Source organism: Cucumis melo, chromosome 2, assembly GCF_025177605.1.
Source record: "Cucumis melo cultivar AY chromosome 2, USDA_Cmelo_AY_1.0, whole genome shotgun sequence".
NCBI lineage: Eukaryota > Viridiplantae > Streptophyta > Magnoliopsida > Cucurbitales > Cucurbitaceae > Cucumis > Cucumis melo.
The window spans coordinates 23,852,551-23,970,244 of NC_066858.1; the positions used below are offsets into that span (position 1 = coordinate 23,852,551).

The window sequence follows — 117,694 nt, forward strand, 5'->3', positions numbered from 1 at the left end:
CTTGCGTCATCAATGCTCACCGTTTTGGCCTTATAGGGCCAAACCAGCCACAAAATACCAATAAAAATTAAATTAAATTGTCAAAATTGATGTGAACAATAAATCCTCAATTATATTTTATATATTATTATATATAAATTTATTGCACCCACTAATTTATAAACTATAATGTGAAAGACCAATAATTGATGAGATAATGAAAACGACGTCGGTGGATGGTGACAAGTGCTGTGTTGATTTTTTCAAAAAAGAAAAAAGAAAAAAAATCAATTGCAATAAAAAGATAAAGAAAATGACCACTATGCCCATCATTTATGACAATGGCATCTCACCTTCTTGAGGTGCCTTTTTGTCATAAATCAATTCCTAATCTTATGAAGAGTGATTATGGGACAATATTTTTGTCTTAAATCACTTCCATTCCTTGTATTCCTTTTTATTTATGTCATAATTTTGATTTGAAGTTTAACTTTTTTAAGTTGTTTTATCTTTTATTTGTGTGTGATAAAGCGAGCTTAATTCAACGATAATTTAAAGTTTAAGTATGTTTAAACATCTTTTACCATTTAAAGATTTATTAGACACAAAATTAAAAGTTGATTAAATTTGTAATTTAGATTCATTCGACAATAATTAAAGTTAGTTAAACTGATAATACAAACAATACATCAATTGACTTAGCTCACTTTAGCTTCTTATAATGTTGAATGTTATTAAGGGTAACTTTTCTCCCAACCCCTCTCTCTCGATTGGAAGGAAATTAAGTTCTTTTTTCGAAGAAAAAATAATGTGTCCAACTAATTATATGCTTAAACACATTAATTTTTTAGTCTTTCATATATGAGCTTGTCTTTACTTTTTTTCTTTTTTGAAAAAAAATTATTATGATTTACATTCAAATAATATGAATATTAAGAAAATGATATGCTAAGTCATTAAATTAACTTAATATTACATGTGGTTTAATTTATATATATAGGGGCAATTGAGATTTTTAATTGAGAAAAAGAAAAGACCATAGGGTGATATAGACAGCTTTAAAATGTGTGAAATTAACATATTAACACCAACTTTAAGACCAAACATTAAGATTATTTTATATATACATATAATGCATTATATTTTAGATTAATTCTTAAACCTTATTGAATTTTGAGAGATTAAATTATTTTTAAAGTGAATCCAAAAAATAGACACATATTGTCATGTAAAAAAACAGACTTCTTTATTTAGACAAATACCATAAAAATTGTTAAAAAGTTATTATTATTATTATTATAATGGGAATTAATTTAAATGATAATTTTTTTAAAAAATATTTACAAATATGATAAAATATCATAATCGATAGATTACTATTTGTATCTATCATGATATATATAGATGGACATATATGTTAGTCTAGCTTAATTTGTTACATTTTAACATTTTAGATGGACATATATGACGATATTTCACTATATTTTGTAAATACTTTAATTCATTTTATTATATTTGAAAATAGTCAACTATACTCCTATTTTTATTATTGTTATGTAAAATATATTTCAAGAATATCTAATATAAATTACTTTGATAGACAAATGCCAAAGAATACGTAAAAAGTATATCTAGTCTAATTTACTTTGGTAGACGACTACCAAAGAAAACACAAGTTTTTGTAATCAGGTGTAAGTAGTTTGTATTTTTTGTTATTAATTTTAGAAAACCCCATCATCAAAATATCTTTCATGTAAATCTTCCTTTCATAAAGTTCACACTGTTGAGATTTTATCTAAATTCTTTTATCACCTTTTTCTTTCATATATTTGAAATAAAAGTAATTATATACTTAAAAGACCAATAAGTATATAGCGATAATTTAAAAAATTGTAAATAAAGCAAAATCTATTAACGATAAACTCTATAGAAGAACTGAAATTAAATTCCACCGAGTTATATTTGAATTCATTTGTCAAATACTTCTAAACATAATCATAGTTTCAATAATCAATTAAGAGACCATGACTTGGTAGTCACCTATTTAGAAATTAATTTTCTACAAGTTTCTAAATATCCAAATGTTGTAGGATCGGAAGGATTGTTTAATAATATTAGTGATAGAATGCGTAAGCTGACCCAAATAAAAAAAAACGAAGAAAAACATAACCACTATGTCATAGAGACTCATAACATATAGGAAGTCAATTCTTTATTCTTCAGCTTCTCCGCTAACACAACACAATGGTAGCAACATGGAAGAGAGAACTGTAACTTTACATGGACAAAACTACGTGGAATTAGAAATAGAAACAGATTCCCAACTAAAAAAAACTACACTAAATCAAAGCTTACATGAATTCATCATCATCATCATCATATCACTCCTTCCATACTTCATTTCTCAACATCAGAGCTAAAAGAAGGAGCTACAAACACAGAAGTATAAACTTTAGAACCTCCAAAAGAAAATCCACATCCACACCCTTTATTACTATTATTATTATTATTATTATTATTATCATTTTCAACCAAATTCGTTGAAGAACAGAAAATGGTATCTTCAACAACCGAATCAATACCCCCATTATTTCTCGATATCTGTTGTTGATGACGACGACGATGATGATATTGATGATCAGTTGTTGATATCAAACGGCTTCTGTTCTTCATAAGAGCATGTTGAAGCAAACGACAGAGTTTAGGACTATGTTCAAACAATGAAGGAGTTTGTTCTTGATTAATGGTGGAATTGAAGAAGCCATGATCATAATCATAAGAGAAATTTGTCTTTGCAGATCTTCCTCTGAGAAGCCTCGCAGCTCTGTCATAAGCCAAGGCAGCATCTTCAGCTCTGTTGAAAGTTCCAAGCCATAGCCTAAGTTTCTGTGAGGAGACTTTGATTTCAGCAACCCATCTTCCTGAGGGGCGTTGTCTTACTCCAAGAAACCTTCTTCTGCCATGGTTGATCTCTTGATTTGGAGGTTGAGATGAAGAATTGGTAGCCATTAGTGGAAGGAAAAAAGGTTTGGTTGGCAGCAGCAGGAGCTAGGTGTCAGCAAAATAGCATCCACTGAATATTGTAGGCTGCAAAGGAATTTATAGAATGCTTCTAACTAAAAATTAAATTACTTGTTTATTGTCCTATTGGGGGGTTCTTTCCCTTGGGTTGGGATCAGATCATGTGCATTTGGCTCTATGATTAAAATGATTTTGATCCTTTATATATATATATATATATATATATATATTTGTGAGTGTCCATGAGATGTTATTGCACAACTCGACTAATCTTATAAAACAATCCTTCTGACCCTACAACATTTAGGTGTCAAAGAAGCTCATAGAAAACTAATTTCTAAGAAGAGTTGTACTGGTCACTATAGATTGAGTACATGACCTCTTAGTCATTTAATGACAATTTTTTATCATTTTAATTCTACTTTTATTCAACATATCAATTCAGGAATATTATTGTAGGTAAGAACATTTGCTAATGAATTGTGTATGAACAGTTGATTTAAGAAACAATAAAGAAAAAAGCATACGAAAATAACAAAGTATAGTCTTTGTTTTATTAATATTATTAATTTATTTTCTGAAATAGTTTTTATAAACTCCCTCTTATAATAATAAGTTTTTATATATATATATATATAAAATATTGAACAATAGGAAATTTTATGCTCACCACTAAAATTTTGAAGGGTATAAGGAGAGAAAAGGAACATTATACTCTTTTCATGAAAGAGTAAACACATACCAAAAGCTTAGTGGTGGCCAAGCCCTTAGTAGGACAACATTTCCCTTTTTATATTTAACAAAGGTTTCTTATTTTTAGAAAAATAGACCATGATTTTTTTTAACAAAACAAAATGGAAGGAACATTGCTGAGACATTAAAATGTTGGAGACCCTCTCTCCGGTTATGTCTACTGGATGAAGGATCTATCAATTTATAATTACTTTTGAGTACTTCAAAAACATGTTTAAGCATTTGAAAAGTCATTTCAAATAGATTCAAACAAACTTGGAGAACCTTTAAATATATTTCTATACATTTATGTTTACCTAAGGAGTACTAAGATACAACAGAAACCATGCAGTGTCAGAAGCTAGTTCTTAAAATGACATTGGAGAGATCAAAGTTATTATTGGTAAAATGATTCTTGTTGTTGGCTAAAGAGCTGATGACCTTCAAAACCCATAATATATAAATTGGCAAACTAGTTCATCCAGGCAACATTAAATTTTGGAATATGGGTCCCTTCTCTCTGTACTTGCTAATTTGGACAAGCAGAAAACCTTAGGAGTGTAGGACAACCTAAGTACTTGCAGATTGATACCTTGAAAAAGTTACCTTAAAACCTTCAGCTATTTTGTTGGATTGTATAAAAACAATGAACCTGTATTTCACTTCAGCTATTTTGAAAACATTTTTTCCTTTTGGACTTAAAAACACTTAAAAAACCAATCCAAACACACCTTTATCAATAATCAATTAATCAAGATGGATATTGGTAATCGAAGACCTGCTTAGACTGATTTTCTAAGTGTTTAAAAAGTATTTTTGAAGAAAATCAATCCAAATATGTTCAAGTAGTTGTTTGAGGAAAGAATTATAGATAAAAGGATGTGATTGGATTAATTTATATCATCAATAGAAAAATATAATTTAAAAGTAGAAATATGAGGAAATTTCAGAAAGGGAAGGAAAAAAAATGTGTTGACAAGGAGGAATTATGGTATGTGTAAATAAGAAAGAGAGGGGAAGAGGAAATTAGTTAGAAAACTTACAACTTGCCAAGTTGATGAGCTGGGGTTGATTAATATTATAGTTCAAGTAGTTGGAGAAAGCTCCAAAGCAAATTAGGAGACTGACAAACTATATGTGAATAAATGAATGATTATAATAATTAATTGATGTTAATTCAGATAAATACCTTGAGGGTATAATTCCAACAGCTTCCAAACAAAACTCCCACCTCAAAAGCCCAAAAACAGACAGGACCCTGGTGTTGTTATCTGACTTTGTGCTCATCTTCACCTGCTTTACTTCAAAATTTGAAACTCCCCACCTGCTTTCTTCACCTGTTCTCTGATTTTTGTCACCTAGTGAGAGTCTCCCTAAGAACATGCTCTTGTTAATTGGATAGTAAAATAAACAAATAAACTTTAGTGTATGAATGTAAAAGTGAAATAATCATATGATTGGCTAAAGCATAAAAAAATTTGTAAGATGCTTTTATATTGTTTTTTTGCATTATTCTTTTAAATATTTTTTATTCAGAGACCAACTTTACAATATTGGACATGTGTAGTAAAATATTCTCAACAACATTGTTGATTTAAAGGTGGCTTCCTTGATACTGTAGTAGCTTCATGGGGGTGTCCCACACATACAAGAAGGAGCTAACACAGATTGTATTTGGGGCCTACTTTTGATTTGTGGAGAGTTTGTGATCTAATCAAGATATCCTCACTTTACCTCTAAGACCAACCAAGCGCTCAAGAGCAAAGAAGCTAATTTAACTTTCAATTTTCACATACAAACAAAGATGAACGCAACAGCAGAGTTTCAAGGAACGGAAACTAACAGATCTATACTTTGTGCTAAATGATTTGCTAGAAAAATTTACTGTTGAAATTGTTTTGCAAGCATGATTTATTTTAAGTGTTTATATTTTGAGCCTTTCATATGAGACTTATGACTTCATTAGAATTATTGTTTTAGTATGTATTATTTTTTAGTTATGGATGGAAAGGTCTTTTAGCTAACTAGCTAAACAGAATAGGTTTAAGGGTTTTGTGTGGTTGATAAGAAACAAATTTTGTAAATTTCATACATCATCAAAATTTGTTTCTTATCAAAAAAATGGAAAAAACTGTATGCTGGATTTTTGGTTTCTTAAAAGAAATTCTCTATGTTTGAGGACTAAGGCTGATCATCATACATTTGAAATTCTTGGTCTTCAATGACAAGGCAATCTCTTCTAACACTCCCTTGGAATTGTGACTATTGATTTTGGAGGGTCTAGTAATTGATAATTAGAAGTTGTCATAACAAAAGGCTCCTAATTTCAAATTACTAGGCTATCAACTCTACTTATAATTTTATTTTTGGGTTTAATTGGCTTCCCAAATATGATTACAAAAGCAAGCCCTTTATTGGAACAAAAACAACTCCGCTCATGTTCAATACCTTTTCCTGCATTGGTCTAGAGAGACCAGATTCAACACTCAAATTTTACTTGAATTGAACTAAAATTCAGGCTCATATTTCACATCGTACTATCCCTGCCAAGAAAATGCTATAAACTTTTGAACTAAAATTCAGGCTCATATGTCACATTGTACTATCCCTGCCAAGAAAATGCTATAAACTTTTGTAAAATTTACATGTAGCATATATTTTCAGTAAATGAATATGAGGCAATAGAGAGTACATACATTGGATGATGAAGCAAAGGGATCCAAATCCATCTCCAACAGAAAGAGAGGGTGATATAAATAATTGACTTTCTTTTTCCATGAATAAGCGTCTTTGAGTTTTCTCCTGTAAACTCAAGCTTAGTGATCTTGGCTTTTGGTTATTTGGTGACTTGGAGTTCCTAGATGTTCAAAGCCCTGACTTCCATGCACATTTTCTGAGAATTTCGTTTTCAGAACAAAGACAGCAAGCAGAACATTTCTCTAGAAAGCAACACAGTTATGAGTTTTTTAGAGCCTGATTTGATCAGTCCTTAACATATATCACTCAAACCAGATCCAATACTGATATATATGAAACGAATTAGAGGTTTAAAGGGTCTTTCTATTCGATTTATAATTGTGCGATGTGAAAACCAATATACCTTAATCACTCCTCCTACTTTATACTAAAAAGAGTCGTTAATGTAAAAGCATGAGACAATCACTTGGAAGAAAGAAACTATTTGAGACAATACTTTTGATATTTCTTGGATTCTTCCTATCTGAATTCCAAAGTTCCTTAAACCTAAAGAAAGACTTGGATATTTCTCGATCTTTTCTTTGAGATATTTATTTACGGTCATCCAAATAAACCTAAAGACATCTGATATTTATACTCGACCTATGTATATATATATACACACACACTTGAGGTTCTAGGATCGTGATTAAAGAAATTAAATTGCAATAAGAAAAGCTCGAGACCGCACCAGAAGTTGCATCGCCCTTTGTGCGAGTTGTCTATATCCAGAGCCTAAGAAGGATCAATTCGTTTCTATCATCCATCAGATTCTGAGAGCTCGTCGACCAGTGTACCTGTACGCCATGGAGTCTCATTGGCAGCAGAGATTTATACTTCGAAGGTCCAATCTCTTTTTCACTTTGGTATTGGCGAACGCATTTCCAACCAAGCGACTTGATTGTGAAGGTGTTCAAATCCCAAGCGACTTGATTGCGAACTTTCAGAGTGTAGATCTTAAATGAACTCTGAATAGCCAAACGCCCACATTCCTATTATCAAAGTGAATCGATTCCAGCACCAAAATCTAATGTAAATAAAGGAGGTCAATCATAAAATCTTAACTTCATCAGGTAATGATTCGTTGAATCTCATGGAATTACACTTGCAAGCTAAGATGAAAGCTTATAGAACAAATGAACAATGGACGCTTACATTGCTTGAAACGTCGGAGCTACCATTGCACGATCTTCCAGCCAAACGCGGGAAGAAGTATTTCATTTCATTTATTTTGAGGAAATTTTCCGTACAAAAATCGAGTGAAGATTCAAATCATTACGCTGTCTGTTGAATGTTCGTAGTTTTGTAATTTCTTTGAGTGGGTCTTTCATATGTATTGGAGACCTTTTGTACAATCAAACTTCCATTTCAATGGTCTCTAAGGCAAAGTCTTGCCTAATCATTCATCGATCTTTGTTTTCAGGATTCGTATAATACATATTCTTGGTCATGAGTTTATATCTTTTGTTATAATCCTTCGAATACTATGATATATTGCAAGTGATCATCCACATCCATGGTCTTGGTCTTTGGCCACTGTTGCTGTCTTTTGCACTCACCTCATGCAAATGTCTTCATGAGGAGAATTATAGGATAATTAGTGTATTTGAGTCTAAAATTTATTTATTTTTTAATTTATATTAATTAATTAATTATCATATTTTCGTATAACTTTATAAATAGTCAATTTGGGGTTGTAATAGAAACTGTTCGATCATTATTTTAACATTTAAATATTTTGTTATCTGGAGAGCGTTCTCTAGATTTACATATAATTTTCCTTCTATGGCTTAACATTTCTCTTTCTCTATCAAATTTTAACCAAAGATAACGTGTTTTGTTCTTCCGTAGGTGAATTTCGTTGAGATTGAACGTGTATGCTATACAATCGATGACAACATCCTCAAAACTGTTGCCGTCAACGTAAGACTTTAGGGCGGTGAACCCAAACAGTTGGTGATTGCAATTGTATTCAATAATCCGAGACAAAATAACTTAGATTTAAATAAGTTAAAGTTGTCTTTCAATTCATCTCTCCGCAAAAAACCTCAATCTATTGTTCAAAGTAGGATTTCTCCAAATTCATTTCCTCTTAAAATTAAAGAATAATTAGTGTTGATGAGTTAACTTCCATGTTTGATGTGCATCATAGGTTCACCATGTGATTCCCTTCCCTTCAAAAAACGGAAAGAAATAAGGTTATGAGGAGGATTTTGAAATAGCAACTAGAAGAGATGAGTTTCATTCAAATGGAAGAAAGCTTTTTGGTTAGACATATATATTAAGAAAATGCAAACATATACGTATTCGTGAAAAGAGACAACATATTCTAGAAAAAGGAAGATATTTATTTAGAGAAAATTATTTTAAATAACACAGCTTTTAAAATTATTTAAAATTATAGCAAAATATAATATATATCTTAGTCTATATGTTATAAATTACAATAGATCGATGTAGGCAGTTATATGTGTCTATCATGATATAGATAGACACAAACAATGGTCTATCGTATATATAAACTGTGATATTTTGTTATATATATTTTTTTATTTTACTATATTTGAAAATAGAAAAAAAAAATAACTTTAATGTAATTAAAAGAATGATAAGAATATAGAATTATATTAATATACACGAAATTCTAGACATAATGCTTATCTTATTTGTTTGAAAGAGAATATTTATTGATCAAGCAATTAAACGTAGAACAAATAACCTCCTTACCAAGAAGAGATGGAATGTTGTTTTCCAACAAACAAAACACCACATCTTACGCAAAAGAGAAAAAAAGAAACAAACTCATAAAAGAGATTCAAACTAAAGACACCGCCTAACTAACGAGTGCACAGCCAAATTACAAAACCTAAAATAAACTAAAAAAATGTTAATTTTACTCCACAAACATGTACTTATTCATCACAATAGAACATGGTTCCAACTTCCATCAATATATAACACGTATCGTTATAAAAAGGAGACTAGAGATTCAAATGCTCTATTAAATATATCGTCAAACTAAGAGAATATTAAATTTAAATTTAATTTTTCATTTCAATGTATTGATGTCATGGTTCCTAACTTTGTCCACTTTCTCAAAATGCGTTGTAACGTATAAAAGAATTATTGTTATTTTGGTATAGTTTGAAAGAATTATTGTCGCTTTGTAATAGAATAAATAAAACATCTTTGTAACTTACATTGTTATCAAAGACTAGGGTGAAAAACAACTATTAATTTTTCTATACAGGGTAACATTCTAATTAAAAAAATAATTTCATTAAAAAAAACAGAAAAAATAGCCTTTCACCGTAAAATTATATTTAAATATAGGAAAACGAACTAAAATATTTAAAAAACATAAAAAATTTGATAAATTCAATTGGTGTTGCGATATTGATCGACACAAATAGAATCAAGTGTCTATCGATATCTATCATGATTAAATTACGAAATTTTACTATATTTATAAATATTTCTAGAAGTTTTACCCTAAGAAATAATTTACCTAACTTAAAATTTTATATAATTTTTTAAAAATACCATTCTATAATTATTTTTTAATAAATTATCTTATATAACAAAATTTTAAAAATATTTACAGATATAACAAAATATCACAGTCTATCCGACCACGACGAACAACATAACTCTTGATCGATCATCTTACTAATATTTGAAATAATTGATCTAAAACTTAACATTTGTAAATATATATTTTTAAAATTTTGATATTATTAAAAAATAATCCTACTTTTTTCGTACTATATACGAAATATATAAAGAAGAATTTAAAGATTTATAACGGAAATAATTTCGATGTTTTGCTATTTTTAAAAAAGTTATACCGTTTAGCCATGAAATATAAAATCAATAAGATAAGGATTCAGCGGGCTCGAAATTTGAGAAAAATTCAATTCGATTATTTCATTTCCGATTCGAGTTGCTTACTTGATGAACCAACCATCTTATGATCATCCATATTGGTTCAATAATTAAGCAAATCGAATCGTAAACAGTACGTGGAAACTCTTGTTCAAGGTAATTTTCGTTGTCATGTTCGTTAAATCTTGATGTATTTCATAAACACACGATTTCAGGTGTTCTTCAATCTTCTTTTTCATGGTCAGGTGGTGTGTAACGGTTTCCCTTTAGCAGTTATCTCTCTCTATATCACCAATGGATTACAAAGCTCTGGATTCCATTACTGTGATTGATATCGAAGCTCTCGGAATTGATTCTGAAGTTGCCAAGCAACTCCATGGAAGTTTGGGGGAAATCATTTGTAGTTATGGGAATGGCACTCCTGAGACTTGGCACCATATATCCAAGGAAGTGCTTAGCCCTGACCTTCCCTTCTCCTTTCATCAAATGATGTATTACGGTTGTTACAAAAACTTTGGTCCTGATCCGCCTGCTTGGATTCCTGAACCGTGAGTTTTACTGAATGCTTTAGATTTTCTAAATTAAGTTATTGGTTTTCGAGATAGCTATGTGCTGATTGCTCTACCAATTAGCTTTACCATGCAAGTTTTTAATGGTTAGTTTATGATATGGATAGGGTAGTATATTATCGATTTGAGAGGTGTACTGGACTCAAAATTGTGTTTGTTATTAGTAGGCACTCCCACTGCTACAACTTTATACTTTTGTTCATTTAAGAAATTGGGGAAGCTTGTCATTTTTATAAGAGATGAATTATTCTTCTGATTGCCAATTGATTTTTAAAATAGAACTTCATGTTTATTTAATATGGTACCACATTTATTCAAGAATGATGAATCCAAAGAGGCACCATCTTAAGAAGAAACCTTGAGGATCCCATATTGGAAAAAATTGAGGACCTTCTAATCTTTATAAGATAAGTTTCTCCTTTTGAGATGAAACCTCATGTTTTTCTAATACTGTTTCCACATTGAGAGAGATGCCAGATCCAGAAGATTCTCAAGGGGCTTCTTTCCATGGCTCTACTATTGAGTATATGCTCTTTTACTACTTCCATGATATTGCATCATATAATTCAATCAAATGCCATTGTATCAGCATCTGGACTATGCTATGGGGCCAATCAAATACTAGCTTGCTTTTCTGAATTAAAAAGCATTGTAGTTACAATAATATCAAATGGGATGTTAAGGTCCCTGCAATAATTTTCTACTCAGATTATTAACACAGAATATTGTGAAATCTCATTTGATACATCTTCAAAATTAGGGAGAATGCATTGTTCACAAATGTCGGCAAGCTATTGGAGAAGCGAGGCAAGGAATTTATGGGGTCAAGTTATAGCGACCCCTTATCAAGTTTCTCCTCTTTCCAGGAGTTTTCGGTCTCAAACCCCGAGGTTTTCACAAGATCCGACTTGTTTCTAAAATGCTTCGATTTAAATTGTAGTTCAAAAGATGCAACATTTTTTTGTCTTTTCTTTCAGGTCTATTGGAGAACTGTACTAGATGAGATGAATATAACATTTTCTAAGCCTCCTAACTGTATCTTGCAAATAAATGATTCTCCAGAAAGCAAAATTTCAAGCCCGGGTGGCCAATGGCTTCCTAGAGCAGTGTTTAATCCAGCTAAAGATTGTTTGTCTTTAAATGAGAACAGAAGTTTGGATGATGTAGCAATCATATGGCGTGATGAAGGATGTGATGATCTGCCTTTGAAGAGATTGACACTCAGAGAACTGCGTTCTGAGGTTTGGTATATTACTATCTACCTCATCAGCTCTTATTTTTCATGATAACAGACTATTAGATTCCTCATCTGAGTTTTTAGAATTAAGTACTGCATATCAGCAGGATAACAGCCTTTGTCTTAGCATGACCTTCTTCTGTTTATGATTTGTATCTTGTACATTTGATGATAGAGGGATTTGAGAGAGATGGTAGCGGAGTAGGTTTAGTGGTAAGTCAATCTGTTTAGTTTTTAAATTTATTGGAAGACTTTTTCATGCTAATATACTCTGCACTGGGTAAATATTGACATTTATTCTTGTGGTTGCAATAGTGTTCTGTAAGTATATTTGGCTCATGTATTGCAATACTGGCACATCAGTCAATATACTTTCCCATAAAATAATTCTGTTGGTTTTAAAATTTGTAGGTTAGTTGCACATGCTCTCAACTCAATAGGTTTTGAGAAAGGAACTGCGATAGCAATTGACATGCCAATGAATGTCAATGCTGTGGTCATCTATCTTGCTATAGTTCTGGCTGGTCATGTGGTTGTTTCCATAGCTGATAGTTTTGCTGCACGTGAAATATCCACAAGACTTGATATATCAAAAGCAAAAGCTATATTTACACAGGTAACTACAAGCCTTCTTTTGAAAAAAGATTTAGCATGTCCTGATTGGGTTTAATTCTGGTGGTTTATTGTATCCAATACGATGTGAAAGGTTGAAGCTGGTTGGAATTTTCAGTGGCCTTCTTTTCATGAGTTTTGTTCAATCTAGCTAAAACCTATAGAGCTTCCCTACTTCACACATCCTTTTATTCATGTGATTGAAATGAATTCTGAGTGCATGTTAAGTTTAGCAAGTCATGGTTAGTCTAATGCTGCACAAAACAGAGGCATTAAATTGTGCTTTGAGATGTGATCTTGAGATGGTGCTGGTTACCTCGTCCCCGGGCCAACAATCAATCATTAAGATATGTCATTTGTAAAGCGCCTGTGAGATCTGTTATGAATCAATGCCGTTATAAACATAACATGCTCTGCAATATTTATTTTCCTCCTCCATTTGAGGTTATCAACTCTGCATAAATAGTTCTGTGATTATTTTTTTCTCTTTCTAGCAGTCTGTCAAGTGATATTTCAGTTGATCAAAGAATTATTTTTACTTATCTGTTATTTGTTAATTATGATCTATAAGTTTTATTTTCTTTTACTCAAAATTTTCAATGGTTAGTGTTAAAAGAGTATTAACAGGGAAAATATTGTGGATTTTAGTTGCATAATTGTAATTACTTGGTGAGCTGGTCAGAGGGGTGTTTAATATCATTTTCTATGTAGTTACAATGTTTTTCTTCTCCTTCTAATTAATTCTATCAAAAACATTACTTTTATTCAGGATCTTATTATTCGTGGGGATAAAAGTATACCCTTGTATAGGTGAGGTTACAGTTTCTTCTTCATGGAGTTCAGAACCTGGTCTTTTTGCTTTTCCCTTACACTGAAATGCGCATGTAATTGTTCAACATTGCAGCCGAGTTGTAGATGCTCAGGCACCTCTGGCAATCGTAATTCCGACCAATAGCACTGGTTTTAGCATGAAACTACGAGATGGTGATATTTCTTGGCATGCCTTTCTGGACGAAGTCAAAGATTTGAAGTATGCATTAGTTTGTTTATTTAAGTTCATTTGGTGATTTCTTCAAAAGAAAAAAAAAATTCAATTGATGATAGATTTCTTATTTATACTCGTGAATCCAGGTTCTTAACCCATTTTGAAATTTAGGTGCTTGTATTCTCCCCTTTATCATGATGTGTTTGTCTGCACTGCTTGTGCAGGCATTAAGTTTTAGGAGGTTTCTTATTTAAATCTTAACATGTTTAAGTTACTATAAAAATTAGATATTTAAAAAAACCCATAAAGTGAGGACGTGATGGATGCTTTGAAGAATTGAAGGGGAAATAGCATATTTTCTCCATGCTTCTTTGCAATGTTTCATCAGCTTTATTATACTTGCATTAGAACCTTCCTTTCTCTATGAACTACCTTTTCTTTAAAATTCTATAGGACCCACACATCTATTTAGCGCTCCAAATTGTACTTGATTTATTTTGTTTGATGTTGGGTATTGTTAAAGTCTTGCCGTTGTATTATTTAGTTTCTTTTTAATATGCTTATTACAGAGGAGTGGAGTTTGATGCAGTGGAACAATCAGCGGAATCTTTTACAAATATTCTTTTTTCATCAGGAACAACAGGTTAATTAAGTATTCAAAGTTTTAATATTTTCTCCCCTTTTTCCTCGTCATGAAGAATCTAATTTGTCCACTCACACCTTGACAAACATCAGATATCTTTTATTGTTTTGTAGACTGTCAGACTTCAATAATGAATTGTGACTTTCAAAGTAGGCTGACCGTTGAAAATAATGGAGCTGATATCAGAGAAACCTTTCTTGAACGACCTTAGTGCTTGAACAAGATTACTTAGCTCTATAGAGCTTAAATTTTACAAATTTATGTTCATAGCTGGCTTTCCAACCTTATGAAAGTTGTGAAATCAGCAGCCTAACCAACATATTCTTCCCTTCACTCAGCGTCTAACTCATAAGGGATGAATTTGGTGTTAGGTGTAGTCTGATAAACTTAGTGGGTGGAAAGGGAATTTTATCTTTGAGACAATCAATCACATAATAAAATGAATTTCTAAATTATCATCTTAGGATGCACCATTAACAACTATAGTTGTTCTCATGCTTCTAAGCTTGACAATTGTGTTTGTTTGTTGGGCAGGAGAGCCAAAAGCAATTCCGTGGACCCTTGTAACACCTTTGAAAGCTGCAGCCGATGCATGGTGCCACATGGACATTCATAAAGGTGATGTTGTTGCTTGGCCTACTAATCTTGGGTGGATGATGGGTCCATGGTTAGTTTATGCTTCATTATTAAACAAGGCTTCCATGGCATTATACAATGGATCCCCACTTAGTTCTGGATTTGTTAAATTTATACAGGTAAACTTTGCGCAAAACTCTAAACTTTATACACAAGCCTGTTTTCTGAAGCAACTGCATTAAAATTCCGATTGTAGTTTTAAGTAATAAATATATCAGGCGGTAATGTTTTTCTTATAAAAACCATCAATTGGTAATGAGATAAAAAATGGATTTATTCACAAGTTCATTAAGTTTGGATAAATGTAGATGTAACTTATTTTGGTCCATGTTTTGGAGTTTAGTTTCTTGGTGATATCGTTTTTATAATTTCGTCTCACGATCTCTGACCTCTGTAGGATGCTAAAACAACAATGCTTGGGGTGATTCCAAGTATTGTCCGTTCATGGAAAAGTACAAACTGCACATCAGGCTATGATTGGTCTTCCATCCGGTGAGCTTATTATTCATACTTTCAATTTGCTTATCTTGTTATGTAGAATCGTTATCTCTATGAGCCGTTCAGTTTTAATAGTTCAATTTTTTTCATTTCTTTTCTCGTGCAACTTCTAGTTGTTTTGCCTCCACTGGAGAAGCATCTAGCGTAGATGAATACCTATGGCTAATGGGAAGAGCTTGCTATAAGCCTATCATCGAATATTGTGGTGGGACAGAGATTGGTGGTGGATTTGTTACAGGGTCAATGTTGCAGGCTCAGGCATTGGCGGCTTTTAGCACACCAGCTATGGGGTGCAGTCTCTTTATTCTTGGCGATGATGGTTCTCCTATTGTAAGAGCAGCTCTTCATCCCAGCGTAGGCTGATTAGTGACAATAGCATTGAGTGGGGCTGCTTTGTTAAAAAAAAAAATAAAAAAAAAATAAAAATAAATAACCCTAAACTTGGTCAAGCATCGATTTTCACCGTACACTTTGAATGTCTTTAAATTGGACCTTAGGCTTAGTTAATGACATCGATAATATCAAGTTAGGCACAATTTTAAGTTTTACACAAATTAACCATTGAATAGCTTTGTTAAAACTCACAAATTTTAACAAAATTTTAGCTCTAATATTGTCTTCTTTGAAAATTTATCAAATTTGTATCTTAGGTACGTTATGTAATTCATTGAATGTACATGATAATACTTTTTTAATGAAGTCTCAAATGAAATTTTATCTAAGTATAAAAGTTGCCGAACATCTTAAGTTAAAGATTACAAACACATATCTAAATTTAAGTTGTATGGTTGTCATTTAATGAAATTGAAAGTTAGGGTGACAATTGATACAACTTAACAAGTTATGGGCAAATTTTGATACTTTCTCAAGAAGAGTTTGGCTTTTCATCGTCGGCGTTCTTTTCCCTTAATTTTTTAAGAAAGATTGCAATTTTCATCTCTTTTGTTCTCCTTAATTTTTCAGTATCCACTTGCTTTAGCTTGATTGAAATGTAAAACGATGATGGTATTGAAATATGATACCCTTAGTTATGAAGCTTTTAGAGTTTCTTTGCTAATTCTCTCAATTTTCCATGCATCAAATTGAAGGGTCTGTAACCTGTATGTTAAAGATTGTTACTTTGAGTTCTTAAACGCAACATTTGTCTGTCTTCTTCCCTCTTTAGCCACAAAATATGCCAGGAATTGGCGAATTGGTGCTCGGACCTTACATGTTTGGAGCTTCAAGCAGTCTCTTGAATGCTGACCATTATGATATCTATTTTAAGGGAATGCCCATTTGGAATGGAATGGTAAGCCACTTTTCAGATTTACTGCTTAAGAAATGCTACCTTTACTTGAATGTTACCATTTTTGCGTTACTTTCTTAACAGTTAATGAGAAGGCATGGAGATCTGTTTGAGCGTTCTCTTCGAGGATTTTATCGAGCACATGGTCGTGCAGATGATACAATGAATCTTGGAGGCATAAAGGTAATTTTCTTTCAGCTTCTTCGGGTGAAAAGAATCTTTTTGCTGAGGCTCAATTCTAACAGCTATGGTCATGACATGTGAAAGAACTTCGACATTTTGTTTGATATTTAGCCTAAAAAATGATGGGACCATATAGATTATGGTTCTGTTTGTTTAAATTATTGCAGGAAGCTAAATCTAATTCCTGCTTTTATAACTAACTATGTGAAGGAGAATATTGAGTGTAGGGTCTGATTGTTTTTCCAAATAAAAAATTAAATCTTCACAAATTTTGTGAAGTACCAAAAAGGGAAATTAAAATCCTGCGTCAGAGGATCAATATTGTCTTTGAGCCTGAGGTTTAAATATCCAAATTACTCAAATTATCCTTCTCATGCAGGTGAGTTCGGTTGAGATTGAGCGAATCTGCAATACAGTCGACAACAGCATTCTTGAAACAGCTGCTATCGGGGTACCGCCGCAGGGCGGTGGCCCCGAACGGTTGGTGATTGCAGTTGTGTTCAAGAATCCAAGCGAAACTAGCCTAGATTTAGACCAGTTAAAGCAGTCTTTCAATTCAGCTATCCAGAAGAACCTCAATCCACTATTCAGGGTAGGATTTCTACTTACCTCATTTATTGGTTCAAAGTAAAGTAACGTCCGGGAGTAATTTTAAAATGGTCTAAATTACTCTAGAAGTGTTTTTATTCTTTCAAAATCAATTTCAGTACTATTTAAAATACATCTAAAAGTCTAAAACTAAATATAAAACTGATCTTAAGCGACAAATGTGTGTTTTGAAATGATTTTAACAATTTCAAATTCTAATTAGGCTTGATGAGTTTACTTAATATCATGTGATTTTTATAGGTTCATCGTGTGGTTCCGTACCCTTCCCTTCCAAGGACTGCAACAAATAAGGTTATGAGAAGGATATTGAGGCAGCAGCTTACACTTGAACACAAAACAAAGCTCTGAATTAAAACCACACATAATTCACTTGAATTGGACAAACTGAGCTGCTTGAGAAATTTAGCTTTTTTCACATCATAAGACCATACGGACAAATCTGTATACTAAGAGGGCACTCCTTTAGTTTCTATTCCTAAAGATGTTATTTTCTTCCGTTTCAATCTAATAATGGGTGTCTTTTACTCAGCAGTAATCTCTTTCATAATCATTTAGATGTTGGTTTGGTTATTATAGTTAGATTACAATCGTTTGTATTTGAGATACAAATTATTTCAGATTAGATTATAATAATATGTGTTTAAGGTATAAACCATCTTAATTTGAGAAGAAAATAATAAATATCGTAGGTCGTAATAAAAAATTAAAAAAGTAATAGATGTAAGTTAATAAAAGTTGTAGCAAATTGAGAGTTTTAAAATAATGTTTATTATAGTTTTATCATATCTTGCATCTTGAAATTTTGGTAAAAAACAAAATCTATGTTTCTTACTTTTCAAAACTTGTTTTTAAAAATATTGATAAATCTTAGATAGGAAACAAATAATTTTAGAGGTTTATGAATTTACTTCTAAAAGATGTCTAATAGACAGTGATATATTTATAAATATTTCACTAATTTTATTATTTATAATAATACTTCTTTAAATAAATTTGATCTCTATTTTTCATTTTGGTGCATTTTATTTCATGTAATAGAATAATTAAAAGAAAATTTAGACCAGCAGAAGCAAATATAGTCTTCATTGTCAATAAATCTCAAACTATTTTAATAAATTCATATTAAATTCTAATTTTAAATCATACAAACACAAAATTTATAATTTAAACTAGAAATTAAGTAAAGATTTACTTAAATTTGCATTGGAAAATCCCAAGAGAAAAACGACGTCGTATTATATGTGGTGGGTGAGCGTCTACCCAAACAAAAGAGGCACAAAGCCCATCTTCTTGTTTCTCCTTCTTCCCTTTCTCCATTCGCCCAGATTTCGCAATATCCCTTTCTAGCTTCTCGCTTCTATCTCCCATGGTGTTCATCAAACCCTTAATTTAGGGTTTGTTTTTTCTTCTATTTCTTGTGCGTCTTCTTTATCTCTGAAGAAGAAGAAGAAGTCGAACAAGAATGGCTTCCGTTTCAATCACTAAACTTGATTTGGCCACCCCTTTCCTCGCTCAAAATCTGTAATTCCTCTCTCTCGTTTTCTCTAACCTTATTTAATGAGTTCTGGGTTTGTCTTATTCATTTGGTGTGTGTGTGTGTTTTTTTTTCTTCTCTTTTCTAGGCCTGGTCGCCTTAACAGGTTGAATGGTAAACCATTTCGCGCGTTGTTTAGAAGCCCCAAGTGTGTTTTGGATACACCATATGAAGGTACTTTTCTATCTTCTTGCATTTCTATTCTTGAAACTATTTCAATTGTGCATACTTAATTTCCAATTTTTTCATCGATTGATTCTGTTGTTATTTATGAAGTATGAAGGTATCAACAATTTCATATTGATTTTGATACTTTCTGCTCCAATCAAGTTTTTTTTTTTTGGATATTCTGAATATGTCGTGATTGGAAGAACTAGGGATTATCCTTACCTCGAGAAACTAATGTGCCAAGGAACATTATCTGCTTTATTTCTGAAATTCGAATCTCTGACTCTAAGTATAGATAAGAAAATGTGACATAGCAATTGGATTATAAAACTTGTGTAATATGAAATTTGATATAGTTGCGTTTAGACTCAACCTACTAGTTGCGTTTTTGCAGTATACTCTGACTCAAAGCTTGTTAAATTTGTTTGTCTTAGAAATGTCCTTAATTTTTCCTAGCTGCTATGGTGCTAATCTGTCTATCCTTCATTGTTTATAGGTAATGTCACAAAGTTCCCTCGAATTCGTGTTTGGGATCCATATAAACGCCTTGGTGTAAGTTCTGCTGCTTCAGAGGAAGAAATTTGGAGTGCACGGAATTTTCTTTTGCAGCAGTATTCTGGTCATGAAAGAAGTGAGGAATCTATAGAAGCTGCTTTTGAGAAAATATTGATGGCAAGCTTCCAGCATAGGAAAAAGACAAAGATTAATTTGAAAACCAGGTTGAAGAAGCAAGTAGATGAGTCTCCACCTTGGATTAAGAACTTACTGAATTTTGTAGAACTTCCTCCAACTGATGTTATCTTCAGAAGATTGTTTCTTTTCGCATTTATGGGTGGCTGGAGTATTATGAACTCGGCCGAAGGTGGACCTGCTTTTCAGGTTAGTTCAATATTCTTCCAGTAAACATATGCTTTCCTTTATAATGTAATCTCAGATTCTCAATATATATGCATAAACATATCTTTAGTGATGTTCCAAAGGCTATTGCTTTTGTTGGGAAGTAATCAAAGGGCTATAACATTGGAGCTACATGCTTTGAATTTTAGTTAGGCCGTTAAGAGTGGCAAAGGAAAAGAGTACCTGGGAAGTTGCCACAAAATGGATACCTCTACCTTGCCACATCAGCAATTCTTCTTTCAAATTTTAATTAAAATTAATAATAACAACAATAAAAAAAATAATAAGATAAGTCGAGGTATATGTAAGCTGGCCTGGGCACTCACACACATGTGAGTGTTCAGGTTATAAGAAGATAAGGAAAAATATAGGGAAAGCAGAGAGTTCAGGATTATAAGCCCATCTTCATCATTTGCTGTAGTAATGCCGTAAGCTATTTGCTTCTTCAATTCTCCTCTTTGTGACAATGATCGTGATTTTAGTGGGTTGAATATTCAAATTCTGGATCTTGATTATCATCCAGGAAGGGTTAGATTATTGTGTTAGTTCTGCTATGTCCTGTAAGATTTAGTGTTAAATTGAACACTTTGAAATTAAGAATAGATGGGTGCACAGAATCTTGAAGACTATACGGATGTAAGATAAAGGTTGTGATCAAGGGAAGGGTGCTTATCTTGCTAATCTAGTAGTCATTTTCACCAAATCCATCCATCGCAGTCGCTGTACTTCATGTGTTCATCTTAGCTTTCTTGCTCTTCCTCTAGTCAAGCAGTTTTCAAATTATGCGAACTTGTTCATTTAGGGCTGTCCCACCTAAAAACACATTGTCTTTTTTTCTCAAATTTGGGTGCTGTTGAGATGCTTTAGGCCACCACATTCATTTCTGATTAAACTTTGTATATCAATCATTGCAGGTTGCAGTGTCCTTGGCGGCTTGCATATATTTCCTAAACGAGAAGACAAAAAGTTTGGCTCGAGCTTCCATTATAGGGTAAGACTTTGCACAAATTGCTTATCTCATTATTTATCTCAAACAAAAAAAAATCAAAACCCTTTGGTTCATCTGCTCCCTCTTACTGTTCTACAGATTTGGTTCTCTTGTGGTCGGTTGGGTATGCGGTTCGTTGGTTGGTCCGAGTATTCCTTCGTTTCTATTGCAACCGACGTGGTCACTCGAACTTCTTACATCTCTAGTAGTATACTTCTTCTTGTTTCTTTCCTGTACTTTTCTCAAATAGATGTCCCTATGTTGTTCTTAGCTTATGATCAAGTAGTGATAAATGGATTTAATGGGGAAATTTACAAATATTATTGATCGGAGCCTATCTGTGAGCCTCCATTTTCTTCTTTGATTTCAATTATCATCTCTACTTTTGTTATGACCATTCTATTCCTTTACATCTCAAGATATAAGCCATTGTGGGTGCATTTCGCGTTAGATTAGTTTCTTTTTTAACATAGAAATGCATCTTTTATCATTATGCTTTCCATTTTTAACTTTTCTTTTCGAGTATAGTTGGATGGTGTAGGGAAATTTTGAATTTTGAACCATACACCCTGTGATGATATTCGTAAGTTTGTGGTTATGTTCATTTTGATCCTTTCTAAAGTACATTTTTTTGATCCTTTCTAAAGTACATTTTTTCAATTGTTGACTTCACTTAGGTTATAGATTTTACTATAACCACGTTTTTATTATTATCATTATTGATAAAACAACAACTTTGTGTAAAAGAAAAACCTACTTTCATTGACGAAATGAAAAGTTAAAAAATATCCAAGAAAAACTATTAAAATTGATGAAGCACCAAACTATGAAAGGTTATCTCAACCACATATTCTACTATTTTGTGTCCCTCCAAATACACACTCCAACCTTTTCGAAAGAAACACTCTTTTCATCTAATTGATTGACCATATCACAATAAGCTCTTTGATGGACTTAGTTTAAAACTAAATACCTCAAAAGAAATGTTTACTAACAAATTCCTTATAAATACAATTTCATAATAAATGATTTAAATCTTCCTTTGTCCTAAAAAATTGTCTCGTTTGGTATTCCAAGCTAAAATATTGTCTTAAAGGAAGTAGTTTATTTATCTATATAAGCTTTTCTTTCAAAAAAATTCGTTAAACTTTAACCCTAAACAAACTTGTTTGTTTTATTTACCAATGATATAAATTTTAAGATGATAGATTTTCAAGAGATCGACACATTCTATAAAAGACAAAAAATATCACATGTTTTTCCTAACTTGTTTCAAAAGTATATTTTGCCTAAATAATTTTAAAACTATAATATTGTTCTAATTAACCCTTGAAGCTTAATAATTCTTCGTCGTATTCTTATTATTATAACAATAGAGTACAAAACCAAAACCAAAACCAAAACCGTCTGACTCCTCATTTTGTATTTATTCGTATTAATTGTAATAACTAACAAATTGATTAATATGGTTTTATGATACAAAATTTCATATTTCGAAAATACTAAACTACATATCGATTAATTTAGATATTTCATTTCAAGGTATGTAATAAAACAGAAGCATACTATTAATTTAATGACTCTTTTTCTCCATCATTATTAATTCAATTCTTCGCATTTAATGAGAGATTCGAAAGAAAAAAAAAAAAGAACACTTTCAACCATAATTTAAATTATTTTTCTCAAAACATAAACATCTTGAAAACTATCCTAATACAAAATAAATAGCTAACCATTTAATATCTACCAACATATTAGATTTAAACTACTAAGTTCCAACCATTAATTTCAAGTCGTTGGTATTACAAATTCTGTTAATTGAAACATATTAGACATCAAACTATGATATACTTATCGATATGTTTCCATGAAATTTCTAATAAAGAGAACAAATTATGATAATTCACACAAATTAGACATCTATATTATAACTGAAGTCAAAACATATAGATATTGATACATGATTAGTGAAATCTGTAATTCATAATAATCTTTGTTTCAACCACAAGAATGTTAATTGAAGTTAATTTAAGCATAACCACTATACTTAGGATACCTTGGAGGAGCTTTGTTGTTCCTGGTTGCGCAACATCCTATGCAATAGACAATCGTCACGATCCCGAGCACGCAACCGTTAAAAATGGCCAAATGTCTCCACTCCTTCCTCACGTTCACCAACACTCCTCCTTTGCACGCATCGCACTCGTAGCATAATCTCAATTGTTCGTTGCTCCATTTCTTACAATCACCGCCCGCTACCGCTGCTCCCTTCCTTGATTTAGGCACCGTCCAGAACGTCGCGTTCTTGAACTCAAATCCACACTCCGATGGCGGCTTACAGCATCCGGACTTCACCAAAACAGATCACACAACAATTGTAACAGAGTATATTTATATATATACGTATATTGATTGAAACTGGTTGAATCGGAAAGGGATATAAAAATTAAGCTAATTAATCCGTGGTTTAATTGTTGTAGTTCGATTTTGTTTTAATCGTGATCGAAATGAGAATTCATCTATTGTAGACGAAAACCGTAGGCATATTATGCGAAAATTAAAATTATAACGTACCTGAATAGGCGATAAATTCTTCTTGTAAAACTCATCGGGAACTTGAGGAATATTATTATTGCCAAGACTTTCACAAATCTTAGCATCAATCAAACAACTTCTAATTTCATCCCAATTCTTACGATTCACAACATATTTTTGCAACCAATTGGAGTAATCTCCAAGGCGATACTCCTTATATCCTTTTCCCGACACCGTTGTTCCAACGCCTTTATTCGTAACCAAAATAGTGAAAATCGTGAAGGCTAGGATTCCAAGGATCAAGAGAAACAAAACAACCAGGTAGAGGTAGAGTACGAAATTGAGGCGGCAGAAAGATCCTACGAGACCTAGCAAGGAGACGACGAAGAGGAAGATTCCGAGTACGAGGAGAGGGTCTTGGATTACCTTCTGACAGTCGGAAGGGCCACGGATTCGGAAGTAGAGAGAGGCGGCAATTCCTATGAGGCCGAGGATGAGAGTGCAGCAGTTCAAAACTCCGACGACGGCGTTGCTCAGGCGAGGCATTTTTGTTTAGAGAGAAAAGAGGTAATGAGAGCGAAAGAGAAGGGCGTGGTGATGAGTTTTGTGTTAAATTTTTTTCATGCAAAAAGCGAAAACCAACTGGAAACGGTTATCTAATTTCCTTTTTTTATTTTCTATTTGTTTTTATTATTAGTTGTTATGTAATAACCGTCATTTTGCACGTGACTTTCACGCCTTCCTATATCCCACGAATCACATAACGCCACGTCCCCACGTTCATATAATCAAATTAATATTCAATAAAACTATATAACAAAAAGATAAAAAGGGAAAAAAAAAAAAAAAACAGCTTTTCCACGTCACATTAACTGTTTTGTTTTTCATCTCATTTAAAAATTAATGAACTTTTTGAAAAAATTATTGATCTCTACGTGCACTCGAACTCATTTCTTTTTTTTTTTTTTTTTTTTGTGTTATGATTCTGATACACACACATTATTCATTTTATATTCAATTATCCATTCAATATGCTTTTTGTTGTATTTAAAACCAATATTGATATCTGACTGTATGTACCTATATTAATACCTATCATAGATAATACTAATGACATTTATATATTGATCTAAATACAAAATATATCGATTGAGATTCATTACTATCGAACAATATTGATTACTCATACGTAAACCTTACCATATCAAAAAAGAAAAGGAAACCTACCCAAAACCCAACTAATTTCAAATGTGGGTTTGAACTTTTGAATTAGGACCCCAACACCTACCACCAACCTAACTATACTTTAAAATGTTAAATCTTAAAAAAAAAATAAAATAAAAGTAAACATTTTTCCTCTTCTTTTGCAAATTAAAGGTTTTCTTTTTTTCTTGCAAAGTTAGGCAACACACATGGCTCTAATAAAATAATGAATTACTTTACATTTTATACATTAATGTATTAAAAAAAAAAATTAAGCCTTTGTGTTTTACTATTCTTGAATTGGTTAAAGACATTAACATAAATTAAATGTTAACAAATCTAAAAAAACACAATTTTATATCATTACATATCTATTAGATACATAATTTAAAAATTCAGTCGACCTTTCTAGACGTCTTATATATTGTTTATAGTGTCTAAAATTTACTTGTTAGTAAGTCATGAAACTTTAATATATAACAATGTTGTACCGAAAATATTTCACAAATATAACTAAATATATATTACCATCTTTCATGATAGATTTTATTTGTGTCTGACTTATTTAGACAAATAATAAAATTTTGATATATTTGTAAATATTTTAGTTTATTTTACTATATTTGAAAATAACACTGTTTTTAATTATTTTAACTAATTACCTTTTTATAGTTTCGATGTTAATGTGGATTAGGTAATTAAAAATAATTATGAAGTGAAATCCTAATTTAATTTCGAGAGTAATAAAAAATAGTGAAGTTTTAATTAATTATAATTCTTTAAAACTAATTAATCACATTAGTACTAAAAAAGGAAAAGAAAACTCAAAATTGAATTTTGAAAAGTAATATTGAATGGGATAGTTGCAAATGTAGCAATTTTATTTAAAATAATTAAGTATATAACACTATTTTAAAAAATTGCAAATATAGCAAAATTTGTCAAAATCTATCAATGATAGGAGTCTATCACTGATAGACCATGTAGCAAATGTTGGTCTATGACTGACAAACCATAGGAGTCTATCAACCATAGAAGTCTATCACGATAAATTTTGCTATATTTGCAATTTCTTTAAAATATTACTACATACTTAATAATTATTCTAAAAATTGCTATCCATTATAATTACCTTAAACTCAAAAGACGAAATAAAAACTAACAAAACTTATATGAAAATACCTTTTCTAGCGATAGTTATTTGAATGGGTTATTGTATCCGTTGATCAATTAGTTTTTCGACCTAATCACCACCAAATTTATTGTCATTAGCTTAATAAATGTTCAAATCGATCTTGAACAAATGGTCGGTGGACGGTCTACCAAGGTTTATCTTTGAATTTTTTTAAAAAATATCGTCATTTTGAATTTTTTTTATAAATAATAATTATCGAGTAATTGATTTTTGAGTGTATGATGTTTTAACTATTAGTTATTTGATTAGCCCTACCTAAGCATCATGGCCAAAATTCCATTGCCAAGTGAGCGTCGCTTTCAACATTCTCGTCGCCATTTCCCAACAACCACGCTAACCCCTGCTGGCTGCTGCTCTGCTTTGAACGCCCCCTTTCCTTTGGCGGACTTTCCCACTTTCTTCTTCTTCTTCTTCTATATATACATTCACTCACTCCCCCATTTCCATTTCTCTTCATCAGAACTTCAATGGCTTCTCTTCCTTCCCCACCCACCATGAATCTCCTCAACAAACCCCTCTCTCTTTCCCCACCTCAATCCTTCATTGTCTCAATACCCTCTTCTTCTTCTTCTTCTTCTTCTTCTTCTTCCTCCAAACCCCTTCGTTCCCCTACCATTCGCTGTTCTGTTGCTGTGGCTCCTTCTGTTTCCACCAACGTCTCCAAGGAATTCAAGTTGAAGTCCCTCAAGGCCCGTCAGATCATTGACAGTAGAGGCAATCCTACGGTCGAGGTTGATTTGATTACTGACGATCTCTACCGATCCGCTGTTCCTAGTGGGGCTTCTACTGGGATCTATGAGGCGTTGGAGCTTAGAGATGGGGACAAAACTGTTTATGGAGGTAAAGGTGTGCTTACTGCTGTTAAGAATATCAAGGATATCTTGGCTCCTAAGCTCGTTGGCGTCGATGTCAGGTTGTTGATTCAATTCTTTCTTTATTTGCTTTTATGAGCATTAATTTGAATGTTTGTAGATTGTAATACTGACTTCTAATTGTGATCATTGGAATTTCGTTTTTAGTTCGTTTGATTGTTGACTGTAAATCTGCACCTTTTATAATCTTTGTACATGAGTTTAGACTACAAGTTGCAGAAAGAGACTTGTTTTCAAAAGTTGGGGTCGGTTTTGAATGATTTTCTAATGACTTTTTAAGTGCTTAAAAACATTTTTTTCGCCTAAAACTATTTCTCCAAATATTAGAAACTTGTTCCAAATAGACCCTTCAAATACTTATCTTGATTGTGATTCTTGTGTGTAAAAGCTAAAAGGTGGCTTAGTTCAGATTGAGTTTTCAACCTAATTGTTTTGAGACAACGACGTGAATGGAACAGAAAAATGGTGGAAATTTTCGTTAATGGGGATTCTCAAACTATATGGTTTTCTTTTTGCTGTACTTACTGCTCAGAAAAAGTTGGTAGCCTTTCTATTCAATTTATTACTGAAGATGTAAAATTCCAAGCCTTTTCATTGGTTTTGAAAGAGTATAAGGGTATTCAACATAACATGCCCACATAAAGTCTTGCCTAAAGAAAGAGTCTGTCGTTGTCTTTGTGATAGTTGTTTAAGAATAGAATCAATTTTCATTGATGAATGAAATAAGTGGTCAAACTCCCAAACACCTTACAGGATAAGCTTCTAGTTATTGATCAAAGAAGAAAGACTAGAATGAGAAGAAAAAAAGGGAAAAAAAGTGTCTTTGTGGGAGTTGGTTCACTTTTCAGGACTTCTGCTTCCTAACCCAATTTTGTCAACTTCTGTAGGAATCAAGAAGAAGTTGATGCAATCATGCTGGAAATTGATGGAACCCCAAACAAGTCGAAACTTGGGGCAAATGCTATATTAGGAGTTTCTTTGAGTGTCTGCAGAGCTGGTGCTGGCGCTAAGGGACTACCACTGTATAGACACATCCAAGAATTATCAGGCACCAAGGAACTTGTTATGCCAGTTCCTGCTTTTAATGTTATAAACGGGGGTAGCCATGCCGGAAATAATCTAGCAATGCAAGAATTTATGATCTTACCTGTAGGTGCTTCATCTTTCGCAGAGGCACTTCGGATGGGAAGTGAAGGTTGGCAGCTTCTTCTCAAGTGCTGAAATTTTCTTTTCCATTGTTATGGTGTTAGTTTATGATTCATTTTGCACCTCACAGATATGCTTGTTTCTGACAATATACATGAATTATGGACAGTCATTTCATCTCCGTCATTTTTGTACTTAAACAAGTTATTTGTGAGTGACTTTGGTATTTTCTAATGAACAGTTTATCACACACTGAAGGGAATTATTAAAGCAAAATATGGACAAGATGCCTGCAATGTTGGAGATGAGGGTGGATTCGCTCCAAATGTTCAAGATAACAGAGAAGGACTGGTGTTGCTTATTGATGCCATTGAAAAGGCTGGCTATACAGGAAAGGTACAGGATTGTAAATTTCCCTTATTGTTTTCAAATGGTGTAGCAGTTTTCTTACATGTCCTGCTAAGACAAAAAAAAAAATTCTTTGATACAGATCAAAATAGGAATGGATGTTGCAGCTTCCGAGTTTTTCACTAAAGAGGGAAAATATGATTTGAATTTCAAGAAACAGCCAAATGATGGAGCTCATGTTCACTCGGCTCATGCCCTTGGCGAACTCTATAAACAGTTTGTCAAAGATTTTCCCATTGTTTCCATCGAGGACCCCTTTGATCAAGATGATTGGAGTTCCTGGGCTTCTCTACAATCTTCTGTTGATATCCAACTTGTGGGAGATGATTTGCTGGTAACAAATCCAAAGAGAATTGCCGAAGGCATTCAGAAAAAAGCTTGTAATGCTTTACTTCTGAAGGTAAACAGCCTTTGATTTTGTTCTTTCCTTTTTTTATCTCTGTTCCAAACTAATTGTAGGATTTAGGTTAGTCCTTAAAAATTTTACTTGTTTGCTGAATGTTTGGTTTTCGATTGATTTAGGTTGACCAATCCCCATATATAGTTAGAAACATGTGATTTTGATGCTGCAGCTTGCTCATATGTTAGAAACTTCTCCTGCAGGTTAACCAAATTGGATCAGTGACTGAATCAATTCAGGCTGCTCTTGATTCCAAGGCTGCTGGCTGGGGAGTGATGGTCAGCCACCGAAGTGGTGAAACTGAAGATAATTTTATTGCGGATCTTTCTGTTGGCTTGGCTAGTGGACAGGTTTCATTCATCTTCAGCTCTTCTGCCTATAACTATAAGTCTATAACGCATGTATGTTGTTGACATAATTCACAACTGAATATTGTGTTACTATTATTTTACAGATCAAAACTGGAGCTCCATGCCGAAGCGAACGGTTGGCAAAATATAATCAGGTAAAGTTTGACCAAATCTGGACATCCAAAATTATTATCCTTGTATTGCTACAATATTTCTAGTCTTGCTCAATGTATTAATATTTTCATTTTCTTTTTTAATTTTGATGCAGCTTCTTCGCATTGAAGAAGAACTTGGCAGTGTTCGATATGCCGGTGCGTCTTTCAGATCACCTTAGGAGTTTTAAAAGGTCAAGATCACCTTAGGAGTTAAATAGTTCAAGGTGACGACAGTGTTAATGTATCAATTATAGGCTTGATAGAACATGTAGACGATTTCTGCAGAAATAATATGCTCAACTTTTCTGTTCAAGGTGTTCGAATCTGATACGTTACGAAGTTCATTCAGTGTTACCATGAGAGTATTTAAATTTTTGTTATGAACTATTCGTTTCAAAATAATGCAGTGTTTTGATTCACAAACTACCTTATGTGGGGTTCTCTTTTCTTCAAAGCTTACAGCCAAATATCAAAGTCTGATTAGTTCATCAAAAGTATGTCATCCACCATTGATTCAAATCAAATAGTAACCAAGCAAAAGTAGGTATCTACTTCCAAAAGAAAATGTAAAAGCAAGTAACATTTTCACACATAATGAACAACTGCTTGCATCTATATTTACCAGTTTCCAAGGTAAAACATGCAACTAAGTTAAGCTTTTACATTATATCAATACTGTGCCAAGAGTATATGGGGTAAAATCTGCATAAAGGGCACTGTATGAAACCAAGTTCCTCTCAAGAGCTAATCTAGTAAGTAAAACTATGGGTAGAAGCAGCTTTCCTGGTAGATCGTGGAAGAACCTCAATAATCCCGGATTATTTGACACCTAAATTTGAATAGTGGGACCAACATACATCCCAGGTCGCATATATAGATCATCAGGGGTCTCGATTTTTGCAAGCCAGGCATGATCTTCTACTTCTTCATCGTTTAGATAGAGTTTGGTATCTGAAGCTGATTTTTGCAAGCCAGGGTGTTATAGATTTGTTGATTAAATAAGAAGCATAAAGGAGAAAAGGTTACTTACAAATAGTTGAATAAGGGTAGTCGTGGTAGTATGTACATCTTCTTCCTTTATCCTCGTTATAAGGAGGTGAAAGAACATCAAGCACAGCACAAGGCGAAACCGCAGTGAAACAATGTATATTACCTCCAGCCTTTGGGTACAAAACTGACGTTGCACTTGATGCAGTTAGAACTTTATCAACTGCTAACTTAGCCAACCTTGCTGGAAAAAAGATTTCTTTTAGTTTTCTTTTCTTGGTTTAGGGAAGTAATCCATGAAACTCTTGATATCAAGTTCCAGTAGAATATAAAATATTAGGTCGCAAACAACATGAATCATTTATATATATGATTAAACAAAAATCTTTTATGAGGTAAAAACAAATATCCCATTTTTGTTTAATATCATACCACCAAGCAAGGGAAATGCAAGCCAACATACACAAACTGCTCATCTATAACATACTGAACAATTGTTGAAGCAGTTGTTTCAGCCAAAAACTAAGCATGGAGTAATAATGAGTATGATGGTTGCATTCAGAAGGTAATGGTATCTTGAATATTTCAAATGTTTATCTAATCATAGATTCAGTAAACTGCACAATAATCTACAATCATTTTTTCTGATATGCAATAGACATCGACTCATGGTCGCAGTTCAAAATTGTAGATGCTCAAGAGTGTTCATAATGTTATGCAGTGATATTCGGATATAAAAAATGTTCATTTTAGGCTGAAGGCAAAAAACATGACCAGTGCATGTAATGTAGTGAAACTATGAGTTTAAGAAGTGTAGACAACCATCAAGCCAAAACTCAAAATAATTGATTGTTTTTGTACATCTTGAAAACAAGTTGGTATTGGAAATCAAACCTGAAAAATATGGGGAGCCCTTGCTTTCCTGAATGAAGGGAGGTTCAACCCAGTCATAGGCTTTGACATGAAGAGAACCATAGAGAACTTTGCTGAACACAGTCATCCCAGGATGGTCGTGAAGCGGAATGACGGAAGAAGTTGGAAAGCAGAATATACATATCTGCATCATGATGTTAAGTACATACATAAGCATACTTATCACAATAAAGGCTTCAAAAATAACTAACATAAACCCGTTGCTAGTTTAAGTCAACAAAAGATACAATTTCTGGTAATTTTGACACTAACTTCTCCAAATAAGCAGATGAAAAACTAGCTCATAGAGTGGAAAATTCATAAGGTAATTAATTCCCAGATGCAAGAGCAGAAAATTGCCCATGCCTCGGGTTTTTCTCCCTGAACAAAACTCAACAATGAATATTGAAGAACCAAAATCCTATGCTCCAAAACCAAAATCCTATTGCCCAAAACATTTCCCTAGAAATTAAAATTGAAAAACCTGTGAATCCAAATTTCTGGTTGCTAAATAATGAATGAACAAGATCTGTTTGAGAGAAGGGATACATGGGACTGACAGTAAAATTTTCACATTCACATATGTCAATATATGTAATTGGTTGAGCCCATCGAGCTATCCTATTCAATTGGCTCAGTCCAAAAAGCCCATGCCCTCGGTCGTCATCAACATTCTCTTCTTTAAGCCCAACATCCCCCGCGCCAACCGTGTCTGTGAATGGAGCATACAACTGGGATGTGTCAAAGAGTGGAGTCTAACGCAGTACATAATGTAGTATGACCTACTTGAAGAAGACTTTAGTTTTTGAAATTTCTTTAGAACAGCAAAAGAAAGCACGCAAAAGAACATAAAAATCGATTGTCTTGTAATAAATCATTCCTCAGATTTAGAGCCAGGGAGAATAAGAGAATAAAAACATATACACACGCCCATTGATTGAGATCTCCAATCATCATTGTTTGCAATATAGTAACTAGAGGTAACATCGAACTTTACCATACTCCACTCCAAACAATTGAAGGATGATTGAAATTGATGCAGCGGAAAAAGTATTAGGCCAAATCCATGGCTAAAAAAGAGAAGTCCATCCCTTAAGATGTTGAGAGAACACTCTCTGAAGAACAAAGGTTCTATATTCAAAATGAAGATCAGAAGCTTCCAATTACAACACTATAGTGAATCAGTCGCATATAAAATAACTAATTACGCACGAATTAATCTAAATTGAAAGCTAGATAAATATTAACTAAATATACTAATTATCTAATCATTCTTCACATCAGAAATTGCTCACAACAGGAAATTCAAGACTATTTGAATTTTGACGAGACATGCAATTTCTATTCATAAATCAAAGCTACGGGAATGAGTAAAAGTAACTTGATAAACTACAAATCCCAAATTAATGCCATTTAATGTCATTGTTCATGTAGAAAAGCAAGAGATAAACATGTTCACTTCCCGCCCAGTGAATTTGTATCCAAGCTAGAAGCAATTAACCACACAGAGGATCCAATCCATCAACTAAACCTTCAAAACTAAGCAAACCCATGAATGAAATACTCGAATTATGAACCAAATTAAAACAAAAGGTTAGTTGGAAGATGATGAAAGGTAGAAGATAATGCAGTATATATTTGAAAGCAAGAAAGAGAAATTACCCAAAAGGGTACATAGATTCTTGATAGTTTGAGAAGAAAGTGGAGAGTTGGCGGGAGTTAAACTCTTCTTACAAAGGTCGTAGATAGCCTGAATTTTGGAGCTCTTCTTGTGGCTCATGCTCAAGAACCGAAGAAACACTGAGCAATCGACCTTGTTTTGCAAAAATAACCTCATCTTATCCGTCGCTTTTCGGGTTTTTGAGAACATTTTGAAATCTACACAAGAAAAAAAAAATTAAATCCAAATTTGGATTTATACCGCCACGCATCGCAGCCGTCGCAACGATGTAATTATCCTCAACCAAATTAAAATTTTATATATAGTTTATATTATAAATAGTTTTAATTTTTTAACTATGCTTTAAATTTTCATTTTCTTGTTGTTTAAACCAAATACAAATTTATGCAATAACTATTGCCTAAAAATTCAAACATATAACTACGTCATTTACCTAACTTATCATTTATATAATTTAGTAGAGTAATTGATCTCTTTTATGTCAAGATTCTATCTTATTATTATTTTACTGAAAAATTGATGCCTGGTTTTATGGAAGAAAGAGAATAACTAATGGTGTAAAGTTTATTTTGTTGGAATATATTTTGATAGCTTTTTTGTTTTCTTGGTGGGAGAAAATTAGTTAAAAATAAAAATTCATCATTCTAATTAAGTAAAATTTTAGTTGATGTAGTGTATAATTTAGTTTTTAAACTCTATAAAAATCTTTCTAAAATTGATTTTTTTTCTTCAAGATTTCATTATTATTTATATATATTTAACAAAAAAAGAAGTATTTTTAAAATATTGTTACCGAGATATTTTTTTCTTTAAAAAAAAACATAAACATAAGGAAATATACAATTTTTATCGATTTTAAAATAAAAATAATTTTTGAGAATTAACAATGATTGGGATTTTCTTTTCCTTTATTTTTATTTTTAAGAAAAAAAACTAAAATTCCTTTTCGTTTAAGGAGATTTAACTAAAAGTCCAAATCCTAAATGGAAAATAATTTGTATTTCACACACACATTATATAATATATTTAGGTTCTTGAAACCCTAATATTTTCAATTAATCCTTCTCTCTGACGAAGAAGGCTTCGAGCAATGGAGAATGTGGAAAGGCAAATGGTGAATATGGAAATCGGTGAGAGGAGAATGAGTATTAATTGGGGCAAAGGGCTTCCACCACTTATTGCTAAAACCATCTTCTCCAAACTTTTAATCTCCAATTTGCCTTCCTGCAGGTTCGTTTGTAAAACTTGGAACCATTTGGTTTTAGACTACGCTTCCTCTACTCAATTCCAATTTCTTACCAATGCTTTTCTTCTCTCCACCTCCGATCTACTGCCTGATTACAGCACATGCGACCCCAAAATGTATTGTATCAATCTTCATATCACACAATCTTCCAATCATCTTGATTTTGATTTGGAGTTTGAATTTACTAAATCACCCTCGTTGCAATTTTATGGTGATTGGATCGTTGCAATCATAATGGGGCATCCATGTAATGGCTTGTTGTTTATTTCCAAACTAAGTTATTACAGTTGGCTTCAAGGCATATTCAATCCTATGACTAATGAGTTCTTTCAGGTTTCAGATCCTGATACCCTAGATGAATTTTATATATATGGATTTGGTTTCAGTCCTATTACAAAACAATACAAATTATTCAGAGTTTTTGACTCAACTCCTTACTTGGATAGATTTAAAACTACGGATGTTACCGACGTTACCCACTACATAATGGAAGTTCTGACTTTTGGAAGTGTAACCAACCATATTCCTATTCATAAGCAATGGAGGCATATTCACACCCTCTCTTTCGAAATTGTTCCCGATGGAGTTTACCTGAATGGAATCATCTATTGGTTGGGAAAAGAAATCAGTAAAAAGAAAAAGAAAAAGTATGTCATATATGCTCTTGATGTTGAAACCGAACAGATTGAAATGAGTGTTGGCTTGAGAGTTCCCTGTAATGCTAGAGATGGTAGGATACATCCATTTAATGGTACCATTTATGCAACTTTTTATATCAATTGGGAAAAAGACAACAAGACAATTCAAGTTTGGAGGATGCAAGAGAAATATTCATGGGTTAGAGAATTTGTTATTCGTGATATATCATACGAATGGAGATACCTTGAGTTCATCAAAACGTTTGAAGATGGAGAGATATTATTTTTGATCAATAAGGACTTTTTTTGCTTCTACAATCCTTTGACTAAGAAGAAAAGGATCATATCAAAGAATCAAAAGAAGATGAGATATATTTGTCAAATAGAATCTTTGAATTTTGGTCGTCTACCCCAGATTTTAGAAGGACAAAATTTATAACCTTGTTAAGAGGTTTAGAAGTATTTTTGGGTTTTATTTATGTTCTAATATATATCAAGAAAAAAATGTTTCGATTAGATTTATAATTTTTTAAAGTTTATTTGTGTTTGAATAAAATATCACTTTTTTCTTGTTTTTTCAAATACATATATAGCCATTACAAATTTCATCGATTGATACAATTATCAATACGAAATTTAAGTTGATATAACCTAAATGTTTGATGGTATAAATTGATAACATCTTCTTCATCATATCCATGAACACCAATTTACAAATCAATTTACAAACAAATGAAAGACTGTTAATACAATGAGCACTAATTACATAAATTAACTACTTTCAATTTAAAAAATGCAATTGATATAGTTCTAATTACTTTATTTGAAATGTTAATAACAAACTAATTTCAAGGATATGTGGAACTTTATGTTTAATTGTATTTGTAATACTCTTTTTTTGTTTTGTATTCTCCAATGTATTCTATATTTTGTTCATAAAGGGTTGTACAATATTGTACGTAAATATTTACTTGATCCCTTGAAACAACGTCTTATCAATCTTCAAGTGACGATCGTGTGAACTACAACATCAAAAAAAAAAAAAAAAAAAAAAGTAAACAAATTTGTCACATAACACCATATTTATTTTGAAATATACCATATGACTTCCTCAGACACACTACCGATGAGAAACTTAAGACAGTTGATAAGGTAATGATTCTTGCCTAGTTTCTAATTGATTGACAATTGATGAAACATGAGCTCGTCCAATAAAGAAGAAGGATTCCATTATTGTTTGAATGAAGGTTGAAAAATATATGTGGAACATGTACATGGGTAAGAGATTCGTTGAGAGGTTGAGATTATGAAGCACAAAAGAGCCCAGTCTAAAAGAATGAAGCTTATGCTTAACCGATAATTACAATGGTTAGTTCACAAAAGACGAATTAACCTTCCAGAAGCTCATCATTCGTTATTTTATGTTAAAATTGTACTATTACAAAGTACTGTCATGTTACACTCAATCGTGTAGTAAGTATAGTTCATTAAATTTTGATCTTAGTAGGATTTGGTCGCAAGACCTTAAATCTTGAAGCCTCATCGCATTCTATTACTGAGTTTTCAAAAAGCGAGTTAGTTTTGTATGGTGAAAACTTAGATGCGTTATTTCTTACAACTTTTTAGATAAATGTTTAAAATATACTTTGATAATTATCAAACACGTTTTTTTTAAGACTTATTTTCAAAACTTTACATTAAAAAAGAGTTAAATCAAACATCATTTTAATATAATTGATTAATGAATTGGAATTTGATTGATTTAATTCAAATTTATCATGAATTTAATAATTTAATTATTCGTGGTTACTATAAACTCTATCGATCCAAAGTAATCAATCAAATCTTTACGTCACCCAATTAGCTTTGCAGTTTTGGAAACTAATATATTTACAAACTTTTAATTTATTTACACTATAATCTTAATTAGACAAATTAATTTGTTTTTAAATACAAAATAAATTTAATTTGATTAACAAAAATACATTTAAATAAAATAGTGTGTAAATCATCTGCGGAAACTTTTTGTTTTTTTTTTTTATTATTAGATTTGAAAAGATTACCTAAATATTAATTATAAACATATATCTTTAACAAAAAAGTATATGTTTTAAAATATTGTTGCGAAAATATTTTTTCTTTAAAAGAACATAAACATAAGAAAATAACAAAATTTTAAAAAATATAACAAAAAAAGGTTATCAGCTACAAGACTTCTATCTCAACTTCTCCACATTTTATTCTTAATGTTATTAAACATTTGCAAACTGCCTAGTTTATTATATGAAAATTAAATATTTTTTTCTATATTGCTTGATTTTAAAATAAAAATATTCTTCATCATTTTCCTTTTTTCAAAAAAAAAAAACATTAATTTCTTTTTTTTAGAAATGTTATTTTTGAGAAGTCCATATTTATTAAAAATAATTCTCAATTTAATACTCCTTTTAAAATTTAGAAAGGCAAAAGTCCAAATCCTAGATGGAAAATAATTGATATTTCACACAAACACAGATATATATAGATTTTTCAAACCCTAATATTTTTTATTAATCTTCTCAAACTTATCATTGTTTTACTAAAAAATTAAAATTGATGTGTAATATTGTAGAAGAAAGAGGTTTATGTTTTTCCAATATTTTGATAGCTTTTTTGTTTTCTTGGTGGGAAAAAATTAGTTAAAAATGAGAATTCATTAATCTAATTAAGTAAAATTTGAGTTGGTGTAGTGTATCGTTTAGTTTTTAAACTCAATAAAAATCTTTCTAAATTTGATTTTCTTTTTCCTTTCAAAATTTCATTATTATTTATAAGATTTTATGTAACTATAAAAGTAATATTAAGTTGTAAAATTAAAATTTAAGTTTATTTAAATTAGGGATTAATTTGTAATTAAAGTTAAGGTTAAGGCCACTCACTACGTATCTCCATCACTCGCCATTACCATTTTGGCGGCAAAATTCCTCCATTTTTGCCAAAGCTTTGGAGCTTCCCCTTCCCATTTGAATTTCTCCTCCTCCTCTTCTTCTTCTTCTTTGGGTAAGAAGGCTTTTCAGGAAGCAAAAGGGTAATTTTGATGGAAGGAAGTAAAGGCGAATCGGTATTCAATTCCCTCAATCTCAATCCACAGCTCTTCATTAATGAAGCTCTCAATACTGTCGACGATTTGGTTGATGATGCTTTCGATTTCTATCAATCGTATTGCTCTCTCTGTTTTCCATTTCTTTAACTTAGGTTTTTCAATTTTGTTCCGTTAATTTTGTTAATTCTTTTTCCCTTCAGACAAGCATCTGCTGCCTTGAAGACCGAGGGCTCCGATAGATCTCAGGATCTTACCCTGGTAAGATTTAATTTGAGTTATGTTATTTGGCATTTTCTTGTTAATTTCTGAATTCTTAAGTTTGTACTCTTAAGCCCTTCTTTGAATTGTTCCCATTTTCTTTGAACAGAAATTGTTTATTTGCCTCGTTTTATGTAGGGAATATCGCAAGTCCGAGCGTTGGTCCAATTGGGTCTGGATAAGCGATTGGCCATGTGGGAAAAGTACTGTCTTAATCACTGTTTTTCAGTGCCTGAAGGTTTTTCTTTACCCTCAAATGTAGGTTCTTCTTCTACTCCGTCCGTAATGAGGCTCCTTTGCCAAAGAATAAATTATCCACGTCGGTATCAATATCTGAATTTTAGTTTGTAGTTTATCGATTATATATCAACATTGACAGATATTATTGCAAAACAATAAATTAACAGGAATTGTTTAAATTAGCTATTGAATTGCTTTTGCTTTCAAACTAAGTTGTAGATCTTGCTTTTAAGTAATATTCATATTGAGATAAATAGATGACATCTTTTCATGTTTTTATGTGTTTACAAAAGATAGTTGACATGTTTATAAACCCTTAATATCGATGTCAAACCTTCACATATATATATATATATATATATATATATATATATATATATATATATATATATATATATATATATATATATATATATATAACTTTGCTTGTTCAAAAGTTCTCTCTATATATAACTTAGCATGTAAATTGGCTGGTTGCTTATGCAGCGAGTTTCCCATTTATTTTGTACTGACTTGATAGCTTCCTCAATTTTTTTGTCTGGAACGAACAAATTTTGAGGAGAAAGCCCAGTTACTGTGCATCATTGAGTTTCAGATGTAATCACGAGTTTCCATATTTTCAGACCTCAGAGCTTCCTCATTTTGTTAGCAATAACTTAACGTGGTTCGATTGTAACTAAAATGTGTTCGTGACAGTAAAAGATTCTTTTTAGCTCTAAAAGGAATGCGACCAAATGCCTGCAGCACTAGGAATGCTAAATTAGTGGCTGATTAGTTGTTCCCGAAGAGGCAGTTGCACTTGTTTATGCTTTTCCCTTCTTTCGTCAAGTAGTTCAACAAAGAGTCTCCCTTTCGCAGGCCATAAGTGTCTCGCTTGCTTATTTCTGTCTGAATTCCCTTCTTTTTCGGTCTAAAAATCTGTCACTGGGGCATCATGCCTTTTCTTTTTCAATTATATTTGAAGTCTCCTATGTAAGGTCCAGTTCGATTCCTTTCATTTTGCACCAATATAGTTTACTTGGGGTTGGGCAACTTCTGTTTGTTTCACTGGCATCTCATTGAAATCCACAATATCTTATTGTCAGGATGCTAAATTATCAATGTTTCCCCCCTTGTTTGAGAACTTAGAGTTATGGCTAATTGAGTCTGTGTTCTTTTACTACTTTTTCTTCTTTCTAATGTAATAGCCGATAAACATATTTCTGATTCAGATCTAAATGTTTTCTTTAAGTTGTCTTAGGATGAATCACCTGGTGTCACTTCAATAAATCATGACCAAGACGTGGATCTGGATACAGAGCTAGATCTTTTGAGAAATAAGCTCTCCGAGGTATTGAATATGTCGTATGTTTAACATGTGCGTTATGTAAATCATATTTCATGAGGAAATATATTCTTCAGGTCAGAAAAGAGAATATTGTATTAAACCAAGAGCTACAAGCTTTGGAAAGGCAAACTGCTTCCAGTAACTCCCAAATCAGTCATTTCAACGAAGCATTACAACTATATGAGCAAAGTTCTGTGAATGACATGTTCCAGGGTAATTAAAGATGTGCTTAAAACCAATTTTTTCTTCTTGCACTCCTGGGTTTACATGCACACTACTCTACTAGTACACTCATGAAGGCATCCTCGAAATGAAGTATACAAATGTGATAGTTCCAAATGACACTTAAGTTTGACACCTATAAAATCATTTCATTTATGCAATTTTTATGTTACCCTAAACTCTAATTGTCTCATTTTCCGTTCATTCCATAAAAGAGGAGCTTCTTGCAGTATGTGAATAAGGCAACATCTCTTGCTATTTTCATTTTGATTGCCACTTGGATAAAATTTATTCATTAGTTATTAAATTTCGTTGTACTAAAACTTCAAAAGTCGGTAGGTAAAAGTTGTTCATTGTTGTAGGAAGCAGAATTCTAACATGTATCAATTTCTTTCAGAAATGATCAAAACTGCATCAGAGCTCCGTTCAAAAATAGGAAAGATGAAGAAAAGGAGGACGGAGGAAGCCAAGCTCGCTAAAGTAGAGAAGGTTCATACAAATGGAGACATCTCTCACCATCACAATGGTAGGATTTTCAAGCTACTTTATTATCAATGAAGCTGGTTTTAGCTTTTTTGAAGCTGAATATCATCTCACATGCTCGTTGATGCTTGTTTCTGTCGTGCAGGTTTCTCTAATGCTAAGCTGGATGATATTCAAGAATTTTTATCTGATTTGAAGAAGATTTGAAGTTTTTTCACCATGACTTCAATCTTACTGTATATCATGCTTTTCGAAACTTGTCACTATGAGTTCTTCAATGTTTAAACTTTATTTAGCAGTTGTGAGATATTCCAAACCAAATTTGTATGATATATCATTTGGATTGATGACTATCCTTAGCAATCGCCTTAGAGAGTTTGCAGATGAGCCATGACTAGTTGGCTTAATCCTTCGTAAATCAATTGTTATGGTTTGTATTACACTTTTAAAGCTTATACTTTTGTTTAAAAAATATTATCAAACTTTCAAAAGTTGTAAATGGAATTACCGGGAATTGGAAGGTGTTGGAATGAATGGAGACTCAACTGGGTAGATGGGAATGAGATCATAAAGTGTCAAAACAATAGAAAAGAGAATAGGACTAAAAAAGTGAATAGATTTTGTATTACAAACTAGATCCAAAGCATCCATAGACTTATAATTAAAACTCGTTGTAAACTTATTTCTTTCTATCCTCTCAAATATATCCTTTGACGTTTTATAAAAACTTCAAAATATTTTTGATGTAGAAATCCTATAAGGTCTCAAATGAAGATTGTGTTCTAGAATAATGTGGCATTGCTTAGGATAAAGTTTTAGATAATTAGTTGTTCTAAATCACTATTGCATCGTTTCAAGTTCCAACTTTCTTTTGAAACTTCAAAAAATTTATACTTCATGAATGATTGTCAGACGTTGTTCAGACGTTGTTGAAATGTACATAGTGTAAAGTTAGTGTAAAATTGCAAGCCATGGAAAGTTAACTTGGAAACTTAACAAGTGTGCTCCAATGGGCACTCGTTTTACTTGCTGTGCTCCAATGGGCTTTTTTTGAAGTCAATGGCTTTCCCACATGGCCGATTGTAATAACAATGAAAACAAATTGCTAAGAGTTGATAGACATTGTTTTATAAAGTACTGCTTGTTTTGCACTAAAACTGGGTGCTTATATAAATTATGATATTCTATTTTTACCAATACGTCAAATCTTATAGTTTCAATTAGTTCTTTTTTAATAATAACTTTTGAACATATGATAAATAAAATTAAAAATTAGATAATGTAATAATTTTATTCTAATATTCTCATATTATCGTGTTTAAAAGTAATCTTTATGTTTAAAGAGAGAAAAAATGTTCTAATAATTAAATTATTGAAGTAATAAGTTAATATTCTAATATTGTAATATATATAATACAATCACTTTTATTCTAATGTTTTTAAATGATGCATTATTTCATCGTATTAATTATTACTTTCAATTAATTAATTTTTTTTAAATGTTTTCGAAATTTTAGATCTCATTAATTGAATTACTTTTAAGAATATCAGTACATGTATTTATTTTGCTTTTCTTGTACACATTTATCTCACATATATGTTGAGAGAATCAATGTACTAATGTAAACACACCTCCACTTGGAACAGATACATTTTAGCTATCTCGAAGAGTTGCATCCCATCAACATCAAATGCACTAAGTCACCTAAAATTTCACTTGAAAAGTTACAATCATTCGATGAAAAGTAATATGAGAATTTATGAAAATCGTAGGAGGTAAAAAGGACATACTCCCTTTATAATACAACAGTGAAGAAATAAAGACACAGTGAAGAAATAAAGACACAGTGAAAATAAATTAGTTCAATTGACTATTTTTAAGATTAAAAAACAAGTGAAAATAAATACCAATTTAGTAATATTATAAATAAGATAATGTAAAGTAATAATTAAATTTGAGGCTAAAAGAGATGCTTATTTGACAAGCTAACTTCTCTAATAAGCTTTATAATGAGATTTGAAGTATTTGAGAATACAAAACACACCCTTGAATTTCCCCCTTGAATTTTCTTATAATACAGCTTGAAAATTTCCATTTCTGCACTCAAAATCTTCACCCCAACCATGGTCAAAACAAGAAACAAAAACACAAAGATGAAGAAGAGGGACCAAGCTCGAACGATAGCAAAACGATTTAGAGTGCTAAAAGAGAAGCTTGAAGAGGCCTCGAAGGAAAGAATGGAGGAGGTAAGAACTTTGCATCAAATCAAGTTTGGGATATCATTCACAATTCCTGATAGAATGGCTATAGAAATATTCCTGATAGAATGGCTATAGAAATTAATGACAAGAAAAGTATAAGTGGATTACGCCCATTGAGAATCACGAGAGTTCCATGTGGAGGGCCAATGGAGTTTCATGAAATTATAAAAGAGGCTGAGAAAAGTTCAGCTCCATTGAAGAATCATAAAAAAGGGAAGCCACCAAATCCTAAAACAGCATATCATAGGAGTTGCTTCAATGAATGGCATCCTCAAGTATTTCATTTCATCTCTAATTCTTATTTTTCCTGAAAAAGCTTGGGAGATTTATAGTTTGAAAGGGAATACAACATTGGCATAAGTATTATTTTAATGTGCTATGATTTAGCTTTGATATATATAGGTTTGAGTTGGGATGGGATCACACAATTGGTAAATTAACATTTAATCGAAATATTTGCTATACTCCATGTAGCTTCGGTCTTATTAAATATAAGATGTATAGTAATTGCAACCATATAGGATAAAAATGTACCCAAGAAATTCAAATTAACTACAAGTTGAGCTTCTAAACTGAAATTAAAGTTAAAAAAAACATATTTTTCATAAGAAACCAACTTAACTAACTCTTACAAGATGATCACAAATGAAATCAGCCTTTAAAGATCGAAGTTGTTTATTAATTTGCTTAATCAAGACCCAGCCCTAAACTATATAACACAAACAATTGGATGAAAATTGAAAAAGGAGTGAAGAAATATAGACCGTTGTATATTAAATACCAAAAATTAGTCTGCCTGAAATCATGACAATGAATGTTAAAAACTTTAATGGAGAGTGAACCAACGTTTTGGCATACAATTACACCACAAATGGCCAAAGTTTCTGAGTGTGGTTCTTTAGATGAGGGATTAAAAGTTGAAGCGAGACAGCCTTCGAGTTCTCGAAACACAGAACGTGTGTTGTTTGGAAGAGAGTTAGCTGAGAAAAACCTCAAAACCTACAGCAACCAAGAAAGCATACCTACTTCAGGTTATGGAGAAAGTAATGTCATTGTTTAAAAATGTGCTTGGGAGTGACTTTAAAGTTCTTAAAATCTTTCCGAAATACACTTTTACTTGACTCCGCATTCTTTTTATTATCCTAAGCTCCGCCCTATTCTAGCTATATAATCTCCATTAAATTGAATAAGAAAACGAAAGGACTATACTTGAAAAAATAAAAAGGAAGAGCAAGGTTTAGTTACTCGTATCATCGACTGTGGAATCAATGCTATAAAAAGCTCTCCATGTTAACTTCAACTAAGGAACATGGATCGGGAATGTCAAAGTTCTCCAAAACCTGATGTCAAACAAGAGATATATCAGTATTAGTATGGTATCATGCAAATACCAACTATATGTGTATTATCGATATCATGGTCGCGGGGTTTGTTAAAAAGCTTAATTCCAAGAGGTGGTGCTACCTCGGGATGAACAATTCCGAAAGTGCCAATTTTCTTTCCTTTATAAATGATGTGAGCTTGTCTACCAGTAAGAAACTCCGGGTTCTACACAACAAATAAACAAAATTCAGACCAAGAAACAGAGTCAATTCTAAGTTTCCCACTGTGAAATAGCATATGAGCAAAACAATTCACCTACATCTGAACATTTTATGTAATACCCAGTATCATCGCCAACTGAGACAAAAGGAGCTCCCACGACTTCCATCATTCGGTCAACCAAACCATGAATCAACTGAAAAATCAAAAATAATAATTAAAAAATAACACACACACACACACACTCTGCCATGGATTACAAGTTACCAATTGAGAAAGATGGCCACAGAAAAAAAGGCACACACAACAGAAGAAAAGAAGATGGTTTATAAGAACAGTTTATTACTTTGGAAAACAATGTAATATGTATGACATAGAAAAATGCAGTATATATGAATACACAAAAAGAGAAACTCTCTCATCATGATACAAACGCTAACTTTAAAAGATAAATGATTGTTGCGGTATTTTTTCTAGAAATTATATATCAGAAATTGTACCTCAGTCTAATTTCATAAAAAATCTCTCTTTTTTTTAACTAATCATTCTTCCAACGTTCTATTCATTTTATAATAAATTCACCAACATTTTTGCAGAAATAAAATAAAACATGTCTAGATGTTAGATAGACGGTAAATAATAGTAAATTTAAAAACAATGGACTTCTATTTAGATTCTTACTTCGAATCCAGAATTGGCACCGCAATATAGAGCAGCAAGATAACGATGATTTCTAGCGCCAACATCTTTTGAATCATCCAGCAATGATACATCACCAACTTCAAATATCTAGAACAAAAAAGTTGACAGACAATTTAACTTCCTACGCATTTTTAAAGTTTAACTTTAAAACAAACAAGTCTTCAAAAAATGTATTCAGACAATAGCTTAATAAACAGATATCGTTGCTTTTATATTATTCATAAGGGCAAAGCTAACCTACCTGCACCTTTAATGATATCATGAAACAGATCATCATAAGATAACATACAAATATGAACAGTTGTAAAAATAAATTACAGAAATCATTCCCAGACATTAAAGAATGCCTATCCAAGTGGGGAAACTCCTAAACCATCTTTTTCTTCAGAAAATAGACTTAAGCATAAAAGTATAAAGGAGTAAGAGAAAAACACAAGAAGGAAAAGCCAAAAACCATCTCTTCCTAAGAACCTATATAAATTTTCTACCACACATCAGCATGCTTCAGCAATCAATAGCCAATGAATAGAACATATAAGAATAATGAAGATAAAGAGACCCATTTTATCAACTAACTTGGCCTCAACTCTAAGACTTAATAAAAAGAACTGCTCAAACTTCTCATCTTTCCTTCTCCAAGAAGTGACCATCTCAACTGGGAGTCCAAACTGTGAACTTTACAACTTTTTCAGCTCCTAATTGTCATTGGGGGTTAAACCCACATAACAGTCGCAGCTCACATCACCATGACAAATAAACTCTATCATTCTGACCCAAGAACAAGGGAGTATTAGCTTATTTCATACCATTTGACCTACTATTGCGGCCACAGCATGAAAACAATCCACAGGAAACGTCAAAATGCAATAAATATTATGTAAATTTTATACACTCTTTATTTAGTATAATTGCCAATTATAAACTTCAGAATATCTATACGCTGAAGCATGCGTGTGTATTAATCCCAAGTGTCTGCACCAATATTTTTAACACAAATGACCACAGTTGGTTCGCACCTTCAAGTTGTAAAAAAAAAAAAGAGTAAAAAAAGCAGTAAACAGTAACAGAAAATTGAAACATGTACCTTTATGGGCTTTGGGTGATCCTTATTATGTCCAACAATTTTCAAAAGACCAGGCATAAGACTGGTTCGGACAACCTGGCAATGTTGAAAAACTGCAAAACTTTGTAAAAGCACCAAATGTTTGTAGTTGAAATAATTTCTAGCATGTTTCATATTCAGATCGGTATCCCAAGGCCAAGTTGATCAAAAACCCAGATGGGGTTAACAAACCTCAAAATCAGTTGAACGAGGATTTCCAATGACAACTGCAGTAGATTTATCATCTTCACGCTTTAACATGGCAAAGTTCTCTTTATAAGAACATAGAATCCACGTAAGTACCTCCGTGAACCCACTCATTGCAATCTAAACAGAAACAAGTGAATGTAACAAAATGATGAGCAAGAAAAGTTATATAAACAGAGCAAACAGGGAAAAATAAAATCAACTATTACTAATATGTACCTCTCCTCTAATAAGGTCACTGAACTCATTTAATGTTAGAGGCTGCAAAGATGCTGGTTTACTCTTCGGGATATTATTATACCCATAAGCAATAGCAACATCCTAGAAAAGAATTTACATGATCAGAAGCTATTAGCAAGGTGCATATAAATATGTACAAACATGCATTCACAAGGTTATCTCCTATTTACTATTTTTACCTCCATGACATCACATGGGTGTAGCACATCACTCCTTGTTGGGGGCACAGATATAGTTAGACTAGATTTGTCACCAGATGCTGACTGTTCAGCGTGCAATTGCATCCTATTTAACAAACTGATAACCTGGAAAATTGTAAAATATCACAAGCTATACTATATCCAGTCCACTGAACCCATATACCTAATCAACAATTCCCCTCATTCTGCAATTGCTTAGAATTGGAACCTTCAATTGAAGGCATGCTATGGTTGAAATTTATTTTTTTGTTCTTTGGATAAAAAACAAAGAAAATTGAACCATCATGATTCATGACTACGTTGAACAACCTAACATTGTCTTATAAGATTTTATAGTTTTGCATTTGCACAGAACCAAAGTAAAATGATAAACTCAAGCCCAGAAGAAAACTTCAGCACAATATATATAAATATATGAAAAATTCAAGCCTAAAGAAAACATGGTTGCAAAGAGATCATAAATTATTGATTCTATCACAAGTCCCTGTCCCGATATAAGACATTACTGAAGCAGAGTTAAGCCAGCTGTATGGCTAAAAATGAAATTTGAAAAACTTCTATATGATGATATTGGAACTAACTGACAGAAGATATATGCATTATACATTAATAAGCTTATGCAACTACCTCTTCTGTCTCCAATGAGACTCCAATACATTTATTGATATAAGACAGAGAAACTTCCATATTGTAGAGAGATATTTCTGGATAAATACACGACCTGCCATCCGGATATATCACTTCAACTGGTTCAATTTCAAACTTCTTTTTGCACAGCGTTGAAAACATAGTTACCTAAGAAGATTAAAAGAAAAAATCCAAAAATTAGAGATTACTTAACATCATAAATAAATTCATTCCACAGCAAAAAAATTTCTTACCATGGTATTCAAGACAATATTTGCCTTTGTCAGATCAGTCGCGGTGCATTCAATAAACACATTCTTTGTCTTCAAAGTAATAGCTGAATGTGCACTATTGATAATTGGTGGCAAAGACAAAACAGTTCTGCAAGCAAGGAGCTCAACTTATTTCAAAACATGATATTTTTTATGTTAGAGCAGTTCTCAATTAAAAACTTTCATCAGAAAAATCTGTTATTGAATTTTTAACTTGCAAAAAACCATCATACTACTACATTTCAACAACAATTTCCTTTCTTTAATGACTAACCAAGCTTTCATTAAGAAAAGTGAAAGATATAATGGCATAAAAAGATGAAGACATCCTATCAGAAGGGTCTCCAAGCAAGCAAAATAAAACTAACAGAATAATTATATATTTATTTATTTTAAAAAATAAACTTATAATAAAAAGAACTTAGTAACTGAAGCCCACAAGGAAACGTGGAATTTAGCAAGGGTCAAAACATCAAAAAGGATTAAGCCCTTTCCATGTTCTTCTCTCCCCAAAGACCCCACAAGATTGACACACCCCCGCTTGCATAAAAAAACTTTTGTTTCTCCCTAAAGGAAGGCTAAGGAACTCCTGAATCATTTCCCTACAGCCATGCTGTCTGGCCAAATCAAAGAAAATCTCATTAAGAAGCAAGTCCACACAATATAGTCATTGGCAACATATCGTTAATAAAATTACCAATTAAAGAGTTGAATACAATACAGAGAAATGGAAGACAAAATAAAAATGCTATCTTCAATTGGTTCTTGTGTCACAATGATGTTCTAGAAAGGATCATTCGATGCTGTTTATTAACCCCCCAACAAAGAAAAAAAGAAGGATAGAAAGAATGAGTACCAACAAAAATGTAGGAACAAGAAAACAAACCATGGGAAATTGGTTATTTGCTCGGAAAGGCCCAAAATAAATAAACGTAAAAACAACTAAAACTACAACATTTGTCAACAAAAGAAAGAAAATTAACTACAAATAAAAATAAAAATCCATAAAGAGCATATCTTTTCGGTAAGAACAAGTAAATCCCACCAGTTAAGTTCTAGAATATCTATAACTAGTTCAAACACAAGAAAATGTAGTGGTAGTATACCTGTTGCGGTCATACAAAATGGGATATACAGGTGACTTTTCTATTATGGGCACGTACTTCCTCAGCTTCAAATCTGACTGCAGACGTGCATGGAAAAACATGAATCAAAATATATTGACATCAATGTTAGAAACAGGAGGGTGTTTGTAGTCCAATGGTTAGGAATATTTTAGAAACAGGAAACCTAATAAATATACACGACATAGTTTGTGACTTGTTTTTCTTAGTTTTTTGTTTCAGCATCTTAGTTCAATATTATTCAGTTTTGAACATTTAATATTGTTCTGCTTTTAAATTTTCCTCAGTTTTATTTTTATCAAGAGTTATTACTTAAATTGTTACTGTTTTCTAAGGCTTGGCTTCGTTAAGCATCAGAGGCTGGTCTGTAACCTTTAAATAGAGGTCCCTAGGTTGTAATGATTATGATTCAAAAAAATAAGACAAATTCTTCAATAATTGAGTTCAAAGTCTTGGTTCACACTAATACATCTACAAGCAGAAAGAACAGATACTTTCATTAAGGCACTTACTTTATAGAACTCCATTAGATCATCGGCTCTGAAATTCTTTGTCTGCAGCATAAATACAAGATAAGAAAAGTTCATTAGAAAAGCATTTCAGTACTGTATTCTAAAATAGGTCAAAGGTTGAAGTGGCACAGTATATCTCATTTTCCTATCAACAATTAAACAGTCGAAGGAGGTCTCGACTAAGAAAGAAGAAATCTTCAACAAGGGCTATTTTGGAATCACTTCTAAAAAGGTTCAGAAAGTAGATATTCTATGTTTCTATTCATTTCAATCACAAAAGTTGACTTTCAAAAGAGACAGAGGGAAGGCAAAAAGAAAGCAAGAAGAATCAGTTCACATACAAGATATTGATGGGAAATCTGAAAGACTCATTGTAGTCAAACTCAATAATGGATAAAAAGGAGGAAAAAACTTGTTCTGAGGGGATGATAGATTTTACCTGTTTCAGAGGCACAAAGTTTATAGCTGTAGGTGGCAAAGCCTGAAGAGCAAGATAAAAGCGAGAATGGCAACATTAGAAACTACAAGCACTGAAACAAATAAGTATCCACCACCACCAGAATTTCACAAAAGATAGAGAAGAAGAGCATAATCTATAGTATTGCACTACAACAGCAGTCTTTATTAGTTTTTCATTATTGTCCCAAGGCTACACATCTTAATTTTCCAGATATGTTACAAGAAACTGGGATCTGTTGTAAATAAACGCAGACAATGTCTTTTGGCCATCCAATAGAATTTTCTTTTATAGAAATAACAGCTTTCATTGAGAAAAAATGAAAAAATACAAGGGCTTACAAAAAAAAAAAAAAACAGCCCACCAAAACACCCCAACTAAAAAGAAGGGGTCCAACTAAGTAAAATGTACCAATGGAATAGTCAAAAGCCATCCAATATAATGCTACACAGATCATTCAGCTAGACCCACAGCTAGAAATAGAATATATATTCTCCCAAGAATACAAGCACAAGGAAAGCCCACCTCATAGGTGAAGGGGCCTTCAAGTGTATCCAGGTCGTGAGTTCCAATGGCGACGAGACTTCTCCGTCTAAAACAAAGTAAACAAAGTTCTTGAGAGAATTCTTACAGTGCAAATAAAATAGAACAAGAAAAAGAGGAAGAACGAACAGTGCAGTCTAAAACTGACCTAGCAAAAAGAATATAATAAACATATGCAAAACTTACCGACATATGTTCTGATGAAGTTTCTCTTGCAAATCAATAAAACTATCATAAATTGCTTCATCAAAAGTCATGTCTCTCAAAACAGCACAAACGATGAAAGGACGGATCATGGAAGTCTGTGAAAGTTGAAAGTTTCATACCAATAGAAATAAGTTGAAATCGTTGGCAGTAATTACATGTTCAAATGGAAACCATACCTCCGGTTTTACATGCATTTTATGCATAGATTCTTTGCTGATATTGGCTAATGTATATCTGGGTGTGTCCTCCTGCTCATTAAAAATGCGCAGTGCTTGTGCCAGCCCTTCCAGACATAGCAAATCGTATCTACAAAACATTATATTTACCGGTTATGTCCCAGATGCCTACAATTACAACGTTAAAATAGCTTTATAATCTCCAATAATATTTACAGAGGTTTTTTATTTTTGGGAAAAAAAATAATTAAAAACTCAAAACGAACCCATTGCAGGCAAATTTACAAAAAGATTAAAAAAAAAAATCTTTTAGACGAAAATTAGATCAATCGTATGTTTTACAAACTTATAATACAAGAATAACCAAAGAATTATCCCAAAAAGCAATATCAAAACGAGGAAATGCACCTATTCGCGGGGACTTCAATCTTGTAGATGACTTCTTCATCTTCATCCGCTTCTTCTTCCAAATGCTTCTCTTTCCTAATAATCGCCTTCTCCGTCGTCTATACAGCCACCAACACAAAGTGAAAAAGAAAATTTCCATCCAAATCATGGTTGTCGTCAATTAGACAAACAAAAACAGCGGTGAGCTAATAACGAAAACAAAGCAAGGCACTTACAACGTCATCAAGCTCAATTCCAAACCTAAAGCATAGCTCTTCAAACTCTTCCTGCGCTAAGAAATGAAAATGAAACAGAAAAGAAAATTTAAAAAAAAACGAACAGAATGCATGAATGAACAACGTGACATAGGGAAAACGGCAACTCACTGTAACTTCTTCCAATGGCAGCAAAAAGAAGATCTCTTCCGACGCTTACGGTCGGCATGGTTGACTTTTTAGAAGTTGATGAAGACTTTACGACTGTAGCTGATCGAGAAACTGAGTAGAAGGAGGCGGGGTGGTCGGCGGCTTCAAGGAGATGAAGAAGAAGAAGATGTTGGAGGCTAGGGCTTCGTTTTTCTTATTTTTTATTTTTTATTTTTCCACGACAATATTTTTCTTTAATCGTTTTTTAAAAAATAATGTAAAAATAGAATATTCTAAAAAACTATAGACAAAAATTCTATAGAACAGCGGACTCAAGTGAAGTCGTGCACTCCCTCTTGGGCGTAGATGAGTCCACAACTTCCATGAGATAGCGGCAACCCCACACCTTTTTCTTTAAATATTATAATCTTCGAATCTCAGTTTTCAATCTTCTTATTTAATATTGATTTAATTTCTCTTATTAATTTTTGTTAAAAGTATTACGAATATCGGATGAAAGATATTCTTGTAAATTGAAATGTGAAAATTAGAATATTTAATATAATGTACATATAATAAAAAAAGGATGTCGGGTCTATGCAGGTTAATTCATTCAAGTAGTAGAACCACCTAGCTGTATCAACGACTTTCCTATACTATACTTTTAATACTTTTTTACATTACTTTTAAAAATAGCATTATTTAAAAAAAAACATTTAAAGTTTAATACGAAAAATATTATACAAAAACTAATTAAATAAAATTATTACATGTTAGATAAATTCAATTCAATCAAATTTAAACCAAAATACTTTTATAGTCAAAAATAAATATCTAAAGAACAATTTAGTTCAAAATAATTGTTTATAGACTTAAAATTTTAAAATTAAAAATTAAATGATTATTAAAGGAGTTCTGTTTTTTCTCACTATACTTTTTATATTTGGTGTCTAAATTAAATCAAATTAGTTCTCAAATTTTTTTATTCTATTTATTTTTAAATTAAGGATATTTGAAAGTAAAATTGATTAAACAAAGTTTTGAAAATAGAGAGTTTCCTATCATTAACTTCTTTTATTCAACAAATGGTTTGACTTTTGAAAATAAAACCTATAAACATTAATACTATTAATAAGCTTTTTTGGATACATTTTTAGCACTGTTTATTAAAAAAAAAAATCAATCATAGATTGCCAAACGATGAAAAACTATACATAGCCTCAATAACTAAATGAAAGAAGAAAGTGAATCGAGGATTGTCGATTTTTTCGTAACCTCGCTTGTGTGTCATACTGCAACATTTTTTATTCTACTTATCGAGACTATCCTTTGGTCAAGCTGGTTTTTTTATTTTTTCAAATTTACTTTTTCATCTAATTTACTTTTAGAAAAAATCATATTAGTCAAAGTATTATAGGTCAGGCGGATTGAACTGGCCTGGACCCAAATATAAAAAAGTCAAACAAACTTAAGTCTGAGTTTTTATTTTTCTTTTAGAAAAAAAATCGAATAAATAAATGAAAATTAAAAACAAAAAATGTTAAAAACAAGGTCTACCATTTTCAATAATATTATTAAATATTTTATTGTTTTGAAAGATAATCTCATGTACAATCTAGAGAGACAAAATATACAATCTTCAAAATATAATTGATAATAATATATAAGTCAAAATGAAGGAAGAAAAAGAAATTAGAGTGAGATGGCATAAGATATGGCATGTCTCATATATTCTTTTGAGGTACATATCAACTAATGAATAACATGTAAAAGCTGGTAGTTTCTCCTGAAGTTTTCTAGTTATCAATGATAGCTTATACAATAAGAACTACACACAATACTTTGCAGCAGACTGAAAAATATTGAGAAAAAGAATATTGTTAGTCTTAGTGCTCGTAACATTACAATTTATAGCATTTATCATACGACTCCAATTTAATAACTAATTGTATGTTCTAGAATTTTGACGGTATATTTTTATATTATTGAATTCAAGGTTCAATCTTAAATAAATTATCAATTTAGTCCTATTGTGTTTTTTACGACACCAAACACATTAACTAATACCTACTAGATGAGTACTAGATTATACAGAATTTGTCATCATTTTCAAACCAATCTGTGTCAATCATATCGAATTATTTACGAGAAGTCATGCTCTTGAACAAGAGTAAACCTACACTACCAATTGCAAGTGTTAGCAAAACTGGGGTGCTGATGGATCCAAGATCAGTAATCCTCCACCTCCCCTCATCTTTTTCCCGACGACTCCTTTCACTCGAGTGCTCTCGGAGAAGATTGCTCAAATTGTCAACTTGGAGAATAATCTGACGTTGCGCTCGTTGTATGTTTTGTATCTAGATAAGTGTTAAAGGGAAGCACAAAAATCAAACTTCCTCAGCTTGAATACTAAACCCATAGAAGAAAACAAGTGATAAGCAAAATACCTCTTCTAGCAAGGGAGACTCCTTGGCTAATTGGGAGGACGATGAAGAATGAGGGAGTAGCGATCCGGTTAAGGCACCATTGCTCAAGCCGGATATGAAAATTGAAGTTGCCCCAGAGCCGTTGTTACACGCATCGGATTGTGAAACCAAGTTTTGCTGACTAGCAGAAACTTTTCTGGTACATATCTTGGAGTTCAGCTCTTCAATTCGAGTTGTGAATTCATCCATTCTCTCACTGAGGGTAGAAATTTGTTCTGAAAGTTGAGTAATAGCTCCCTGAAAGATTTTGAGATCGATCAGAATATTCAGCTAAGAACTGCCTTTACCATTTAGAAATATTGTCAATCAAGAAACTAAATCAATATCTATCTCTTCTTTGAGTCAAAAGCTTTAACTAACACATTCATCCTTTATTTATGGCTGATCAAATTGCACTCTGATATTCAATCGTTTGATTCATAGTTCTTTGTCACTATGTTCTAGAAATGATGAAATGACATTCAATTTACTGTTAAGTCATCGTCTTTCCATATTTTCACAATGGTGGGATTTTGTTCGCTTCTAAGTCTACAACGCTTAAAAAATTGAGGTCGTTAAAGCTCTTAGATTTTGCCAAAAAGATATCCTATTAAGTAATAGAACTAAAAAGCCTTAGACAGATAGAGAAGTTTTTCGACGAATAACAAGATCCATTATCTTCCTCCACTATCCTATTTCGTCTTCTTTACAAGCAAAAAAAAAAAACAATGAAAGTATATAAACCACGTGAATAAGATTATGTTGATGCAGAAAAACATTTACCTGGTTAGAGACTACTGCAGGGGAATCTGGAGCCCTCACATCAAATCTCCTATTATTAACAGCAAGCTTTGTAAGCTTTGACAAGGTCTTGTCCCTCCGATTTGAAAATGATTGTGATAAGCCACTAGAAATGATGTCGAATATAAATAAGGATCCAAAATATGTAAATTAAGCACTTCAAGTATCATTCCATAAGAATCAAATGAACAAGTAAACATCTTCACTTTTCAATGCTGCACCAATAAGATAAGCCTAAATTTGTACAGAACTACAGTGAAGCTATGTTTCTTAGATATAATATTACATTATACATATAGATAAATAGATGCATATATATCTAACTACATGAGCGATCACACCCTTTGATCAACCAGAGATTATTTTCAACCAACTTTATATTAGATCTTTTTGTTTATCTCAATTTTCTAAGTTTCTAATAAGTACGTCCAACAGTTGCAAAAGTAGAATGGTACCGGTTAAGGTACTTATTTCTCCTATCTGCAGAAGCTCGGGAAAGTGCCTCCTTTGGACTTGAAAGTGACTCATCGTCTATGCTGAGTTTGGTTTTTAAATCATCTGGCAAGGCCTACAAATGATCCCATCAGACTTACTGCAGGTAACAATCTGCTTAATCTTTTGCCTTGAATTGCAAATATCTTACCATAACATCATTAACAAGCTTCTCTAACTGTATCTGTTCAATATAAGTTCGAGGGATATAGGAACCATCCAAACCCAACTGCTCAGCAACGCATTTAACATGCACCCGATCTTTTCCTTGCACCTTTATCCAACATTCAGCAAGTTAGTTGTATACGTGGTACTGTCATACTTGTGTGACTGAAAATTTTGGCTAATAGCAGATAATCATGCAAGTCACTCCTTTAGTTATTGGGGAAAAAAGAAGTAACTAACTATTGGGGAAAAAACTAGTAAGTAACTAAAATCAGATACTTGGAGGGTTAAAAATTGCCCCATTTTAATATATCTCATATCTAGGAGTTTAATATCTACAAATGGAAAAGGAAAAAAACCTTTCCTACATGGTTCGGGGTTTTCTTTTAATTAAAAAATGATATTTTTGGCATCTTTCTCAATTTACATGTTCAAAGAAACGTATACAAAAGTCATACTTTAAAGATCAAACTCAAATCGTCCAACGGCAAGGACCAAAATCCTATTTTTCTTCTAAGGTAGGAAATGGGACTTTTAATAAACAGAGGAATCGGCAGAAAACAGGATAAAAGTTAAGATGCCTAACTCCTTAATAAAAGAAAAAGAAAGATAAAGAAGCTCGTGAAACCTATATAACTAATGTGGAATCCCTTCACAATGGAACTAATGTAGAAAGAAAGCTATAGGTTATTTTTTTTCTTTTCCTTTCATCAAACTGGAAGAACCCCTCCCAAACAGACGATCTAAACACAGCATGAGAGGACTTTATACAGAACGGAAAAAGTAGTGTTGATGCACAAAAATTTAAAACATAACAATGTCCTTTCATCAAGAGATAAACTGTACTGCAGAAACAGTCAGACTACTATCTAAAGCAGCATGGATAATGAATACACAATGTACCTGAATGTATTTTCGGTTAAGTTGCTCCAACCAATCGATCTTTATACACACCTTATCATCAGAGAATATGTGGCTGCTTCTTTTAAGTATAGTTGCAATTGTGTATCCAAGTGCCATAAGCCCTCCAAGAAGGCGCACACTAACTTCGAAAGTTATTCTAGGTGAAATTATGAATGGAATATCTGTAACCCACTCCTGAAGAAAAGGAGAGAGAAATAATATATGTCAATATGAGCAGCTAATAGGTAGCTCATTAACAAAAAAAGTAAAAAGAATAAAAGTACTGATATGCAATGCAACTTTCCTCATCTTTTTAATTATTTTCCATGGAAGTTCATATTAACTGATCAAATAAACAAATAAAAATAAGGGAAACAAAAAAGAGATTAAAGTTTCTGATGTGGCATGTGCATCCAGACTCAGACCTGCATAAATACGCATGGACTACAGAATATATAGCTCAAAGGAACTCAGTTATATAGCTTTAGTTAATATGACCTCAAACATGAGATTGTATTTTCCATCCCTATTCCTCATCCTCAGATAGGATTGACACACTTCAGGATCTTCACCAGGAGGTAGAAGATAAATGTCATAAGTTTCCTCAGTAGACTCCTTGTGATTTTCAGATATAACAGCCTTAATTTGATCCACAGCTACTGCTTTCGTTGACTGTAACCAGAAGATGAACCCAACTCATGAAGACTACAAGTCATAATTTCAAGGAGAACTGTTAAAGTTGAAGCAGTGAACCACTTAAACCTTAAGAATGTAAGTAGGATTCTGGAAACCAGTAAAGGGATTGAATTTGTTAATAATTCTTATATGGGCGGTCTGAAGATCTGGCTCAATAAAAGCTTTATACATTGGATAAACCTGCATCCAGAAAAATTTATATGAACCACCAGCAACAATTTTATTGCACGTGATTGATGACAAAACCAACATTTGGGAAATACCGTTTCAGAAACTTGATGTATTATTTCTTCTGGCTCTTGGCCAGCTCGTTGAATATCTCGTAATACCCTTTTCACTAAGTCAAAATGAACACCACCAGTGACCGATACACGAAGATCTAACAACGGACGTAATTTTTCACTTAAAGCATAGATGCCCTCAATAATGACAATCCGTGACTCGGGAACTTCAAGAATCCTGTTAGTAGCCATTAAAACTGAGAAGGTTAAACGGTAAAAGAGAACAAAATAAACCCTAAGAGTAAAGGGACTATCTAGATTCGCAATCGTTGAGAGAGAAACTACAACTTTAAAAGATTAGTGTAAGATGCAAGAAGTTATACCTCTAACCACCCTTTTTTCATGTCCAATCTGACTACAAGACCCAACGATTCATGGTATGACATAGTGACCGAGTAAATTTCAAGCAATACAGTTTTCAGCTGCAGAAATGCTGAATAAAACAAAGCCTAAATTGACACATTACCTGTAGCCCACGCGACTACTTGTCTTGAAGTCATAAATAGGAACTTGGACAGATTTTCCTTCTCTTAAACCATTAATATTTTCCAGCAATGTATCATAATCCGTTAGACGTGGGTCTGATGTAAAAAAGGTCATCAGAGATTCCAGTGACTTGAATAGCAAGAAGTAATTGACAAGCATACTAGCTAAAAGGAACGCAAGAAAAACATAAATGACTATTATAAATTAGAACTAGGAATGAAAGTTGTTTATAGTACGTTCATTACACTACAAAGGTGAATTACAAAATATTTGGTATAAATGAAATGTCTTCTTCAAGGTAATCGATAATGTCCATATATATGCATAACCATGACTGCCTACGAGGAAAATTATAAATGCAGGCTAAAAAACTTACGAGAAGCTTGTGTCTCCATGAATTTGTAGATGGCAATGGAAAATTACATGTTTCCCAGCCACCTCTCTTTGGAGAACAGAAAAACAAAGTAATCATCAAAGCTTGTGAAAGTGTTAAGTACTGAAACACTTCAGACCGGTGTCACAGAGTTGTAAGCCAAAGGTATAACATTCAGTGCAATCATACTGTTAAAATTTTTACCAAATTGAGATAATGAATGATTAGTTAATGAAATAATACCATCAAAATTGCCATCGATGATACGACTGGAATCATTGTAGTTATCCATCGTGATAACAGCAATGCTGGGAATAAAGTTAAGCACCTTCTCAGTAAATACAGTCTTCCCAGCTCCAGAGGGCCCTGCCACTCCTACTAGAATTATCCCATCGTTCTTTTGAGACAACAACTGGCACGCACGTATTACAATGAAAAAACCTTTCTCAAATGAAAGAGGATCCTGAATCGGAAGGATCTCATATCGATTTGAGTCCTTCTTCTTAACTAACTGAACTTGATCTCGCAAAAGGCCAGAACGCTTCCGAGGTGATTCAATGCTAGGAGACGTATCTTGAGCCATTTAAAACTTCTTTTCTGTTTGCTGCAGAGAGACAAGTACAGAAGCTAGAGCTAAATGCACTTCTTAAATAAGGAGAACCAATTTAACACAAGCTCCATTTTGACCAATAGTATACAAAACAAAACTCATTATTGTGCACCATAAAGACGGTGTGAAGCAGGCAGCCCATAGGCCACAGCTAAGACGTTACAAAAAGCACCTTTCAGAACAAACAGTATAAAGAGTACAAAATTTGACACATAAGGAAGAAAATAACAACACAAACCCTGAAATTTTACGCATAGCCAGAACCCAAATTCAACATAAAATATGAATCGGAGTCCAAACAACACATGATACACAGATTAACACAACTTTACCCCATAAAACAGAAACAAAACAGAAACAAAACAGCAAGCAAACCTTATGGAAGAAAGAACAAGAACTATTCTCAGTAACGATAGTTATCGCTGTAGATTTTCTGTAGCTCCTGCCTGGTTTCTGAAAATCAAACGAATGGCAAAGCACTAATTTTTGGATATTTTCAAGTGGGCTATTCACCTTTTCGTAAATGGGTGTTCTTTTTTTGTGAACATAAATGGTGGGGCGTCTGAATGAAAGGACATGTGGTCCGATACTTTGAACTAATGGGTGTCAAGGAGCGGGAACATCAAATCGAACTTGGTGGTTAAAAAGGAACAAACAGATTAAAAGCAAATTGAAGAGGGTACTAGGATAAGATTGAGAAGAAGCGTAATATCACCGCGATCGACTGGACAAAAGGAAGACAGGTGGAGAAAGTTACAAAGGAATTGAATGCGTTGTTGTGAGTGATTCGCACAGACTTTTCCCCTCTCTTTGTAGGAATAGGGGGTTAATCCTTTAGCCCCATCATGTGTGAGATGCCGATGCAATTGCCAAATGCAGGTAAAAAATGGAAGCGAGGATGAGAAAAACATTACCCAAATTTCACAACTGTTGGGATTTGCAAAAGGGAAGATTGTCACTCGAAGATGGTGGAATAAAATGACAGCAGGAGGATGATCGAGAAGGTTTTGAAAATGGATGGAATCGAATGAAAAAGGTATAACGATCACAGTTTGGAAGCTACGCGTGGGCCTATCGTCAAACATAAATATGGAAAGTTAACCTGCCTATCCTGTTTTCATAAAAGTTTACAAAAAAAATAGCAAAAAAAAAAAATTATGGTAATAAATTTTATGTTATTATATTTTACTAAAATAGCTATTCGATTTATCTAATTATTTATCATATTTTTGTAATGTGAAAAAAAAAATGTCTTATGAGCTATTCTTTTAATTTGTTTGTTCAAACTTTCTAAAAAAATCACTACCAAAATATTACTCATAATATATAGGTATATTTTCAAATATTTTAAATAAATAGAAAATAAAAGTAAATTATTTACAACAAAATCGCTAAAAGACAAAATTTACAACACTTAAAGAGGTTTTGATTTTTTTCTCTTAAATAACGAATGTGATATCTTTCCAAATGTGAAGTCTGTATAAAATCTTTAATTTCAAAAATTACTTTATCTAATTTTCATAATTGTTCGATATACTTTTTTTTCCTCTAATTTTTTTATGTTCGTTAGATTTCTCACACAGAGTCTTCTCCACCACAAACAATAGATCAATCTTCATCATCAATTTAAAATTGCAAAAATGAAGTACTCGACTTAAAATTGACTAGGATTTCAAGTTACCAATATGTTAAAATAAATATAGAATATGGTATAGGTGATGTAGGTAGATATTGTACCATAACTAATCATTCTCATTTGTTTTTTCTTCTAAATATCTCCCGTTATGAATGATAAAATCAAATGCATTTATTTTTCAAATAATTGCTTTATTCATTTATTTCGGTTTTCGTATCTTTTTATGGTATAGTATTTACTATATAAAACAATTTCGGATTCGGAAAAAATCCACATGTCCATTATCTAACCTTGCTCTATCATCTTCTCTCTATTGAGTAAACCCTTCCTTTGAATTCACAAAGGATGGTAGTCAATATCTAATGTTATTCTTTTAATTATTTTTCCGTCTCTAATCATTTTCTTTATCAAAATTCTTTGTTGTGGTTGTCTCTCTATATTATGAAATGTTTTCAATATGATTACCTTATGTTCGTATTCGTTCATTCTTTTAGCACGAGCATGACTTGGTCAACTTGCGTATTTTGAATGAAGTGAATATAAATTTAAGGAAATAATATTGATTACGAATTCTTAATTTAGATCGTCGCATGACATAAACAGCTTTAAACCAAAGACAGAATAAAAGGATTAACATAGACAAATAATTATTAGAATTACTTTAAAAGGCGGCTATCGAAATTCTTGGATTGTTTTTTTCCACCATGCTTTCTAAACTAAATAAATAACTCTCTCTTAACCCTCTTGTAATTGAAACCTCTTCCTCTACTTCATCAAACAATCTCGAAATTAATTATGAGAATTCAGAGAAAACTTTATCCAAATAGCCGACTAAGAATCATTTATCTTGCATTGAGAATATATTTTAAAATTGGTCTATTTCTAGGCTTAAATCAAAAGAGATCTAAACTCATACATTTTTTTCTTTTCAATTTTAGAGACAAGGACGTGGTAAGGATTTCAAAAGACAATAGTATGGTAAGTGAAGACTTTTCGAAATACTGTCTTCTTGCAAATGAAAACATCGAAATACGTCGAAGACATAATTATAGATATTCATATATATATATAGGATGTATTCAAGTTTCCATAAAATCTCTCTTTAGGACATGATTAGATGTACCAATCTACGTAGCTCTAAGATATACAAAGTATTTAAACTTCTCCAATTTATTATTAGGGATCGTTAAATCTAATACAGAGAACGGTCTATTTCACCTGCAAATTAACCATAATAACCATCTTCTACTATCTAAATATTTTTTTTTATACTCTCTAGTTTTCAAAACTTTACTTGTTAGTTGTACTTCATATCTTATTTTTGTACGTTTATTTACTATTTTACATATATACTTTCTTATATTTTTGCTATCACTTTACTAATTCATCCTCAACTGCTTTCTCAAGACACGTGACAAATTGATAGCTTTAATAATTAGTTTTGACCTAATTTATAAATAAATAAATACACAAATAAAAAAATAGAAAACCTATTTTACAAATAAATAAATACAAAAATAGATAAGAGATTTTTTCAAAAATAAAAACGTAAATGTAACAATTTATAAATAAATTAACACGTAATAAAGAAAAATAGCGAAAATTAAATATGCGTTTGCCGGGAGTCGAACCCGGGTCTATTGCTTGGAAGGCAATTATCCTAACCGTTGGACTACAAACGCAACTGTTGAAGATAAAAGCAAGCATATAATGTTATATTCTTAGCTTCGTTTTTTTTCCAACTTTATGTCATACTAAAAAGTGATTTCCACCAAAGTTGATTCCTTGGAGAAGTTATTATGGTCGAACCAAAGAAGAAAGAAACTTTCCTTCATCACGACTCTATGCCACTCTGCCATCTACCTCGTGGTCCACTGGTCATGTCCGTGCATGCCTTTTTCTCGTGTCTCAGCTGACAAATTTGGACCCATCAACACATAAATTCCCCTACTCGATTGCCATTCATCGGAGTTGAAACCAGAGGAGGTAGAAGGACAGCATATTGCCCGCACATGGATTTGGAGGGACACCCATCGCTTCTTCACTTTCATATGCCTGCTGAGTGGGAACCCCATTCCCAATGTTGGTTGGGTTGGCCTGTAAGCTTCTTCTATTGCTTTCCTTCTCAGTTCTCATTCATTCCCTCTTTATATTCTATTTCGATTCTCACTTTTCCATTTCGCTCCCCTTCTGTTTTTTTTTTTTTTTTTTTTTCTTTCTGATTTTTTGCGAGTTCTTTGGCTGCATCTTGTAGTTGGTGGTGATCTTTTTCGTTTTTTGTGGGTTTTCTCCCTTATTAGTTTGTCCAATCGCAAATTAGAACCCCATTCAAGTTTGAAGGTTTCTTTAACAAACCACAAAAACCCATGAATTTGTCACTCTAATTTAAACAATGGATTGAGCGCTTCATTACTATGCGTAGTTTTCCTGTGAAATTACAGGAACGGCCTGATAATTGGAGGGATAATGCAGTCCATGGACAACGAGTATTTGTTAAGGTGGCATCTGCAATCTCAAAGTTTGAATCTGTGACTGTCTGCGCTAGTGCCTCCCAGGTATTTGTAGAAAAAAATGTTTCAATCGATTATGTACTAATATCTCCTCCTCGAGGTGTTTGAAAATTTACATTCGTTATATTCCAGTGGGAGAATGCACGCAGTCAGCTGCCGGCAAATATTAGGGTCGTTGAGATGGGAATGAATGACTGCTGGTTCCGCGATACTGGACCCACGGTAGGTTTCTTCTTTCTTAATGATTTTTGGATCAACCTCATTTAGCTTTCTAATTGCCAATAATTCTCTATTGCATAGTTTGTTGTAAGGAAAAGCATTTCCAATTCTGGTTCAGCAGTGGAATCTGTTGCAGGAATTGATTGGAACTTCAATAGTTGGGGAGGTAAGGCTGTAGATATGTAAATATGGTATGTACTATGATAAAAGTAATAGAATGTTTATAGCTTTGTGGTTTATTCCTGCTGCGGGCAATCAAAGTGATGTTGCCGTGAACCATTTTCCTGTAGGGCTCTTAAATAATCGCCAGTTTTACCTGGGGTAATAACTCATCATGAGAAGTCATTTAGAAAGTCACATTTTCTTAAAGAGAGTGGCAGTACCTGTGGTGAAATTTCTATCATACGAGTGTTCTTTAACTGTCATTCTTGTTGTTTTCTTGAAATGGAATCTCTCTTGGCCTTGGCTTTGTAGGTGTCGAGGATGGTTGTTATGCTGATTGGAGTCTTGATCTTCAAGTTGCAAGGAAGGTTAGTGTGTATTCTTCTCTCTGGCTCCCTCTTCATCCCTGCATATTGTTGATTTTTTCTTTTGACCCCCTTTATGATTTAGTGCAGATCCTGGATATTGAGAGACTTCCTAGGTTTCCTAACACAATCATTCTTGAAGGTGGATCTATCCATGTAGATGGAGAAGGTAACAATATCTTCTAGTTGGATTGTGTTGTCATTTTCTCTCTCTTATTCGAGCAAATCGTATGACCTAGTTTCATCCACTAAGCAAGTAAGACTTTGCACCTTAGTAAAGAACTAGTTATTAAAATAGACACAACACAATATCATGTCAAATTTATGTCTGTCCTCCTTTTTACAAATGTAGAACCAACACACAATTTCTCAATTGAATGTACCCCTTCTCTAGGATATGGAGTAATGTGTATGGCGTGTTACAACCTCCCTTCCCTGCTTTCCTATACCATGCCTACTGCACTACAAGTGTGGGATCGAGATACTTTTACCTCATTTACAACCGTGTTGTTATATTGAATTTAGTGAATACAACATATTTTTCCTTTTTTCTCTAGGGACTTGTCTGACCACAGAGGAGTGTCTCTTGAATAAAAACAGAAATCCACATCTGTCAAAGGGTCAGATAGAGGATATACTGAAGGCATATCTTGGGGTGAAGAAGATCATTTGGCTGCCTCGTGGACTATATGGTACTTGACCTGCATTTTTGCTAGACTAGGTTCTGTAGTTTTAACAACATCTATATAAGATCTCTACTTTAAGTTCATTTTCAATTTCTTCACGGTCTGTTTTAGTGTTTTTAAGTGGGGGTAAGCTTCGATTTTATTTGTTCTTTTGTGATATACCCGTTTGTTTGTCTATTTAGTTGCTTAATTCACTTCAAATGTTAACAGGCGATGATGATACAAATGGTCATATCGATAATATGTGTTGTTTTGCAAAGCCTGGAGTGGTTCTGTTATCTTGGACTGATGATCAAACAGATCCTCAGTATGAACGGTGTATAGAGGCATATTCTGTTCTCTCAGAAGTTACCGATGCAAAGGGTAGGAAATTGGACATAATAAAACTCCATGTGCCAGGGCCACTTCATTTGACAGATGAAGAGGCTGCAGGAATCGTTCAGGTAAAAAAATCAATGTCCTCAAGTTTCTCATTGTACATCCTTACCTCAAAAAAAAAAAAAAAAAAAAAAAAAAAACCTTTATTTTTTTGCCTGTATGTTTGCTTCCAATATAGAGTTTTAAGGAATCCCTTTACTATTTCCCTTCTTTCGTACATTTATATACACTTTTTAATGATATTAGGGGGATGACGTAGACTCGTTTGATCTCCTTTTACGATTTCCTCAATTATATTCTCGTTAGGATTCCCGTGTCTATGATATTATTTGACCATTCCCTTGTCCCTCTTTACTATTAAGTCAATCCTTCCATGATGATATTACTCTATTTCCCTTCAAACAAATAAAATGCTACGAGTGTACTCTTAGACAACAGAGTTTACATGGATTTAGAAGTTCAAAACTTTTAATTATGCAAGAGTTAGAAGTGAACCCACAGTCTCACAAGAGGTCGATCTCCTTCCTCTTAATGATTTTTGTCCTCTTTGAGTTACAGGATGGTGATGCTAAGCCACGACCTCCGGGTCTGAGACTGGCTGCCTCTTATGTAAACTTCTACATTGCTAATGGAGGAATTATTGCACCTCAATTTGGGGATCAGAAGTGGGATGATGAAGCAATCCGTGTACTAGCCGGAGCGTTTCCAAATCATGAAGTAATATTTAATGCATTCAATTTATCATACATTTGATAACATGTAGATAGATCAATTGTTGAAATTTTATACTATCCATGCTTAATTATCTTAATATTTTCTGGATAGATAAATACTCTTTAACCCTGCATTGAATGATATGGTAATGAATTTTTAAATTAACTATCAAATGAATAGCTAAGAAGTCATGAGTTCAATCCATGGTAACACCTTACCTAAAAATTAATTATTGTAGGATTAAGTGAGTTGTCCAGTGAAATTAGTTAAAGTACTCATATTATCACCTTGTACTTTTGGTTATTGACAAAAGAGTTGACACTGCTGCAAACAAAGAGGCCATAAGAGGTCATCAAGAATCATTCCCACATTGTTGTATCACTTTATGCTGATCTACTTATGCGACGAGCTAATCACCGGCGCATTTTTGACCATGTTTATTGACAGATTATTGCTTATAACATCCCTAGATTATAACTGTATCATAAATGCAGCATCAATCTCCCTGCCCTATGTCATTTACTCACCGTTGTGTTGGTAGTTTGAATATTGTACATTTTCCCTGAGGTGTTTCCATTTCTAACTAGTTATTTGCAATGTCCGATTGTTTCAGATAGTTGGAGTTGAAGGTGCTAGAGAGATCGTATTGGGAGGTGGAAATATACACTGCATTACTCAACAACAACCAGCAATAACCTCTTCACTTCTAAAACAAGTCTGATTGGCAAAATAAGATGAACCATTCGAGTTGAATCAAAATTGACAACAAGGAAAGTAATTTCTTCTAGAAGTCGTGTGTCAATAGATAAACATGTCCAAGATAAGGTGCTTGAAGTTCTCTTAGATTGTATTTTATATTTTTAGAAGTGAAAGTTCAAAAGAGTTTAATATATTTTGTTGTAGTTCATTAGCTTAAATTTCACTTGATTCAACCTGATTTTAATTAATTTACAAACATGTTTATGTTATTATTTTGTGTCATTGTTAAGTTATACTCAGTCAAATGATATAGTATGCTATGCATATATTAGTTTTTAAGATGAATTAAATGTGTTTGTGATACTAAAATAGTATATTTATCGAAGTATGTATATATGTGTGTAAGTTTAAGAACCTCACTCCCTAATCAAACATTAAACATGTCTGATATGATTCATCTAACGCCATATTTACCTATTTGTAATAAAAATTGGTATAATTATAATTACATTTTATTAATAGGTCAATCGTAGTTGATCGCAATTGCAAATATAATTGAATTACGTTTACTAAAAAAATGTGATTTTTGTCAATTTTATAATTACCGTGGATTAACCTATACCATATTGTAATGGTAACATAAAATGTAACTTTTTTTTTTCTTTCTAAAAGTATTATCCAAATGGTAACAATAACTGTACGACTTATTTTTTTGGACACAATCAGATTGATTGTCCCTTCACTCGTCAATTAAATTGCAGCTATTGTTTCCGTGTCTGAACGTAGGTCTCATGTGTCAATACATATGCTGACCGCAAATAAACAACACAAAACATAATTACATGAAGTCCTTTTTTAAAATACCCTTAATTCATTCTCATGAATTTAACTCTATTTTATAAATAGTTTTAGTATTTTACTATTTTTGAAAAACCTTCTTAAAATATTTATAAATATATAAACTTTATAAAATTTATCACAATAATATCGATAGATACCAATAGTTTGAAAATATTTTCTAAACACTTTTTTCATTTGAAATAATTTTGTTATTCAATAATTAATATTTGTTTGCTTTTTCTTTAGGAAAAAGAAATTAGCTGTCTATTTTATTTATTTATTTATTTATTTTTGTTCAATTTATTAAGTAAGTGAGTTTTCTTTGTTTACTTTAATAGATTGGGTCACACACTCAACTAAATTTAATGAACAAAACGGTACACTTTGTAATTCAATAACACATTTATTACCATTATTACTTTATTTTAACAAAAGTGTCGGTAAAGGATAATTTTTGGCTCATTCTTTTTCTTGCAATAAAGTTTCCTTATTTAATTTAATTCTCTTTTTTTTTTTGTGTGTGTAATGGTTTACTTTACTTCATTTAGTCATACATCTTAGTATAAAGAATGATATTGTGAGAATAGTTTCTTTCTTTTATTATTATTATTTATATATCTTAGTTCTTAAGCCAGAGAATCTTACATATGAACTAACAACTATTTTCTTGCTAACAATTTGATGAATGATTCATTGGGGATTGTTTAGCGACTTGTAATGGAATGAGCTTGCTTTGTAATATAATTAAAAATAATTGTGGATCGAGTTTTTTTATTCAATCTAACTCCATTTTTTACTGTTTTCACGTTTTACGATCTCATTTTTATTTCTTAGTCGATTGCTCGTACTTTCCAACACTTCTTTAATTATGTTTCAGTTTTTCAAACAACTCCCGAGTGAAATGACCAACCAACTATTAGACATTAGAAATAAGTTATTTTTTACAAAATTTAACTCACACAAAAAGTCTATACGATTTAAACTTGGGGCGTTTATAAAAGTCGTAAAATTTTTTATGATAATAGAACTCATATCACTACATTTTTTTTAAATTGCAAGAGTAGCAAATTTAAAAGCGGATAACCTTTTCATAGTCCTCTAGAGTTGTTTGATATATCTAATTGCTTGTTATATTTGTAATACGTAAAAAAAAATGAGGTATGAGCTGCTTTTTTTCTATATTTTTCTTGTCATCTGATACAATTTTCCAATTTTCAATCTATCAATAACCGTAAGTATCAATGTCATTAATAAACGCTAATGTAATGTCCACCATGGGACAGATTATGAAAATTCACCATATTCATAAACATTTTCACCAATTTTCCATAATTGTGCGAAAATAATACATATACAAATCTTTGTATGTGTGTGTGTCTATATATATATATATAGTAAATACGTTAATATAGTTAATTTGTAACTGTTTTTTTAGTATATAAAATAAGAAATTAGTATTAAGCTAACCCAATATGAAATTGAGCTAAAATCACACAACTTCACGGTTCTCATGAATTCAGGAGTTTCAGATCTCACTTCGGGAATCTGATTTTGACATTTCTCAGATTCAAAGGGCGGGATTTCGAATCCGCGGTGAGATCTGTATGTATTCAGATTGAACAAGAAATGGGTTGCACATTTTCTGGATTGAATGCTTTCTACGATGCTGTGAATAGCGGTGGTGATGTGTGGATCAATGAGAACAGATTCAGGATCGTTAGGCAGCTCGGTGAAGGTGGCTTTGCTTATGTCTTCCTTGTTAAGGAAGTGCTCGCTGATACATCTTCAGATGCTGTTCAAAGTGGTTTGCGCAAGAAATTCAAGGACTCTACTCATCTTTCTGGTTTCAACTTTCCTTTCCCTTTCACGCGAACACATTTCGCTAATTTTATTTTTTCTTTTTGAACTCCTTGATCTTCCAAATTCGATCTTGCATCGACATTTGTTGGTTGATTTCGAGCGAAGTTGGTTTGTTATGTGGTTTCGTGATATGGGTCGTTTGCGTTTGAATCTGAATATATTTCAGTTGTTTCTTCTTAATCTAGTATGATATTAGCACGGCTCTTTCGGTAATTTTTCCGGTTGACGTGAATGAATGATGAAGAAAGATTTCCTTTGACGACGCCCAATAATTTTGAAAACGAAGTTGTTCATGCCACTTATTGATTTAAGTTTCACATAGTAAATGTAAAGCTTAAGTTGTGATTTGAATTTCAATTTTGTTTGACCTTTATAGAGTTATAGAATGTTCTGCCTTCTTCTTCGCTTTCATATTGAATTCGATATGAAGAAAATGGGATTCACTGCCCTCTCTCTCTCTCTGTTCTTTGCGCCTTATCCTCCAAGCTATGGTCGGGTTGGCCAGTAAGTTGCTGTCATTACCATGTTATATGTTAGTTCTTAGATAGTTTCTTAAGTTCGGTATCTGCAGTGAATCAGTAATGTTTTAATATTACTAGTCTTACAGATACCTGTGCCCATCAAGAAATATATGTCATTGTACATGTATTTATAATGACTATTCACGCGCTCTCTCGCTTGTTCCAGATGTGAATGTTTAATTTATGAATATCTTCAGCTAAGAAAATTAGGTTCTACCATGATCTCTTCATGATTAATTTCTGGATAATCGCATCTTCATTTTTTGTTTTTAGCTCCAGCTTAAAAATAATTGACCAAAAATGTATATTGGAAATCCTTTTTGAACCAAGATTTAAAGATTTGGTTCTTCCTAGATAGAAGTGTTAATGTGGAAAATTTTGCTTCACATTGCATTCTAATGAAACATTGCATTCTAATGAAATACACTTTCAATTTCTTGGCTAGTCAACCAACTAAAACCAACTTTTGTTGCTTTATTTGCACAGATGATGGTTCCTATGCATTGAAAAAGGTGCTCATTCAGAATAATGAACAACTGGAATTGGTGAAAGAGGAGATTCGTGTTTCATCCCTGTTTAGTCATCCCAATCTACTTCCTCTTCTTGATCATGCTATAATAGCTACTAAGGTGATTGCCAAGCCTACGGACTAATAAAACTATATTTTTCTTTTTATGAGAGAAGCTGTAGTTTTCAAGATGTTCGATGCACATCCTTATTTCCACCCAGTTTCATGTGATCAACCCTACCTCTCCTTACTCTTTTACGAACATACAACTCCATATTTCTTGCACACATTGTGAATATTGCGTGGTTATAATTTGTTGATTCAAATGCGTTTATTGGCTTGAAAATGAAATTTATCCTTAGTTTACACTTCTTATGTTTTTAGTAAAATTTTGGTTATGGTCTGTCTTAATTTTTTATATGTCAGGTGGCATCTGTCCGTAGATGTACACTATTTGTGGTTATCTCTGCTATTTTTTGTGTCTTACTCTTAGTATAACCTCACTAAGTTAAAAAAAAATAGTAAAGCTGTTCGTAAAATATTTACTATTTTTGTATCAATGGTCAGCCTACCCAAGAACGATCTTGGAACCATGAAGCATACCTACTATTTCCAGTACATTTGGATGGAACGTTATTGGACAATGCAAAAACCATGAAAGGAAAAAAGGAGTTCTTCTCAACATCTGATGTTTTGCAAATATTTCGACAGGTAATTAGGAGTTTGAAACTTCTTATGGAATTCTTCTTCAAATAATTTCTCATCTCATTTAACTTCTGTAGGAATTGCCTTAGTTGCATTAGTTCATTCCAGAATGTTAGTTTTGTCATTCTGTTCATCTGTTTCGATTTTCCATTTCCGTTTTTCTTCTTCTTCCCTCTTCTCCAAATCCCAAGTGATTCTGGTGTCATCTGAGCTTTGTAAAAGCCTGTTCTCTTACTGATTGAATAAACTGAACACAGCTATGTGCGGGTCTCAAGCACATGCACAATTTTGATCCACCATATGCACACAATGACATAAAGCCTGGTAATGTTCTCATAACTCGTAGAAAGGGCCAGCCTCCTCTTGCTATATTGATGGATTTTGGAAGTGCCCGACCTGCAAGGAGACAAATTAGCTCTCGTTCAGAAGCATTGCAGCTACAGGTTACCTCTATCGCCATTCTTTTTTCAAGTCCTCTACAGTTCAATTTGCACTGTTACCACGTGAAGCTTTGGAGATAAATGGGAACTGTTTGCACTTCACTCGAAAGTTTGAAAAAACATACATGAGCTGATAGTTAAGATAATTTGCTGTGTAGGAATGGGCATCTGAACATTGTTCTGCTCCTTTCCGGGCTCCTGAGTTGTGGGATTGTGCAAGCCATTCGGATGTCGACGAAAGAACTGATATTTGGTCTTTAGGATGCACGTTGTATGCAATAATGTGAGCACAAATTTTTTACCCTGAAATTGTGACAATTTTACTGATTTTGGAATTGTATGCACGTATCACAACTTATGTAAATACCTCCTGTGCACGATGCAATGCTAGAACTCTGTGTTCTCTGTCAACCCATCCTAATATTTCTCCGTCTCTTTTCTTTCTGTCTGTTATTTATACTAGAATAACTTTGGAGATGGCAGTTGGACCAACCGAGAAGAGTTTAAATCATGGATATAAGTGCCTTAATTATTTTTCTCCCATGATGATTCCCTATCAAACTCTCCCATTTCTTCATTTTTAGATTTAGATGGTGATTTCTGTGAGCCTATTCAACCAGTTATAACCAATTTTTTTCATTGCTATTGATCGTACACGTCTGCATATCAATAGGTATGGGGTATCTCCATTTGAATATGTGCTTGGCGAATCTGGAGGAAGCTTACAGTTAGCAATCGTAAATGTACAGATCAAGTGGCCGGCTGGACCAACTCCTCCATATCCCGAAGCTCTTCATCAGTTTGTGAAGTGGATGCTTCAGCCACAGGCTGCAGTACGTCCGCACATTGATGATATTGTAATTCATGTTGACAAGCTTATCTCAAAGTTCTCTAACTGAGACATAATGGAAATGAGGCAAACCTCAGATCCTTATTCTCGTTAGGAATTATATTACTTTGAGCTACCTGGCTTTTCATGGCTGACACACCTGGCATTACTTGCTGTGGAAATAAAGCAGGAGCTGTTCCTATTCCAATGTTATACAGTTAATCGTCATAGTTTTGGCAATTGTTCGATCTTCAATGTTCTTGGACTATCCATGGGAAATCATATAGTTCTAATATTTTTGTAATTTATACTACAGATTGTTCTCATCTTCTTGATTATAGTTGTAGAAAATGCACCATTGTGCTACCCACATAATTTATGTTTCTAGAAGCATATATTTGTCCTAAAAAGTTCCTTGAGCCTAATAATGTTCCCTAACATTAAATTATGATATTGTATGATTGTAAATTTGAATGGATGTTCCTTAATATATTATTCTGTTATGTAGCAAATATTCTTTCTTCAACGTTGCATCACATGGAATTTTGCGACAGGTCATTTGTGGTTCCACCATTCAGGCAATCATGGTTACATGATAGCCGCTGATGGACAGCTGAGGTCCCATATACTTGAATAATGAATTTGTCTTAAATGGATTGTTGATGTACAGGTCTCTATTGAGGACTTCAGGAACGTTCTTCAAGGATAACATATTTGATTAAAAGCTTCGTGTATCGAATATTACACATGAAAGAAGGCATCAATTCCTCAGAATTTTCACTGTTCTGCAACAAGATCAAGTGGGTAAAATATACTTTCTGTCTTGCTTTAGTTCCTTGCATATTGATTGCATTTTGCAAAGAATTTGTATTCTATAGAAAGGGGGGATGATTTCTTTTTATCATATTGATTTGACTGATCTTCAAAACTACTGCACATATAGGAATCAAATAAGAGATTAATTCTCCACTTCCCAGCCGCCCCCGTGTCTTTGGAAAGGTTCTGGATGCTATTTTTCACGGACAGAAAACTATTAGCCACTGCATACCTCTCCTGTTAGTTTACACTTTGACATCCAGATGAATAGAAAATAGATGTTTTAAATAGCTATTAGCAAATTTAGATATGCTTTTCAATTGCTTAACTTTGAAGAATTTTTTTGAATTAAGGGTTAATAAGAAGTGAAAATATAGTATTCATATATTTTAGTTTCTGTTAAAAATTCTCTTCAAACCTAACTAAATTCTGATCAATGTTTAGGATTCTTATCTTCTAGCATCGGTATCAATTTATTGCTTAGTTGGATACTTAGGTATAAATTGAGGTGAATTCCGTTTCTTAAGAACAAAGCAAGGGAGAGATGACAGTTATATGGAAAGAGTTCTTGCAATGGAACTCTCCCATCCCATATATCTTTGGAGGCCTTGCTGTTGTTTTCGGAATCACTTCTGCTATTCTTTTTATCCTTGCTTGCTCTCACCAAATATGGATGCGAAATTCTATCAACAACGACAAAGAGAAAGCAAGCAAACACAAAGGAAGCGAGCAGTTTGATACTACTCCAAGTATAACTGTAATCATGGCTGGGGATGATCATCCCAAGTACATGGCAAAGCCCGTCTCTTTTGTTAAGAATTAGCTAGTCGAAGAGCGTTGAAGAAAAGATGGTAGAAACTATTTGTTAACTTAGAGTGAAATTCTTAGAGAAATGTATGAGAAAATAGTGTCATAAGGAAGAGTTAAATTCTCAACTGTTTACTCCAAGAACTGAACTCTTACTAGGTGAAATTTTATTCAGTATTGTGGAACTAGCTACTTCTGATTAAAAAAACCTGTGATCTTCTTTAGGATTAGTTCATCTCTCTTACTCTGACTAGGATATTATACAAAACAACATAGGGAATAGAAAATTTCACATACAGAACCTGAAATCAGATGGTAACTGTAGTTTACAGAGAAACATACTGCATGTTTATGGGAACCTAGAAGATAACTTGTGTCAGAGAAACTATCAGTGCAGAGGCATAGTGCCGTTCCCAAGGTCCCTCCATCCCTAGAAGCAGATATCTAGGCAGCAGTAGCAACACAAGCCAGCACAACTATTCACAACAGAGAAAAATTCAAACCATAGCATAAATTTTTTTTTTTTTTTTTTGGGGGGGGGGGGGGGGGGGGGGGTAGGGGAGAAAGGGAGAGGGAACTTACAATCCTCTGCAAAACCCATCACCTCTAAACTTAGTTTTCATTGAAGGAGGTACAGTTTTAGATTTAGTTTCCCCTTGAGGAGGTACAATTGGAGGGTATGGCTGAGTCTGACCATGTTGCATTGGATCACACTTAGGTGGGCCAACTTGGTAAGGACCTGGTCCAGTATCTATAAAATTATGCTACAGACAAAAAATTCAGAACATACTTTCCGACAATAATTTATAATCTTTTTTTTTTTTTTCCTTTTGTTTTCCCTTCAAAAGAAACTACAGAGAACAAGAAAAACTAGAGATGAAAATTTTGAAAAGTTACTAATTACTTTATATGGAAATCAAATCATCTGGCACAGATAGTTCTTTACTTTAATGGATTTTCCTTCCTATTTCAACATCATCTCTTGCAAAAGTAGCTACAACTAAAGAACAATTATTGATAGAAGAAGATAAAAAGATGACCTTGAGGTTGGTTCTGAAAATTTTGTTTCATGTTTATGAACTCTTTGACTTTGATTGGCTGGAGGTTGAATGTGCATTGAATTAGGGCAAGATATAAAACAGAGTGAGGATTCAAGTTGTTCACTTTGCATATAAAAAAAAAAAAGGATGGATTGTGGAGTAGTTGCTTGTCTTTGTAAATTTCTACACCTACTGACAGAAAGATACAATGTTAGCAGTTGTTTGTGAGGAAAGAAAATGAGTAGTTCTCTTGAAATTTAGGTAACCTGCTTCATCACAGCAAGACCACCAAATTTGTAAATCCAACTGCATAACAACAAGATACATTCTTAATACCGCCCAACTGCTTCAAGGGGAACAATATCCATGAAGTCAAATGTAGGAGCAATGTTCATCGACACGTCTTTAGTACCTTGATTTTACTACTAGGTGACGATGGTACAACTCATTGCCATATATATGATATATTTGTGGTGTTTTGTTCATAAAGACGATCGACTTGATAGAATGTTATTGATGAAATTATTCATAGGGTATATTAGCTATTAATTCTTTTTTAGTATATACCTTACAATCACTAACATGCTCGTATGTTAACTGAGCTATGCTCCTTATCAACCTACGTGATGGTATAAAGTTGTAGAGATGAGAATAGGGAAAATCTACGAGCATATAAGGACAGGTTGGAATTTAGGTTTATTACTGTACATGGCTTGGTTGAATAATCCAAACCTTTTTTAGAATAAATTAAGTAGCCACTCAAGAATGGATTCATCCCTAAGCAAACACATGGGTGGGGGAGTAGGGGACTACTTAGAATTGTGAGCTAGTTTGGTGAAAAAATGACAGAACAGACATATTTGGAGAGACATAAGATCAAAGTTAAAGATACAATTGTTGGGCATGAGGTTTTAAAAAGTAACCAATTGGTCTAAAAAGAACATTAGAATAATGAATATCCAAAGATTTGGACAACTTTGAATTGTCTTTTTCACTTCTTCAACTGCATCCATTAAGGGCAGAAAGTTCCAAGTTGCATGTGGTGCTAAGTTATTATTATAAAAACCACTGTTTGTATATTCCTTAACAAAATACTAAAAATGGGCCTTCTCAGGTACACTCTTTGTTTCCCCTCCTTTCTATATACTTACAGAAAAAGATAAAAAGTAATTTTCTTTAAAAGAAAAAAGAAAAGCTAATGTTACTTCAAATTTAAATTTTTGAGTTCTGAAAACCTAGTTTTATTCTATATGAACATATTGATTTTTTTGGCCATTAAAGATTTGTTTGTCTTAAACATTCTGTGTACTTTATTTATTTCTTTTTTTTATATCCTTAAGTATCCAGGTCAGTTTTTAAATATTGATTAATTCCTACTTAAGTGAAAGCACCACGGATTGAATCCTATTTTTAATTATTGCACATTGATCATGATATAAAGAGGTAGATATTGGTCAAACATAGGATGTTGTATGGTAGAATTAAGAAAGATTACCTCAAATTGTTGAAAAAACCCAGCGGCAAAAAGGCATTGTATGAGTCATCCCATGAACCTTAAGTCAAAAAGGATGTGTTCCGGACCAAACAAATAATAAATGATTTAAGATCTCATGTTTTCCTCATCTCACGTGAACTTTGAGCCTTATTTTAGTTTTTTTTTTCATAAGATGTTAAGCTTTAGTTTTAAATAAATTATTTAATGAAACTGTCACGATATGGTTGTCTCTTAATAAACGTAACGATCAATACAGATTTGAGATACGTTTTTGGTTTCTTATTTGTCATTTGATAGTGTAAAACTATTGGTAGTCTCCTTGAATAGTTTCTTCGGATTTTGGCAAGATTGTCTTGATTGCAAAATCATATCTTTAATTCTCTCATGTGGAAGCTAAAGAGTGGAATAAATGCAATGTGTGATACTTATGTAGTTTCTCTCTCATACATTCAACAACGCGAAATTATGGCTAAATGTGGCACCCTCTTTGAATAGCTTCTCCCTACTTCGATGACATTGTCTTGATTACAAAACAATATCTTCAATCCTCTCACATGGAGGCTAGAGAGCGGAGTGAGTCCAATGTATGATACTTGTATGTTCAACCTTACAAAACTGTCAACTACATTGTAGCAGCTTCTTCAAATAGTTTTTCATGACGTTGTCTTGATTACAAGGCGACGATATATATCTTCAATCCTCTCATGTGGAGGCTAAAGAGTGGAGTGAATCCAGTGTGTGAAGTCGAAGGGCAGAAAAAAGGACAAACAACAAGAATAATACATGGGCCAAACACTGTCGAGTGAGTATGCATAACAAGTCATGGTGAAAAGGGAAGAGAGTGGGGAACAACTAAGCCATGTTTACAAGTGTGGGGGGCAAAGGATGGCCAAACCATCTGGATATTTGAACTCTTAACTTCATTTTGTTCCTGCCCTTCCTATCAATGAGGTCCCCATTAATAAGACTAGTCAATTATCTCTGCCAAATTATGTACAACTACATGCAACAAAAAACCAGCTATTCTTTTCTCTAAACTCCAAAAATTTTAAAATGGACCATTCTACCTATCTTTGTTGCCTAACCCCTTGAATGCAACACTTGACTTGTTTTTGCTGGTTTAATATTGAAAAAGCAACCAAACTTTTTTTTTTTTTATATATATAACATAAGAAAATGAAACCCAAGTTCATCTTTGTTGATTCTTTTACTTTCTTTTCACATGGAAGAACAGAGAGAGAAAAAATCTTGAAAAAAGAAATGGGTCATTTCAAGAATGAATGCTGAAGTAAATTGTGGGAGTCGTCTGTCTGATCACAGTTATTTCATATATCAACTCTGTTTCAGAAGGAAAAATAGCAAAAGGACATTTGGTTCCTTTACAGTTTCATTTCATTAAAAGCTTAAATTCTAGTGCAGTGTTATTATTATTATTGTTGTGTGTATATATGATTTTTAATTAGCCCTTGAAAATAGAAATGCCATTTTCCAAGGAGCTGGATTGCCAATTGGGATAAGGCACAACCATTTTTATGGAACCAAATAATTGAGTTGTATTGAACAAAAGGAAAAAAACAATCAAACAAACAAAAAAAACAAACAGCCACCTTCATCATCATCAACCTGAAAACATGACTCACAATCTTGCTTTCTCTGAGGACCTAAACCTGCAAATAGAAAGAACACAGAACCCCCAAAAAAAAACAGAAAGATTTTTCTTTTTCTTTTTCTTTTTCTTCCTTTTCTCTTTTTTGTGTGGCAAAATTTTCTCAGGTTGTTTACTCAGGAAACCTAACTCTGAGTTGTGTTTATGGCACTTTTTTTTGTCCAAAGGATGAAAAATGGAAGAATCAATAGAAAACAAAGAAAACCCTTTTTTTTATTTATTAAGAGGTCCATTTTCATCCTATTTAAGAACAAAAGTCTTATATTCTCTCTAGTTTTGTAAGGCTTAGCCAATCCATCTCTCTGCATTTAAAGCTTCCCTTTTCTAATTATGACAGAATTCAGAGAAGAGTAAAGATGATTATTACCATCTTCTCTTAAGAAAAACCAAACGAACCAACCCCATGTCCTTTCACATTAGCTTCTAATAATATTATTATACCTTTTGCAATAACAAGTTCTTTCTTTCTTTCTTTCTTTTTTTTCTAGCTGTCTTCTGCTCACTGAAACGTCAGAGAATTTATTTGCCTTTTGATTTTCAGGTGGTGCAGTGAGGGTTTTTCTTTCAAAACTTGAAAATAAAATTTGGGTTCTTTTGTAGCTTTCAGGTGTCTAAATTCAGCTTCCCCATTCATTAACCTTCCTCAATTCTGTTATTCATTCTTCTTCTTCTTCTTCTTCTTCTTCTTTACCTTAAACTCCTCAAATTGCTTGTTGATTGTTATGGAACCTTCACAAATTTTTGGCGTTTCAGAAGAATGTCACAGCAGTGAATCTGGTTGGACTATGTATATTGGATCGCCTGCTAATGATGATTCAAGTGATGCAGCTTCTGATGATGATGATAAAGATGAAGAACATAAAGGTTATTATTATGCAGCAAATAACCATAATGATAGTGATGATGATTCCATGGCTTCTGATGCTTCTTCAGGTCCAAGTCATCAAAAAGGTAATCATAATCCATTTAAAGGGATGAAAAATCCCAATGGTGAAATGAATTTTTGCTTAGAAACAACCAGAACTGTTAGGAAGCCATTAATGGAAAAGAAGAAGAAGCAAAGAGCTGAGAGAAAAGAAGTCAAAGTAGGACAAAAGCCTAAAACTTCAGTTCAAAGCAGTTCTAAGGTAAGAAAAAATATATTGATGAGTAAAAGAAACTAGCTAAGCTAGTTCCTCTTCTTCTTCTTCTTTTTTGGGTATTTCATTTATGCTTTGTTGTAGGCTGACAAAATGAACACATGGAAAAACATGAGCTGTTTCTTTTACAAGACAATATTTTGGTACTATCAGTTTAGAATATTTCCTCTCCACATTGATAGTTTATGATAGCGGCGGATTATAATTCGGTATCTTAAAAAAATATAAGAGAAGAGGGAAATGGACGAACGGTTTTACTACTAGACTTAACTACTAACATTACTACTGTTCAGTTTTATATACAATGAACATAAGGTTGAGGAAGGTTAGCCATTATGAACTTATACTAAATCTGTCGGTAGTCTATGGTTAATGGTGCGTGTTTTTGTTGTATAAGAAAGAAACTAGAGAATGGTCAGATGAGGTTTATAGATTGTGCATAGATAGAAGGTTTTTTTTTATAATTTTGTACTGTAAAAACAATGTCAAAGCATTGCCTTAAAAAGAGAACAGTGGTGTTTGCTTTTGGGGTCTATTCTTGAATCTCACTGAGCCATAAAAGAAACTGAACACATTCATTTCCTTTTGGGATTTCTTTCTCCCTAAACCATTTTTGTGTAAATGCACTGTTTTGTGTTTTTGAGCTATTTAAGTCATTTTGTTTTTGCATATTGCTTCATGAGGCTTTTACTCTAAATTTCTCTTTTTTATTCTTCTATGCTGAGAATTAAAAGTAGTTGAATTGAAGAGACATTCTGCACAAACAAACTGATTGTTTCTAAAAAAACATTATAGTGTTTTTCGAGTTTCATCTTTATGTTCAAAAACGAGTTGTTGTAATATGGTGACCGTTTTCCGTAAAAGAGCAAGTTTTAGCATTTTTGTCATTTACATTAATTTTTCAAACATTTTTTTTCCCTTTCGTAACTAAAGTAGATGTGTTGAGATAGGTGCTATCAAATATCACTCTCGTATCTAATGACCAAGTTGGATATTTGATATCTAAAGACATTAAGTGGTAGCGTTTTTCTCCTTTGATATCAAAAGCATCATTATTGTTTTCAACAAAAGCTCATTTGTGTTTGTTCATTCAATTTTATTTTTTTAAAAATTGAAATAAAGGAATTGATAGAAAATATGGGTAAGAAAAAGTGTAAGACAAACTCTTGTGGTTGAATGTGATAGCAAATTCCTTTCCAAAATAAAAGAATGTGATAGCAAATTCAACATTTTATCACTTAATAGTAACCATGAAAATCCATGTGATTTAATTATTTATAGATATGTCATTCTTATTATCTTTGCATTTATTTCTTCAAAAATGCCACGTCATCAAAGTATTGGTAAACAAAAACAAATTTGTCAAAAAGAAATTTTAGAAAATGGCCAAAATATTTACTAATAGGTTTTCGTTTTTTTTTTTTTTCATGTAAGTAGTTTGCTTTTTAATTTTTTAAAAACTCTCCTAAAAGATGAAGATTAAAATATATTTTAAAACACATGTTTAATTGAGATTTTTTAATTCTATCGATTTATTGGAAAATAAATGTTGAGTGAATTGAGATTTTTATTATTTTAGATAATCGGGTAACATTTTGAATTGGAAAAAACTAATTAAGTCTAAATTTTTAATTTCAAGAAGAGACAATTTTTAAAAAAGTATTTACATAATTTAAAATAATAAAGGGAAATTATAAAAAAAATTAAAATTGACAAAATATAGAAAATTTAATATTCTATCAATATTTAAGATCGATAGATAATGATAGGCTTTTATAAGTTTTTGGACACTAATTTAAGTGTATCAATGCCTATGAGATTTTTATTATTTTAGATAATCAGGTAACATTTTGAATTGGAAAAAACTAATTAAATCTAAATTTTGTAAATATTTTAATGTATTAACCTTTTAAACATATTTTAAAAAGTTCAAAGACTAAAAAAGTTTGTTTTGAAAGTTTAGAATCCAAAAACACACTAAAAAACAAAAATATAAACTAAAGACGAACGGTTCATATTCTTTACAATTTAACGAAAACAAAAAACGTATAGGTAAGAATGCATGAGAGAGGGTATTTTTAATAATACAATCGAAAGTGAGGAATTTGAATAAAAAAAACTCTTGATTAGTCTTAATACATACAGATGACAATTGAACTAAATTCTGATTGATATGTGAGAAGATTGTTGAAGGGTTTGGTGAATGGTGCCCACGTGCGAACAAGTTTTTATTTATTTGTTTGTTTATTTAGATGTAGAGATTTTTTTTTTTCATTAAAAAAAGAATTGAATAATATGGGGGAAGAAAATGACAATTCTACATAAAATGGGGCCAATATGAAGAGTAATGCTTCCCCATACCCCTACAAGCTCTTCCTTTTTCTTAGATGTGGCTTCCTCTCTTGTATCTTTCACTCCAATAATTCCCTAAACCCACTTCTATGTTTTCATCTTCACTACTACTTTTTCATCATCATTTTCTATATCATCTACTCAAAAATTCATTTTTTTTATATATATATATAATTCATCTTATTGGTATATGTTATCTAATACGATATGTTTTATAGAGGATTAATAATTAGAAGTTTTTAAGGGTTTTTCAATGTTAGACCCCAAGCCCATTGAGTACTATAAAAGGGCATAGGAGAGCGCATATCTAAAAGAAAAAAGAGGTTGATCCCTCGATGTTTGGATTGATTGGCTGAGTTGCTAATCAATAGATGAATGAGTTAAGTTTGGATTAACACCATGTAATCTCGAGCGTTAGGAACATCCCTGACACTGTTGCTATAATAAGTAGTCGTAAATGTGTGTGATACCAAAGAGAAGAGTAAGTAATTTTCAAATGAGACAACCGACCTTATTTCTTTTTGTGTTTATTTGAGTTAGTCATTCACACTTGCTACGAAGCCTAACATGAACGAGATCTAATCACCAACGAATGAAATAAAAACCAACACAAATATTTTTTTTCACATATAAAAAAAAAGCATATAAACTTACGAACATATGAAAAATCTCGTAAGAGTTAATTGTCAATTTAGATTATACCACAACATAGTCACTATAGGGTTTTTTTTATCAAACTTGACTCCTAATTAGTTTATTAATCTACTCGTGTAAGAAACTTCATTAAATCTTACGACTGTAATCGAATTGCTATAAATTGTAAAATATAATAACTAAATGAGTTACTTAATACGGTTTTGATACTAAATTGTAATATATATTTGAAAATATAAAAACTAGATCGTAACAAACTAAAGTTTATATATTAATCTAATTTGGCGTAGACTAAAACTGCAATTTATCCTTTTTTTTTATAATAATTTTATTTACATCTCATGAGTTGATTCCATTCCTATATTTTAGTAGGTATCACGAATGAAAATGAAAATATTGTACTAAACTATTTTAGTTAATGAATGCCTCATTTCTTTTTATAATAATCCTTGTTTGAGTCGGTAGAGTATTTACATTTACATTTTTATTCTCAGTCCTTCGTGGAAGAGGAAATTTCGATACACTTAGTTCAAGTTGAATAACATCGATAAAATTAAATAAATAACATGTAATAGGTCGTGACATGATATTGTTTTCTATAAGTTGACTTTTTTAACTATCTTAATCTTACCCTACCTACTTTAAAAGATTGATCTAAAGTCAAAGTTTGATAATTTAATTAGGTAAAGTTGGTTGGATTTTATAATATTTGATCATCCATGCTAATTGCTTATCTCATTTTTATATTCCCACTTCTGAGAGCTAAATCAATACTGTTTATACCGATGAACGATCTGTTTTGACTTAAGAAGAAAAACGTTTTTCAAAAATATATTTTTATTTAAACTATTTTTTTTATAAAAAAAAAATGTTTTAAAATCTATTTTTAATGGTTGATAAATTTTTTTACTTTTTCTTTTCTTTCTAAAATTACTTATTTTTCTCAAAATTAAAATTTTGAAAATGTATTCCAAACACGTCAAAAATACTATCCTTTTTAATTAAAAGCTAAATTTGAAAGTTTTAACTTTCATTCCGTCAAGCTTTTTTCCTCTCTGCTTCTTAAAAACCGTTTTCATTTCCTTTCTAATTAAAAGAGTTAAAAACAGAAACAAAAACAAATCTTCAAAAAAAAAAAAATCTTTTTTCTTAGTTTCAAATATTCAGTACATATGTATATATATGATTTCAAATATAGCAATCAAGTATATAGCAATAATTTAGAAAATTTATAAATATATACATAATTTATCAAAATCTATCAATAATAGACTATATTACATATATTTGTGAAAGTCTATCGACAATGAAAATCAATCATCGATAAATTTTGTTTAAAAACACTGAAATTTGTTTATAATCGAATCAAATTTAGAGGTGGTAGAGGAAATTGAATGAAGAAGTGTGAAGAGCCCAAGCCCGGAAAGATGTCTAACTATGGGCTTTCTAAGTACAAGAAGCTTGCAAGCGGCCCATATAAAAGAAGGCCCAGAATACCCATTTGACTGTCTCGTCTTCTGTATTGGGCTTTACTATAGAAGTCCCTTGTTATCACGTTTATCCTTTAATTATAGTCTATTTACGGAATACACCCATTATATTTTGCTATTACATTTCTTTCCTCGATAATTTTATTCTAGATGTACAACAATATTCAATGCAACATAATTTATTGGAGCTAATTTTGATGTGTGATTGATATATCACAAATGTGAAGATATCGCATGTAGACTCAATATTATTGACATTGACAGAAGACTTGTTCGTCATAGACACAAACGAAAACAAATCGAGAAAATTTCATACCTCATGTAGCTAGTGATCCAATTTTAACTTCTTTTAGACACTTACTATGAGTTTGAGTATACATCACGTCTAGTTATATGACCATCGACACGGATATTATGCACGTGGACATTTGCTAGGAGCTCAAACAAACATTGAATTGATATTTGAAAATCGTCTTGAGTATTATACATCTAGGAGTTCAAGCAAATATCTTTTAACGTCTATCAATATTTTTTTTTTGTAATTAAAACTTCAATCTTTATTCCCATGAAAAGTTGTAATGTGACTATTTTAAAAGAAATGAATTACTATTCTCGTGGGCTTTTTAAATATAGAAAAATAAGTTTGACTATTTACAAGTTATAACAAAAATTTGTATACATTTTTCAACATTTAGGTATATGTTAATAGAAGTTTATGAGTAATAAAAACTTATAGAAGTTTATCATTGTCACTACCAGTGATAAAATTCAACACAAGTCTATCATCGACAATTCTATCATTGAAAGAAGTCTATTAGGATCCGTTTCATAACGTTTTTGTTCCCTGTTTCTCGTTTCTTAGTTTTTGTTCTATATTTCTTCTTTTTTTAAAACAAAAAATATGGATGTTTTTTTATAACAATTTATGTTTATTGTTTCTCAAAATGATATGATTCTATGACTTATAGTAATAGACCAATAATTACAATATGGTTGATCAACGATATACTTATATACAAATTTTGCTATATTTGTAATATTTAAGAATATTACTGTGTACACCATGACTTTAATCTAATCTAAATGCTATAATTCCAATGGGTTTTTCTACTACGCAACAAATAAGGGTAGGTTGTTGTTGTTGTTGTTGTTTAACCATAGCGTTATTCTAAAAATGTAATTTAAGATGAGGACATAAATTAACCAACAATTCCTTAAGTCCAACCAAACACTTTTATTGCTTTTGTTGTTGGCTTCGATAAGCAGAGAGTGGAGAAAAATCGGTTAGCTGAGACAAGAGAAATGGCGAAGCTGCTTCTCCATCTTCAAGCTCCTCATCTCGCTTCTTCCTTCAATCGCCGAACCCTCTCATTCATAATCTCCAACTCCAATTCTTCTTCTTCTTCTTCTTCCTTACAATGCCGCTTCGCTCTCCCTCTCTCCTCCTTCTCCTCCTCCTCTTCTTCTTCTTCTTCTTCTTTACGCCGCTGCTTCTCTCTTCGAGCATTCGACGACAATGCATCAGAGACCAAACGCGTTGAAAAAGAAGAAACAGACGCTTCAAACGAGGCTCCGATAAGTAGCGACGGCGTCAGGACTCGCGATGAGGATTATCCAAGTGGAGAGTTTGAGTTCCAGAAATTTGGACCGTGGAGGAGCTTTCTGGTTAAGCTTAAGATGCTGGTGGCTTTTCCTTGGGAGCGCGTCCGCAAGGGAAGTGTCTTGACTATGAAATTGCGAGGGCAGGTTCTGTTTCTTAATTTGATTTCTTGCTCAGCTTTTTAGTTCGTAAATGAATTATTTGTGTGAGTGGATTGTTTGTTAGATTTTGTTTTTATGTTGCTCCCTCTCCATAAGTAATTAGCTACGGAAACTCTACAATTTGCTGGAAGAAAATAGATGTTGATCTCTATTAATGCTTTGCTGGTGGAAACATTGTTTTCGTTTTGATGTCACACCGTAAGCCATTAGCTTTGAAATACTCAATATTGCTTGAATGAAATGGATGTTTATTCATCTTCGCAACTGGAAACAGTGTTTTCGTTCTATTGTCACACTATAAGCAATTTGGCCGTGGAAATACTTCAATATTTCTCAATGTAATTGTTGTTGGTCGCTATTCAGGCTTCGCGGCTGGAAATAGTTTTATTTCTTTTTGGTTTCTTGATAATTGCAATTTTGTTGATGATATTTGATGAAGAATGTCTTAACGACTTGTTCTGAAATTATCGTTGTTGATAACTAACATTTTAGCTTTAATTGGATGTCCCTTTCTCTCTCCTGAAATATTTTAAAATGTTTGTGTCAAATTTTGGAGTTGAGATTGCTCTGTCTTTCTCATGTTCAGATATCTGATCAGCTAAAGAGCCGTTTCTCTTCAGGGCTTTCTCTACCTCAAATCTGCGAGAACTTTGTCAAAGCTGCATACGATCCTCGTATTTCTGGGATCTATTTGCAAATTGAGGCTCTAAATTGTGGGTGGGGTAAAGTTGAAGAAATTCGAAGGCATATCCTCAATTTCAAAAAATCTGGTAATGCAACTCTTTTAAACAGCCCAAATGAATCTCTGTGTAAAACGCAAATTTTTAGTAGAGCCATCTGCATTGAGCTTATACGGTTGTAAAATAGTGGTCAACCTTTATGGAAACTTTAATTAATGTGATTAATTGGGCGGATTTCATGCGAATAGTTGAGTGAATTTCTCGGGGCACTGTCCGGCATGTATTTATACCATGTCTTCTATTGTTTTTTACCTTCTACTAATCTTACCATTATGTAGCCTATGGTTATAATTCAGAGAGTAGCATACAATATCCCTAACTTATAAATTGATAGATTGAAATTTTAACCTGCAATAGATAATAGTAAGTAGAGGATGAAAATACAAGAGGATACTAACAAGTAAATCCTATGTCTATACCATTTGAAATTTACTGTCGGTCGGACGTTCTTGGAAAACCTGAGTTTCTTTTCTTTTTTTCGTGAGTTCAACATCTGGGGTGGTAATTCAAACCGCCTTTCGTCAAGGTTAGAATGTCTTGACTAGTTGATTTATTCTTGAGGTTGCTCAACACAAGGAACATAATGAACATTTTAAAAGTATGGAAACCTATCTTATGAGTATAGCTCAGTCTTTCCCCTTAATAAAGGGCCTTGGGGAAATCATTATTTTCGTCAAACAGCTGCTTGTGTATATTTTCAATTTGGATGAAATCATCAAATTCAATATGTACTGGCTTTCAGGTAAGTTTATTGTTGCCTATATTCCTACATGTCAAGAGAAAGAGTACTACCTGGCATGTGCATGTGAGGAGATATATGCCCCGCCAAGTGCTTATGTTTCTTTGTTTGGTCTGACTGTTCAAGCTTCATTTCTCAGAGGTAAGGTGACTTCTTTCCTCTGCTTTATTTCCTACCCAGGATTTGGTTTTAAGAGGTTGAACAAGGTGTCTGCTTTTCAGGTATTTTTGATAAAGTAGGGATTGAACCACAAGTGGAAAGGATAGGTAAATATAAAAGTGCTGGTGATCAACTAGCACGGAGAAATATGTCAGAAGAAAATTGCGAAATGTTGACGACATTGCTTGATAACATCTATGGCAACTGGCTGGATAAAGTTTCTTCAACAAATGGTACTTCAGTCAACATGACACTTACAACTATTTTCTATTAATGAATTTCAAACATTTATTCTTTTCTTTGATAGGAAAGAAAAAAGATGATGTTGAAAACTTCATTAATGAAGGAGTGTACCAAATTGAAAAACTAAAAGAAGATGGCTGGATCACCAACATACAGTACGAGGATGAGGTACTGAATGTGCTCATCCTGTTTGGGCTTGAAAAAATATTTGCTGATGCATTTTAGTTTGGGATTTCGAGTAAGGGGGTAGCAAAGTTTTTGTGTACTTCACGGAAAATAAATTGTTTGGAAAGTAACGAGTTTCAGTGGAGATTAACAAAAGTGGAAATGCAAAGTGAACTAAAAGCTAAAGAAGCGCTAAATAATTACTCTAATCGGCACAAGAAAATAACGGCATTTGCAAAATCTATGAGTAGAATACTCCAAGGGGAGGCTACTAGCGTTTAATTTGTGTTTTTCACTTTAAAGATTGGGTTTTGTCATCTGTAATTTACAGGTTCTCTCTATGCTAAGTGAAAGACTTGGTCTGCCGAAGGACAAAAAGGCTCCCATGGTTGATTACAGGTTATTAAATTCGGAGATATTCTGTCACCTTACTTATTTTGGTTTCTATTAGGTTTTCATGTTGTATTGTACATTGTTCTCCCCTCTCCCGTTGTACTTTCCGTACTTCTTGTAATTTTCAATTTTAAAAAACTTATGTTTGTTATTCTATTAAATTGTTGTGGTACATGCAGTTGTACAATAAATCACAATATCCCTCAAACTCCTCTTTTTAATACCTTAATTCATTCTTCATACTTAGTTGCGACTTTTGAGCCTTCCTGTGTTAGATTCCAATGATTGCATTTTACTTTTGTGCCCTTCAATTCCATATAGAAAGAGGTTTTGTAGGCACAGAAAGGCTAAGCCTTTTGAGGTGTGACGGGGGGAATATTTTGAAGATAATGCCTTAAGAGTCAATTTATAACATTGTTAGCACCTTTCAGCCGGCTGTTATGATTATTGTTCTTTTTTTTTTTTTTTTTTTTTTTTTTTTTTTTTGTAGCTAGAAAAGAAAAGAAAAATCTCAAACACCTTTAAAACTGCACTTCTTGTCATTTTCTTTTTCAGGTGTGGTGTTCTCAATTATTTTTAGGGATAAATGACCTGTACCCACAGAGTATCATAATTGTGTCTTTTTTTTTTGGAGAGGGCGTTTCTTGTGCTTTTACCTTTCTTTTTATTTTTTTTAATGAAAATATAGTTAAATTTTCTTTAGAAATGTTTGTATAATTCTCATCCGTAGATCTGCGTAAAATGGAAAGTTTCCATTTGTTGCTCCTTCTATTTTGCATCTTTAGAACTGTGTTATAAAACATATCTTGTTCAAGTAAGGTCGTTGCTTCCATTTGGCTTCTTTGAACTTTATTTTTCTTTTTCCACTCATTATTCAGCTAGTTCGTTTTGCATATTAATATTATTTGGTTATAACTTATGGCTGATTATTTAATCCATGGACCTTTGATTTGTTCTCCAATTTCATACTAATGTTATTCCCATTTACGTTGGTTACCACAGGAAGTACTCTAGAGTTAGGCAATGGACCGTTGGTTTATCAGGAGGTGGAGACCAAATAGCTGTGATCAGAGCGGGAGGAAGCATTACTCGTGTAAGAAGTCCTTTAAGTGTTCCTAGCTCTGGTATCATTGGGGAGCAATTCATTGAGAAGATTCGAACTGTTAGAGGTAAACACGACGTTTAAATATCATTGAATGGTATATTGGCATGGTGCCATCTTTTATTTATCTCATTACGATCATCGAGCTCATACCTTGTGAACACAGAAAGAGATGGAGACATGCAGTTCTATAGTTTATTAGCTTAAGATTATGCCTTGCAAAATGTGCTCGTGAACTTTTAAGAACCACACAATACCACTTTCAATTCCGGGCACAGCATTCCATCATTAAAACTTTAGCGAGCGCGAATTGCTTATTATGCATTTCTTTTGTTCAACCCTCTCTTTGTTTGTACTTAGAGTCAAAAAGATTCAAGGCTGCCATCATCAGAATTGACAGTCCTGGAGGTGATGCTCTGGCTTCTGATTTGTAAGTGCTAGTGTACCAGCAAATGTCATTCTTTATGTGATACCTGAAGAATCTATTTCTGATGGCATCATATCTTCATATTCAAATAATCACAATTAGTTTTGAAACAAAAATATAAATTTTTTTGTTTGTTTGATCGTATTTAATCATATCTCATTCTTTCCCTTCAGGTAAACTCACTTGTCTTAAAATAATCCCCTCCAACCATAGAAACCAAAAAAGTTTTCCTTTTAATATCCGAAGAGTTTTCTTCTCACCCATTTACAGTAATGAGTTATAAACGAAAATAGAGTCTATGAATAAGGTTTATTAGTTTTGATCAATGAAAAGTCCTGCTACCATATCCTCTATAATGTAGGTGCCATGAGGTAGATATCAACTATCAAATAATGAAAAATGGATTACACCAGATATCTTTGTCAAGGATGCTTATCTGAGTTATCGATGAATTTCATACTATAAATGAATTACATGGATGCTTCAAAAAATGTTTCAAATAATTATGTGGCCAGATTGCATGTATTGGAAATTGTTTTGGCCGTTGAAATTATATGAGATAAAACGGAAAATGAAAAATTCTAATTCACCATTCATAGTGCTAATGTTGGTTTTTTCGAACTAACATTTTTGTTCATTATTTAGAACTGGTTTATAGTTAATTTTTCAGTTCCAGAAAAGACCTCTAATCATGTTCTTGTTCCTTGGCATTTATTTTGTGATATTGTTAGCGATTTTTCTTTTTTGATGAGAAAGAAGTCAAATTATACTCCCGATTTGAGAACACAGCCGAAAGACCAGGTGATAGGTCCCTAAGTCTAAAAACTCTAAACCGAGGGTTAGACAAAGAAAGCCCTCCAATCTACATGAATGAGATAACGTTGTGTATTACAAAAAGAATTATGTAAAGGAAGTTTAATACTCTATGGCTCACAGGATGTGGAGAGAAATCAGACTTCTGGCTGCATCAAAACCTGTTGTTGCATCCATGGCTGATGTGGCTGCCAGTGGAGGATACTATATGGCAATGGCAGCTGGGACAATTGTTGCCGAAGAACTAACCTTAACCGGTTCTATTGGTGTTGTCACAGGTAAACTAATAAATATCTGCCACGAAGAAAGAATATGTTGAAATGTGCAATACTCCCCCCCCCCCCCCCCCCCCCCCCCCCCCCCCCCCCCTGTTTTGTTTGTTTTCTTTCTAATATCTTTTGTAAAACTGCTATAGAAAAAGGATTTAGTTAAGTTATTTTAAAATTTCTCCAAACGGAGAGAACCCAAGTCTAGGAATAACCTAAAGCTTTTGGAATTTCTTTGCCAAGGTAAAATTTACCATTGAACTTCCTACCTTGAAGCAACTTAAAAGATTTATGGTCAACCTGCAAGAGCAAGGACAAAGGACCGAAACACCATGGTTGCCGATGCTTGCTTATCTAACCTTGGACCTATTGGGATTCCATCGACGTTCTTGATTTCAAATGGGGGGAATGGATGTATGCTTTAGAGTGACAAATCTGGACCAAAGCCATAGTTGTAGTCAAAGTTTCCATCTGATATTCCCCCCTCCCCTTATCCTTTTAAATTGTACCAACTTATTTAATAGGAAAGAAAAATAAATTCCATCACCTGCATCATTAAAAATCAAAAGATAATAGAAGCAGTATAGTGTTTGTAGTTGTACATCCTCCAGTGAAATCTGTTTGTCATGGACTTTCGTGTTGATGATTTATTTTGGCTGTAGGGAAGTTTAACTTGGGGAAACTATATGAAAAGATTGGCTTTAACAAGGAAATCATTTCAAGGGGAAGGTTTGCTGAGCTTCTTGCGGCTGAACAACGACCTTTCAGGTAAAATATTTCTTAAGAGCAAATAGTATCGTGGTATATCGTATTAATTGTCAAACAAGTAGATGTGACTGATAGGTGTAGTAGGTAGTGAGTCCATTTTTTTTTAAAAGGAGACAAGCCTCTTTATTATTAATAGACTCAAAGTACAAGAGAGTTATACATTGAGAATAATAAAGAAGCCTAGAAATGGGGGAGAGAGAGAGGATTAGTAGGTGCACTGGACTAAGTTGACACCCCTTAGCACCCTCATCATATCCAAAATACAAGAACAATACTAAGGTCATGAAAAAAACAAAATAACAACCAAAATAACAATGTAAACTACCTACAGTAGGCAAAAGCAAAGCTGAAAAGTAAAACTCAAGGGTAGAATTTGTTGGGTTCAACCACTTTAATTATTCTTCCATGAAATACCTTAAATAAATGATGCTTGAACTCAAAGTTGAAATTGATCGGATTTTCAACATGAATTTTAGTCGCTTTCAGCCATCCATCAAAACTAGTATCCTGGATTTACGATTCACCTCATCTCACCAAATATGCCTGCCTCATTTTTACAGAAGAAGAATATATATATCACAAATCACTCTACTGACCATTGACTATCCAGACTCTGTTTTACTTCATTTACATCTTGCATCCTCTTTTCGCCAATAATAAAAAGGTCTCAAGATCAGATACAGATAAGAATTATATCAAGTCGCTTAATTTTTCATTCTTAGTGCTTCTTCCCATCAATAATTAAAGGTTACCAGTTTCTGATCAGACCGGATGAAGCAGAACTCTTTGCCAAATCTGCACAAAATGCGTACAAGCAATTTCGGGACAAAGCAGCCTTTTCCAGATCTATGACTGTATGTTGTTCATCAAGGATTTCTTTCTTTCTTTTGTTATTTCTATGAATTTGTCATTTTAATGTCTTAACATCTAATAGGTGGATGAGATGGAGAAAGTTGCACAAGGGAGGGTTTGGACTGGTAAAGATGCAGCATCCCGTGGTTTAGTGGATGCTATTGGTGGCTTTTCTCGGGCTGTTGCAATAGCAAAACTAAAAGCCAACATTCCTCAAGACAGCCAGGTTCAACTTTTTATTAAATTTTTGGACCGCTTGTTTCTTTCCTAATTAGAATTTAGGGTTTGTTTGGGAGAATAACTCCCTAAGTGCTTGAAGAAATGTTTTAAAATCTGTTTGGATATGTCTTGAATCGGTTATCTGGCATTTTGAATAACTAAGAACCGGTCTCACTAGAGTTCAAAATGGTACATTGTATATAAAACCTCAAATCCTACTAGCTATAAGTGCCTCTGCAATTTGTAATTATATGATATTCCTCTTTGTTAAGTCTCTCCCTCTTCCGATAGGTGTAGCTAACACACTGCTTGTTTGGGAGGCTGGAATGTAGTGGATTGTAATCTCAAGTCTATGTTTGGATTAGAGCATTGGGCTCGATTTGTAATCCCTATTATATTCTCTTGCCACCGTTTTCAACCTGGCGAACCTTCTTTCCCTCCGTTTATGTTTTTGACACTTTCTTTATTTGTCAATTTCATAACGAAAAGAAAAAGTGTTTTTTTGAACTCTTAAGTTGTTCCAAAGAGACTCTTGTTGAGTAGATATTTTGTTTATGCTCTAGGAACTGATGATTGTGTTTTCTTTTTCTCTTTTTCCACCATGGTTAAAAAAGGTTAATCTTGTGGAATTATCACGACCGTCACCAACTCTACCGGAGATAATAAGCGGAGTAGGGAGTACAATTATTGGAGTTGATAGGACAATGAAGGATCTGCTCCAAGACGTTGCTTTGGGAGAAGGAGTTCAAGCTCGTATGGAAGGTATTATGCTGCAGAGAATGGAGGGATTTTCTTATGGCAATCCCATACTTAATTTCATAAAAGATTACTTCACTTCCCTCTAACCTTTTCAAAAGCCATATTGAATTTTTCAATTGCTCATTATTTGAAACATACCTATGGTAATAGGATGTCCCAATTAAACAACAAATGTATAGATAGATAACATGTCATTGATTTAATAGATTCGCACCTTTTTCATGGATAAATATACAAAACTTGGTTTTCTTTTCCTTTTTCCTTTTTTTTTTTCAATTAAGTTAATATGTATCTCTAGATTTTGAGGTTATATCGATCAAAAAATCTTAGCCGAAAAGGTTCAAGAAAATACGTACAATCTAGTTCGATTAATTAGTAAAACATAAACTTTGGAACTAATAAGAGATGGAAATCTAGTTCAAAAATGTTTTCAATTTTTTTTTTCTTTTTGGTTTTTATATTATAGCCAATTATCTATCAGCACAAAAACATGAAAGTTGTCCATTCTCTATCAATATTTTCAAACACCAATCTAAATTTTAAAAATTAGGAAAGAGTAATTTTTGTTTTTAGAATCCATAATGAAAAGATTTAGGTATATAGGTTGGATATAAACGTAACAAAAAAAATTTACGGGCTGTGATAAAAATTAAAAGTTCTTGAAGTCTGTAAAATATTTTCATAATTTTTAGACTTTAAATATACACGAGGTACAATCTTTTACAATTTTCAATACAATCGTTTAAATTTGAATCATTTTTTTCATGTTTAAAATGAACTATACGATCATGTTGGCATGATCCGAAAAAACCACTTACTAATGGTTCACGTTTGAATTACACAATCGTATATCATGACCTAAATAATAGTAATATGTTTAGAAGAAGATTAATTACATGTGGAGCTTTTTTTGTATTTCTTTATGTGAACTTTTTTTTATAATTGTTAGCAAATATTTTAATATTTAAAAACCCATATAGGTATGTAGTGTGTGTGTGTATATATATACACATATAGTATATTTCGAGTCCCAAATTTCATGTTTAAAATGTTGTTTGAGATGTGAAAACAATAGACTAACTTAATTTGTGGATGCTGTTTCTTCGAAGCTTCGAACAAGAGTGCAGGTAAGAAGAGAATAGAGAGAGCGCCGCTAATGAGGAAAAAGCACTATTGCTGCATAGTTAGTTGAATACATGTTTAGTATTAGAACAAAAATAGAAAGAGTATGAGCACACAAACACGAATAACAAGAACAAAATGTTTTAGTTCATCCATCATCTTCATAAAAATCTAATACACTGAATTTTGAACTCAATTCTTGACACTCACATGTAATAATTTCCATCAAGAAGCCTCTCTTCAATGGCTGTGGTGGCGCCGCTATTCTCCGGCCGCCACCGCTCTCCGATCATGTATAAACCAACTCCAACTCCAACTCCCACTCCCACTCCCACTCCCATATCAATTTTCAAAAATTCCCTTCTTTCAACTTCAACTCCAAAGTCTTCGTACTTCTTTGTCTCTCCTCGAACTCAAACCCATCAATCTCGATCCATCAACCCGGTTTCTCAGCTCTCACTTCTCGAAGAGATTTCCAAGCTTTGTGAAGCGGGCGATCTCAATGGAGCTCTCGATTTTCTTCAGAGAGCCTGGAAGAACAATGCTGGCTATGATTTGGCTCAGAGAAAAGAGGCCATGGGTAAGTTATTGCAGAAATGTGGGCAGTATAAAAACGTCGAAATTGGCCGGAAACTTGATGAAATGTTGTGCGTTTCCTCTCAGTTCAGCAGCGACTTTGTCCTCAATACCCGTCTCATCACTATGTACTCCATTTGTGGATATCCTTTGGAATCTCGATTGGTCTTTGATCGTTTGCAGAATAAGAATTTGTTTCAATGGAATGCACTTGTTAGTGGGTACGTTAGAAATCAACTGTACGACGAGGCAATTCACACTTTCATTGAGTTGATATCGGTAACTGAATTTCAACCTGATAATTTTACATTTCCTTGCTTGATTAAGGCTTGTACTGGGAAATGTGATGTTCATTTGGGAAAATCGGTTCATGGGATGGTGGTGAAAATGGGATTGATCATGGATTTGTTTGTGGGTAATGCGATGATTTCACTTTACGGGAAACGTGGGTTTTTAGACGAAGCCGTCGAGGTGTTTGATAAAATGCCTGAACAAAACTTGATCTCTTGGAATTCGTTGATTTGTGGGTTTTCTGAGAATGGATTTTGGCTGGAAGCTTATAGGGCGTTTAGAAGTCTTCTGGAGAGTGGCGATGGATTGACTCCGGATGTTGCTACAATGGTAACTCTGTTGCCTGTGTGTTCAGGAGAAGGAAATGTAGATATGGGAATGATGATTCATGGGATGGCAGTGAAACTGGGGCTTGTTCATGAACTAATGGTGTGTAATGCTTTGATTGACATGTACTCAAAATGTGGTTGCTTATCAGAAGCAGCGATTTTATTTTGTAAGATTGAGAACAAAAATGTAGTTTCTTGGAATTCCATGATTGGTGCATATTCTAGGGAAGGATTCGTATTTGAAACATTCGATCTGTTGAGAAAGATGTGGAAAGAAGAAAAAATGACGGAAGTAAATGAGGTCACCATTTTGAATTCGTTACCTGCTTGTTTGGAAGAAACTGAACTGTTGAGTTTGAAGGCACTTCATGGATATTCACTTAGATTTTCGTTTCAATACGAAGAATTGATAAATAATGGGTTTATAGCAGCCTATGCAAAGTGTGGATCGTTGGTTTCTGCTGAACACGTCTTCTTTGGAATGAATACGAAGTCAGTGAGCTCTTGGAATGCAATCATTGGTGAATATGCTCAAAATGGTGATCCGAGAAAAGCTTTAGACTTTTATTTTGAGATGACACGTTTGGGCATCCTTCCTGACGACTTTAGCATTGTTAGCCTACTATTGGCTTGTGGCCGTTTGGGACATCTACAATATGGCAAAGAGATACATGGATTTGTGCTAAGGAATGGGTTAGAGATGAATTCATTTGTTGCTGTCTCCTTGCTATCACTTTATTTCCATTGTTCTAAACCTTTCTACGGCAGAACTTGCTTTGAAAGGATGGAAAACAAAAACTCAGTGTGTTGGAATGCGATGCTTTCTGGTCTTTCTCAAAATGAACTTCCAAACGAAACACTCTCTTCGTTTCGTCAAATGCTTTCTGAAGGACTTGAACCTGATGAGATTACCATAGTGAGTGTTCTTGGGGCTTGCTCACAGCTATCAGCTCTTGGTCTTGGAAAAGAGGTTCATTGCTTTGTCTTAAAAAACAGTCTAATGGAAGACAATTTTGTTGCTTGTTCGCTCATGGACATGTATGCCAAAAGCGGCTTTTTGGGACATTCTCAACAAATATTTAACGGGTTAAATGACAAAGAAGTGGCTTCATGGAACGTCATGATTACAGGATTTGGTGTTCATGGACAAGGTAACAAGGCCGTGGAGCTATTTGAGGATATGCAAAGATCAAATAAGCAACCTGATCGGTTCACTTTTCTAGGAGTTCTTCAGGCATGTTGTCATGCTGGATTGGTGTCAGAGGGGATGTATTATTTAGCTCAAATGCAAACTTTGTACAAACTAGAGCCAGAACTCAAGCACTATGCCTGTGTGATTGACATGCTCGGTAGAGCAGGCCGACTAAACGAGGCATTAAACTTCATAAACGAGATGCCTGAAGAACCAGATGCTAAAATCTGGAGTTCATTGCTCAGTTCTAGTATAACTCATGTTGATCTAGAAATGGGAGAGAAATTTGGTGAAAAATTGTTAGCACTAGAAGCAAACAAAGCTGATAGCTATATTTTACTCTCTAACTTGTATGCAACAGCAGGAAAATGGGATGTTGTGCGAATGGTGAGACAGAAAATGAAGGATCTCAGTCTTCAGAAAGATGCTGGCTGCAGTTGGATTGAACTTCAAGGTAAAGTCTATAGCTTTATAGCTGGCGAAAACTCGAATTCAAGTTCAGACGAGATACGAAAGATGTGGAATAGACTGGAGAAACAGATAGTGGAAATTGGCTACACACCTGATTGTAGTTGTGTTCTTCATGAATTGGAAGAGGTGGAAAAGATAAAGATATTGAAGGGGCATAGTGAGAAGCTTGCAATTTCTTTTGGCTTCTTAAACACTAAAGAAGGCACCACATTAAGAATCTCCAAGAATCTAAGAATTTGTAGAGACTGTCACAATGCAGCAAAGTATATAAGTAAAGCTGCTAAGAGAGAAATTGTTATTAGAGACAACAAGCGTTTTCATCACTTCAAAAATGGGATTTGTTCATGTGGAAATTATTGGTAGAAAGAATTTCATTACTAGCAACTAAAAAGAATTTCAAGATCAAATTTTTATCAATGGGTTCCTCGGTAACTTAAAACGAAACTTCTACCCATCAAACAATGCAAAAAGAGAAATTTTAGATAGAAAAATATATTTATATATTTAGATTCACCCAATTATTTGCATTTCTTCCATTTTTCTTTCTTTAATTCCATTTAACTTAAACCAATATTTTTTCTTCAAAAATTTAATCAATCAACAAGATGTACATAAATATTGGACAACAATTCCTTACAAACCTATAGATAACAATAATCAAACGATAATATAAAAAATTACTAAGACAAAAAAATAAAAATTTACTCTTAACAAAAAAAAAGTGAATTATATTTGTTTGAAAAATGAGGGATATATTTTACTAAGTCTGTCAGCAAATTTAGGCTAAATTTTTTTTGTAGTTATTCATTTCTTTACAATTCGAAGTTCCGTCGTCTCTATGCTGATACCATTCGCCGTTCGGAAAATCGGGAAGATAGAACAGTGATTTGTAGAGCGGCATGCCGTCCTCTGCATCAGCTCCGGCGTCTCCTACGTCGGCGTCTCATTCACAGAATTCTGCTACCCAACCTTCCCCTCGGAAAAACTTGGTATGTTTTCTTCTTTACTCTCTCTTTCTCGTTGTTTTTCTCGTGCTTCTGTTGATTCTTCTTGGGTTTCAATGTCTTCAAAGGCTGAGGCTGCAAACAGTAATGACGCCGAGGAGAAGAAACCCGATTTGACAGATCAATTTGAGTATGCTCTTTTCTTTTTCTTCCTCTATGGCTTCGTTTGAAGTTTAAATCGCTGCTGTTTCAATATCTCAACAGCTTTCTTCTGCAGTTCCTTTCCTCTAATTTGCTCTGCAATCGAAATTGAACATGAACTTTTGTACTCTGTACTCTGTTTTTTGTTTTCGAAGTGAAGAAGATGAAACGAGTTCGTCATCGAGCTTCATAGTTATTCATTAAAAAAAAAAAAAAAAATCAATCCATTGTATGAAAAAAGAGATTTGTAGAAAACCCTAGTTCGTTGCTTGCATTATCTCCAGTTTTAGTCGGAACTAATGTTGGTAGATATCATCAATGAAAGTCAAAATTCGAAAGATTAGGTTTTTCTCAAGCGTAATGATATAAAATTACTACAAATGGAATCTCAGAGAATTTATTTTATTTTTCCGCTTTTGAATTTGTAGTGCCAGTTCTTGAGAATGGTAGGACTGTAAAATGAGACGGATGTTTGGTCACTAACTTCCACTTTTTTTTCCAAATAAGATATTGAATCTCATTCAAAGGGACAAAATAGATTACCCCTAAAAATAAGTTGTGATTGGTTAGATATTCATTATTCAAGTGTGTGAGACATCGTTGTCAGATTAGTTCTGATGGGGAATTTCTGTTGCTCATCCATGAAATTTGAAAGGCTTAACAGTCAGTACTTGCTATCTAGTTTATTTATACTCGACTCAACTGAAAATCATCGGATTACCTTTTTAAACCTCAGAAGTCAAGATATAAACAAGAACAACCACCAATGGAAGCTGCTTTTTCTTCTTTTTATCATTTCTCACTCTCATGAAAACTTAGTTACATCATCTGCTACGTGTTTGAAATTGCTCTTTTTGTTAGCTCCCATATGGTGATTTGGAGAGCGCCTATTGTATTTACCATCAGTTAGACTTCTTGTTCAGTGAAATATGGGAAGGAGACAATTTAGTGGTGAATTTTTCTTTTTCTCAATTACCCGAGGCGTTAGGGCGAACTCATGGCCTCCACTCTCCCTTATCGCTCACTCTCTGGAGAGACGTCACGTATCTGGCCTTCTCCAAGGACCTTTTGACTACAAGAACTAAATTAACGAGAATTTGTTCTCCTTCAGATAGTGATAGTGGCTAAGTGTCGTGCTATTTTCTTTATTCTTTCCAGAGATTTTTATAATTTCAATTCCATTGAGAAGTACCAGAAATATGAAGCTGACTACGCTCAACGCCTAATGGCCAAATACTTCTCAAAGAAAAACCTCTATGGAGGTAGGTACAATTGGCCCTTTGCTTCTTTATCAATTTGCACTTTTAAATGATTGGTTTGCATTTTATTAATTTATCCCAAGCTCTATCCTCTTTTCCTGTTCTTACAATCTCATAAACTTGATATGAGCAGAAACCAAACCAAATCAATATCAGTTTAAAACGATAGCATTTTAGAAGAGCGTTCATTGAAAAAAGAACTAGCAATTGTTATTCTAGAAATATCATATCTTGTTTGTTTTCTTAATTTTCTTTTTCCATTATTTGTGACCAAAAACAGTTAAATACGTCAGAAAAACAATTATTGATGCCCTCATTGAGGAAACGTCCACCATTTTGCAGGAAACATCTTTGAAGAGAACACAACTGTCGACAATGAGATTATAAAGTCGAGCAAGTATATTCGAGAACTGCCTTTCATATATTTTTGTTGTTTGTAGTTGTTATTGATCATCATGAGATAAATTATGTATGAATCTATGTTACACAGGTGGCCTTGTACAAGGTCTTTCGCTGATCCTTTGCAGGGTTTCGAAGATCATAGAAGCAGCTGTTCAACATCCGCCATGGAAAGCCACAGCGCCATCTCAAATGGGAAGCATGCTGTGAAGAAAAATGGATGATATAAGAATGAAGAAAAATGGGGGTGGGACTTTGTGTAGCTTAGTGCAGGACTTCGGATTTCGGGTAAATTGCAAAAACCATACCCCCTTTAACATTTAACTGTAAAAATCGAGACCTCAAACTTATATAAGTATTAAAATTAAACTCTCAAACTTAAATAATTATTATAATTTCTACAATTATATGAGGAAGAGGATCCAACTTGATTGCTTATACAAGTTTAAAGACTCGATTTATGCACTTGAAATTTTAAGGGTACATTGCAACTAATGTCCACGTTTAGGGATATTTCTTGCAATAGTGGTAGTTCACAATTTGCCTTAAATTATCTTAAACCCTTTTTAATTGTAACAAATATTCGCATTTAAATTATTTTTAGTCTCGATTTTAACTTAAACAGAAATCAGTGTTTGCCAATTCTTGGCGTGTATTAGCCATTAGGAACAGCAAAATTTAACATTGATTTGTATAAAATATTTTTCATACCCAAAATTTGGTTAAGGTATATACAATCTACTAGAGAGTTTGTTGCTTATGAAAAATTGATCAATGCTCATGTTGGAAAGGTGAAAGGTTGAAAAATATTAAAATATATTACAATATCTAAATTGATATAAATTAGATTATTATTTCCATGAAAATTCAGGAACATAAGTGATTTTCAACCATTTACAAGAGTTAAATATATAATCCAAGTTTAACTACAAATTTGGTCTTTTCTAGAATTTAATGCATATAGTTTTCAATTAAATTTTATTTATTGTAGTTTAACAAAATGGTTAAATTATAAAAAGAAAAAAATGCTCTCAAAATTTTGTAGTTTATGTAAAAAATATCCCAAAATTTCTAAAAGTTTTAAAATATCCTAAGACTTTATAAAAAAGTTAAAAAAAAAAAATTACCGTAAAGATTTGTTTTAAAAATAACTATTGAAAAGTTTTATAAATAACCTTGAGCTTGAAAAAAAGTTAAAAAGTATTGATATAAATTTTACACTAATTATCTCACCAACATAAATTTAGATAAATCTATAATCTTAAATTTATTTGACTATTAACACAAAGTAATAGATCGCAAACACACCTTATTGATTAAATTAACATATAGTTAATTGTCAAATAAAGAAATGTGTTTAAGTGTTAACACATAGTGATAATGTGATAAACCAGTGAAACTTTTTTTTATTTGATTAATTATTGTTTTAGTATGTTTTATGGATAAATTTTTATTTTAAAATTTTATGTTTTAACCGAGGTTTAAAATATTGATGTTGATAAAAATATGGAATTTGGATTTTAATGGATATTCTTGAAAAATTATGAAAGAAAAAATTCAAAAAATAAATTTAAGTTAGTAATTAACTATTTTATTATTTTCAAATGAGTAAAAATGTTTATTGTTTATATTATATTTATATTAGTGCTATTTTTATGGTGTGATTCGTAGATTTTTCTATCATTCACCTTTTCTAACAATGTAGAATCCATGAAAACGTAAAATATCAATAAAAATATCAACGTATCGGTGTAAATTTAAACTTTAATTTTAATTGAAAATAACTTTGGTTTTCATTTTGAATGCTAAAAAATTTAATGTAAAAATTGGATTAAAGGGATAATTTATTTTTGTGACTTTTTTTAGTCTAAAGAAAGGTTTTTTTTTTTTAAATAATGTTATTTTAAAAATTATTGTAAAAAATGGGGTAGGATTGAAACAATTGACAAAAATAGAGTAAGAAAGTCGTGGACCCGTCCATATCTGTCATCCATTCACACTTATCTTTTATTCTTTTTATACATAATGACCGTTAATAAATCTCAACCTCCTAAAAATATTTCATTCTTAAAAATATCATTTCTTAATTATTAAATTAAAATATTTGATTATTTCCTTTTTAAAAATCTTAATTATGAATTTAAAAAATTATTTAAAAGTTTTAACAAAATGAAATTCGAAATTAGAATATTTCTATAATTTAATAAGGATAATTTTAAATATTAAAAATAGAATGGGTAAGAAATAGAAAGTATACCTTATTCTTATTAAAAAAATAAATAGTATAATTATATCAAAATAAATATTAAAAATAGAAATATAATTATATTAAAAATAAAAAAAATAATTATACCAAAATAAATATTTAAAAATAGAAAGAGAAAGGAATAGAAATTATACCTTATTAAAAAATAAATAATATAATTATATCAAACACAACTAAAGACAACAACAAAAGGAAAATAAAGAACTCCACGGCCATTCGGGAGAGCGGTTTCTCTCCTTAGGTGATTTTACCATTCCTTCCTATATAATTATACCTTATTGCTTTAATATATTTAATATTTATTTTGGTATAATTACTTTCTATTTTTAAATATTTTAAATTTTTTTATTAAATTACAGAAATATTCTAATTTTAAATCTCATTAGTTAATAATTCAACTAGAAAACTTTTAAATAATTTTTTAAATTCATAATTGAAATGTTTAGAAAGAAAATAATCAAATATTTTAATTTAATAATTAAAGAATGATGTTTTTAGGAATAAAATAATTTTAGGAGGTTGAGATTTATTAATAATATATTTTTAAAAAGTTAAAATTTATTAACGATGATTATGTATAAATAAAATAAAATAAGCAGAGAACAGCACGTCCACGACTTCAATGAACACATCACCATACGACCCCATCTACGATTTTGCCTATTGTTTCATTCCTACCCCATTTTTTACAGTAATTTTTAAAATAACATTATTAAAAAAAGCTTTCAGTATTTTTAAATAAAATTTTAACCATTTCTATTCAAAACTTACAGAAATTTGAACCATTTTTTTTAAAGTTTAAAGCATTTGTTAAACTTTCAAAGTTTAGAAATAATTTTATTTATTATAATTTAACCTAACAAAATTAAATAGGAAATGTTACTAACTAAAAAAAAATTGAACCACAAGGTCTAATCCGAATTTTCAACACCAAAATTGCAATTTAACCTTTAACCAAGTAAAAAGTACTTGAGATTCTGTGAACCCCAAAGATTTGAAGTCTAAGGGAACCATAAATTCTTGGACTCAAATAGTAGAGAAGTTAGTAAGAAAATAAAATTGATATTATTTAGATGCAGTGCTACGAAATTCACTTATGAGATTATTAGTAACATTTTATTTCTTTTCCAACATAAATAAGGTCCACATGCTCACAATATTAATAAGAATAGAAATGGCATTTAGCCTGAGGTATAATATAACTGTACATTCTCATTGCTTGCAAATTCATCGCAATCAAAAAGTTGGAAGGTCAGACAAAGTTTAATATAATTTACATAAACATCTATTTCTTAATTCCTACCCTCATAATTTACACTGAACTGATCTTCCTACGCATTCTAAACAACAATTTCAACTATCAAAATTACCAACAATGTGGCTTAAGATCAACCACTTGTGAATTGAACAATATAGCCACATCTAATGAACTCTCTCTATATATAATGTGAATGATGTTCTAGTTTAGAGAAAGAAAAAAAACTACTTACTTGATTGATGACTTCAAGAACGGATTTACGGGACGATTAGATGGAACTTGATTTACACCTCCTGGCTTCACATTCTGATTATTCGATGACTTGAAATGTTGATTGGTTTCAAGGTTGGAGTCCACTTTACTCAATGATACTACTGCTTTTGTGGCGGCATCTGCTACATTTGTGTTGTGCATTTTTGATATCTCATTTACCCCTGAAGTTTGCTTATCTTCGGTTTTTCCAGACTCGAACTTTGCTCCTTCAGACTTTTGTTTCTTTGTAAACAAAGGTGCAGAGAGAATTGGGGCTTTGAGGGTGGATGGGAGAGTAAATTCTGAAGTTTTGGCTTTAGGTGAAGTTGGAGCATTAGGTAAGACAGATTCATTGCAGTTAGGTCTTGAAAGGGTGGTTTCTACAGTCCCCTTAGTTTCATTAAGCAACCTTTCCTGATATTAAGAAAAAAAAAATAGAAGTTCATGATGAGCAAATACGTGTATGTAAAAATGAGACCCCATTGCTGAGACTAAAAGATTTTTAAGGCCGTTTATCCTACCTCAAGTATTGCATTGAAACGTTCAGCTAAGTTTGGAAGCTTTAAAGCAGTAACTAACTTAATTGCACCCTTAACTGATTTCTCCAGTGACAAAAGTTTTACGAGTTCGGTAGCCCTGACAAGCTTATCACCTGGAAAAATTCACCAATTGTCAGTTAGATGAAAGCTCAGATCGTTAGTTTTAGTTCCTTGTCAAAGGCAAAAGCCGTATAGGAAAATGGAATGAAAGCTATGTAAACGTCAAAGTAAGTTGTGAATCCCAACCGTTGCAGCAGGAAGCAATGAGCCTTAAGATGCATCTGTCTTGAGCAGCTTCAATACTGAATGCCTCATCATCCAGTTCATTGTCGTACAATCCACGTAATGCCATTTCCTCCATTCTGCCATGGATCTGTAGTGTACACTCACATTACTTAGACAGTAAAAGCATGTGAAAAGAGACATATATTAGAAAAAAAAATGAAAGAACATATCGATTATGAATGAGTAGCTCCCATTGCTGAGAATTTCCACGATAACTGACATTGATATAAATATTATCTTGAGTAGCTATAGGGAGCTAAAAGCTATAAAATCGGCTCAAGATTGGAAAATAATGGACTGACCTGTTTGAGATGCATATCATTCATCATAAACTCATTCTCAAGTGATTCTGCGCCCAGGTCAGAGAGAGCGAGAGGAAACGACAGGTTCAGCAGAGTAAGCACAGGTTTAGGTGTCACCTGAGGCAGAAAGAAATTAGCCTCAGCAATAAATTTAGGGTAAATGAGTTTTCAGAGGGATGAAGTTATCTGTGTTACCTGTGGGTATGAGTCAGGATTTTTGCAGATCACACAGAACAACTTGTTAGCGTTCAACCCAGCCACCCAATAGTTTTCATCCGACTTTCTCTCTTTATTGGCACTGCACAACAAATCGTAATTTCAGAAAGGATGGCAAAAAGGTAGGAGGTCATTTTTACTTTTAATGGATATACTTAGAAAATTGTAGGCTGTAGATCAACCTGAATAACGGTACCCAACTGCCTCCATATTGATTTGTAAACACTCTGAGTACACCCTATAAATATATATAGGAAAATAAGATCCATAGTTTGCAATAACCAACAGAAACATCAATAAAGTTACTTGAGAGCAGAGCTAGAGTACCTTGGAATCATATGAACTCAATTTTCCTTCTTCACTAAATCCGAACCATGTGAGATGTGAGCCTGGAGTTAATGGCAAACGTCCTCTTAAGAGCTGTGTTCCATTAGAGATGTTTAATATTCTGAACTCTAGCACCTGCATATTTAAAATGAACTTCACGTTAGAAATTACATCTTCCAGATTATAAATTCCACCCACCACCAAAACTTTTACTGACTACAGCCATGCTGCTTCATATTATAAATGGTGCTAAAACCATGCTCACTCAAACGAAACGACTTTCTGATGTCCAATAGAAATCTTTTATACTGACATCAGACATCCTCATCATAGATTCCTTAAATCAATCATGCTCCAAGTAGAGAAAAGTATAATTCAGTATTAACCTGGTCGTTTGAGGGAAGACATGTTGAAGAATGCGTCACAAATGCAACTTCATCCTTGAAGCCAGACGCAGTCACCACTGGCCCATCAAGGGAAAGAATATGTTTCTGCAATGAAATCATTCAGCAAAATTACTATTTGAATTATCAAGAGTACATCGTCGTCATTCTTGAATTTGGCTAGACCCTTTCTTTCAATAATACTCAGGAGGTAAATCAATGGCTTTAGAAAGATTTTATAGTTATTTATAACTCATAGTCAAGGAAACAATTGGCATTTAACTCAAGTTCCTAGCTTCATAAAGCTAACAAACAAATGCATATCCAAGTCGAGATAAATGTTTGCTGTAATCAGAAACATCTCTCCCAGTTCACTGTAATATAGCTTCTTGTAGTTATAATTTGTTTCTTAAATTGCTATAAAGAAGTTTTCAGACAATGTGAAACAGTCAGAATACTAGACAAGGTGAAAAAAAGGCGGATAGGTTGAAAATATGAAACTAGTTAAGCAATCTACCCAACAGACCTGTAAACCACCATCTGTGAAGATACGAAGATAATTAAGACTAGTAAATGCAGCCACCCATCTGTTACCAATTGCAACAACCTTAACTTCTTCTCCATCGAATCTCATAGACCACTGATTTTTTACATTACATATCCAAGTCAGTATAGTTTTGTAATCATATTATATGGAATTTGAAAAGGTATATATAAGATATAAGAATACAAAAGTTGCATTATTAGTACGAAGGTGAGATACTTGTAAACTATAATTGAAAACATTTTAACCTCGCTGTTATTTGCCCAGCTACCAAACGGGCGATACATTAGAGTGCTCATATTCTTCTCGCCCTTACAAGGGTTTGCAAAGACACTGCCATTTTCATCCAGTGCAGCCATTGTAAAACCAAAATGGTCGTTCATTGAAGGAACTCGTGGGCCACTTCCAGTGTCATGAAAATCTATCTGAAAAGGGATGGTACCAGTCATTTAGAACACAGATCAAGATTGTTTCATGTCACCTATGAATGTAATTGTTTCATATCGTCCATGAATATGATTTATACAAGTGTTATAGCACATACGTTGTGGATGAGAGCAAGTGACAATACGGCAGAAACCTAATAGGTTTAAGTTGAAGGTTCGGCATTACCTCTATGTGGGAGTACCCATCATGTTCAAAAGTTGTTATACTTCCAAGCATATTGTAACACAGAAAGCGTTTCTTTCCTGGCTGCAAAGGAGTTGCTCCTGGTTGAAATGCTTCTTGTTGTTTCAATCTACTATATGTTGCTTTGCCTATGTCTCCTTCATCGATATTATCTAGCTTATCCCTTTTAACTCGATGTGATGTTTTACGAGAGTCCAACTTTGGGAACAAACTAAAATCTTCGCTATCGGCTTCATCCAAGATTTCATCATTTGTTGAATGTTTGCGCAACCTTTTTCGAGTCGGAATTTCAGATTCATGATAGCTATCTTCTCCAAGGTCACTCGAATTGCCATGAGCGCTAGGCTCCTCATCCTCTTCATCAAACAAGAGAAGGCCGTTGCTATTCCTTGATTGCAATTTTGGGATATCTTCAGTTGGAGGTTTCATAGAAGATGGAACAACTGATTCCCAGACCCCATACTTACCCATGACATCAATAACAGCCAAGGCATTGCCAATTGGCTTCCAGGCCATGCAACATATTCTTTCATCAAATTTTTGTCTATCAATATCCAACTTCTGATCAACATCCCATATCAGAATTTGCCTATCCAATGAAGAAGTAGCCATGTATTTTCCATTTGGTGACCATGATAGGAAACAAATCGGCTGAGTGTGATCTCCCCTCAATGAAAACAGCTTTTCAGCAGTATCTCTATCATACATCACAACATCATTTCTTAAACCAGGGACTGCTAACGTCTCTCCGTCAGGGCTCCAGCCTAAAACATTCATAACGGAAGGGTCCGAGCCTGTGTTTGGAGCTAAGCCTTTGAGGTTATGTATTATACTTCCAGATTGAAGTTCCCAGATAATTACAGTTCCAATTGAATCCACCGACGCCAAATATTCACTATTGGGGTCAAACGCCAGTCCAGTAACGGCTCCTTTATGTCCTTTCAAAACTCTCGCAATTGAACCATCGACTGTATTAACTAGCTTAATACCATCATCATCTCCACCAGCTGCCAAGAGGCTTCCAGATTTATTAAACCCAAGGATGCGTATTGGCAGAGTAAATCTTGTAATATTTGTCTCAAATTCTCCACCTGCAAACCATTTTCCTCATAAAATTAACAGGAATAACATCCCCAAAGAATTAAAAAGTTCATAAGCCGAATATACATTTCAGGGAGAAGTAAACAAATCCAAAAGAAAATGAAATGGCCAGTCAAGATTTCGACAAATCTGATCATTACGATTCAAAAGCCAAAATTAATTGAAGCAGTTCGCAGTAAAACCAAAAGAATCGTGTATAAGCGAATGCAAGAGAAATTACCGGGAAACTTGTAGAGTTTGACGGATCGATCCATGGATCCAGAAGCGAGACAAGTAGAATTGGGGCTAAGAGCCAGCGCGGTGACCCCTTCACGATGATGATGAATGATTTTGGGAGTAGTGGAAGGAAGAAGAGAATCGTGGATGGATATGGCAGATTCAGAGGAGGAAGCAGTGACGATATGGTGGGCTTGTTGATCCCAGAGGACGGAGCAGAAGGAAGGTTTGCCATTGCTGGCGGCTTTATGGGCTTCCCGGAGCTTCACCGACCGGATTTTCATAGCTGCTAACAGTGAATTTCTTCCGATAAACAAACTCAGTATCTTACAATGAATTCCTTCCGGAGGTTTTTATTTCTCTGTCTTTTTTCCTTTTGTCTTTGGCGGGAAATTTGATGAATAAATTTTAGACTTCGCGGGAAACAGCTGCGAGAATTAGGTTTTGAAACGGTACGATGGTAATGGGCCTTTCCCTTTGCGTCTAATGGGCTGTTGGATGAACTAAGCGTCTAAGCCCATTGAAATGTGGCCATGATCCATCTATAGTTTTGGAAACTATTTACATACATTTTCATTTTTCGCCTAAATATTTTCTCAAATGTTCTATTTTTTACAATTTTTTATTTAAAATAGATTTTGCAAATAGCAAAAGAAGACGAAATTGGGTGTCAGTTACAATTGAACCCTCAACCATTCATTTAAATGAATTAAAATCGTAAGTGTCGAAATTTTATTTTAAAATTTTTATATTGCAACTATCACTGTATTAACAAAATTTGTGTTTTTATTTTCTAAAAACACTTTTTGGTCTTTATATGAGCAATAGTTTAGAACAATGTAATCTCTGATCTCTAACAATTAGTTTCTATAATTTAAAATTCGTAGCAATTTAATTAGTATATGTCAGTGAAAAAACTTGTTGACATTATGGACTAAATTTACATCTTGGATTGTTGATGCCAGATTTTAACCAAGCAAGGTGTGTTTGATCTCCAGAAGCAACAACGATAAATTTGTATTTCAAGGGAGGAGATCTTGTCTGCAAGTAAAGAAAAAAAAATGGACACTGGTGTGGTGTAAATCACGGTCACTCTAATGCTTAAGTTAAAAGATTGAAAGATAGACAAAAAAAATGATATCAATCTATAACTCATTCACTTGCATTCCTCTCCCTTATCCATAGGCTCAATCCTTATCTCATATTCCTTATTCGATTAGGATTCGCCATTGGGTTGATAATTATGCATGTTTACTTTGAGTTGAGGCCAATTGACCCAACGTTCTTACGAAGCATTTTTAGGGTTTAATCTCTTTCTAGCCTAACCTATGTTGGGGTGGCTTGACATAGACTCAGGTTTGGATTCAATTGAGGTCAACCAACTCTGGTCCGATTTCGAGCCCACTTCTTCAATCCTCTGCTTTTAGTTTTTTGGTCCTAATGAGTCCATCCTCAAAATGGACTAAAGTTTTAGTTGTCTTTACGTGACTTTTGCTTTGTAGTTATTTATGTATTTAGTCCTTAAGGTCTAATTGTCGGACTAAACTTTTTATATCCCAACTAATTAAAATATCTATCTTCTATCCAAAATATAAGTGTTCTAAAATCAAACATTCTTGAATTATAAGGAAAAAAAACAATAAGAAAAGAGACACATACTTGAGATTGAAAATCTAACCAAATGCAAAGGTGCTTCTTGTTGGCATTGAAAATCTAAAAAGATGTCGATAAAGCTTAGTATTATATATTTGACAAATTGATTGCAATGTAATTAAAAAGATTGTTGGGTTGATTACTGACTTAATTTAGAAGGCTAACAATGTGAAAATTGATATAATATGAGATTTTAATTTTCAAAACAACCATGGAAAAGAGAAAGATGTATGAAACTTGAGAATTCAAAACAATTTTTGACACATATATGATAGTCGAGTTACTAGTTTTGATTTTTTTTTTTTTAATTAAACCACGAAATTTATGTCAAATTAACAAAATTTGAAGATAAATGAAAGTTTTGGTTCATTCTATTATTTTAGGTCATAGTTTCTAGTTGTAGTTTTGAAAATGTTACGAACAGTAGACCTCCTCATATCCCCACAGTGGTATGATATCCTCGTGATTCTCCAGCTTCATACCATCAAAGATATTTAAAAGTTTTTTGTCCCTAACAAATTGGTATCAAAGGCACGACCTTGTCAGTATAATTCTAAGTGGTCGAACAAGATGTAGTCATGCTCAAAGTATTTATTTGTAGTTAAGCCCTTCCAAACGGAACATTGTCTCAAGTGTAACTTGAATGGATAACTATGTCGTTGTAGAATTGACACGATAATCAGATCGTAAGTGGAAATGCAATAAAAATCTCAAGTATATGACTAGTAATTGTCACGTTCATCATCCCCAAGATCTAAAGGAGTAGCATTGCAGTTGTAAAAAGAAAAAAAGAAAAGTGTTTTTCGATAGAATGAACAAATTTGTTATAATTTAGGGTATGGGAAAGGAAGAATGTGAGGTCCAGCGGCTCGCTCAAAAAAAGAAAGACGAAGGAAGTATCACGTGGCAAAGCACGTGAGCCAAGCAACACGTCATCAGAAAACCTTGCGAGCGAGTGAGTGAGTGAGAGAGAGAGAGAGGGAGAGATCTCAAAAACAAAAACAAAAAAGAAGACCCATACACGACAGGTCACTATGGAAAAGCGAGCACATGCTCCCAGCCCTCCCAATAACCTTTTCTATTTTTTTTTCATTTAATACATATACATATACACACATATATATACATAAGCAGCTTAATTGAGTAAATTAGAAAATTACTTTTTCCCACCATCTAATCTCTCATCTGCTTTTTTCTTTTTTTGGGTGGGACCGAGGGGGGAGGGGGGGTAGGGAAATTTGTGGGTCCCACATGGCAGATTTCTTCCCACGTGACGCCGTCACGAGAAAGGGAGATGTAGTAGAGATTCAGATATCCCACCGCCCCTTCCTCCTCGCATGCCCGGCACGTGCCTCCCTTCCCTTTTCTCTTTTTCTTTCTTTTTTTTTCTTTTTTTTTTTTTAATATCAAAACTACAATTTTAATTCTACTTTCCATTTTCGGTGTTGCTGTTTTTACTTTAATCCTTTTTTTTTTTTTAATAGTTTCCCATTTTTTACGATTCTCCTTTTTTTTATTCACCCAATTTAACTAATTTTTAATTACGTAATATTATAAATTAAATAAAATATTTAACTTTTGATGTATGTCAAGGTTGTTTGAGATTTACTTGGTAAAAAGTATCACTTCATGTATTTAGCCCACAAGATTTAAGGAACTATTTAAAACAAATATATTATATGTAAATTTCCTACTTCCTAATTAAATACATTCAACATTATTTGCTACAATATTTATTGCTTTATTTTTAATTTAAAATAGTTTAAATCTCAAATCTATATTACTATAATTTGAATAATATACTTTCGAAATATAAGCTATTATAATTATAATAAATATCTTGTTTGGAAGAAATTGTGATTTTGTAAATAAACAAGAGACCTCAAGCTTTGGAAGAAAATCTCCTTCTTTTCTTAGAGAGAATTTTCCATATAGTTATTAAACAATAGGCCAAAATGTCCTTAATTTACTTATTGTCCTACTATATAGTTTTAGTCCCCACATTATTATAAATTTCAATTTTAGTTTCTAATACTAGTTTATATCATTGTTGTTATTATTTTATTGCAAGAAAATTGTTGTTATTATTCGTTATATTTTGAAAAAAACAACTTCAAAAAAATTAAACTATTATTATTTAACATTAAATAATTCGAAATAGAAGGAGAATGGAATTGGTGATAAGGTAAATATAGGTGAGATGATGTATGAAAATAGAGGGTTGAACGAATTGGTGTATTGGGGAACGTAACGGAATCCGTTAACGCCGAACAAACGGGGGATACACAGCGTGAAAAGAGGGGGGGAGGGGGGGAGTTTGGTTTAGGTCCCCACCGCACGCGAGGAGGAAGGAGGGGAGATGAAGAGCAGAGGATGGGCGCACGTGAGAGGGTTGGGGAGGATCACGTGCAGTGACCATGCAAATTAAAACGACATCGCTTAATACCCCTATCCGTTTTCCCCTATTCTTAGGGCCTATAGAAACTTAGGAACCAATGGGTCCCTTCGCGTTACGCCACTGACAGTTTCCCTCTTTTTTTCTTCTCACATGCCCTCCTTTTTTCCTCTAATTAACTTCCCTCCCCCAAACTCATAAAAAATGAAAAGAAATTAAAATATCCCTTTTTATCTATATTTGAAGTGGGTTAATAATATTCGTCACATTTTACGACAAATCACGATATACCACAATAGATTATGTTTACATATTAGTTTATTTTACAAAAATACCTACTGGTGGGACTATATTAATTCTCTATATTATAATATTTATTTGTATTTCAAGGTTACACATTAGATGACATGTCGAAAAGGGAAAGAGGTGTGATTTTAAAAAGAAGCCTTAAGGGTGTGGTGTGGTGTGGGATAGGCTGTCTACACTAATTTATCCCTATACATTCATATGTAACCCCATACACATCTTTTAAAACATAAGTTAGACTAAATCATTCCCCTTCCTATTTCTAGATTGCCATACAAGTTTCAATTTTGGTAAAAAGAAAAGAAGAACAATGCTTAGTTCAATAACATATGTTTTTTTTTTTAAAAAAAAAAAAGAATTAAATTAAATTTAAAAAATAGAATTTTAAGCCGCTTGATCTAATCTAGAAGACAATGAACGATCGGCAATTTTTTAAAAAAATGAATTTCATTAATGGGGAAGGAAAAAAGGGCATCGCTTAAAAGAAAAAAAAAGTGGGTACTGCCAACGTAGTGTGTTGAGTTGGCCACGTGATGAAGGAGAGGATGTGGTGGGCAGACATTTTTTTAATCACGTGATACCTTCCGGATAAAACGGGGAAACGGCCACGCGTCCCCATTGACATGAAGAGAGTCGTGGCCGTGAGTTATTTAAAACTTATATTAAATTAATCTTCCCATTAGGCTGTAATTAAATTAAAGTAATCCAAAGTTTGATTGGATATTATGCGACAGTCACGCGCTTATGATTTGTTAACGGATCCCTAAACGGATTCCCTTCGCCAGAGAATGTTTATGTTACGGGGGAAACACTCTGTTCTGTTACAAATTAATATTATTCTAACATTAAATTAATTAAACTCACACTTTTCTTTTCTTTTTTTTTAATTAGTATTTAATTTTACTGCCACCTCATTCATCGATTTCCTTAAGTCCCGTCATTTCCGCGGCCGCTTTTGCTTGTTCCCGATAATATAACCTTTCCCCGCTCTTACCGTACTGTTTTAAGAGACTCTCGTATTTTTCCTTTTTTTAATATTACTTCCTTATTAAATTATTTCATTTTAAATTTATCCTGCTTTGTAAATTGTAGTTTTTATTTTCTTCTATTTTACTTAATTTACTTTAATATTCATTTTATTACGTGTATTTCTAAATTTTATTTTTTAAAAAATATAAATTTAGCTATTTTATTTTATTTTAATTTGTGTAGTTCACACATTTCATTTGTCGTATTTTTCGTTGTTACGATAATGTCAAGAAATCTTAAGTTAGCTATTGAAATTAAAAAAAACACACACACAAGTTGATTTCATAACATATTAAGATTTATTGATAGTAGACGAACTAAAATATGCAAAGTGAAAACATAAAAACACGAATGAATAGGACTGAAGTACATGATCAAAATAATATCTAAATGTAAACTTTAAATTTTGTATGGTTTGATTTTAGTTTAGATGTAACTGCAAATATAGCAATCGTAATTAAAATTGGTCTAAATCCTATATTTGCAACTACGATAAAAATTCTCTCTGGCTCTCAAAATCTATCAATGACATAATTAACAACGGTCTATTAAGTGTTAGAGTCTATTGTAGATAGATTTTCACCTATTGACGGTTCTTTTAAAATATTCTTATATGTTTAATTATTAATTCTGTCAGTGCTACTCGTAACAATTATCCACGAGTTTTCAACGTGACGAGAAGATAAAAATATTTTTTTCCCTTACGTGATATTCACGGTCAACTAATATGAATTGTCACTGGTACGTAAATGACCTAAATTCATATATTCAAAAGTGAACATAGTTTTAATTACAAACACTGAATCTACGTAGAGACTTATTTTTTAATGAAATGTTTTTACGACGTATTTAATATTACATTTGTGCCCCATTGAAAAAAAACTATCGTTAAGAAGTGAGTATAATGATTGGTTCTACAAAATTCAAGAAAGTGATTAAATTAATGGGTGTTTTAAAAAAAGGAAACAAGGAAGGAAAAAAGAAATGAGGAGAGTTTGATTAATAATTATAATGTGTGAACTAAATTAAAATAATTATAGTTAATTAGAATAAATGATTAGGGAAAGAAGATTGATGCATGAACCTAGAGAAAGCATTTGAGTGGATGTTTCTTTGTACGAGAATCTTTTAATTACTTTGGAACCATATGTTCATGTAGCTTGCAGCCTATCACACCCCCTAGCTACCTTGGGACTCTCAATTGACTTTTTCTTTATTTTAAACATCTCTTCTTCTTTTTTTTTTTTTTTTCTTTTTTAATTGTTTTCATTTTCACATTTAACTTACAGTCATATACTATATATGTATGTATGTATACATAAAAAGGACATTTTTTTTAATAACATAATAGATTAAAATATTTTCGATAGAAATTGATAGATTTCTATAAATTGTCTATCAATGTTATCAAAATCTGTCGATGTTTATTATTGATAGAATCTGAAATTTTGCTGTAAATATTTTGTCAAATTTGCTATTTTTTTAAATAACAAAATATTTTCAATCTAATTTTAGATCTTATTGACTGTCTATTAATGTTACTGATAGAAATATATCAGTGTCTATCAATGTTTATTATTGATAAAATCTGAAATTTTGACAATTTTCCTATGTATAAAAGGTTGAACAAATTTATTTTTCTGTCTCTATGATGGAATGTCGTGACATTTAATGTACAACCATGTACTATATATGTATGTATATATATATATATATACATATAAGGGACATTTTTTTAAATAACAAAGTATATTAAAATATTTTCGATATAAATTGATAGATTTATATCACAGTCTATCAATGTCACTGGTAAAAGCATATCAGTGTCTATTAATGTTTATTATTAATAAAATATGAAATTTTGCTCTAAATATTTTATCAAATTTGCTATTTTTAACAATTTTCCTATATATAAAAGGTGGAACATATTTATTTTTTTGTCTCTACGATAGAATGTCGTGTCATTTACCGATGAATTAAGTTGATTCACTTTTATTGTCACTATACTCTAGTGGCATAATATTTTAATAGACAACATTTAAAAAGTGAAAAATTATTGTAGATAGGGAAAGTTTACTATATAGTAGTTACATGCATATATAAATTAATGTCGTATGATTTTTTTCCTTATATTACTATAGAATCAGGTGATTTGTCTTATAAAACTAATCGAAAAAAGTGTAAATTGAATTAGAGACTTAGGTAAAAAGTAGAAAGCATATTTTCGATCGTACTAATGGTCGTCGGTTTAGTTTAGTCGTCTCCCCTAAGGTTGAGTTTGGTTAAAAAAAAAAAAAAAGTTTAGGATAAGAGTTTATTTATTTATTTATTAGTGTTGAATAACTTCAATTCCTATAGGTGGTGGATTTATTTAAACATTTAATGTGTGGGTAAGTCTTTTATTTTTTTTGAAAAGAAAAGAATTATTTGTTGTTTATTAATTTGGTGAGAGGACATAAGCAGAGAGGCGCAGAGGTTTGGTCGGCTGTGGTAACCCGCAGTTTCCTTTTTATGAACGTCGTCGTTTTGTGCGGCTCTTTTTGCACGTGAGCTGCAGGTCAACTTCAACTAGGCCTTGCCCCCACTCACTCACTCACCGCTCCTAATTCCCCCCCCCCCCCCTCCTTTTACCTTTTTTTTTTTTTAATATTTATAAATAAATATTCAAAATACTAAAACAATGATAATATTTTATTTTAAATGACAAAATTAAAATATTTATAAATACTGCTAAATCAGTGATATACTGTTATATGTGTCTATTGCAAACATTGACAAATCCATAAATAAATAATGGAGTTTTAAATTTGGGTTTAAAGGTGGATGGTTGACGGTTTTATCAATGAACTAGCTACTGATATTTATATCAATTCAATATATATATATATGAAGATGAGCGGGGGACTTGACCTCCCTCGACCTTTACTAAATCTACTAGTGATCATATATAATATAGCAAAATTATTTTTACTAAATTTATGTATAAATATACCATAAACTTATATTGTTTGACATTTAAAAGTTTTATTTTCGAATAATTATAAAGAGTTTTTTCAAATATAACAAGAAAATTGTAACTATTTATAGACTATAACAAAATTATCAAATAATTCTCTATAGTTTATTTGAGTTTTTTTTTACTATATTTTGTAAATATATATTTTTTTTTATGTTCATGACAATTATTATAATTATATAATAGACAACAATTTTATAAATAATAATTAAGTATCTATCCGCATTTAAAAAAAATACAAAAATAACAAAATCTATCACTAATAGACCTCTACCGTTGATAGACCATAGACTCTTGTGGTCAATTAGCGATAGACCAATATTGATCTATCGGTGTGATAGACTTCGAGTTTAATATATTTTTGATGCATTTATATTTTTTAAAAAATATTACTATATATAAAAATATTCAAACAAATCAAGTTTAAAATTTAACAAAAAGTTTTTAATCATTTTTTCACAAAATATATGTACAAATATTAAACGTAACATAAAAAAAGAAAAGGAACAAAGACACATAAACACACTTTATAAATATTATAATTTTTATTTATATATATAAAAAAAAATGGTCAACCATACACATTTTCACGTTCCTAAATAAAAAAAACATTAAAAATTCTATCAATATTAAGAAACGTAAACAACCATTCTAAAACTACTTTATTTAGTTTCTAAAAAGGTTGAAAGTAATTCTGAAAAACGCTTTTAAAATACGAGAAGAAGAAGAAAAAACAACCAATAAATAAAAATATTTAACATCCATAGATTCAACATTTTTAAAGAACAAATAATTAATTAAATACTTATATAAATTTTACATTAAACCATCATAAAAATCCTACAATTTAATGTGAAAATTTAGAAAGTAATTAAACCCATCACTTTTCACGAATATTATTATTTACTTTTTTTTTTATAATAATAAACAAACTAATTAATTAAAATAATAAAAATACAAGGCATATATAGCTGTGGCTCCAAGATTCGGTTGCGTTATAATAATTTTTAAATTAATGAAACAATAAGCATATAGTTAAATATAAATATGTGTATATGAGTGTGTATGTATGTGTGTGTATATGTATACTGCTTGTTTATGTGAGCTCCATGTTCTTCCAATTTGATTAGCAATAGTATATGTATTAATTAATGACAAAGGGATATGAACCTTATATTAAAAAAAATATATATATATTAATATATGTTGCTAAATACACTGTCACGCCAAGCTGTTACGTGTTGCTTTATGTGCACAATACTTTGGCAATCATTATCCACCTTAATACATTTACATTAACGAGATTGATTTATAACTTAGAACCCAATTTAAATTAACTAAATTTGTTTACGAAAATACCATGTTTTCTTTTTTTTTTTCTTAAAGATTAATGTTGAATTAATTGTTTAGGGTAATTAATTATTTAATAAAAAAAAATATATAAAAATCATTGTGTTAATGTACCTCAAAGTGTCTAGAACTCTACTCAGGTACGTAAATAATTTGACCGTTTTAATC

At 32.5% G+C, this 117,694-nt stretch overlaps 15 protein-coding genes and 1 non-coding gene across 29 annotated transcripts; 8 read left to right on the forward strand and 8 right to left on the reverse strand.

The window, feature by feature from the left end:
- Nucleotides 1-2,174: 2,174 nt before the first annotated feature.
- Nucleotides 2,175-7,906, reverse strand: LOC103494092 (ethylene-responsive transcription factor ERF087-like). 5 transcript variants are annotated; one of them, XR_001763203.2, is made up of 5 exons: nucleotides 7,624-7,906; nucleotides 7,160-7,495; nucleotides 6,429-6,671; nucleotides 4,922-5,105; nucleotides 2,175-3,066 (listed from the first exon to the last, which is right to left on the reverse strand). XR_001763203.2 is itself a non-coding variant. In XM_017045877.2 (3 exons), exon 3 carries the CDS (start codon nucleotides 2,986-2,988, stop codon nucleotides 2,377-2,379), a length of 612 nt encoding a protein of 203 aa, XP_016901366.1. In that variant the 5' UTR covers nucleotides 2,989-3,066; nucleotides 4,922-5,105; nucleotides 7,160-7,901; the 3' UTR covers nucleotides 2,175-2,376. The 5 variants fall into 5 exon arrangements, 1 of the variants encoding a protein (XP_016901366.1); XR_001763206.2 differs by having other exon boundaries at nucleotides 6,429-6,605; nucleotides 7,160-7,906; XR_007818800.1 differs by having other exon boundaries at nucleotides 2,175-3,027; nucleotides 6,429-6,625; nucleotides 7,160-7,906.
- A 2,407-nt stretch (nucleotides 7,907-10,313) lies between these two features.
- LOC103494091 (probable acyl-activating enzyme 17, peroxisomal) lies at nucleotides 10,314-18,141 on the forward strand. Its single transcript, XM_008455119.3, has 15 exons — nucleotides 10,314-10,509; nucleotides 10,599-10,901; nucleotides 11,683-11,812; nucleotides 11,900-12,168; nucleotides 12,571-12,775; nucleotides 13,541-13,581; nucleotides 13,676-13,801; nucleotides 14,326-14,399; nucleotides 14,934-15,154; nucleotides 15,433-15,527; nucleotides 15,647-15,863; nucleotides 16,699-16,824; nucleotides 16,906-17,004; nucleotides 17,384-17,596; nucleotides 17,854-18,141. Exons 2-15 carry the CDS (start codon nucleotides 10,648-10,650, stop codon nucleotides 17,959-17,961), a joined length of 2,178 nt encoding a protein of 725 aa, XP_008453341.1. The 5' UTR covers nucleotides 10,314-10,509; nucleotides 10,599-10,647; the 3' UTR covers nucleotides 17,962-18,141.
- A 706-nt stretch (nucleotides 18,142-18,847) lies between these two features.
- Nucleotides 18,848-21,591, forward strand: LOC103494090 (protein CHAPERONE-LIKE PROTEIN OF POR1, chloroplastic). Its single transcript, XM_008455118.3, has 5 exons — nucleotides 18,848-19,134; nucleotides 19,236-19,321; nucleotides 19,812-20,194; nucleotides 21,127-21,203; nucleotides 21,300-21,591. The coding sequence occupies exons 1-5, from the start codon at nucleotides 19,076-19,078 to the stop codon at nucleotides 21,448-21,450; spliced, it is 756 nt and encodes a 251-aa protein (XP_008453340.1). The 5' UTR covers nucleotides 18,848-19,075; the 3' UTR covers nucleotides 21,451-21,591.
- Nucleotides 21,592-23,096: 1,505 nt separating this feature from the next.
- On the reverse strand, nucleotides 23,097-24,375 carry LOC127148127 (tetraspanin-11-like). Its single transcript, XM_051081040.1, has 2 exons — nucleotides 23,775-24,375; nucleotides 23,097-23,549 (listed from the first exon to the last, which is right to left on the reverse strand). Exons 1-2 carry the CDS (start codon nucleotides 24,279-24,281, stop codon nucleotides 23,229-23,231), a joined length of 828 nt encoding a protein of 275 aa, XP_050936997.1. The 5' UTR covers nucleotides 24,282-24,375; the 3' UTR covers nucleotides 23,097-23,228.
- Nucleotides 24,376-26,418: 2,043 nt separating this feature from the next.
- On the forward strand, nucleotides 26,419-29,890 carry LOC103494088 (enolase 1, chloroplastic). Its single transcript, XM_008455116.3, has 7 exons — nucleotides 26,419-27,046; nucleotides 27,893-28,200; nucleotides 28,393-28,547; nucleotides 28,642-28,959; nucleotides 29,163-29,309; nucleotides 29,414-29,464; nucleotides 29,578-29,890. Exons 1-7 carry the CDS (start codon nucleotides 26,601-26,603, stop codon nucleotides 29,641-29,643), a joined length of 1,491 nt encoding a protein of 496 aa, XP_008453338.1. The 5' UTR covers nucleotides 26,419-26,600; the 3' UTR covers nucleotides 29,644-29,890.
- Nucleotides 29,891-30,056: 166 nt separating this feature from the next.
- Nucleotides 30,057-33,243, reverse strand: LOC103494087 (plant cysteine oxidase 3). Its single transcript, XM_017045926.2, has 6 exons — nucleotides 33,026-33,243; nucleotides 32,361-32,494; nucleotides 31,924-32,094; nucleotides 31,346-31,508; nucleotides 30,495-30,695; nucleotides 30,057-30,421 (listed from the first exon to the last, which is right to left on the reverse strand). Exons 1-6 carry the CDS (start codon nucleotides 33,231-33,233, stop codon nucleotides 30,294-30,296), a joined length of 1,005 nt encoding a protein of 334 aa, XP_016901415.1. The 5' UTR covers nucleotides 33,234-33,243; the 3' UTR covers nucleotides 30,057-30,293.
- A 4,585-nt stretch (nucleotides 33,244-37,828) lies between these two features.
- On the forward strand, nucleotides 37,829-41,044 carry LOC103503273 (protein MIS12 homolog). Its single transcript, XM_051081041.1, has 7 exons — nucleotides 37,829-38,126; nucleotides 38,211-38,268; nucleotides 38,407-38,526; nucleotides 39,749-39,838; nucleotides 39,910-40,048; nucleotides 40,455-40,583; nucleotides 40,686-41,044. Exons 1-7 carry the CDS (start codon nucleotides 38,005-38,007, stop codon nucleotides 40,745-40,747), a joined length of 720 nt encoding a protein of 239 aa, XP_050936998.1. The 5' UTR covers nucleotides 37,829-38,004; the 3' UTR covers nucleotides 40,748-41,044.
- A 2,507-nt stretch (nucleotides 41,045-43,551) lies between these two features.
- LOC103494086 (phenylalanine--tRNA ligase beta subunit, cytoplasmic) lies at nucleotides 43,552-51,845 on the reverse strand. 3 transcript variants are annotated; one of them, XM_051081043.1, is made up of 20 exons: nucleotides 51,487-51,845; nucleotides 51,337-51,392; nucleotides 51,122-51,219; nucleotides 50,714-50,843; nucleotides 50,517-50,632; nucleotides 50,313-50,379; nucleotides 49,770-49,811; nucleotides 49,331-49,372; nucleotides 48,801-48,877; nucleotides 47,677-47,803; nucleotides 47,423-47,590; nucleotides 46,775-46,900; nucleotides 46,575-46,676; nucleotides 46,341-46,475; nucleotides 46,131-46,205; nucleotides 45,026-45,133; nucleotides 44,445-44,540; nucleotides 44,267-44,350; nucleotides 44,048-44,142; nucleotides 43,552-43,801 (listed from the first exon to the last, which is right to left on the reverse strand). In XM_051081043.1, the coding sequence occupies exons 1-19, from the start codon at nucleotides 51,542-51,544 to the stop codon at nucleotides 44,074-44,076; spliced, it is 1,776 nt and encodes a 591-aa protein (XP_050937000.1). In that variant the 5' UTR covers nucleotides 51,545-51,845; the 3' UTR covers nucleotides 43,552-43,801; nucleotides 44,048-44,073. The 3 variants fall into 3 exon arrangements, with proteins under 3 accessions (XP_050937000.1, XP_050936999.1, XP_050937001.1); XM_051081042.1 differs by having other exon boundaries at nucleotides 43,552-43,824; nucleotides 51,487-51,714; XM_051081044.1 differs by having other exon boundaries at nucleotides 51,337-51,387; nucleotides 51,487-51,700.
- A 1,706-nt stretch (nucleotides 51,846-53,551) lies between these two features.
- LOC103494085 (inorganic pyrophosphatase TTM1) lies at nucleotides 53,552-59,759 on the reverse strand. Of its 3 annotated transcripts, none has more exons than XM_008455111.3 (12): nucleotides 59,113-59,759; nucleotides 58,371-58,731; nucleotides 57,735-57,849; nucleotides 57,251-57,446; nucleotides 57,054-57,167; nucleotides 56,790-56,963; nucleotides 56,292-56,486; nucleotides 55,375-55,497; nucleotides 55,187-55,299; nucleotides 54,714-54,837; nucleotides 53,913-54,188; nucleotides 53,552-53,822 (listed from the first exon to the last, which is right to left on the reverse strand). In XM_008455111.3, the coding sequence occupies exons 2-12, from the start codon at nucleotides 58,708-58,710 to the stop codon at nucleotides 53,604-53,606; spliced, it is 1,989 nt and encodes a 662-aa protein (XP_008453333.1). In that variant the 5' UTR covers nucleotides 58,711-58,731; nucleotides 59,113-59,759; the 3' UTR covers nucleotides 53,552-53,603. The 3 variants fall into 3 exon arrangements, with proteins under 3 accessions (XP_008453333.1, XP_050937002.1, XP_008453334.1); XM_051081045.1 differs by lacking the exon at nucleotides 59,113-59,759 and adding an exon at nucleotides 58,131-58,258 and having other exon boundaries at nucleotides 58,371-58,501; XM_008455112.3 differs by lacking the exons at nucleotides 58,371-58,731; nucleotides 59,113-59,759 and adding an exon at nucleotides 58,131-58,356.
- A 2,224-nt stretch (nucleotides 59,760-61,983) lies between these two features.
- TRNAG-UCC (transfer RNA glycine (anticodon UCC)) lies at nucleotides 61,984-62,055 on the reverse strand. Its single transcript has one exon. It is a non-coding gene; the product is annotated as a tRNA-Gly (tRNA).
- Nucleotides 62,056-62,160: 105 nt separating this feature from the next.
- Nucleotides 62,161-66,375, forward strand: LOC103494084 (agmatine deiminase). Of its 2 annotated transcripts, none has more exons than XM_008455110.3 (10): nucleotides 62,161-62,472; nucleotides 62,815-62,928; nucleotides 63,016-63,105; nucleotides 63,184-63,268; nucleotides 63,577-63,632; nucleotides 63,720-63,798; nucleotides 64,187-64,321; nucleotides 64,526-64,758; nucleotides 65,252-65,410; nucleotides 66,021-66,375. In XM_008455110.3, the coding sequence occupies exons 1-10, from the start codon at nucleotides 62,386-62,388 to the stop codon at nucleotides 66,126-66,128; spliced, it is 1,146 nt and encodes a 381-aa protein (XP_008453332.1). In that variant the 5' UTR covers nucleotides 62,161-62,385; the 3' UTR covers nucleotides 66,129-66,375. The 2 variants fall into 2 exon arrangements, with proteins under 2 accessions (XP_008453332.1, XP_050937003.1); XM_051081046.1 differs by having other exon boundaries at nucleotides 62,167-62,472; nucleotides 62,796-62,928.
- Nucleotides 66,376-68,259: 1,884 nt separating this feature from the next.
- LOC103494081 (uncharacterized) lies at nucleotides 68,260-72,321 on the forward strand. The gene is made up of 6 exons (XM_008455107.3): nucleotides 68,260-68,789; nucleotides 69,814-69,956; nucleotides 70,403-70,546; nucleotides 70,798-70,983; nucleotides 71,139-71,263; nucleotides 71,654-72,321. Exons 1-6 carry the CDS (start codon nucleotides 68,573-68,575, stop codon nucleotides 71,877-71,879), a joined length of 1,041 nt encoding a protein of 346 aa, XP_008453329.1. The 5' UTR covers nucleotides 68,260-68,572; the 3' UTR covers nucleotides 71,880-72,321.
- Nucleotides 72,322-73,572: 1,251 nt separating this feature from the next.
- Nucleotides 73,573-74,553, reverse strand: LOC103494082 (protein CYSTEINE-RICH TRANSMEMBRANE MODULE 4-like). 3 transcript variants are annotated; one of them, XM_051081048.1, is made up of 3 exons: nucleotides 74,473-74,553; nucleotides 74,015-74,171; nucleotides 73,573-73,876 (listed from the first exon to the last, which is right to left on the reverse strand). In XM_051081048.1, the coding sequence occupies exons 1-3, from the start codon at nucleotides 74,501-74,503 to the stop codon at nucleotides 73,792-73,794; spliced, it is 273 nt and encodes a 90-aa protein (XP_050937005.1). In that variant the 5' UTR covers nucleotides 74,504-74,553; the 3' UTR covers nucleotides 73,573-73,791. The 3 variants fall into 3 exon arrangements, with proteins under 3 accessions (XP_050937005.1, XP_050937006.1, XP_050937004.1); XM_051081049.1 differs by having other exon boundaries at nucleotides 73,573-73,908; nucleotides 74,015-74,183; nucleotides 74,473-74,536; XM_051081047.1 differs by having other exon boundaries at nucleotides 74,015-74,183; nucleotides 74,473-74,521.
- A 9,945-nt stretch (nucleotides 74,554-84,498) lies between these two features.
- LOC103494079 (serine protease SPPA, chloroplastic) lies at nucleotides 84,499-92,928 on the forward strand. 2 transcript variants are annotated; one of them, XR_007818804.1, is made up of 13 exons: nucleotides 84,499-85,014; nucleotides 85,616-85,799; nucleotides 86,512-86,649; nucleotides 86,730-86,900; nucleotides 86,975-87,078; nucleotides 87,407-87,474; nucleotides 88,471-88,637; nucleotides 88,931-89,000; nucleotides 89,934-90,088; nucleotides 90,739-90,844; nucleotides 91,405-91,508; nucleotides 91,611-91,698; nucleotides 91,779-91,796. XR_007818804.1 is itself a non-coding variant. In XM_051081050.1 (13 exons), the coding sequence occupies exons 1-13, from the start codon at nucleotides 84,571-84,573 to the stop codon at nucleotides 92,758-92,760; spliced, it is 2,070 nt and encodes a 689-aa protein (XP_050937007.1). In that variant the 5' UTR covers nucleotides 84,499-84,570; the 3' UTR covers nucleotides 92,761-92,928. The 2 variants fall into 2 exon arrangements, 1 of the variants encoding a protein (XP_050937007.1); XM_051081050.1 differs by lacking the exon at nucleotides 91,405-91,508 and adding an exon at nucleotides 92,530-92,928 and having other exon boundaries at nucleotides 91,779-91,922.
- A 791-nt stretch (nucleotides 92,929-93,719) lies between these two features.
- Nucleotides 93,720-99,865, forward strand: LOC103494077 (pentatricopeptide repeat-containing protein At1g18485). Its single transcript, XM_008455102.3, has 5 exons — nucleotides 93,720-97,644; nucleotides 97,728-97,789; nucleotides 98,959-99,062; nucleotides 99,402-99,456; nucleotides 99,550-99,865. Exon 1 carries the CDS (start codon nucleotides 94,040-94,042, stop codon nucleotides 97,016-97,018), a length of 2,979 nt encoding a protein of 992 aa, XP_008453324.2. The 5' UTR covers nucleotides 93,720-94,039; the 3' UTR covers nucleotides 97,019-97,644; nucleotides 97,728-97,789; nucleotides 98,959-99,062; nucleotides 99,402-99,456; nucleotides 99,550-99,865.
- A 3,046-nt stretch (nucleotides 99,866-102,911) lies between these two features.
- LOC103494076 (protein ENHANCER OF LHP1 1) lies at nucleotides 102,912-108,181 on the reverse strand. 2 transcript variants are annotated; one of them, XM_008455100.3, is made up of 12 exons: nucleotides 107,782-108,181; nucleotides 106,443-107,551; nucleotides 106,079-106,255; nucleotides 105,813-105,926; nucleotides 105,290-105,394; nucleotides 104,904-105,038; nucleotides 104,759-104,814; nucleotides 104,556-104,658; nucleotides 104,361-104,477; nucleotides 104,020-104,146; nucleotides 103,756-103,886; nucleotides 102,912-103,648 (listed from the first exon to the last, which is right to left on the reverse strand). In XM_008455100.3, the coding sequence occupies exons 1-12, from the start codon at nucleotides 108,059-108,061 to the stop codon at nucleotides 103,211-103,213; spliced, it is 2,892 nt and encodes a 963-aa protein (XP_008453322.2). In that variant the 5' UTR covers nucleotides 108,062-108,181; the 3' UTR covers nucleotides 102,912-103,210. The 2 variants fall into 2 exon arrangements, with proteins under 2 accessions (XP_008453322.2, XP_008453323.2); XM_008455101.3 differs by lacking the exon at nucleotides 105,813-105,926 and having other exon boundaries at nucleotides 107,782-108,169.
- Nucleotides 108,182-117,694: the final 9,513 nt, after the last annotated feature.

What these genes read in the sequence shown, in the direction of transcription:
- LOC103494092 (XM_017045877.2), bottom strand. Translation starts at nt 2,988, where the DNA reads ATGGCTACCAATTCTTCATCTCAACCTCCAAATCAAGAGATCAACCAT.
- LOC103494091 (XM_008455119.3), top strand. Translation starts at nt 10,648, where the DNA reads ATGGATTACAAAGCTCTGGATTCCATTACTGTGATTGATATCGAAGCT. An exon ending in AAAAGTATACCCTTGTATAG is followed by an intron (nt 13,582 to 13,675) that starts GTGAGGTTACAG and finishes TCAACATTGCAG; the next exon opens with CCGAGTTGTAGATGCTCAGG. An exon ending in TGCCCATTTGGAATGGAATG is followed by an intron (nt 16,825 to 16,905) that starts GTAAGCCACTTT and finishes CTTTCTTAACAG; the next exon opens with TTAATGAGAAGGCATGGAGA.
- LOC103494090 (XM_008455118.3), top strand. Translation starts at nt 19,076, where the DNA reads ATGGCTTCCGTTTCAATCACTAAACTTGATTTGGCCACCCCTTTCCTC. An exon ending in CCTTTCCTCGCTCAAAATCT is followed by an intron (nt 19,135 to 19,235) that starts GTAATTCCTCTC and finishes TCTCTTTTCTAG; the next exon opens with GCCTGGTCGCCTTAACAGGT. An exon ending in TTTGGATACACCATATGAAG is followed by an intron (nt 19,322 to 19,811) that starts GTACTTTTCTAT and finishes CATTGTTTATAG; the next exon opens with GTAATGTCACAAAGTTCCCT.
- LOC127148127 (XM_051081040.1), bottom strand. Translation starts at nt 24,281, where the DNA reads ATGCCTCGCCTGAGCAACGCCGTCGTCGGAGTTTTGAACTGCTGCACT. An exon ending in AGAATTTATCGCCTATTCAG is followed by an intron (nt 23,550 to 23,774) that starts GTACGTTATAAT and finishes GTTTTGGTGAAG; the next exon opens with TCCGGATGCTGTAAGCCGCC.
- LOC103494088 (XM_008455116.3), top strand. Translation starts at nt 26,601, where the DNA reads ATGGCTTCTCTTCCTTCCCCACCCACCATGAATCTCCTCAACAAACCC. An exon ending in AGGCTGGCTATACAGGAAAG is followed by an intron (nt 28,548 to 28,641) that starts GTACAGGATTGT and finishes TCTTTGATACAG; the next exon opens with ATCAAAATAGGAATGGATGT. An exon ending in GGTTGGCAAAATATAATCAG is followed by an intron (nt 29,465 to 29,577) that starts GTAAAGTTTGAC and finishes ATTTTGATGCAG; the next exon opens with CTTCTTCGCATTGAAGAAGA.
- LOC103494087 (XM_017045926.2), bottom strand. Translation starts at nt 33,233, where the DNA reads ATGTTCTCAAAAACCCGAAAAGCGACGGATAAGATGAGGTTATTTTTG. An exon ending in GAATCTATGTACCCTTTTGG is followed by an intron (nt 32,495 to 33,025) that starts GTAATTTCTCTT and finishes TTTTGAATATAG; the next exon opens with AACCTTTGTTCTTCAGAGAG. An exon ending in CTACCCTTATTCAACTATTT is followed by an intron (nt 30,422 to 30,494) that starts GTAAGTAACCTT and finishes TGCAAAAATCAG; the next exon opens with CTTCAGATACCAAACTCTAT.
- LOC103503273 (XM_051081041.1), top strand. Translation starts at nt 38,005, where the DNA reads ATGGAAGGAAGTAAAGGCGAATCGGTATTCAATTCCCTCAATCTCAAT. An exon ending in GCTTTCGATTTCTATCAATC is followed by an intron (nt 38,127 to 38,210) that starts GTATTGCTCTCT and finishes TTTTCCCTTCAG; the next exon opens with ACAAGCATCTGCTGCCTTGA. An exon ending in GTTTTTCTTTACCCTCAAAT is followed by an intron (nt 38,527 to 39,748) that starts GTAGGTTCTTCT and finishes AAGTTGTCTTAG; the next exon opens with GATGAATCACCTGGTGTCAC.
- LOC103494086 (XM_051081043.1), bottom strand. Translation starts at nt 51,544, where the DNA reads ATGCCGACCGTAAGCGTCGGAAGAGATCTTCTTTTTGCTGCCATTGGA. An exon ending in TGCCATTGGAAGAAGTTACA is followed by an intron (nt 51,393 to 51,486) that starts GTGAGTTGCCGT and finishes TTCATTTCTTAG; the next exon opens with CGCAGGAAGAGTTTGAAGAG. An exon ending in ATCACCCAAAGCCCATAAAG is followed by an intron (nt 45,134 to 46,130) that starts GTACATGTTTCA and finishes TTTTTGTTCTAG; the next exon opens with ATATTTGAAGTTGGTGATGT.
- LOC103494085 (XM_008455111.3), bottom strand. Translation starts at nt 58,710, where the DNA reads ATGGCTCAAGATACGTCTCCTAGCATTGAATCACCTCGGAAGCGTTCT. An exon ending in AGCTTGTTAATGATGTTATG is followed by an intron (nt 55,300 to 55,374) that starts GTAAGATATTTG and finishes GATCATTTGTAG; the next exon opens with GCCTTGCCAGATGATTTAAA. An exon ending in CTGCAGTAGTCTCTAACCAG is followed by an intron (nt 54,189 to 54,713) that starts GTAAATGTTTTT and finishes AAAATCTTTCAG; the next exon opens with GGAGCTATTACTCAACTTTC.
- LOC103494084 (XM_008455110.3), top strand. Translation starts at nt 62,386, where the DNA reads ATGGATTTGGAGGGACACCCATCGCTTCTTCACTTTCATATGCCTGCT. An exon ending in GCTGCCTCGTGGACTATATG is followed by an intron (nt 64,322 to 64,525) that starts GTACTTGACCTG and finishes AAATGTTAACAG; the next exon opens with GCGATGATGATACAAATGGT. An exon ending in GAGCGTTTCCAAATCATGAA is followed by an intron (nt 65,411 to 66,020) that starts GTAATATTTAAT and finishes CGATTGTTTCAG; the next exon opens with ATAGTTGGAGTTGAAGGTGC.
- LOC103494081 (XM_008455107.3), top strand. Translation starts at nt 68,573, where the DNA reads ATGGGTTGCACATTTTCTGGATTGAATGCTTTCTACGATGCTGTGAAT. An exon ending in TTTTGCAAATATTTCGACAG is followed by an intron (nt 70,547 to 70,797) that starts GTAATTAGGAGT and finishes AACTGAACACAG; the next exon opens with CTATGTGCGGGTCTCAAGCA. An exon ending in CAGAAGCATTGCAGCTACAG is followed by an intron (nt 70,984 to 71,138) that starts GTTACCTCTATC and finishes TTTGCTGTGTAG; the next exon opens with GAATGGGCATCTGAACATTG.
- LOC103494082 (XM_051081047.1), bottom strand. Translation starts at nt 74,503, where the DNA reads ATGAAACAAAATTTTCAGAACCAACCTCAAG. An exon ending in TTTTCAGAACCAACCTCAAG is followed by an intron (nt 74,184 to 74,472) that starts GTCATCTTTTTA and finishes ATAATTTTATAG; the next exon opens with ATACTGGACCAGGTCCTTAC. An exon ending in GATGGGTTTTGCAGAGGATT is followed by an intron (nt 73,877 to 74,014) that starts GTAAGTTCCCTC and finishes ACTGCTGCCTAG; the next exon opens with ATATCTGCTTCTAGGGATGG.
- LOC103494079 (XM_051081050.1), top strand. Translation starts at nt 84,571, where the DNA reads ATGGCGAAGCTGCTTCTCCATCTTCAAGCTCCTCATCTCGCTTCTTCC. An exon ending in GCTCCCATGGTTGATTACAG is followed by an intron (nt 87,475 to 88,470) that starts GTTATTAAATTC and finishes TGGTTACCACAG; the next exon opens with GAAGTACTCTAGAGTTAGGC. An exon ending in GATGCTCTGGCTTCTGATTT is followed by an intron (nt 89,001 to 89,933) that starts GTAAGTGCTAGT and finishes TATGGCTCACAG; the next exon opens with GATGTGGAGAGAAATCAGAC.
- LOC103494077 (XM_008455102.3), top strand. Translation starts at nt 94,040, where the DNA reads ATGGCTGTGGTGGCGCCGCTATTCTCCGGCCGCCACCGCTCTCCGATC.
- LOC103494076 (XM_008455100.3), bottom strand. Translation starts at nt 108,061, where the DNA reads ATGAAAATCCGGTCGGTGAAGCTCCGGGAAGCCCATAAAGCCGCCAGC. An exon ending in GCTGGGCAAATAACAGCGAG is followed by an intron (nt 105,927 to 106,078) that starts GTTAAAATGTTT and finishes GTAAAAAATCAG; the next exon opens with TGGTCTATGAGATTCGATGG. An exon ending in ATCCTGACTCATACCCACAG is followed by an intron (nt 104,478 to 104,555) that starts GTAACACAGATA and finishes TTTCTGCCTCAG; the next exon opens with GTGACACCTAAACCTGTGCT.